Source organism: Cygnus olor, chromosome 18 (genome assembly GCF_009769625.2).
Source record: "Cygnus olor isolate bCygOlo1 chromosome 18, bCygOlo1.pri.v2, whole genome shotgun sequence".
Classification (NCBI taxonomy): domain Eukaryota; kingdom Metazoa; phylum Chordata; class Aves; order Anseriformes; family Anatidae; genus Cygnus; species Cygnus olor.
In genome coordinates, this window is record NC_049186.1 from 4,875,253 (window position 1) to 4,996,994 (window position 121,742).

The 121,742-nt window shown below is 49.2% G+C and overlaps 6 protein-coding genes across 14 annotated transcripts; 4 read left to right on the forward strand and 2 right to left on the reverse strand.

Moving 5' to 3' along the window:
* Window positions 1-17,483: 17,483 nt before the first annotated feature.
* Window positions 17,484-39,952, reverse strand: MFSD11 (major facilitator superfamily domain containing 11). Of its 2 annotated transcripts, XM_040530890.1 has the most exons (15): window positions 39,821-39,952; window positions 37,423-37,578; window positions 37,040-37,230; window positions 35,540-35,595; window positions 34,433-34,540; window positions 33,917-33,996; window positions 33,722-33,818; window positions 31,465-31,523; window positions 29,387-29,528; window positions 28,758-28,798; window positions 27,720-27,785; window positions 25,628-25,753; window positions 24,510-24,684; window positions 23,379-23,514; window positions 17,484-22,089 (listed from the first exon to the last, which is right to left on the reverse strand). In XM_040530890.1, the coding sequence occupies exons 3-15, from the start codon at window positions 37,133-37,135 to the stop codon at window positions 21,925-21,927; spliced, it is 1,347 nt and encodes a 448-aa protein (XP_040386824.1). In that variant the 5' UTR covers window positions 37,136-37,230; window positions 37,423-37,578; window positions 39,821-39,952; the 3' UTR covers window positions 17,484-21,924. The 2 variants fall into 2 exon arrangements, with proteins under 2 accessions (XP_040386824.1, XP_040386823.1); XM_040530889.1 differs by lacking the exon at window positions 39,821-39,952 and having other exon boundaries at window positions 37,423-37,671.
* Window positions 39,953-40,082: 130 nt separating this feature from the next.
* On the forward strand, window positions 40,083-43,648 carry SRSF2 (serine and arginine rich splicing factor 2). 5 transcript variants are annotated; one of them, XR_005813653.1, is made up of 6 exons: window positions 40,085-40,218; window positions 40,443-40,839; window positions 41,210-41,520; window positions 41,842-41,945; window positions 42,597-42,708; window positions 43,215-43,648. XR_005813653.1 is itself a non-coding variant. In XM_040530893.1 (4 exons), exons 2-3 carry the CDS (start codon window positions 40,478-40,480, stop codon window positions 41,511-41,513), a joined length of 666 nt encoding a protein of 221 aa, XP_040386827.1. In that variant the 5' UTR covers window positions 40,083-40,218; window positions 40,443-40,477; the 3' UTR covers window positions 41,514-41,520; window positions 42,597-43,648. The 5 variants fall into 5 exon arrangements, 2 of the variants coding, with proteins under 2 accessions (XP_040386827.1, XP_040386828.1); XR_005813651.1 differs by having other exon boundaries at window positions 42,597-43,648; XR_005813652.1 differs by lacking the exon at window positions 41,842-41,945.
* An 813-nt stretch (window positions 43,649-44,461) lies between these two features.
* On the reverse strand, window positions 44,462-47,004 carry METTL23 (methyltransferase like 23). The gene is made up of 6 exons (XM_040530937.1): window positions 46,983-47,004; window positions 46,348-46,526; window positions 46,160-46,264; window positions 45,563-45,800; window positions 45,134-45,218; window positions 44,462-44,803 (listed from the first exon to the last, which is right to left on the reverse strand). The coding sequence occupies exons 1-6, from the start codon at window positions 47,002-47,004 to the stop codon at window positions 44,635-44,637; spliced, it is 798 nt and encodes a 265-aa protein (XP_040386871.1). The 3' UTR covers window positions 44,462-44,634.
* JMJD6 (jumonji domain containing 6, arginine demethylase and lysine hydroxylase) lies at window positions 46,908-60,077 on the forward strand. Its single transcript, XM_040530891.1, has 7 exons — window positions 46,908-47,131; window positions 48,449-48,837; window positions 51,772-52,058; window positions 53,365-53,500; window positions 53,613-53,751; window positions 54,433-54,560; window positions 56,206-60,077. The coding sequence occupies exons 1-7, from the start codon at window positions 47,003-47,005 to the stop codon at window positions 56,240-56,242; spliced, it is 1,245 nt and encodes a 414-aa protein (XP_040386825.1). The 5' UTR covers window positions 46,908-47,002; the 3' UTR covers window positions 56,243-60,077.
* Window positions 60,078-64,829: 4,752 nt separating this feature from the next.
* Window positions 64,830-92,805, forward strand: MXRA7 (matrix remodeling associated 7). Of its 3 annotated transcripts, none has more exons than XM_040530107.1 (5): window positions 64,832-65,390; window positions 73,190-73,250; window positions 76,896-76,995; window positions 79,304-79,384; window positions 91,686-91,888. In XM_040530107.1, the coding sequence occupies exons 1-4, from the start codon at window positions 64,935-64,937 to the stop codon at window positions 79,335-79,337; spliced, it is 651 nt and encodes a 216-aa protein (XP_040386041.1). In that variant the 5' UTR covers window positions 64,832-64,934; the 3' UTR covers window positions 79,338-79,384; window positions 91,686-91,888. The 3 variants fall into 3 exon arrangements, with proteins under 3 accessions (XP_040386039.1, XP_040386041.1, XP_040386040.1); XM_040530106.1 differs by lacking the exon at window positions 91,686-91,888 and adding an exon at window positions 86,814-88,594; XM_040530105.1 differs by lacking the exon at window positions 79,304-79,384 and having other exon boundaries at window positions 64,830-65,390; window positions 91,686-92,805.
* Window positions 92,806-96,830: 4,025 nt separating this feature from the next.
* On the forward strand, window positions 96,831-121,354 carry ST6GALNAC1 (ST6 N-acetylgalactosaminide alpha-2,6-sialyltransferase 1). Of its 2 annotated transcripts, XM_040530104.1 has the most exons (11): window positions 96,831-98,985; window positions 99,704-99,889; window positions 101,723-101,818; window positions 111,581-112,343; window positions 116,187-116,355; window positions 116,552-116,723; window positions 116,935-117,073; window positions 117,653-117,756; window positions 118,319-118,408; window positions 119,652-119,751; window positions 120,157-121,354. In XM_040530104.1, exons 4-11 carry the CDS (start codon window positions 111,612-111,614, stop codon window positions 120,325-120,327), a joined length of 1,677 nt encoding a protein of 558 aa, XP_040386038.1. In that variant the 5' UTR covers window positions 96,831-98,985; window positions 99,704-99,889; window positions 101,723-101,818; window positions 111,581-111,611; the 3' UTR covers window positions 120,328-121,354. The 2 variants fall into 2 exon arrangements, with proteins under 2 accessions (XP_040386038.1, XP_040386037.1); XM_040530103.1 differs by lacking the exons at window positions 96,831-98,985; window positions 99,704-99,889; window positions 101,723-101,818 and adding an exon at window positions 108,053-108,425.
* Window positions 121,355-121,742: the final 388 nt, after the last annotated feature.

A 121,742-nucleotide genomic window follows, 5' to 3' on the forward strand; every position in this document is an offset into this window, starting at 1 on the left:
GGGGTGAGAGCCCACGAGGCTGGCAGCACCCCCAGGAGCTGGGTGCTGCGAGCAGCCAGGTGAGCCTTGCCTCAGGGGAACGGGGGAGTCCTCCGGTCTGGAAATGGGATCTGGCTGTGGCTTTGCTTCCCCATCAACCTGTTTGCTTTGTGGGGGCTCACTGCTACATCCCACGGCGCCGCTTCCCCAGGCACCCCTGGGTGCTGCCAAAAGGAGGGCCCTGGCACGGGGCTGGGCAGAGGCCGGGCAGGGAGGCAGAGAAGCGACCTTGGTGGCCGTAGGAGCTGAGGCAGGAGAAGCAGCTGCTGAGCTCAGCAGAGGTCCTCCCATCCTCCCCCAGCTCATGCACCAGGGAGGTGACAAAAGCGATGAGCACAAAGAGCATCCCCACAATTAAAGGAGCTAAATGCTCACAGAGCCAATGGGTGCCCCATGTCCAGCCCCCAGCAGCACAACCCACCAGCGGGGATCCCTCTGCTTCCTTTTCCCTAAAAGTGGTGACCCAAGTCAACGATGCTCCAGGTAGCGCGTGCTGCAACAGCACCAGACGCAGGCGAGCCCGCAGCCAAAAGGCAGCTAGAAATTTCCCATGAAACAGCACTTTTTGCCAAGGAGAAGTAAGGAAAAAAAAAAAAAATCCTCTTTCAGAGTTTCATGAACACAAAAGTGTTTTTGCGCTCATCCATGCTTTTTATAGGGAAAGGGGCGCTGCCGCACCCAGTCTGAGCAGGATGCTGCTGGGCTGAGGCAGGTGGACATAGAGACGTGCTCTGGATTTGCAGGAAGAGCGGATCAGAAGCAGCAGCCAGCCCTGCTGAGCCAAATTCAAGCCCCTGGGACAGCTCTCCCTGCCCTCCAGGGCAGGCAGCCCAACATCCCAGCAGGACACCCCTCCTCGAAGCTGTTCCTGGGGGCACCTCACGGAAACGGCCTTCCTGAGGGGCTGGGGGGAAAACCGGGCATCCTGCCCCAAAGGTGCAGAGCAGGGGGCTGCGAGAGTTATTGAACTGAATTTTGCTGCAGGACAGGACCCCCCCACCTCACCTGAGGATGATTCTGGGCCATGCCAAGCAGCAGCAGCCCAGCAGGCAAAGGGCAGGCAGGGACCAGGGAGGAGATGGTGGCCCCAAATGCCTCCCTCCGGGGCTGCCCCAGGCTGGTCAAGTCCCCCTCAGCCTCACAAGGGGCAGTTTGTCCAGAAGGCAGAAGGTCAGCTCCACCACCTCGGCTTCCTCCAGGTGCCTCCTGCAGTGCCAGCCAGCCAAAAACATAAAGCAGAATGAAACTCAGAAATCTGGTTTTGGCAACCCCGGTTTAACAAGCTTTCGTCCTGGCTCCAGCCAGCACGTTAATGTGGCAACCGGCCATTACCCTGCATGGGATCACCGAGGCATTAGTGATGTGGTAACAGCTCTATTAACGATGTGCAAAACCCCATAAACACATAAATTAGTGGGAAAACCTGACTCAAAAGGACATGGCCAGGTCTCCTTGGCACAGACCTCAAGCCTTTGCCTCTTCCCAGCTCCACGAGAAAACACTGGGGGAATCACCTGGGGAGAAGCAAAGGCATTACCCATATACCCAGCCCAGGAGAGTGCAGGGGACAGCAGGGAACAATTGGGGCTCAGAGAGAGGGATGTGATGGGCCATGGCCCAGGCAGAGCTCTCGGTGCTGCTGCGTGCAGGATTTGTCCCCTGTGATGGAGACGTGGTGTTCACCAGCCCCGCGGGGCTCCTGTCCCCGAGGAGCAGCGCTGCAGCAGCCGGTCCCTTTCCTGTGCTGCTGCTGGAAAGAAAAGCTTAATTAACTACCAGCCCGCTGTCTGTTTGAAGCAATAGATCTAAAATCCAAGGATGGCAAAAAAAGTAGTGAATTATCTTCTATGGAGGCTGGAAAGCAATGCCCCCCAAATCAGCATGATGAAGTTACACGCACAGACAGTATGTGCATGTTTGTTGTTGTTGTGCATTGGGCAGAGCAGGGAACGGAGGGAGCCTGCTCAGCAGACAGGTGGTACCAAATAAACCAGTTTTACACCAGCTCGAGCCCCTGCCCAGCCAGAGACAGGCACGGAGCATCTCTGTCAAGGGGTGCAGGCAGGCACCTTTGTGGTCTGCTGGTAACCCCAGCCAGAGCCGCAGCTCCACCTTCCACTTGTGCCCAGCAAAAGACTTGGGAATTTTCAGCTCGTCCCAAGCATCCAGTTACTGAGTCTAAATGCTCCCTGAGCCAGCCAGTTCTGGGTGAAACAGTGGCTTAGACCACCACAGCTAGAGAAAAGGGGCTATAAGTGCAAGGGGGGGGGCTGTAAACTGCTATAAATGGTGCTTAAAGCACAACAGCCCAGCACAGGGGGACCACCACCGCCACTCGGCTGAGGGTAACGTGCCCTCAGGCAGCTCCAGCTAAGTGCCACGGGTCATATTGGGTTTGGGGTGCAATGCCCTAGGGTTGCAAAGGCACCCCAAACCCTCCAGAGACTGCTCTGCTCCAGCCCTGGGCCCCTCTTCCATGACTGGGGCTCCGACCCTGCCCACGTTTCTCCTCGGAGCCTCCAGCTGCTTGGCCTTCGTGGAAAAATAATGATCAGAGCAGAGGAGAATCACAGCAAGCCACCGAGCTGTAATGTGCTCCGACAAGCTACTTGTCTCAAGTTCTCCCTGCACACAATTTTACCCTTGAGATAGGAAATATAATTTGATTGCCGGAGCTGCAGTGCCCAAATGCTTTGGGCAATAAGATCACTTAGTCACAGTAACTTCTCCATCCCCCTCGAGCGACGCTGCTGCATACAAGGACCTCTTTATTGGTACGAAACAACTCAGCTCCGTCGCTGGCTCAGCCTCAATTACAGCATTCACGCCTCTGTCCATCTCTGTAGCAACAAGGCGGAAAGGCTCCCAGCCTGGTGCTGATCTCCTGCACCAGCGAGCCCCCCATGCTGCTCAGAGCTGCCTGCCAGTGCCGCGATGTGCTCCGGCTGCACCAGCCAACATAGAGCTGCAATGCGCACCCAGGCATCCCTGCACCACCAAAAGCATCGAGGCTTTTGGCCCATTCTCAGCAAAAAGTGCCCCAGGGCACTGAGCTAAGAGCAGGGAGGGGATGCAGCATGCCAAAGCCACCTTGTGTCCCTGCCCTTGGGAAACTCGGGAGCCACAGACCTGAGTCAGTGCCACTGGGATGCCCCAGGGACATCAGGTGGAAAAGGAACGAGCCAGGAGGTGGCACCAGCCCCGGTGTCCTGCTGGTGACAGGCTCGACCCAAGCCCTGGGCTTGAGGGTTTTGCCAGCACTCTGCTTGTATTCACTGCAAATATTGCACAGGGATAAGTCAAAAAGAATATTTACCTGCCCTGCAGCCAGGGTATGGCTAGTAAGCTGCAGTGAGTGCTTAGGTTTGAGGCCAAGACCTCAGACATCCATCACGCCCTTGTTTCCTGCCCCTACAACCCCACCCTGAGCTGGAACCAAGGCAGCAGACCCCAGCCCCACCACCTGCTGCTGTCCTCAGCCCCGGGGCTTGCATGCTCTGGCTGGAGCCACAGCTTAAAACAGGGGCACCTTGTACCCGTGACCACTCAGGACATCTTTGCCCCAAAGATCTGGTGAAGAATAAAGTCAGCGGTGGGGCCAGGAACAGGGGAACACGCTGGTTTTGGCACTGGCAGACACAGCATTTTAAGAGCAGACCAAAATTTGACCGCAAGCTTACAACAGCCAGAGCACACCCCTGGGAGAGCAGCAGCACCCAACACCCCCGGGGACGCTGCACTGGGGGGCGCCAGCCACAGACCCCAAGCAGGGACCTGCCTGAGTGCCCCCAGGGACGCAGAGGCTGTGGTTCCCTGCTGGCCTCAGGAGCTTTTGGCCACCCTGCTCCCCCAGAGCTGCAAAGCAAGGGCAGAGCAGCAGCGAGGCCGTAGGAAACTTGGTTTCTGGGGAGCCTGGTATCCCCACACCAGGTCCCCAAGGCTGCTGGTGGGGAACAAGAGCCAGGCAGGGACCGTGGCTGATGGGGACATCCCCACAACGCCAGGCATGCAGCACAGGGGCTCCAGAACCTGCTGGAGATGTGCAGGCAGGTCAGCGGGAGCACAGCACCCTCTGCTCCCAGCACCACGGAGCAGCACCTGCACAGCCCTGCAGGAGAGTTCGGGGAGCTCCTGCCCTCACCAGCCCGTCAGCACCACAAATCCTGTGCTGCCTTTAGCTGCTGACTCAATTCCAGCTTGGGAAAATGATAGAAAGGTAAGGATGGCTCCTTGGGTCCCAACAGGATTGTGTGTTTTGAGGGGAAATGAAGCTAAATTTCCCTTCTTTTTAGAGAAGGGAATTAGTGCGTTTGTCTTATGGTGTTAATTAAAAGCAGCAATGACCCTTGCTTCACCAAGGAGAAAAAAAAAAAAAAAAGAAAAGAAAAAGCAAGAGGTAAAAGGTAAAAGGTAAAAGAGGTAAAAGAGGTAAAGCCTGAACCAGCTTTATCAATCTGAAACATTTCCTGAGTGCCCTGCTGTGGAGGGAAGTGCCCAGTGGAAACAAAAGCAGCAATTAAAAATTAAAGAGAGGGAAAGAGATGCCGCAGAGCACGGAGGTGCCCTTGTGCCATCGCAGGGCTGCAGCTCCCCTTCACCTGACACCCGCAGAGATGCTCCCGGTCCTCACAGCTGTGGGCAGCTCCCAGCAGCCCAAAGCAAGGCAAGAAAGAGGAAACAAAGAGGGGACGGAGCCAGAAATCCTCCTCTGGAGGAGGTTGTTTGAGGCTAAGCCCCCGGAGAGCCCCAGGCAGGCAGCGCCTGCTGGGTTGGGTCCAGATGCCTCCAAACCAGGTCCTGGATCCATCCCTTGGTCGGGCAGGTTCCTCAGGGCTGCCACATCAGCTTTGTCTCCTCCATCCTGCTGGCACACACAGCAGGGCAGCATTTTACAGCCCAGCACAGTCTCAGAGGACGCTCCATTGCTCAGCCATTGAATTAGCATCGACATTGCGCAGGGGAGACCAGAAGAAGAATAGGCTGGAGGAGCCTCGCAGGCTGGTTAGCTCCTGCTGCAAGCTCTGCCTCCCCTGACAGAGGCTGCCCAGGGCCAACTGGTGCCCCCCAGGGCTCAGCCAAAGACACTCACTGGTCTGGCAGCACCAAAACGCACAACTTGGAGAGGTGTCTGGGCCTGAGAAAGGGAGAGGACGCCAAGAGCTGGGAGGAAGGAAGAGCTTATAGCCTTCCCCAACCACTCCCTGCTCACCAAAACTCAGCCCTGGGCTGCAAACACAGCGCCCTGCAAATAGCCAAGGCACAGGGGAACCAAAATCCTTCCCGGCCCTCCAACACCCGGGCACATCTGCACCCTGCTCGCCTCCCCAGGGACATGACGTGCAGTCACCACCTCTGCCAGCAGCTGAGCCCCTCACACCTGTGACCCCAGCACCCAGAGGCAAGCTGCAGGCACACATCCCCTCACCCCATCCCTTGGGCACCACGGGATCAGGGAGCAAAGCCCTTGTCCCAGCCAAGGCAGCCCCCAAAGCTCCCCCCAGAAGCTGGTGCGCCCCAGGCAAGGCGCTTCCCCTGCCAGCACCCAGACACGGCTCCACAGCAGGACAGCGGGCACACATCCACCCCTCAACAGGAACTACACACCTTCACATCCCATCTCATACACCCACCCTGCTCCCTTCATTTTCCCTCTCCTAACGCCCCCCAGCAGGGTCAGGCCCCATGCAGGGTCTCCACTTGCCAGTCTCAGATGCAGAAGAGGGAGACCCCAGGGCATCCTCCTCACAGCCAGCCCCCCACTCCTGCTGGGTTTTCCTCCCAGCCCCTCTCGGTACCCCCAAACCTCCACAGCTATGACCCCACAATTAACACCAAGCAATCCCAGAGCCCTCCCATGCCCCAGAGGCCACCCAGACCCATTGCACCCCAGCACCCCCAAACCCCTCAGCTGCACGCAGCACAGCACCAAGCAAGCTGAGGGCACCAGCAGAGGCAGGCACCAAGGGACATCAGGCACAGCTTGTTTTTTATTATCAAGCCTTTTTCCTAATGCAAAGCACCTGGGAGACCCTGGGAGCACCTCCTGCAGCCTCCCAGCCCCATCCAGCCTCAGGAGGTGGTGATGCTCTGGACTATTTGAGCACAGAGCAGCTGGGGGCATCAGCCCAGAGGCTTCTCCAGCCAGCACGGGGTGATGCTCGAGGGGATTTCATCAGGTACCTGCTGTGCTTGAGGCTGCTGTGTTGGAAGGCACCTCCCTGCCATTCCCAGACATGGAGAGAAGTCGCATTTTGCAGCCCTACCCCTGCCAAAAGACTTCAAAAATCACCTAGGGAGTTTTATGTTGTCCTGACACATTCAAATTCATAGAGCAACAAATGTAAAGCCCCCAGCTACGGGCTGAGATCATGCAATTAGGCCACTGAAAAAATAAAGCCCTGAAACCCTCAGACATTTAAACCTGATAGGCTAGATGAAGAAAAATGGTCGCTTTTCACATGCAATGAGTGGAAATCATTTTAGGTTTTTATTATTATTATTTTAGAAGGGAAATAAGCATATTTCAATCCAGTCAAGAGTGAAATTGAGTTTAACAACAAAGCAATTTGTATTAGTAGAGACCCAGGGAAAAAACACAGATGAATAGAGGACTCGGAGATACAGAGAAACGTGTCAGACAACGGTGGGATTAGGAACTAAAAGAGACTTTGCTTTACTGCTGCTAATATAAGCACATAATGATCCACCTCGTTGCTGATGTGCTGTCTTCCCAAATAAACACCATAAAAGCACAACAGCAGAAAAGACATCAGGCTGCAGCCTCCCCTTCAGCCCGCAGCACCGGTTTTGCCCCTGGTGGACAATAAAACCTGTACTCGGGGCTTTGTTTGCTCCGCGTTGGTGTGCAGCTTGATTTTGGGATGGACTCCTGGCACGACAGCATCTCTGCGGGATGCCGAAGGTCCTCGTCGTGCCTTGTTCCTCCTTTTGAATCATCCCCATTGCACAGGACCGAGGCCACTGGGTTAAAACTTGGATGTGTGACCAGTCTGAAGCATCAAATGTAGAAGCAATCAGTGTCCCACATCTCTTCTGGCTTTAAGGATTCGCCTCAATGGGCAGCTCCGCTTGCTTCCCCTCAGCACAATTCATGACTCGAATAGGGAGACAAACAAATATTGATTACATGCATTATTAAGTGGAATTTTTGGGGCTGTTTTCTTTCATTTTTCTTTCTCCCCATCGCTCTTTTCCTACAGACAAGGAGGCCACCAGACAAGAAGGCTTTTCTTATTCTCCCGGGGAAGAGTGCGGCCGGCAGCGCTGCGCTCCCACGTCTGCCCACATCAGCACCCTCTCCGGGCCCTGTCTTCTTTGATTTCCCAAAACCGAGAGGAGAAAATAGGAACCAGCAAACTGAGGAGAGACCAGAGCCGTGCGTGGCATTCACGAGGATTGATAAATCTCCTCCAACACGAGCAAACCACCAGCCTTCGCTGCTCGCTCGGGGGGGAGCACCCCCCAAACCCCTGCAGTTACGCGTTTGTCTCCTGGAAGCCAGTAAATAATTCAAACTCCTCTTTTTTTTTTTTTTTTTTTTGCTTTTGTTTTCATTTTAATTAATCCACATAGAATTTTGTCCTCCAAACACAATTGCGGCAGCGCAGGAACAGCAGGTAGAGAATCTCATTACCCAGCCTGGCAGCCAGCTCCTCGCGCCGTTATTAATAGAGACGTCACCGCGCGAGGAATTAATAAAACCCGACTGCGAGGGGGAAGGGAAGGGCTTCTCCTGGAGCTCGTCGCCCTCTGCCTGGTCCCCAGGGTGCTGGAGATACCGGGGGGGTGCTGGGCTCCATCCTGTCCCCTCCCTGGTGTCTGCAGCCCCTTCGTGGCTCCTCGTCCCCTCCAAGCCCAGAGGTGCCACCTCGCCGGCTGCTGCGGGATCCCGAAGCAAGGCGAGGAGATGGAGAAGCCCATCCCCATATATTTGGATGCTGCCTCGGCATCAGGACATGATATCACCCATGGGTGGCTTTGCAGGGGCACGAGCAGCTCCAAGGTGATGCCAGAAGGACGCAGTGGGGGGGTTCCCGTGCCCGATCCCATACCCGTGCCCCGGGAGCTCCTCGTTCCCACCCAGCTCCAGCTCTCGCAGCTCCCCACAGGGCCGTGACCTGCTCGGGCTCATTGCCTTCATCAGCTGCACTCAGCAGCACATCGCTTAGCAGCTTTAATTAGAGGTGTTAATAGCGCCGGGAGCTCGGGGAAAGAGCAGCGAGGCAGGAGGGAGCACGGTTTGCAGCCTGAGGATAACAACGGGAGGAGCTGGGAGACCTGAACCTTCCCAGGGCTTCCCCTCCTGCTGCAGGAGAGCCGCTGGTGCCCAGCACGGGGACCATCGAGCTCCAGGAGGCCACATGAGATTGCTGGGGAAACATCACCGGCGCTGATTATCCTGAATAATTTATGCAGATGTTGTTATGCATCCATATTTTACGGAAGGCTTGCAAAGCCGAGATCCTAGTTATTCACAACCATTTGCTGCGTTCCCAAAAGACCTCATCCGTGGCAGGGCAGGGAGGTGGGATCAGGGTGCAGGTTGCACCTCGCGGACCTCAGCTCCCCGCAGCACGGAGCAGCATCGGGGGCAGCCGCGTCCCCAGGGACCTGCAGCTCCCTGCTGCGGGGCTGGGGTGGGTGGGCTCGGGGTGCTGCAGGCTGGGACCTTCCTCCCAGGGGCTCCCCGACAATGAAAAAAGGGAATAAGGAAAAATCTGAGGTGCACAGACCGTGCTGGAGGAGGACACAGCCCAGGGAAGCCGGCTGTCACCCAGCAGAGAGGGTGTTAAAGGGAAGGTGCTGGATATTTCGCCCCCTGTGGCCCCAGCATCCCTGTCCCCTGTGTCCCAGGAGGGTCACCCCACCCCGAGGAGGGCCACCAGCGCTGCCTCCCCCCCCGTTTCTTGGTTTTATTTCCTTTCCTTTGGAGGCACGCCAGGGAAGTTTCACTCAAGCCAGGCTGCCTCTGCCTTCCGTGAGCCTCACCTTTTAATTACAGACACATCCCAAACGAGGCCAGCCACCTGAGGCAGGGCTATGGAGACAAACGGGCTCTGCCACGCTCGGAGCCTCATTTATCACCCACAACGATGCTGGTGTGCCGAGCCCCCCGCTGCGGGCAGGGAGCCAGCAGCACCCCCAGCAGGGGGAATTTCATCAGGCTCAGCTCCTACAGCACAGGGTGGTCGGGTACAGAGCTCGGGGAAGGAGCTGGCGCCTGCCCCAAGGCGAGTACGAGCCCAGGGACTTGCCCAGAGCCCAAATCCCTCCGGGAGCTTGCAGCACGAGCAGTTATAGCACAGCACGGGTGATTTACTGGGAGAACTGCTATCTGCGGCAGCTGTGAGCCATGAGGCTGTAGTACCAGCATCTGCTTCGGCACGGAGGGGTCGGCAACGACACAGCGTGATTTACGGAGTGGGAGCTGCTGTTTCGGCACAGGGTGACCCTCCCGCCTGGCTGAGAGCTGCCACCAAGCCCCAAAGGCCCCAGGTCTTGGGGTGATGAGCTGGGGGTGGCAGCACGGGGGAGGGCATGATGCCCTCCTCCAGCCCCCCGACAGGCTGCCACCTCCACACAGCTCCACTAAAAGTTTGGAAATTTGGAAATCCCACCTCTGCAAGAGGCCACCAAGCCCCAACAGTGGGTGTGCGCTCTTTGGGGTTTCCAGGACGCAGAGAAAACCTAAGCACTGAACAGGGTTTACCAGGAATTGCTGCCAGTTAAAGCCCGTAGGGATGCTGGCCACGCATTAAAAGATCCATGCAGCCCAAGCATCCTCCTGTCCTGGCCCTTAGAGCTTCACATGGGGCTGACAAGTCAGCTCCACCAAAGCAGGGCTCTCGTAGCCCCAGGGGAGCAGGGAAACACAGAAGGGGTGGAAATCAGGACCCATCCCACCTTGTCCCTGGCCCCGATGCAGCAAACCAGGCTGCAGAGGACTAAAGGAATACAGAACACAGCAGCTGAGGGCAGGGAGAGCACACCTCAGCTCCAAACTTACAAAAGGAGCCTTTTTTTTAAATCTTTCCTAGGGAAACAGCTTCATTTTTTTTTTTTGTCTGGAGCAGCCAATCAAGCCCAAAGAGTTGCATCCAACAGCGAGAGGGGAAAAAAAATACAGGTCTATTAAAAATGATGAAAGACACCTTGATCGTGTCCTTTTAATGTAATTAAAAACCTATTTAAAGGCATGCCAAATGTTTACTAATTAAATGAGCGCCTCATTCTGTAGACATAATGGAAAGAAAAGTAATCACGATACTTTTAGCAAATCCCAGGTTTTTAAAGAAATAATTGCTTGATAGAAAATGAGTTACTAAATTAAACCATTCTTTACCAACTGCGGTGTGTTTTTTTTTTCTTTTCTCTTTTTGCTCATTTTGTGCAGCAAGTTGAATCCCCAAATTACCTGGGATGGGTTTTTGTTCTGAATAGTGAATGGTTCACATGAAAGGAATATAGAAAGGAGAGAAGTAGGACTGACCAGCGGGTCCCCAGGCTCTTGCACGTGGCTACTAAAGAGAAAAGGGCGATGCGGTTGGAACAAACTGCAGGGTCTCAACCTCCCCTGGGGACAGAGGACCTGGGAAAGGTGCCTGTGGGACTGATGCTTCGTGGTGCCCTGGCTCTGCTCCATCACAGCCACCAGGAGCCACCAGCGGAGGCAGAGCCCCGCTCAGCCCCCGAGCAGGATGGCCACGAGGTCAGCAGTGGGTCGTCAGCCCCACCTGGGGCTTGCTGGCAGAGGTTGGGGGGTCTCCATCCTTGGAGGCGTTCAGAAGCCCCCCAGACACAGTTTGGGTGGCCCCGCAGCGGGGTCAAACCGCTCGGCTTCCCAGGTCCCTTCCCAGCCCAGGCACCCTGCGACGGCCCAGGAGGGCAGAAAGGGGCTGGCGGCAAAGGCAACGCTGCAGCCCCCAGCCCTGCCCGCCAGTCCCAGCTCCCAGATCCAGCACAGAGGGAGGGAAAAAGGAATCCAGGCACCTCGCAACCAACAGAAACCACCGGACACCCAGCACAAGGGTCTGGGTCCGTCCCCTCCTCCTGCAGGCACTTGCAAAAGCAATTCTGGCCAAGAGACAGCTCTTATTTCTGCGCATCGAGCACGCAGCACTTAATTGAACATGGCTCCATAAACCACCTGGCACTTATTTTTTCAGCCCAACAGCTCTGCCTGGCTTTTTCCAGGTGGAGGCACGGACCGCAAACACGAGCCTGTTAATTTAAGGTGACACTAGCCCGAGAGGAGAGGTGGCAGAGGCGCGGCGGCAGCCGACATCTGCACCAGCAGCCGGCTGATGGCTGGCTGCGAGCTGTTGGGTTGCAGGGCACTTTGATAGCAGATGGAGAGTCTGATTGCATTTGTTGATAGCGGATTAGGAGGCTTATCTTTGATCTTGACTTTCCTCCAGTTAGCCGATTTCTGGAGGGGCGCTGCGGGGAGGTGTTACGAGAGATTTATTAACAAGATAAACTGCAACGCCAGGAAAAGCTGCTTCGGCAAAATGCACTCTCCCTCTCGTGCATGCACAGACATAAATCCACCCCCTGCTTGACTACACTCAGCATCTCTCCTCCTCAGGGGACTCGAGCAGACCGGCTCTTCCCCTCTCCGCGGGCTGGTGGAGCTTCACAGGTGCAGTGGGAAGCTGCTGCAGCCCTCCCTGCCCAGCCATCCAACAAAATCCAAAAATGCATTTAATTGCCAACAAGGGCAAGCCTAAGCACCTCACCAGTCAGGCATCCAGGGCAGAAAAACCTGGCGCAACTCCATGGCACAGCCTCTCCCAGCCTCGGCTTCTCTCAGTTGCTTTTGCAACCAGCTCCAGGCCCCTTTCCAGGAGCTGGGGGCACGCACATAACCCTTTATCGGGGTTACGCGGCTGGCCCCTCGCACACAGACCAGCCTGGAGAGAGCTGCTGAAGCCAAGTAATTAAATTTCAGGTGTTCTTCCTCGAGCTCGGTGCACCAGGCATCCCCCACACACCCCAGAAGCAGACTCACGGCCGCAGTGCTCCCATGGTGCAGGGGCAAAGCCGAGACGTGCTTTAAGGCACTTGCCCAAGACCAGCCAAAGGGCAAAGACTGGAGACACGGAGCTCAAAGCTGCCTCTGCTGCACTGTGTACGGCTCAAGGTGACACTGCTGGCTCGACTCGTGCACTCTCTGCTCCAGGAGCAGGAGTCGCTGGCACTGCGGGGGGACGATCCCAAACCCCCCTTGCAGACCCCACACCAGCAGCCACGGCCACCGGCATCCTCCAGAGGAAGGGGTCCTCTCAGCAGCTCAAAGCAAAGGAAGAAGCACCTCTAAAGCAACCGACAGCAGCCGCATATTTAATCTTACGCTTCACTACGAGCTGCAGAAATTGGCTTTCCTCTGAAACAGCAGCTGTCACCGTGCCAGGCACGCCGGTGTGCCCACAGCCCGGCAGCATCCCCAAACCTGCAGCCGGGGCGATGTGCTCAGTGACAAACCCCTCAGTTTGCTGCCTTCCAGCAGCCCGTTTGCTCTCTGAGGATTAACCTGACCTTGCAGCTCTGTTTCCCTGAGGGAAGCTGGGGGAGAGGCGTTGCCTGGTCCCCAGTGCCACCGCACGGCCAAAGCACGAACGACCTTCTGGGGCGCAGATCAACAGGCCCGCCGTGCTCTCACCATCAGTGCCTGGGGTATTTGCAACAACCGAGGCCTCGTGCAGAGGAAGGATGGCATCGGAGGCTGTTCCCGTGTCTGCCTTCAGCCCCAAGAATGATAAATGACTCCCGCAGCCCAGCCACAATTCATCTCGGCTGCCTTTAGAGCCGGGATCCGAGCACAGCCACCACTTAGCCTGGCCAATTTCCTCTGCTGATGCTTCACCCGTGACCCTGGCGGGAGAGACTCATTAATTACGGAGGCTGGAATTGTCTCCCCGGCAGATAAGGGGGGAGCCAAACGTGGGTCAGCCGCCGCACGTGACCGGCAGAGCAATGAACTCACCAGCAGCTGCTGCTACCAGCAGCGAGGGCAGGGCAGCGGCACGCTCAGCCAGCCCCAGCACTGCTGGGCAGGTCCACCTCGGTGGGGACAATGAGGATGCCTTGGGGAGGAGAGATGCTGCCACGTTCAGGACTTCTTTGGCAGCTGGAAGAGGCTCCCTGCCCACCTGGGGGCTCCCAGCACCTGCGTGTTTCGGGTAGGACTTTGATTCCTGCATCCGAAGTCCTACCCGGACCTGCAGCTTCGTGGCTCAGGGTCTGGCAGCCCATGCAGTCACTCCGGGAGGGCAAAGGTGCTCGAGAACACACACACACGCACCCCAACCAGGCCTCTGATAAATCAAAGTGCCTGACATACCCCACAATACCCTCAGAGGATAATGCTCAGAGGCTCTTACCACCCTCCTGAACCCACAGGATGAAGCTGCCGCCCCACAGAGGGCAGGGGAGGTGTCCAGGACCAACCTCATCCCCAAATGCACATCCAAATCTGCAGCCAGCCTCTCCTGGGGCTTCCCCCAACCCCACAGCATCTCCTCACCCCTTCCTGTGCCCCTCTCACACTCCCGAAACTTCTCTCCCCCCACAGCCAGGAGGATTTGCTCCAAAACCCAGTCCTTCCCCGTGGCAGAGCAGCTCCTGCCAACCCAGGATTGGAGCAAGGAGTTACCTTCACACTGGGATGCTGATGAAATTCTCATCACCACTGTGCTCATCCCAGGGAGCCCAGCTCTGCGCCGAGCATCTTCAGAGCATCGCTTTCTGGCTGCCTCAGGAGGATGCACGACACCCTCTGCAAACACCGGGGACAGCCTGCACTCCATGGAGACTCTTCCCATCTTCTAGTACTCAGCAACAGGCTTAAATCCCCCAGCATGAAGTCCGAGAGCTCTTCTGCTGCTTCTGTGGTCATTAATTATGACAATCAGACCTAGGAGGGTTTTGTGTGCTTCAAGTGCTGCACGTGCAACAGCCGACCAGCATCATGCACACCCCACTGCCTCCTGGTGCCCACCCAAGCCCTGCAGGAGAAATTGCTACAGGGAAGAAAAATGGAGAAGAAATTATGTTGGCTCCCAGCCTTTTTTTTTTTATATATATTTATTTTTTACAAGGTGCATTTCAAGAATCTTCTCACCTCAAGTTATGAGGGAGGCTGCTTGGCAAGAGCTGGGCTGGATTTATCTGGAGGCTGTTTGCTGGCAGTGGGAGCAGGGAACCCGAGAGGGCACCTTCCAGGGTACCTGGGGAAGTATTTTACATCCCAAAGAGGGAAGAACCGTTAACGGGTACAAGCTCCCAGGATGGCAGCATTGGCTGGAGACCTGCAAGCAGTGACTGCTAACGCCAGCTCCGCCGCTGAGGATGCCCAGTGCCCTAGACACAACTTCGCTGTGCTTCAGAATTATCCTGCTCTGCAATATTTATCCCCTGCATGAACTTTTTAGGACAGTTTATTGACAGAGGAAAAGCGAATCAAGTATTTCAGAGCAATGCTTTGCAGTAGGAAGTACCTAGTAGTCACATCTAAGTGTTATTGGCAGCAAGTCTTTAACTCCACCGGAGACAAAACAAATTCATGTGAGAGCTTGTCAATGACCCCAGAACACCATCGTTCTCGCTAAATACAGCCTCTCATTAAAATATTGACTGTCAAGCACTTCCAGCTGCTTGGAATATAGCACACAGTGTCCCAGCTCCTTGCACACTTCAGGTCCTCCTCCCTTCCCCATCCCTGGCAGCGGTGGTTTATTCGTTTACCACCGAACGCAAGTATTTTTATCGCCTAGCAAACTTTTAAAATCCAATTGCTTTCTGCGTGAAATAAAACTCAGCGTGCACAATGTCCCTTCCTCCCCCTACAGCCATTTCTGGTGTGTGCATCAAACCCCAGCAGCGCTAGCAGGGAGTGTACCAAGCACCGCTCCACGCTGAGCACCCGCAGGGGCACCAACGCACCGGCCTCCGCCGCAGGCTGGGAAAGGGCAGCGCTTCGTGTCTTCCTGACACGGCTGAGAAGTTGCAGAATTAGGCTCTAACGAAGTATGATTATTATAATTATTCATAACTGCCATTGAGCTCTGCCTGTGATTGCTGCTCTACTTTGCTCCGCATTGAGGTAGGGGCGGCATGCGAATGTGAGCACTGGAACATTCCTGTTTGAAGAAAATGGAGAAAAAAGTCTCACTCGTGCCATATTTTCCTCCAGAAATCCCAATTACAGCACAACTGGCCCTTTTACTGATGAGTTCAGCACTGCCTAGTGCCTACCCACTGCGCAGCCCAACACGCCAAGGGAGAGCATCGGGCTCACGCCCGTGCCTGCAGCCTCCAAAGGCAGAGGAAGAGTCCCAGCGCCGAGGGGAGGAAGAGCAGGGAGGAGGAGCAGTCACCTTCATCGTGCTGCGAGGCTGCATCACCGGTGTGCACGGAGAACACCCCTAACAGGAAGCACCAGCTGATGCATGCGTTGTCTGAGCATAGCAATACATCAGAACAGTGGTCATTTATATTCTATACAAGTATTTCACAGGCATACACATATTGGGAAGAAAGTTAATTTAAAAATGTAGTCTGCAAATTTTAGATTATTGTTACAGATAAATTAGCAGTAAGGGGAAACGCTGAGCCTTCACAGCTGTCCTCCACCTGCACTCTTCCATCAACCACGCTACCTGAACAGGGCAGAAGTGCCCTGGCAGCTTGTGATTCCTCCCAGTTCCTCCCCTTTTTAGCACCATGCTGTCACAGAAGTGAGCATAACATGCAGCCCGGGGCCTCCTCAGCTGTTGAGAGGCGTGACACAAGCAGCAACAGGCACCATCAGACGGCTCTCAGCTGGGCATCCGACTTCCACCTCTGGACAAACACCTGCAGGGCGTCTGACAGCTGCCTCCAGGCTGGCGTTCCACCCATCGCACCGACACCTTATCCCCAAATCACAGGGCCAACCAGCACATCTGCTCATAAAATGCATTTTTAATAAAAAAAAAATAATCAACAATTAGACATTTACTCTGGAAAACATAAGGTGACACCAATTCACTGGTTCAACTGGAGGACTGCTCAAATGATGTGTTAGTGACCTGTCTGCATTGCTGCAGAGGAAGTGTTTTATTTCCTTAGCACAACCATTCAGCACGGGAGCAGGTAAATGCTCTGTACCAGTTATACTTCTGCAAGCACGAAACAAATAGTGATGTATGGTGGCGAGGCTCTTTTAAACAAGCTATTATCTGTGTAATTGTTTTTTGTTTTCTTTAAATGAAGATTATTAATCATAAACTCCGTAGGTCAGGCATTACAAGATGAGTGGCTCTGACAATAAGCAGTCACCGTTGCCTTTAGTAAAGCTGCTTAATTGAAGCTAATTTCACTAAGTGACCTTAATGAATAGCTGTTTCCCTTCATTATGACGGAATGAATGATTCTTCATTTAAGGCACAAGCCTTTCTATTCTCTCCCCCCCTTTATGATTTAACTTTGAAGCACAAACTCCTAAATGTCCTTTTATCCAAAGACTCAAAAGGGCTGAGTGCAACGAAAGCTAACCTAGGAGGTTCTTCTTCTATTTGCACATATAAAGGATTTTACAGTCAGCAATTGAATACAGATACTTTATCTCAGAAATTAGAACACCAAGGCCACCTAGATGTCACACTCTGGAACCACGGAGGATTTTTGAGGAATTTGCAGATGAAAGCATCTTCAGGGAAAAATGCAGCGGGGAAAATCTGTCTGTACTGGCTTCATGCCACGGGCACCTTCCCCTCTGCAGTCATGGGCTCACATATAAGTCAGTGCAACCCAAGTAACAGCCAAAGTTGTTCCCAGCTGCTTCCTCCACCCCATCCAGTCACAACAAGTAGACAGGACGTGCACCAAACCAAACCATGCACTTTAACCACCCAGTTTCTGATGGGACAGCCACCCTCCTCACCTCCACTTGATTTTAGATAAACAGGATTTAAACAGCTAGCCGCAAGCCACAGTTCTGATAATTTCATGGAGTATCAGACATGCAACACTTGAGTTTGGAGAAAAGTATCAGCAGAAAAGTATCCAAAGCCATGGGAAAGGATAATGGAAGAGGAATCAATGAAAAAAAAATAAAATTGCATCATTCTCTTCTTGCCAACAGGATCACTTTTTGAAAGATGGGTTCTTAAATCCACACACAGAGATGGAGTGGGCCAGGACTGAATCACCCACCCTCATTTCCTTATGACATTTCTCTAGCCTATGCCATAGCTAGAATTAAGTTGCTCAAAAGGGCTGCTTGGCACAAAACAAAATACCTTTGTTTTCCTAAGCAAGCCCTTACTGATGACAAAATACTTCAGAGATCCATCGGTTAAGACCATCTCTTTTTCTTTACAAAATTGCCCCCCCAATGTTTAAAGCAGTTTAAGAGTAATTCTGATGACTTCGCAAGCGTGTTAACAAAATCATTGTCTTTTTTATTTGTGGCTGTGACCACGTACAGAAACATAATAGAGGCTGTTTTCACGCAATACACTTGAAATCAGTGTTTTCATCAGGATAATTGTGAGCCTGTTCTCAATTAATGCATCATGAATTCTAACCTAAACCCACCTTCTATAAAAATAAAAAAGATCTCAACCATTAGACTTAAAATTAATTTGACAATGGCAAAGTGTAAAGAAATGACAGGATAGCTCAGAAGAGGACATTCAACAACTGAAGTAACTAAGACAGCAGAGAAAGCATGAAACAAATGGAAATTGAGTTAAGTCCAGCAGCAGCAGCTACATGCCCAAGCTCAACTGTACAAAGCATACCCTCCACGTGCCTGCTGTGAAGTGTTTCCTCAGTTCAGATTCGTTCTGTTCCTCTTTAGGGCAGTTTCTTCCACTCCTGTTAGTGCTTCTCTTTTGGCACGAGCATAATTTCCAAAATTAAGCTTATCAAAGTGTCATTCTGAATTTATCTGCAGAAATAACAACCGATAGCGACTCTCACCCCTGCTCCTGAACCAATGCAGACACATCAGAATGACAAGCAGCTAACTTCTTGACTTCAGCTCCACCTTTAATTCTGCCTTTTTGGTTTTCTTCCTTTTGCTGACAGCAAACAATTCAACATTGCTCTAGAAAATGTGAAGTTCTCTTCATGCATGGCCTACTTTTCAAGCAGAGGCAAACTCCTAGGCAACCTCCGCAGCATTACTCACTGGCATTTAATGTAGGCTGTCAAGGTAGCCACATTCCCCAGCTGAAGTAAACTCGTGGAGTTAGCAGAAAGGCAAGCAGAGCTTTCTCAGTCTGGTCAACTCACACAAGACCCAGATTCATAGTTTTCTACGCTAAAATTATTCTCCAGAAAGCTTAACCAACATACCCCACCAGGAAGCTCTTTCCCATACAGTTTAAACTGGTCACAAAAATGTGAAGAACTATACCAGCAGACTTGCAGCTTTTAAATAGGCAAACCACAGGAGGGCTTCTACTAAGTCAGCGACCTCAGTAAAAGTTATGACTTCCCCCCAGATATCCCTTACTAGTTTAGTTGTATCGGCAGAAGGTTATAAAGATCAGACTTATAAAGAACATTTTATAATTTTTTCCCTTATTTATATCAGCTTTCTAACATAGCTTGTACCAAATGAAATGATCACAACAAAAATAAGAAGGACATAACTTAATTATGAATGAGGTCTAGAGCGGTAGAAATTCTCTTTGCATACATTCATATTATATCAGAAGGAAAACCGACTGGCAAGACAAAAATATAGATATGCTTATACGATATGCATGAAAGACTAATTTACAGCAGCTTCTTTGGCACTCAGAAGTCATGAATATCAGTTTTCATTTCCTCTTAGCATTTGTTTGAAAAACTTGGATGTGATATGTCAGGATATTAGACTAGTAACAATGTAAAAGGATACAAGCAGCAAAAAAGATATTTTTAATAAACCTAAGCAAATTAATGTGTACTTTCACTTAAAGATAAAATCTCTAACATAAAACAAAACCATGATAGCACAAATACAGCAAAAGCCTTTTTTTCAAATCCCACTGAAATAAACAGTAAGCTTACAACTCAGATTAATGTGAAATTGTTCAAAGATCAAGGAAGCGAAATGAATGGGGTACAGTCTCAGGGATGGTAAATACTGATAAAAAGATTAAGAGATGGAATGATAATGGATGCCAGCATTCCTATTCTTCATACTGCTATACCAAAAATTCTGACCAAACTATTGTGTATTGCTGTGTGGATTTTTATTACCCAACAAATCAAGGAAATAAGTGAAAGGCAATCCTGTGTCATGGCCAGCTTGATTAACTGAGAACGGTTTCTTAAGATCAAAAGTTAAAAGTTACACTTAGTTAATAGTAAAATAAAAAATGAAATCCATGAAATTCTCTAAACTGCATCACAGACAGCCTTGTAAAACTTGTCAGAGCAATAATAGTTCACTTCAATGACCCAATAAATAGTTCTGAATGGCCTTCTAACATCATCCAATATTGAGTCAGACCAAGCAGAACAGAAAGAGGAAAAAAAGAGTAAAACGTCTGATTCACATACATACTGAACATGCACAAGTCCTAGTTCATTAGGATCCCTGAAAGTTGGCTTCAAAATGCTTGCTGAAGCTACACAAACTTAGAGATTTCCCTCAATTTCAAATAAAATAGTTGATATAATTCTTATGCTGCAGATGAACACCACAGAAGTTCATTAAAAGGGATCAATTTTAAAAGCAACCTCATGAGAGGCATTACCTAGCCAAAATTAAACTGCATCGCTTTAAATGCATAAGTTACTCATTACCACAAGACCTGAGAATCGTTTTCCCTCCCTGTAAGACAAAGTTGTTCCTTGTGGACTTTCAGTCCTTCTCTTGTTGATATGTACGGCGAGAACAGGTCCCACAAATAACCAGAGAGAAAAGTAACTCTGTATCTTAAAAAAAAAAAAAAGACGATCACTTACAGTATTTGAGAGAAAAATACAAATACATAGCAACAAGAGAAGTGTAATCACTGACAGCGTCCTATCATCCACGACGTATAACATATCACCTAAAATGTATACCTTCGGGTGTTCAAGATATAAATAGTATGGTTCCAATTACAGAAGAACAGGAATGGATAAGAGCATTAGAGCGCTGCTACTCACTTTTTGTGACTGCATACTGAACATCCAGTTTGACAAATTAGAATGACTTCAATAACCCCTCAGTCAATGTGTGCCTTTTTTTTTTTTTTTTTTTTTTTTTTTTTTTTACGTTATTCATTAAATCTCCTGGGAATACACAAGGGCTTTCCTGCCTGTCCTTGCGTTTCTTTGCTTGCCAAATGTTCAGGTGCCCTCTAATCCTCCCTAACACCCTATGAACTAACTCACAGTAAAAACCTGGAATGAATTTAAAATCTTTCTATGTGCCTCTAAAATAACTCTTTGCTATTTTATTGTGCATGAAGACAGCTGTGCTTCATAGGAGTAGTGTTACATGCTCTGTGAGAGTAAAAGTGACAGCAAATGTCACGGGAAATACTGCACTCCCTCACAAAGTTTAACCTCGGGTACACCTACGTAGTTATGACATGTAGCTACTGACATGGAGCTACTGACAAATACTCTGAGTCAACTTTTTTTTTTTTTTAAACTTCTTCAAAAATAAGACATTTGCATTCCGTCTGTACATAAAAAGGCTAGCAAACAGTACTTTTCTAAAAACAGGAGTGTCGAAAGACACACCTTTCTCAGTCTTCCACATCTGCTCTCAGCTGCATCTTGTCTGCTGGATGGAAACAAAGCTGCAAGAATTAAAGTCATGTAGACGGATAAAATCAAGGTGGTTTTGCATTTGCTGCCTACATTATACTACCATCTACAACAGTTCTGGATTAAAACTTAGTTGCTGTGCTATTCAGCTTGTTTTCACATTTTGCAGAATGAGATTACAGTACAGTATTCCCAAAATATATTGAACAAAACAGCTTACGTCAATCGTGTCAGGTATTTTTAGACTATGCTGTAGAATAAACACCACAAGATTATTCTTACAGTTCATATTCTGAGTCCGTTTGTACTTCTAAAAGGTATCTTTGACAATGCTTCCAACACAGATTATGATGAAGGTTTCAGTGGACTCAAAAGGACTATTTGGAATTCTGAGAGGGAAGCCATGTCTTGTGGTCCTTCATATAGCACCACCCTGAGAAAGTTACAGCAGCTATCCCAACGCCGTTCAATGCTGATAGATGCTGAGCCTACAAGCTGTTTTCAAATACCAGTACTTCACAGGATCATGTCTTTAAGATGACTAAGTAAAGCAAATTCTTGTAAACAAGAATTCGAAGACTTTCAGTTAAAGTAGTAAGGCAACATTTCCCACAGAAATACTTCTGCATATCTAATCATTGAACAAGTCAATGACGAATTCATTTTTCAGTTGTACAGACACATTCTGTAATAACACCTAATGAAAGTATTGCTCATTCAACAGAAGAACTTAAGATTCTGCAGAACTAGAACACAGGTAAAAAATAATATATGAAAAAATAATTCTGAAGTGAATAATAGAGTGAAATTAGGCAATTACACCTTCAGGAAGGTATGGCTTAGAACAGAATTGTTCAATATATAAATCTCTATTTGCTTCCATCTCTAACACAGGATTTTTAAGAGCACGCATACCACACTCGGCTGATTAAAGAAAAAAGGCTTTCAGACTTGGCATTTTTTCCTCCCATGTTTCATGTTCAGTTACACTGATGGCAGTTTAGTAGTAGCTTCCTCCATCTTAATCTCTTCAACTTGATCTTTTCACCTTCCCACATCACTTGACAGTAAGTGTGCCTGTGTTTTTCCTTACGTTGGACTAAATGTGGTGTATCTAGATCAAATGCTGCTGTACTCAGAGCCACGGGCACGAAGAGCCGCTGCTTTCCACTCCACTGTAAAGAAGGTGACTGTTCCAAAGAAGCCCACAACCACCATGATGAGGAGTTGCCACTGCAGAAGGAAGTAGTTGCTGTAGAAATATGCAACTGCAGCACAGATAGACTGAGAAAACAAAAGCAAAGTGAAAGACCGTATGTGTAGATATCCAGTCCAGCATTGCTATATAAGGATGATCAAAATGATATACGAACTGATACACATAGTTAACATGCATCCCTTGATACTCTTCTTTAGAAGATATGCGATCTTAAACTTCATTATACCGCAACATATGCCTTGATTTGATATACAACAGATTTAGTTTTTACTTGTTATTTAAATAGCATAAGCTATAGAAAGTGAACACCATATCCGAAAGCGTGTGTTGCATAGCAAGTACAGTTCTCTGGTATTTCAAAACATTTTGTCTAGAAGCGACACAGCCAAGGCTTTAGGACAAAATCCAGAAAACCTATTTTCAGCTTTACAGCATCACAAAATATTCTATATCAAAAAAGCTGGAAGTTTTGATAGGCATTGCTGCTCGCTTGCAGTATATCCTTTTTAAGGGTAAAATTTTCATTAAAGCTTGCATAAAGAATCTTTACCTTTTCTGTCTATCTCAGATTTTAGATATCACTGAGAACATATATAAGATGGAGCAGTGCACCAGAAAAAACATCACAGAAGATAAAAGCCCTAAGGCAAGCAATGATAATCTTTTAAACTGGACACATCCTGTACTCTCCTCCTGGCACTAATTTGCTATGGTGTGGCCATCTGTGAATAGTTTCAATACCTTGTGCCTCAGTTTTCCTACTGATACCTCTGATTAACGCAGATTTTAACCTGTCAGTATCAAACACGGTTAATTCCTGTGAGCAAACTGATCTATCCAGAATACACATATGAAGACTTTTCACTGAGTCTTCAGCTAGCATAAATACATCCGTTTTGGCATTATGACAACTTAAAAACAAGTAAAAAATAATTTTTCTTTTGTCTGCACACCCACCTGGTAACGCCCAATGACGTAACACAACACCTGCAAACTCTTCAACCACTAAAACTTTTTTTCCTTTTAACTCAATCCTGTAACTAAAAACTTAAGTAAATAAATTCCACACGCAAATATTTAAATAAAACTCAAGCCTGCTTAACTGTGCAAGTCTTCTGACTTTAAACAAGAGTTTCCAGTATTTCTAATCTCCTGCAAAACTTGTAATAGCAGTTTGATTACATAATCACAGCAAGCTATACACTCAAGCTACTCCTACTTGAAAACTCTTCTTGAAAACCAGGTTCACATCCTTTGTGGAAATAACATTTTCTTGAGCTCATTAAAGAAGCCAACCTGTTACTTCAATAATATTCCAACAATCATACATTCAAAAAGCTGTGTGATGTAGTACCTGAACAAACTTAAAGATGGCAAAGGCAGGAGCACTGTCTTCAGAATACAGGAATCCTAAAATGCTGAGGAGTTGGGTATTAAAGCAGCTGTCTCCCAGGCCCAACAGAAAGCTGCAGAATATGGCCACTTCTTTGCTGAAGGAAAAAGTGAACCAAATTTGAGAATCATTCATTCAAACAACTTACACAGCTACTAGCTAATGTACGAGCCTACGAACTATTTTTTGGCAGACTTACTTGGAAATGGAGAATGGAAGAAAGTTATCAAACTTTAAATTTCACTGGAAAAGAACTGGGAACATTTGGCTGGCAAAAAGAATAGTTTCATCAGATTTTAATTTCTCGAATGCCAAGACTTCTGTTAGTATTACCAACCATTGATTCTAAACTGAATTAGAATTGCTAAAAACTCATTTTGGTGCCTGGAGCCACAAAGCCCGCATGGTAGTGATCGAAAGCTAAGACACATATGGTGAAGTCACAGAAACTGTGGGAATACGAAAGAACGACCAATTCATATTGCAGAAAGATACTCCAGTTAAAAAAAAAAAAGGTGCCTGTAAAGGCACAAATGCTTGTAATTGCATCTTAGCAGCTGTGCCTGCACAAACTGACAACACTAGCTTCATGCAAACTGGCAAAGATACACCCCAAAATAAGGTTGCAATGATGAGATAAGAAAGCTCCCTATATTCTTCCCCTAACATTGAGCAGTGTAAGACAGGCAGAGCATGGCTCAAACTAGATCAAGTGGACTTCAACAAAGAGCATTCAAAGACTTTGGAAACTAGAGCTACAGTGGAAGGCTGGTGCTCTATGCTATTGTAAAACTGAGCCCAACAGTTAAACTGATTTCCTGACATCTAGCACAATAGTTGTTGGTCATACCTGTAAGAGTCATGTTCTCAAATGGCATAATTGCTGCCAAATATCCTCATGCTTTTTAAAATTCCTAAAATGAGTGCGCACTGGTAGAATATCTAACATAAATAATACCAAGAACTCCCAAAAGCCTTTCCTACAGGCTTAGTCTCTACACGGAAAAGCAGCTTCAAGGAGTTTTCTCTTAGAAGCACAGGCTGTTTATATACATCTTGAGATATACCAGCCAGAGTAAAGAGCTTACATACCTTGGAATCATATAAGCAATACCATCTGTTCCTTCCATGGGAGCAATAGGGGCATCATTTGGCATGTTTAAAAAAATTAAATAAAAGGCTATGAAATGAATAATGATGCCTAGCATCACAACGGGGTTCCTGCCAAAGCGATTATTCTTGCTTAGTAAACCAAAGATTCCTCCACCTGTAGAATTGGAAAAGATCAAATAATTAAATCAGAACTAGAGAGATAAAGAACAGAACCAAACTTAAAATACTGAAAACAGAAAAATGATGAAAACATGCTGTAACTTTCCCCACGTTAAATAAATGAAAGATATTTACAGATATGAAACCAGCCCCAAGGAGTTTGCCAGCTCTGCCAGACCAGCTTGCCAGATAACAGAACCTCTGGGTTGCTAGAGATGTCTGAGAAAACGTAGGCAGGGGTTTTATCAGATGAGTGCTGAAGACGACACTTAACCTCTTTGCAAGGTATTTTGCCAGACTACTGTTTCCTCCAGGATCACAACAGTATGAAGTAAAAAGGGACGACCTTGTGCTTAGCTTTGGTAACTGCAAAAGCACGCACCTCTCTATGTAGCCAAGCTACTTGCCAACACAAAGTGTGTTCAAATGTTGCAATACTTGAATTTAAACAAAAAAATATTAATTAACACTATCTACAATCAGTTTTACTTAAATATCAAGTCTCATTTAACACAAGCTTTTAAGAAAAATCTTGTGTATTTAATGAAAAACAGTTAAGATATCACTTAAATAATAAACGTAAAGAGAATACAATTTAAGAACAAAATATCAAAAATGCTGAAAATTACCAAATGCAGAGTTTCTCCCATCCTAAATTTTGTGTTCCTCTGCACTAACCCAAGAACACCACAAAATCTTAAGATTCATAGCCAACAGTATTTCACATCCTAGTCTGCATTCACTTTACATGGTGTGCCATATAATTCACAGTGCAATAAAGAACCATGCTGACAATTTTATTTAAGATTTTATTTGTTGTTCACGTAATCGTTGCTAGAAGCTTGAAAGACACTATTCAGCTAAATACAAAAAACATTTTGAATAACTACAACATCTTAAACCCTTTCTCCTCTAGGAAGCAATAAGTTTAGACTCACCTAAAATTTCTCCAACACCAATAAAAATACCAGAGAGACCAATAAGGCTTTTCTCTTCACCACCAAACCTATTCACAGCACCAATACATGTTCCATATACTCCAGAAAAGAATGTTAATTCCAAACCTTTGAAGAAAACCAAACAAAACTGACAGATGAGCTATTACAAAGCTTATGAAAAAACATTGTCTAAATGTTTCTCCCTAAAGTAACTTTCAAATACTTACGTTTACCTCATTAAAATATCAGAAGGAAACAGGAGGATTTTTAAGCTATGTAATTACAATAATTTCCTATGCCAGTTTATGGAAACAACATTAGAAAAAACTGCCACTGTAGTTAGCATCAGATGCACTTAGAGTCAGTACTGCTGCTGTTGACAGTCCCTATATACCCTAAATATATAGTTTGCATCTCTACTTTTCAAGAACTTCGGAGTTTCATTCAAACGGAAAGTGCCATGTGAAACAACACTTAAAATAACTGAGGAAATGGAGCAATTTCAGTTTAAGATGTTTTTTCCCTAGATTATAGTATTTGTAAGACCCCTGCATCTCCAAATCCCAATGAAGAGGTAGTATTTTTAGACTGAATTGCTTACTTTTTCCAAACACACATAATGAACTAAAACTGAGCAAGAACAACTACTATTTTTAAAAATTCTTCTTTCTTTCTATTGTCATTATTGCAAGGAAAAATAACGTAGCTGAGTCCAACAAAAGGAACCAGTATGAAAATACTAGCTTCTTAATAGAAATAAAATTAAAAGAATACGAAGTGTAATGCTTAATGAAAAAGTTATAAACTAAATCTGTTTCTCATTCACCTCTGTCTTCTGTTATTGCAAAAATACAGTACACCATTTACTGGTCCACCAGTAGCAGGATATCTAACATGGTATGTGAACCACGTAGACTCAAAGCTTTGATCGCTCTTATTAATCAGACCATATTTTGGGGGAATGTAAAAGCTTTGTTGACCTTAATCAAACTGAGTTTTCCTATAAACTGGCAATATTGACCAAGAGCCACCAGATGGCAGCAGATAGTTCTTCCAAGCTGAACTGACTTTTTCTATGTACCTTCAAGACCTATTTCAAATTAATCAGGCAAGACCAAACTCCCTTGCCTTGTTATCTTGCTTCACATTCCTATTCTATGAGGAATTCAGGTTAATTTGGGTTAACACAACACTGGAAATGCTGTGAAGTAACTTGCAACTCAGATTAGTAGCTATTAAGTCAGCTTGCACCACTATCACTACTTCCACTGGAAAGTGACTGCAAACTTTAGCAGACCTTATGGCACCATTTATAATTTATTCACATTTTAAAGTTTCTTTTCACCTACAAGAGTTATTTTTTCATAATGGTGACTCAGAGTTGAGGTTCTAAAGACGCATCTATCCTTCCTAAAACTTAATTTGAATATTTTGAACATTTTATAGTTTTTTTGTTGTTGTTTGTTTGTTTTTTGTGGAAGAAGTGCTTTAATATACAGCAAAAATAAATGCATTTTTATTCTACAGCTCATACTTTGGTCAAACAATGGCAGGTCAAGTTTAACTGAAGTTGATAAAAAGAGAGCTGTTACTGTAAATACTAAAGACAACAATAGTTGAATGGCTTAACTTTTACTTAGTCTTTGTTTTAGCCTAGGTTCTACTGGGAAATCTCCCACATCTCATTACAAGCCTAATGGAGATGATACTGAAAGCGTCCTCTGCAAAAAATTTAATTAAAATGCAATGCAGTTGGATTGAATATAAACTATAACCTACTGATAGTTCAGCTCCAAATAACATTAAAACTAGCTATGTAAATTTTGCCTAACACTCAATTTGGGTGACCCTGAAGCGTACCAAACAAAGTATCATTATATGCCCATTAGCAGACTTAGGTACATCTCTCTTCCCATACAGAAACACTTTCCAGAACTTAGAAACATCATAAGTGAGTAACTCAAAGATAACTGAAATATTCAAGTAACATTTGTGGAGATACAGAATCACAATTCCCTTTATATGGTTATTGGTTAAAATCCCAAACAAGGCCCCAACACTGCTACATCATTACACACTGCTTGCTTCATACCTGTGTAGGCTGTTGTAACACTGAGAAGCAGAATCTCCTTGGTGAAACTTAGCTTTACAGATCTCTCTATAAAGACATAATAATGGAAATTAATACAACTTCCACTAACATTACTAAGAGTATCTGCACTTTCTTTTGCTCTTTGCTTAAAGCAAAAATAAGTTAAAATTATTCAAACTGTGACTTTACTGAAATAAATAAAAAAAATAGAGTGCTAAACAGACCAACCCTGACTCGTGCTTTAAAAAATGGTTTGACCCGGAATCTTTTTTTTTTAAGAAATGTGAGAGAGGGAAATATTAAAGCAGGAGAGGCAGTTTTCAAATGATTTCAGAATTAGTAGACAGTTGGTTTTTTCCTTACACTCGTATTTTTGTACTCTCAGTTCATGGTGATCACCTCCAAAAAGAATAAATACTTTCTCCATGAAGATCTCCACGTTCTCAAAACAAACTAAAAGTCACCAACAGGCCATATCAAACTTATAACTGTGGACAGTCCAGTTCAAAAATGTTGATTTAAATGGTATCCCTTGGTGACAAAATAAAACTATATACAACTTCTCTACTAACATAACAGCATAAAGGAGAAGAAAATTTTACTTTCATGCACTAGCTTTCCCAAGCAGTGACCTGTTGTTGTTGAGCTTATCTGTGTAAGTCACTGTAAATCTTTGCTTGCAGTCAAACTTTGTTTCTATGATACAGCCATCTGGAAGGAGCACTTCTGAAGCATAAGAAGCCAACTCAATATCCCTAAAGAAAACTGAATTCCTATGAGGCTCAAAATTCAGTCCCATATCCCTATGTGAACTGTCATCGCTGGTCTGAAAACCACTGCCATTTGGCATTCCTTTTCTCCTGTAGGCCAGACCTGAAGTTCTATATTTGAAGTGGAATAACTGAATTCTTAACCTCATCTGCCTGCAAATTTTTCTTTCTCAGTGATTTGTACATTATCACACCTCAGCAGAATCATGGAGAGCTGTAAAGGATGCGTTAGTATTTTTTGAAGCAACTTATGTTAAAGAGTACTTACTAAAGGCATCCACCGCTCTTGTCAGTTTATTTTGTGCAGACCTGGGGAAGTAAATGACTTAGTCAAAATGGAAAAAGAATAGCCACATTTCATTGCCATGCTGGAAAGCAAGTGAACTCATTTTTGAAAGTGTGTGTATGTTTTTTAGGCCAGCATTATATACTGGAATATGCTAATATATTGTTAGAAGTTTGAGACTTTAAACTACTGACCACAAGTTGAATTTGTTTTATGGGCAAGTGAATGCCATTCAAAAACTAACCTGCTCAACAGACTTCCTTCTGAGCATTTTTAACAATGAGTATTTTTTCACTAGTATACTTGTTCATGATGTTCTAACACATTCATTGTGCTTTTAATTAAACAAAGATATCTAAAATGATGCCTCAGACAAAACTGGACTGAATCTGTCTGCCTACGTAAGCATTTCTAATGTATTTAGCTGTGGCATCTATACATTTAGAGAAGATGCAACAAATATGTTAGTATGCAAGAGAACTTACAAAAAGGAAGGGAATAATTTCTGCTCGTTCCATCCCTTAACCTGGGCTGATGAGGGCAAGAAAGATGATGAAAGGCAGATACATCTTTAACAATCAGTGGAGAAAACACTTGCCATAAACACTTACGAGCTGTCCCCTGGGATTTCATTAGTAGAATCTTCCTCCCCCGGAGCTTTTGTGTCCTCTTGTTTCCTAATCAGAAAGAAGAGAACTGTGCCCACAAGGCTGATAACAGTCAGCGCAATGAAGACAGTTCTGCGATCGCTCTCTGGAAAAGCAAGTAAGAGTCATAACTAGATGTGCAAAAGTAATTCAAACTAAGACAACCACCTTCACAAAACTAATACAGGGATACTTCATAACAGTGTTTAAAATGCATACCAATTTTCAAACTTACGTTGCATATGGAGCAAAAGAACCCAGTTGCTGGCAAATTCCTATCTCAGTTTTATGATGCTGATAAAATCTTGTCATATTAAAGAGTGTCCCTTACTTTTCCTCACATTCTATGGCCAAGGAGGAACCAATTAGCAATGAAAGTGCATAAATTATTAGAAGAATAAAGTATGTCTTTCAAGACTTGCATAATTTAGAGTAGAGATAAGCTATGCCAAAACCTTTCAGATTCCTAAAAAACTGTTACCAGCATCACAAATGTTAACACTGTAATATCAAACCATTAGGCTTGTAAACTACAAACGCCTTAAAACCACTGAAACCTCAACAACTAACACAGCACATAACATGTAGATGGAAGAAGGTAATTACTGCCCTCTGCACCTGCTCTGGCGCACTACTCAATTTGTTTGGCACAGGAAAACCTGCAATATCAAAGTCATTCCTATTTGCAAACATTAGTGAGGGGAAAAAATGCCAAGAAACAGCAAATAACTGTGAGAGAACTAACGTAAAAACCCGAGGACATTGCCTATGCTTATATTTACTGCACTTTAGCTTAAAGGTAAGCAGGAAGCTGTTCTATGTCAATTAAAAATAACCTGTGTATGACTATAGATCAAGAAGAAAATGTGCTTCCTCTTGAAATGTCTATAATGTTCTCATATAGGTAGTAAAAGGAAGGAGGAATTGATTTTTAAACACTGTCAAACCTTCCAAAACCTACATCTATCTTTTAATAAAGAGAAGCCTCAAGACATCAAGAGCATCTTCCATTTAAAGATGAAGGTAAATGTAACAGCAGAACTCTCTGATAATAAATCGCGCTATTTTGTGGTTAGCAAGGGCAATGAAATTTAGAAGGCACAGAACTTCAAGGCCTCCAGATTCAAAGTGTCTCCTGTACCTTCAATAGCATTCACATCTCTGTGGCAAAGATGATGGAACATGGGAGCTGACCTTTCAAAACTAACCTGTGCTGTGCTACCAAGCCCAAGTCTGTGGAGAACCTGAGAAGATTCATCTAACAGAGACATGAGGCAGACTGTTCGTCTCAACAGGGCAGTATTTTTGAAGTGTGATAATTATCATTTAGAAGTCAACATCTTATTCCTGACTGACAAATTATTCCAGCGTTTAAAAGATGAGGATATTCTGCTATAGTCATTCTGGCAGATATTTTACTTCGTAAGACTACAATAAAGAAAACTCTCACAATCATTACAGAACAGGACAATTAACCCTATTTATTAATAAATTTCCAGCAATACTTTTTGTAATTAAAATCTTACAGTTTGCTCTATTTTCACTATTGCAGCTTTCTTAGCAGATAGCCCTACCCATCTTGCCTTATTGACTTCAGCAGTTGCCAGAAAACTTTTTTCCTTTATTTCATAGGTTAATCAGTCCCCAATCTGATTTAGAAGGGTGGCCTACACTTAGAACTTACTCTGGAATGGGATAGCATTCATATTAGACAGGAGCGTTAAATGGGAGTGTTTTGGCATGCATGTGCACAGAGGAAAATCCCAAGGTAGCTGCCACAGAAAACCTCATTCTGAACTAGCATTTTGAATAACTTTGTAGGAAATATCCTAAAAGAAGTTATTCAAAGTGCGCTGCATGCAGGAAACCAACATATAAAATGCAAGGTCTGTGAGTACTGTGGAACACTGAATCAAAACATCCTCTAAAAATACAGTCTGTTTGGTATTGTACAAGTTTCTTGCCGCTTTCCAGTTATTTAATATGTTTATTCATGTTACCATACACTGAAGGACAGCTTCCCACAAACAAGTAATACCCACCTGTTATGTAAGTTTTTCCTTGCCAAGCAAAGTATATATAGAGGTTTCCAAAAAACAAGCTGCGAACAAAAAGGACAGAACAGGTGAACAGCATTTTCTGTGGTAAGATTAAGTTTATAGCATCATGGTAATATTATTCTATGCAAAAGTAGTGAAAGAATTGTGAAAGAAAAAGAAGCTAATCATTCTCCACATAAACTGCTTACTCCATACAATATTTCGAACAGTAGAGGATTTTTTTGCCATAATAGTAGGCATTCATTTTTAGGAATCAATGCACAACAAGATGGCAAAACTGAGGAAATTACCATCTAAGTTGCCTCTCTCCCTGATTTTGGATGAGTATAGCTTAGAAAGCCGACCTATCTACAGAGAGAATTTTGTAGTGCTTCCCTAGGAATCGTGTGCCTTGCCTGAAATATTGGCCCAGCAATGTTAAATTGGTTGTCAACAGTTCAAGGGAAATTCTGTTTCTACCTATAGTTTCCTGAAATACATTAGCTCAGAATGAATGGTGACTCAAAACAGCCCTAGAGCGAAGCTTCCTCATGTAAAACCATGCATTTTATTTCCTGTAAAGCACGATTAGTTGGGGTTGTAGAAATTGCTACTCTGGTAAAGTACCAAGATGTTAATTCCTGAACATGAAACTTAAGGGACACAACAAGCATACCACTGCTTCATACTGCTGTTCCATTAATGCAGCATTCTATCTCCCCAACAGCATTAGCAATGCAATTTAGCACAAGCTCAGCAGCCCAAACACTGTGATTCATTCCCCTCATTATCTCCCAATATCCAGAATTACTGTACAAGCAGTGGTAAAAGGCATCTGCCTTCAGGATACATTTGTGGACCTGCCATCTATGAATTTCTTTGATCCCTTTTTGGTTTTGCTGACACTACCCAACTTCAAACCCTCCTGTGGCAGCAAGTTCCAGAAGTTTATAATCCATTGTGGGAATAAGCACTTCAACTGCTCCAAACCTATCCTCCTCCAGTCTCACCAAGCAACTAGAGCTCCAGCATTTGGTGAGTAACAGCTTTACATTCAGCTCATCTGCCACCTTCATGTTTTGGTAACCCATGAGTAACCCTCCTCAGCCACCTCCTCTCCAAACTGACTGGCCCCAGCCTTTTTAGTCTCTCTTCAAATCTACAGCTCTATTTTCAAGCTTGCTTGTGTTATTTTTCCCTATACTTAAACTGCATTACTTTCTCCTGGGATGCATAAAACCTATCTGCACAAAATATTCAAGGGCAAGGTTTCTTAAGGCAGGAACACAGCATCCACTGCCCTTCTTGAGGCTGAGCATTTTGTTGGCTTTTATTAGTTGCTGCAACATGTTAAGCTTAACTTCAGAGAACTATCAACAAAAAATACAAGCTCTCTTTTCTGACTTCCAACTGCCAGTTCTACCTTCAGCATTTTCCCTTTGGAAACTCATCAGGGAGCAGCATGGTTCTACTGCTCCCTCAGGGCAGGAAGGCTACAAGCCAAGGGGGATAACAACCAGCAGGGAAGGCACGTTGCCAGCTAGAGCCCAACTCCACATCCCCAAACAGGGCAAGCCTAAAGACTTGACCGTAGATCAGGTCAACCAAGAGACCAGAGCATCAGACAAGCTTGTGGCGATAAGACAAGCCAGAGATCAAGTCAAAAAAACAATCCACAGGTCAGAGTCATAACCAGTAATTGCCACACAGGTCCACAGTAACAATGCAGAACTAAGATGGGAAATCAGTTTGTAGACTGTGGTCCAGATCAACAGGGTTTGAGTCAGCCACAGGTATGCCTATAGCTTAACTGGAGACCAGTCCTCCTCCAACACAGCTCCAGAAGAAATAAAGGCTCAGCACTGAGCTTAAATGGGGGCACATGGGTGGAGTGGGGAGGTGGTAGTCCCAAGTGAAGCAGTTCAGGGTTATTAGGGCTCATTGGTACACTCAGGATCCTCAAACAAATTAACACAGCCCTCCAAGATCAACAAGATTTCTGTTACATACACCAAATGCTCCCTGAACTGAAATGTGTATTTTTAGCCCATCAAAAGCAGAGACTTGCAATAGGTAGCTTTCATTTGCTGTTCTATAATGCACAATAGCAACAGTATTTTTGCTTCTAACTTTCCCTTCTGCTTCATTGACTGCAACGTGCCAGTGGAGTGGGTTTGTTTTTTGATAGTCTCCCACTTATCAAAAAAAAATATAAAGTAGAATGTACACTCAACCAAAAATATTAACAAATAAAGCTTACCTGGACTGTAAGAGTGCCCAAAATACTCCACTGTTCCTTCCAATATTGTTTTCATCAGAATTTACAGTCAAGCAATTTCCCTGTGCTGTCCATAGTACTGGCATATACAAAAGATATTGGTCAGGAAATTGAAGTGTTTCAGAGGTATTTTCAAATATAGCAAAGAATAGTGAGCAGGGTAAGAGCAATGCTTACCAGCAGCGGCAATGCCAATAAAAACAGAAGCAGTGTAGAAACTCCATGTAGAAGGTTGGATAAAAACTGCAATGTACAAGCTGGAATAGAACAGATCTGTTTATTGAATGTAGACTTAAAGTGGACAGAGTTCTCTGACAAATGGATATCTTACTTGGCTTCTTCTAAATCCTCTACTGTCACCCAAATGACCTTGGAAAATAGTTCAGGTCATGTGTGAAAAGGGTAAGCTTTTAACTCCACCAAGCATGCAGAATTTTTTCTAATGTAGCCATTAACCTGGGACCACAACCTGAACTCTACCGTCAGCGAAGTCTGAAAATGCTGAGGAAAAAATACACTCTGTTTCCAGTAGCCTGAAGGACCTTGAAGTTACTCACCTACCGACACATACACTAGCTCTGCGAGACACTTTGCTTAGCCAGTGCAATTTCATGTATGGCATAGCACTTACATGTGAAAAAATGACAGAAAGATACTTCAAAGAAAGCAGACAAAATCAAAAATAATACTTGCCTATAAAATAGGCCACTAACAACCATGGAGAGTTGAGGTCCCACTATTGCAACCACTGAAGGTGAGAAAAGGTTTGATGCCGAGAATACTCCATAAATAATGGACATGCTGCATAAATAAAAAACAGAGATGGTTAAGTACTTAAAATACAGGTTATAAATGCAGCTGGTTTAAGAAGACTGCTCAGTTAATTCCAAAGTATCAGTATACATAACTTAAGTAACTGCCTAACTTTCATATTCAAATATTCCCTTCCTTTCTCTTACTAATTACCTGCAATCATTGCACTCTGTCTAGGAATATAGGAGTGTACAGTGTGTCTAGGACTGATGAATCATGTCCCAAACTACTGCAAGCCAGCATGTCTTGTCATTTACAACACAGATTTGTCAAATTGTGCCTTACCAACAATTACTGTATTTTGTGCCCAGTACTTCTACAAGAGAATGTACCAAAACCTCTTTCATCTATTAGTGAGGTTTTCAGCTTCTGTCAAATACACCACGGAAATTGTATAGATGTATTTTGTGCTAGCTGTACTTTTAATTTAGATTAAGACTGTAAATCTTTCACAGCAGCAACCGGGTTTTCCTATATGACAGATCAATTGGTTTACAAAAGCTCCCTGATTGTGCTTGGTGAGTCTGGCTGTGCCAGTGCAATAAACAATCAGAATGGTATTTTGCAGCTTTGAACCTTGCTTCTCTTCTTGTCTTTCTGATTGCTCCTTTCATGTTTACATTGCAGTATTTCCTGCAAGTTGATCCAAGCAACCCATCCTACACAAAGGCACAGAGGTGTACAAGGACAAACAACCAAGGCCTTAGCAAGTTTTAAACTTCATTCTTCATCTCCTAAGATAAAAAGCTGAGAATGCGATGACTGCGTGTTGTTTTTTCCCTAAAAAGACAATACACAAAACAGGCACATACCTCAATTAGAAATTAATAATTCAGAGTAAAACTAGACTGAGTGTGTGAAGGCCACATTTTGAACTGCTTTAAGTCAGCAGAACACTAGAATCTCTTGAGATTATATCTCTACCAGATGTAATTATGACTAGCTTCACCCTGCAAGGAGCAAAGTAGTAAGATCTGTGTAAATTACCTTGTGTAGCCACTGCCATGAAAATCTGTGCTGTTTAAATTTGTTATAACAGTTTGCTGTGAGGAGAAATCAAATGAAATAATGTTAGAATATTTCTTGTAATTTGAAAACATTTGCATTGGTTTGAAGCCAGTATTAAATGTTAGAAATTATCATTAACAGACCCTGCAAAGTACTTAATTTAAAGTGTTAATTACAACTCACAACACCTCCACACTGCAGATGAAGGAGATATTTGGCAGGGAAACATCTATGTTTGAAGCAGTAATAAGTATTTTAGGATTATACTATGATTTCACCAGAGATCTTCAAGTATTTTACAAAACTTTTGTTTCACAAAACACCTCTCTTAGGTAACTATGCATGACTATCTTCATGTAAAAAGTGGGGGGAAAAAAGGCTGAAGCTGTACTCTTAATTTAGCCTGACTCTTGGACTTCAGCTAAGAGTTTCCATTTTTTCTGTCTTCCTGTCAACACCCTGTTCCTTTTTTTTTCCCCTGAATCAGCTTTAGTGATCATGAGACCATGTAATGAGCTGGATTCTGTGGCAGATCTGATTGAAAGTCACTTTTAATGACTTTAATGACAATACAGTACATGATTGCATGATTACTAGGTCCAATTCAGTGAGATGCTGTAAATTCATTGCATAACAGAACTTCTATGATCACTGTGCTGTACTTATGTACTGATATATGGTATCATGCTGTGCCATGATTTTAACAAGAACTGTTGTAAGTAATTATTTCTGTAATGCAAGGAAGGGCATTTATACGTCTGAACCCAGAACAGATTCTTACACGCAAGAAAAGAGAAGCTCTAAGGCCTGTAAGCTCAAGAAGTACGTTGAAATCTAACAGCCTGTCAAGCATAAAACCATATTGAAAGCAACATCAATAACTAAGACAGAGGATCTGGTCTATCAGATTCTAAACATTTAATCACTAAGAGTGAAAAGTGCTTGTATTAGTAAATGTGGATTATGTTATTCCCAATTTTGCTTCAGCATGCAAAGATACACAAGATATACTAGCAGTAAATTTCTTATTCAGATGGAACGTGACTTGGCAGATCTAGCAATTGTGGAAGTCTATTTGTCAGATGTTATCCTCATACCCCTCAATGTCTAAAGACACTCTAGGAGAAACTACAGACATATTAAAAAGGGGTTAATAATAACATCTTAGTCAAATATTTTGAAAGGGACTGTGTAGGAAAATCAGAAATATGAAAGATACAACTGTTAAATATTGCAAGTGTCAAAGCAGACATTGAAGTTCTAACATTTGACATGATTAATTCATTTTCTAAGCAATCAGGCACAGTTGCAAGAAATAAACCGCTTAAACATCCAGTTGACCAATTTAATCTAGTTAATGCTAAACCAAAAAAAGGAGAAAAAATGTCAAGATATATTGCATATTAAAAAATCCCACGGTAAAGCAAAAGACAATAAAACTGTGATACAAATGTGGCACGTTTTGAAATTCACACCTACCGCAATATTTCCACATGTTTGAAAAGCCGTAAATATAAACATAAATGAGACTCCCAAAATAAGTATGTTGAAAAGTTTTTTTGATTCAGGAGACATTTTGTGTTTTCTTGCCAAGTCCTCAGCTTCAGTCTGGAAAAACTCTATTTCCCTTTAAATAACACCTGTTTTCCCTTTAGTTTCCACTAGAAGTCCTGTTAAAAAAAAAAAAAAAAGAATTAAAAAAAAAAAAGAACGCTTCAAACATAATGATTACTTATTGCTTCTTGATAGCTGTAACAAGAAATCTGTCGAGTACCTTAAATGATGTACTGCAAAGTCAGTAACTTAGAAAATAAACAAACAAAAAATAAGGTTCGAAAGGTAAAGCTCAAGATTCTCCCTACCTTTTCCCATGAAGTTAACAGAGCAGACTGCAGTTACTTCTTCGTGACATCTCTTTCCACCAAACGAAGCTGTTTTCCAAATATCAAGCTAGTTAATCAACGCAGTTTCTTGCCATTGTTCTGGATCAGAATTCCAGTCAAAAGCTATTAAATCACCTGACAAAGGAAAGATGAGACATTTGTACATACAAGTCATTTCCATGTATGTTGGACAGGAAATCGGGAACATTTCACAATACGGATCAGCTGACCCTGCCCAGAAAGCCCTTGTGCACTATGGGAAATGCAGTTTTATGAAAGTACACTTTTTTCTTTTTTTTTTGTTTCCTCTACTTGAAAGGGTGGAAATCTCCTAAGTGACTCCAAAGGGCAAAAGATTCCCATTTCAGAGAAACCAAATGTTAAGTGCTTCAGTGCTACCAATACACATGCTCTGCTCATTGCTTCTGCCTTTCATTATCTTTGTGATTCAGGAGAGGAAACAGTCTTTTTAACATTTCACTGCTTTGTCTCAAGCAACTACATTCATTTTTAGCGACAATATACGCTTAATATTCTGCTTTTTTATGGTATTTTTCACTAATAAATTGAAGATCAATTGATCTTTTAGTTTTGAAGATGTCTGGTAAAATATCAGCAAAATTAAAACAGGGAATCACACACCCTGCATGGACCGAATTGTTGCTTTTTACTGTTAGTATCTTGTGTATGTTCTGTTGGAACCCCAAGTCATGATCAGAGCATTCAGCTAAATGAGCCCCACTTAACTGCCAGCCAGAGAAAGGGATAGAAATCCAGAATTGAATTAAATGGCAAATCACAAAATTTTACACCTGCTATCTATGGTAAAGGACTAAAACAAAATCCATACCTCAGCTATCATGTTTAATATTATTTTTTTTAATTCGTGAGTTGTATTTTCTAAAAATGTAAATTTTACCTTTTAAACAGCTTTTACTTGAAGAAGGTCAATGGAACTATGCAGACGCCGCTTTACAAAGATGAAATGAGAATATCAAGGTTCTGTTTTTAATTCAAGTGAAACTACCTTATTTTCCTATATTAAATATTTACAGTTCGGTTGGATTTTTAAGATCCAATTTTTATGGTTAATTTAGGCTGTCATTAAAAAAATAAATCCCATGTTTCCAATGCCTCTAGCCACTGTGTCCCCCTCACACTGCCTTCTTCCCCTTGTGCTAGCATAAGCATTCACCCAGCTGTACGGAAAATTGTGCTGGTGTGCTGGACCAATTATTTTGGCAACAGCAGGTTATATCGATTTGAAGTTATTGTGAAACTCATTTCAAATCAATATAAGGGGAAAAGGAACAGAGGAAGCTCCTTCTGTCATTTTAAGGAAATCATTGGAAAGATAAGATTTTGAACGATTCCAGCAGATGAATCAGAAAATTTTTGAATCAAAAGTATCTGAGCAGGAAAAGAACAATATAACCTGAAGCAATAAAGTATGTTAAGAAAGCTGGGTTATTTGATTTAAGTCCTTTGTAGCAAGAAACAAATCATTGCTTCTGGGTTTGTATCCATGTAATTTTATTTTGTACTTCAGTGTAAACAAGAAAAAGTTTATTGAACACAATTACTGTAAGAGTAAGGATTTTAATACTAAATCTGAAATTGCTTTCTCATTTTTTTCTTTATTCATACCAATACTGTGCCTTTATTTCTATTAATAAGGGATTTCAGAACAGATGAGTAGAAAAACTCAGTGTTGTTTTAAGAACTAAATATTGTAGTTTATGTTTGGGGCTTTTATTGAGTGCCTAAAGTGACATAGGGAGTGAAAACTTGGAGGGCTTTCAGTGACTTCCCTAGCAAAATCCAGGGAACCTGCTTGCCCTCCTTCTACAAGGACAGCTCTCTCTCGTTCCACTTCCACCACACACGTTGCCCAGGCACAAACTTTCGAAGAGTGCCCGATGGCAGCAGCAGCTTAAACCTTCAGTATTTCTCAGCTTTGATTCCTCCAAGGCTCAACACGCCGGGTGCAAACCGCCGTAGCGCCAGGAGTGTCCGAGAGGTGCCTGAGGCGTGCCCGAGGGGCGTCCGCTCCCCTCCACCAGCACCCCTCTTCGTGCCCCCACCACAGCGCGGCCAGGAGCCCGGGCGAACTGGGGCGGCTTTAGGGGAGCCCCCTGAAAGGAAGGGGGGCTGGAGGGCAGGACGAGACGACACGGAGCAGCGGGCACCCCGCCGGGCCCAGCCACAACCCCGCACGCTACCTCCCCCCTCGCCTCCCCTCAGCGGCCGCCATTTTAAACCGTCACCTCCCCCCCGCCCGCGCGGGGGGCGCTTCCCTGCGTTAAGTTATTTTTATTTTTTTTTTTCCCACACGGTAGGGGTTGCCCATCTTTCCCTCCCCCCTGGAATAGCCAACCCTCGGCTTATTTCCGATTTTGGGCCGTTTTCAGCACAAATCGTTCAAATTTTCCCCGCCTCCTCCCATTCTTTCCGGGTCACGCCACAGCAGCCTTCAACGGTCGCTTTAAAACGGTGGCGAACCGGTCACTTAAACACCCATTCTCCACGCTCCGCCTCAGGGAAGCGCGGCCGGTAAAAGAGAGAGGAAAAAAAATAGATTAAAAAAAGTGTCTAGGAGAGGCGAACAACCACCACCCCCCTCTTTCTCTTCCGGGGCGGCGGCGGCCATTTTGTGGCGTTAAGTAGGCGCGCGCGGGCAGCGCCCCGCTCATTTCCTCGCGGCGGCGGGCGCGGGCGGTGGCTGCCGGCGCCTCGTCCCCGCTCCGGCCCTCGGCCGCCTCCCGGAGCCCCGAGGTGGGTGCCTGCCCCTTCACCTCCCCGCTGAGGAGCTCTCCTCCTCCCACTCTCCGCGGTTTTTTTTTTTTTTTTCTTCCTTTCCCCCCCCCCCCCCCTCCATGTTCTGTAGCTCTTCGCCCGGCCGCTGTGAGGCCTCCCCCCACCTCACGCGCCAGGCCGCGCCGCCTCCTCCCGGCTCCACACACGCACACGCCGCTTTCCTTCGGGTTTGTTCTCCTCAGCCGCCGCCGCTGCCCCTCGGGGGTTGTTGCCCGCCATGAGTTACGGGCGCCCCCCGCCGGACGTGGAGGGCATGACGTCCCTCAAGGTGGACAACCTGACCTACCGCACGTCCCCGGACACCCTCCGGAGGGTCTTCGAGAAATACGGCCGAGTCGGCGACGTCTACATCCCCCGGGACCGCTACACCAAGGAGAGCCGAGGGTTCGCCTTCGTCCGTTTCCACGACAAACGCGACGCCGAGGACGCCATGGACGCGATGGACGGGGCCGTGCTGGACGGCCGGGAGCTCCGGGTGCAGATGGCCCGCTACGGCCGGCCCCCCGACTCGCACCACAGCCGCCGTGGCCCGCCGCCACGCCGCTATGGGAGCAGCGGCTACGGCCGCCGCAGCCGCAGGTGAGCGCCTCGAAAGGGTGGAAGGGAGCCGGCGGTGTTTCAGGAGCGAGGCAAGGAGCCCAGGCTGACACGTGTGTGCGGTGGGGCTGCTTCGATTTGTTTCTCTTCCCGAGGGAGTTTCTCGGTGGGGAGGGAGCGAGGGGGTTAGCACTGAAAGCACGTGGAGTTGTCTCGGAGCGCGAGGGTTTCTCTCTCTAGTAGATTTAGCCCCCGGCCACTCACTCTGAACAATGGCGCCCTCTTACCTCGTTTTCTCGCCCACGTGGGGCCCGTTCCGCCTTCCCTGTCCCGAAGTAGTCGCGGAAGACTGTTGCGCCGCCTGTGTTCAACTTCTAACGTTATTTTTTCTCCCTCCCCTGTTATGTTTTAGTCCTAGAAGACGCCGTCGCAGCCGATCTAGAAGCAGGAGCCGCTCTAGGTCCCGCAGTCGGTCTCGTTACAGTCGGTCCAAATCCCGCTCTCGCACACGCTCTCGGTCTCGCTCCACGTCGAAGTCCAGATCTGCCAGAAGATCCAAGTCAAAGTCCTCGTCTGTGTCTAGATCCCGGTCCAGGTCAAGATCTCGGTCTAGATCTAGAAGCCCTCCACCTGCATCAAAGAGGGAATCCAACTCCAGATCCAGGTCTAAGAGCCCTCCCAAGTCTCCGGAAGAAGAAGGAGCTGTATCCTCCTAGGAGAATGGTAATGTACCTCGGGATCAGCACACCTTGCATGTTACTTTATTGTAGCACTTCAGTGGGGTGTTGGGTAGTTCTTAGCATTAATAGCCTGAACCAAGTGGATCCTAACGGGGCACGTTGTTAGCTTTTTTTCTTGAGCAGTGCTTTTTGGTTATTGGTTTAGGGAAATTAATACCAAAGGGCTTTCTACACAGAAAATTTTCATGTTTTGTTGAGAGATTAATGGCTTGATTTTAATAAAATATTGTATGAGACGCAACCTATGATGAAAATGACTATTTCTTACTGTATTTATCCAACATCTGCATTTTCCCCTTTAAAGCTGCGGTCTCCTGTTTGCTAAAAGAATATTGGCCAGTATTGCAGATTTTAACTGATTTGGCTGATCCTCCAGGGACCAGTTTCTGTGGGCGTGTGTTGGAGCAGGTTTGTCTTTAAATGTTAAAGATACACTATCCTTTTATAATGGAAGATCGGTTCAGTGGCCATTATACTGACTGGAGGTAACTGTTCTAGAAAAGTGGCAAATTCATTGCAACGAGAAAACAACGGAAACTTAATTTTTCCTCAAGTCGACAACTTGAAGAGGCTTCTAAGGATACACACCGGGTGGGGAAAGGATAGTGTGTCTTTAACCCTTCAAACTGTTTGGTCCTATTTTTTAAAAGGAAAGGGCCTAAGCTAGCTCTGAAGTTAGATAATTGTAGCCAAAGTAGTGATACTTTGTTTTGAATGCTAATTAGAGTTTAGTTAAGTTTTTATCGAGCAGTATTAGTTTTATAACTTTAACTTTTAATAATTTATTGTTAAACAGGCTGGTTTCAAGTTAATGGTGGTTCGATCTACAGCCTGATGCTTATTCTTCTTTGTAACTAAATACTTCGGCAGAACCTTACGTTTGGCCTCTGAATTAAAGCAACACGTGGGGGGAGGTGGAACACTGTGGTCATTTCTAAAACTTTAAGAAATTAGGCAAAGCCAGTTGAAACACAACTAGAAGTATACCTGAAGTCATCCACACAAGTGAAAAAAAGACAAGGTAGAAACCTAGCTGAACTCTTCTTTCTTCAAACCTAGATGCATCAGATAAATGAGAGCCTACATAAAGGACGCCTTTGGGGGGAAAAGATCGCTTGAGTCTTCAGTCCATGGGAGAGACCCCTGGCCCAAGCAACCAGCTGTTGAAAAGGTTATTTTGTAACATTTTGTCTAACTTTTTACTTGTTTAAGTTGCGCCTCAAGTGGCAGATTTTACATTTTTATGTGCCATTTTGTTGCTGTTATTCAAATTTCTTGTAATTTAGTGAAGTGAACGACTACCGATTTCATTATTGGCTTGGATATTTGAGGTAAAACTTCATTTTTGTTTATATAGTGCTGACTTTTATTTGAAATTAAACTGATGGCAACTTGCTGCCTCAAGTTTCATACTGAGGAAATATGCAGCTGTTATATGCTGAGTAGCTAACTGTCAAAAAAAAAAAAGTATGCTCAATTTTGTCTTCATTCCTTAAATAAGATTCTGCAAAATTTAAACAATTTGAAATTTATTGTAAATGCTTTTTTACTTTGAATTCAAATAGTATCTTCAAATCCAAATTGGTAGAAATCTTTTCAGGTGACAGTTGATGTTTGAAAGGATTGTTTTATCAGACTCAATTCTAATCTCTTCTCTTATGTATTTTTGTGCACTAGGCGCAGTTGTGTAGCAGTTGAGTAATGCTGGTTAGCTGTTAAGGTGGCGTGTTGCAGTGCAGAGTGCTTGGCTGTTTCCTGTTTTCTCCTGATTGCTCCTGTGTAACGATGCCTTGTCGTGCAGAAACAAATGGCTGTCCAGTTAATTAAAATGCCTGACAACTGCACTTCCAGTCACCCGGGCCTTGCATAAAAATAACGGAGCATACAGTGAGCACATCTAGCTGATGATATACACACCTTATTTTTTCCAGAATGGTAAATCTTGCCAACATGCATATATGAACTTACATTTGAGAAATGTAATGTTAAGAAAGAAATGGTTCATTCCTCTGTAAGTACTGATTGGTGTATCTTTTGCTTAAGACATCCTGTACTATACCCACTGTCTCTGTAGTTAATATTAAACATTTTTCTGTGTTAACTTTTCTCAACGTAATGTCCGAGTCAGCTTATTTTTAGCTTGAAAAGATTTCTGCAATTATACTGTCAATGTTTAACTTCTATATAGTAACTGAATGCATTCTTCTGCTTCTAAATTTTATCCACTGGGGTTGCTTTTAAGTTACTACGGGCAAACTTACTAGTATTGTGACTAACCCGAATGCTGTATGACTAGTGTTGCACACCAGACTATAAACGTGACATTAGACAGGTCTGTTGGACATTGTTATGGAAGATACACACTGAGCAGTACTAATTGCATTTGCTGTGTGCTTGCCCTGACTCAACAGGCTGCTGCTTGATGGTAGCTAATCTTACAGTGATTTTTTTTCTTGATTTGGATACCAACTGAATTGTAATGTCAACCATCACATGTCAAGGGTTATTGTAATGCCTTGTTAACTTTATGCATGTATGTTTAATGGGAATGGAAAGATCTGAATACTTGCAATCTGGCTTGACTGAGGATTAAAATTACTTTTCTACAAACTGAGGAGCTTGTGTGTTCCAGGATTGCATGTCTGACAGCAGTCTACATAGTCATTTAAAAACAAAGGGACTGGCTTTTTGTATACAAACCTTCAGGAAAGAGCTTCAGTCCTGGGCAACCAATCTTAAGGGGATAATTTTTTATCTTGAAAGAGTGCGGTTAACCTTTCTTCATAGCTGAAGTTGTGAATTTAAGTTGGATCTTGTGGATTGTCAGGTTAAGCTATGTTGTGTAGTGGCTTACATAATGGAATTGAGTCTCTGAACTATTACATGGTCTTTGGGAAGGAGGACAAATTTCTCAAAAGCCATAGTTAAACAAATGAACAGCTTTATTTTTACAATGCATGTTTTAAGTACTGCTAAGGGGGTCTGCTTCCCAAAAAATACGCATGAGGTTTGCTGTAAATCAGACTGTTCTCCGCAGATCCATGCTAAAGTAAAAGTTGAGTATCACCTTGTATTGGAACCAACAAGTGGAATAAACTTAAGTACCGTCTGATCTTGCTAGTGAGATGATCATCATTTCAATTGTATGTCTGCCTGGTAGAGAAGAGCCGGCCAGGTGCTCTTTGTCCGCACTGAAGGAATGTAACGGAACGGGGGTGTTCTTCAGCTTCCATTTGTAGAGCAAAGCCTCGATAGACCAGTCAGCACTGAGGGGAGGAAACGTCAATGCATGAAAGTACAACCCAAGTGGGTAACTTCGGCAGGGATTAGAGGAGACTGTCACCAAACTTAAACGTGTCACCTCACAAAACTGAGTTTGTAATAGTTCTCTATTCAACAGTAAACTTGGGGTCAGCTGCTTTTATCTGATGCTCCCAGGATTTATTTGGCTAATACCAACCTGATTCACAGTCTGAGAGCAGCTTAGCCTTTGGAGTCAGTGCAGCTGTGCCTCTGAGAAGTTGACATTCTTTGGTGACGTGAACAATCTGAGGCAGGATTTAAGTTTTCAGTCCTAAATGTACAAAAGAGCTTACCTTCGGACTTGATAAGTAGTCCAGAACTGGGCTTGTGGATTCTTTTCCAGTAAGAAGTAAACCGTGGTTAAAATATCTTCAAAATCTGCGTAGTTGGGAGGAGATAAAGTAGTCTTGGTTAGTCTCCAGATTCTAAGAATAGTTAAATATGCCTGCTTATATGAAATAGTAGTTGAAAATAAATGCAAAGTGCACCTGTAGCAGAAACATGAGAAAGTGGCCTTAAGTAGTTAGCTAATTATTCCATTTTTCGGATCACTTATCTTCCAGTAGCATTTATGATAGCTTCATATTACTTACCCCAAGAATAACAAGTTCATTTACAGTATCCCTGTAAAAACTGTCATTTGATATTTTTTTTGACAGTGTTTAGAAAGGAAGTCCTTGCGGTTTGTCCCAAACCAAAGACACCCGAGAGTGTTACCATACCTTTGGGGTCAAAAAAGACATCAGACCCTAAAATAATATCTACGGGAGGAAGAGAGAGCAGCTCCGGAGACATCCTCCCCCAGGTGATGCCTATAACGGGTACGTGGGGTAGGTCGTTCATCAGGCAGCTCCGCCGGCAGTTCTCCAGGCACTGAGGCAGCTCTTCGCTGTCCGACAGCAGCACCTCGGCCCCGCACTTGGCGGCCACCATTCCGGGCAGGCTCATGCCTGCTCCGAGCTGGAAGGAGAGGGATTCCGTGAACGTAGGAGGGATAAATGTGGTGGCGGCGCGTCCTGCTGCCCCAACGCTCCTCACGCCCTGCGGGTCAGGGAGGATGCTCCTCGCTGAGAGGGAGCAACCGGTAACTGCTTGGGGGCTCGTCCAAGCAGTTAATTAACGTAAGCAGTTGATTAACTTAAGCAATTAATTACAGAAGCGGGGTTAGCGCTAGGAGCTGTAGGAGGGCTGCCCTGCCCTGCCCACGGAGCAAAAGCGGCACGCGAGGAACATTTTACAGCGATTCGCGTACCTTCAACAGCCCGCGCCTCCCCGCCGCCCGCACCCGATGCGCACCGGGCGGACCCGGCTCCCGTTACCTCGAGCACCCTGCGGCCGGGCAGCGCTCCCCGCCGGGACCAGACGAACTGCGCCAGCACGGCGGCGCAGGGCCAGACGTAGAGGCCGTAGCGGCGGTCGGGCACCTGCAACACAGCCGGGCTGCAGCCGCCGCCGCCGCCGCGGGGCCGCGCCGCCCCCGCCCCCACCCCCCCCCCGGTGCCGGTACCTCGGGGACGCGCAGCGTCAGCGCCTCCCGCCGCCCGCCCCCCGCCTCCGCGAACCGGAACCGCCGCGGCTCCGCCGTGGCCTCGCCCAATCGCACGCTGCCACGTCGCAGCAGCGGGCCCCGGTGGCCAATGACAGCTTTGCCCGGCCGCTGCGTCACGCGGAGCGCCGCCGAGCTGGCTTCGCCTCACGGAGGCCCGGCGCCAGGCCCCAGTCGGGCCTCAGCCGGCAGGACCGTGAGGAGCGGCCGGCTGGCTGCGGGAGGCCGAGGGGGAGGCGAGGGGAAGCGGCGAGGCGGGCGGCGTTCCCCGCTCCCCCCGCACCGGCGGGCGGGCGCGCGCGCCCTGCAGGCGGCCTCCTCTCTCCTCCCGTCCTCGCCAGCACCGCCCTTCCCAAGATGGCCGCCGCGCCGCGCCGCTTTCCCCTCTCGGCCCAATCAGCGCCGAGGAGGCGGGCGAGGCGTGGCGGAAGACGGCGGCGCGGCGGGCCAATGGGAGCGCGGGGGGGGCGGGCTCGCGGCGGCGGCGGCCGGGGGGTGAAATTTCTGGAAGGTGCGGGCGGGGCCGGGCCGCGCGCGCCGAGCGGAGCGGGGGGGGGGGGTCCTGGAGCGGGGGGGGTCCGGGGGGCAGCGCCAACCCCCCCCAGCCGCCGCCGCCATGAACCACAAGAGCAAGAAGCGGATCCGCGAGGCGAAGCGCAGCGCCCGGCCCGAGCTGAAGGACTCGCTCGACTGGACCCGGCACAACTACTGCGAGACCTTCCCGCTCAGCCCCGCCGCGTGCAAGGTGGGGGGCGGGGGGGTCCTGAGGGGAGCGGGGGGGTGAGGGGGTCCTGATGGGAGCGGGGAGGGGGGCCCTGAGGGGATTGGGGGGAGGGAGGCTGAGGGGAAGAAGGGGGGGGGGCTGAGGGGACGGGAGGGATAAGGGGGACATAAAAGGAGTGTGGAGGGGTCCTGAAGGGAATGGGGGGAGGGTGAGGGCGGTCCCCAAGGGAGTGGGGGGGGGTCCTGAGGGGATTGGAGGGGGTGAGGGGGTCCTTAGGGGAACGGGGGAAGGAGGCTGAGGGGAACAGGGGAGCTCTGAGGGGAGTGGGGGGGTCTGAGGGCCCTGAGGGGAAGGGGGGAGTTCCTGAAGGGAGTGGGGGGGAGGCTGAGGGGATTGGGGGGGGGGTAAGGGGGGCATGAAAGGAGTGGGGAGGGGCCTTGAAGGGAATGGGGGGGAACCAGGGGGTCCTGAGGCGGGGGGGGGCTGCAGTGGGGGGAGTCTGAGGGGAAGAGAGGGTGAGGGGGGACCCGAAGAGAGTGGGGGGGGGGTCCTGAGGGGAATGGGGGGGAGTGGGGGGGTCTCGAAGAGAAGAAGGGGGTTCTGAGGGGATTGTGTGAGGAAGCCCTGAAGGGAGTGGGGGGGTTTTGAGGGGAAGGGGGGGGGTATGAGGGAGTTCTGAGAGGAACTGGGGGGGGGCTGAAGGGGGTGGGTGGAGGCTGAGAGGAAGAGGGTGCTGAGGGGGACCCGAAGGGAGTGGGGGGAGAGCCCTGAAAGGAATTGGGGGGGGGGGGGGGGGGGGGGGGAAGAAGGCTGAGGGGAAGCTGGGGGCTGGGGAACCACTGGGAGCCCAGGAGCTCCCTGTACCGGAGCCTGGAGCTGCCTCAGAGCTGTCCTTGGGGCATGCTGGCAGTGGAAGCACGAGGGGGAGCACGTGTGCCCTCTCCTTCCCCGATTCCTCCCTCCCTCCTTCCCTTGGTGAGCAGCGGGGCCTCCCCTGAGCTCCCCGGAGAGGGGGCGAGAAGGGAGCAGCGAGTGCTGAAATAGGGTGAGGGTCTGTCAGCCCAGAGGGCAGGGGTGTCCCCGCTGCCCCGGGAGTTACTGTGCTGGGGACTGGTGCCAAACGCTGCTTCAGCCTGCTGGTGTTACCGATGGGCACAGAGAGCAGGGCGTGAGAAGTAGGGCTGCAGCCTTGAGGAGCTTAAAATAACACACAGGCAGCTCGATGTCCTCGTGGTGTGTGGTACGAAGTGTGAGCGTGAAGCGCCTCCGCGCCGATTTAGAGAGCACAGTTAAAGTCTGTCCTAACATTCGCTCTGTATTCCCCTCTTGGTTCCCCAGGATAACGTGGAGAGGGCAGATGCGCTCCAGTTAACGGTGGAAGAATTTGTTGAGCGTTACGAAAAACCTTACAAGCCCGTGGTCTTGCTGAATGCTCAGGTGGGCTGGTCTGCCCAAGAGAAGTGGACTCTGGAACGGCTGAAACGCAAGTACAGGAACCAGAAGTTCAAATGCGGGGAGGACAATGATGGGTATTCTGTGAAGATGAAGATGAAATACTACATAGAGTATATGGAGACCACACGCGACGACAGCCCTCTGTACATATTTGACAGCAGTTACGGAGAGCATCCCAAGCGCAGGAAACTCCTGGAGGACTACAAAGTACCCAAGTTCTTCACTGATGACCTGTTTCAGTATGCGGGGGAGAAACGAAGGCCACCGTACAGGTATGTATGGTACAGTGACACCACCATAAAAGTAGGTATTTTCCCCGTCATTAGTTATTCCTACGTAGATACGATTGCTTTCTGTAAAAGAAAATGGTAGTTTCATGTCAGCTGTTCTGAAACGAGCACGTCTGTAACCCAGAAGAAGGGAAGAGCTGATTCGTATGTCGAGACTTCTGGCCCTGTCACCGGTGTAATTACCTTTTTTTTTTTTGTTTAAGTTAGTTTACCTCACTTCTGTGATTTAAATAAGTAAGAACACAGCTCCTGAAAGCTATGAAGATTCATTTCTTGCTGCGTGTGACGTGCCTTCTGGCCTTCACATTTTCAAGTACCTCAGGTCTAGCTCCTGGGCTTTGCTGCAGTGGCTTACGTGCAGTGTGGGATTTTGTTTAATTATGAGTCAGTCCTTTCAAGGTAAAGATCTTAAGCTAGATTAGTAAGAAGTGTGGAGGCTAGCTCTTAGCTCCCCTTCAGGTGATACAGGACAATACTTCCACATCTATGTAGGCTTTTCACATCTTTTTTTTTTTTTTTTTTGCATCTGGTTTGAATACAACGGAGTTGGCACTTGATTCCTGAACCCAGGTGCAACAACCTAGTATTTTGGCTAGTAGATGCGCAAGTAATCTCCATTTGCATTAATGTAGTGCTTCATAGCAGTATAAGAATAAGCTGAATGTTCCCAGGTAATTAAAGTCTTTATAGCCACATTATAATTGTCAGAGAATGCCTTGCCCTTTGAATGACATGAGGCTCTGATGTGGATGTTTTTTTTTGTTGTTTTAAATGTAATAGAACAAGTAATAAATAATAGCAGAAATAACAGTTCAGTTGTGCTTTTTCAGGAGTGAAGTGTGAAACCAGTTCTGTTTAAGAAGCAGGTATTTTTACGGAGATGTAACCGAACCTTTTATCATTAGCTTAGAGCATCTGGTGCTGTGACCAAATCCAAAAGCACGGCGGGTGTAGCCCCCAGCAGTAACTGAGTGCACTGACAGGACTAGGAGTCGTTTATCAGTTACAGATAACCTAGGTAACCTAGCTGTGACTCGCTCACATTGATATTTCTTACCCCATGCCCTCCCCACCTACAGGCGCGTGCTGAGCTCATCCCTTGTGATCTTAGTGTTCGTAATTCTTGCACTTTGCTCTGGAAAATGTGAGTTTGGTCTCACTTTTTTGAGACGAGTGATGCAGTAGAGCACATGTGATGCCTCATGGGGGTAGAAGTTTCATCTAGGTACAGAAATGGATGAAGATTATTCAGTAGTTCAGTGCCATAACTGAAAAATCAACCAGAAGTGATGCTTTCTAACCATGTGATCGAGACATGCGCTCTGCAGATCGACTTCTGGGTTGAGAGGTGTGCTAGTGTACAGGTCTTAAATAAGAACTCATGCCTTTTAGACCATCTTCACTGGAGTTGTTCCTCCTTAAAATAAGGGCAGTAATTCTTGGAAGCCATTCACTGAAGTAGCTGTTGTGGTTTGGGGGATTTTTTTTGTTGTTGTTGCCGTCATTTGTTTTAAGTTGAAGTTACAGGCCTTGAAGTCTTTAATGGTAAATTTGATATGGCCAACCGGGTTATGCTCATCGTAAACTAAATTCCTGCAGAAAGATGCTGGTAAGTGAGAGTGTTGCTAAGTAAAAATTGTAAGGCCTTCCACGTGTAAATTCAGGTTGTAGGCAGAGAAATTGTACTGAACAGTGTTTGTTCAGTGTTTGAACAGGTCTTTGTACTTATTCTGACTTACCAGTAAAAACTTCTACAGTTGTACCTGTGGTTTAATTAGCTTTCCAAGGCTAATAGGAATCTAAAGAGTGAGCTGACAATAGAAGTGACAAACGGCCTGGTTTTTATGGCGCCTTCATGAAGCAGGAAGTACCCAGCGTGGTAACAAAACTTAGTCCTGTAACCGGTGCTAGCAAACAGTGCTTAGGAAGCAGCTGTACTTGTACCTGAATTGGGAAGGGAGATGGAGAGTTTTGTGACTAGTGGTATTTTCTACACCTTTGGACTACTCTTGCTGAGTATCAGTGCCTGTCAGCCACCCAGTGGAGGGGTCTTAGTGGAAAAAGACTCAAATCCGTGGTGCTTTAGTCTCTTCCCTCTAAACAGCTATTGCTATTTCTTCCTCTTGTCTGGTAATAAATCACCTGGCTTACCCTGTTTTATCTGGGACAGTAGGTCTTACTGTTCTGTTACGTAGCGATTGGAGGTGCTGTTGCTGTTAACTATCTGTAGCAGCTAAACTTCTCCATAGGGAGAAATAAGCTTTGCGAATTGGGAATGAGAATATACACACCAAATTCTGAATGGTCACCAAAGAATAGGCCCCAGTGAGTTAAATATAGGAATAAAAAGCCTTTTGTCAATGAACAGAAGGCACAGAGGCAGGCCAGGGTTGCGTAACTTCACTCTCCTCTTTATTTGTATCGCCTTTTGTTTGTTCCTCATTGTACTATAGTTCTGGTTCTATTTATGAGTAGCAAATTTTAGAAAAGCAGAGGCTTAGGAGCATCCTCCTGCATAGCAAGAACCCTAATGCAGGCCATTGTGACTTAATCACGTTCATAAACACTGCTGCAAAAACACGAAGGCTTAAACCTTGAGGCCAGTGTATATTTTCTTGAAGAACTGCTTATGTTTCATAGCTGTATTTTGTGTTATAAAGCTATCTTCACTGTCTTGGCCTAGAGACTTTCCTGTCCTGATTCACTTTGGTTCTTAGATTAAACCCATGTCGTATCATTTGCTGTAGCCTGAGCCTAACAATCTCAAGAAGGTAAATGCAGAAAGCAATTGAGGTAACTACCTTGATTTCTGACCGTATGAGAAATTAACAGCTGCAAAACTGTCTAAACGTGAAGAAAAGACAAGGCAGCTACTAGATTTGTGACTGAAGTTTTTTTTTATTCCTCTCCATGCAGGTGGTTTGTGATGGGCCCGCCTCGGTCTGGCACAGGAATTCACATCGACCCCTTGGGAACTAGTGCGTGGAACGCCTTAGTCCAAGGACACAAGCGTTGGTGCCTGTTCCCCACCAGCACCCCCAGAGAGCTGATCAAAGTGACGCGAGAGGAGGGAGGGAACCAGCAGGATGAAGCTATCACGTGGTTCAACGTCATATATCCCAGGACGCAGCTCCCCACCTGGCCCCCTGAGTTCAAACCCTTGGAAATCTTACAGAAACCAGGCGAGACGGTCTTTGTACCAGGTACGTACAGTATCTCTGGTAAGTGAATCTGGCAGAGAAAAGCGTATTTTTAACATGTATAATAGAGATAAACAGAATATTTCAGATTTTTTTGTGGCTCATCTCTTAGGAAAGAAACTACTCTGAGCTGTCTCAAAGGGCTATATGTTGTGAGGCTCTCTTTGCGACTGTTCAGTGGCTTTCTGAATGTCTTGCCATATAAATGGCCTGTAGCATAGGGCGGTGCAGATGGCAAACCAAATGGGAATCGAGCTGCGGAATCATAGAAATGTGATCCTGAACTAAATTACATAAATAAGAAAAGATCAAAGCATAAAAGAATAAAGCTGTTTGAGTATTAGTAACGCTCAGACAAAAAATGTTTGAGTTTATACACACTCTTCCAAATTCATTAGTGAATTTTGTAGCCTGGGTAGTCTGATTGCATATGTGTTTTCTTGGCTGTGGGAAAAGAACTTGAAGTCACTGACGCATTCCACCCACTTCTCTGTGGTTATGCTTAATCTTGTGTTTGAAATCAAAAGCTAAAGAAAGATCTGATAAGGAGGCCATTCTCAGAGGGTGGCTGTGCAGAGTGTCCCCACCGTAACTGGGAGGTAAGGTGCCTAGTGGATAGAGTGGGTGAGTTCAGTGCCTAGCTTCCAACCTCTAAATCTTGCATCGTTTCTGTGCAGCATGCCACATAGCTTCTATCCACCCTGCTCGTCTCTAATACACAGCTGACTTCATGTTTGAAGGGTGCCTTGTGATTGTCTTGGCACTTATTCGTGACTCCTCGGTGTACCTTCTGTTAGGATTTTGTAGCTGTCGGTTTCCATTAAACCATAGTCTTTTTACGAGGTTACAAGTGGGTTGTAAGAACATCGCTGCCTATTTTTATTCTGTGTGGGGAAACAATTTTGCATCTATTTTTAAATGAAAGGTTGGTCTGTGATCATAAGAACCTTACTAATTCGGCGTGGAAAGTGTTCCCTAGCTTAACAGAGAGGGTCTCTGTGCTGTCTGGGTTACAATGGCTCTTGCTATTAAATAAGCTGTCAGCAGCCAGTGTGTTGCTGTCAAGTCAGATCTAAGTGCTGTTCATGAGTTGGATAACTTGCTTAGAGCATTGTGCAGCCTTCTATAATAAGAACCTGCAGAGGACTGGAATGAATTCTGAAATAAGACTGAGGACAGAAGATTCTCTGGCAAACTCACCTGGGTTCAGGAGATGAGGTCCAGTTTCCTATGGGAAAAGACGCGTGGCTGTTCTCGAGCGTGCTTTCTGCTGCGTAGCCAGAAGTGGTCACTGGTGTTGTGTTTACAGGTGGCTGGTGGCACGTAGTTCTCAATCTCGACACGACGATTGCCATCACGCAGAACTTTGCCAGCTGTACCAACTTCCCTGTGGTGTGGCACAAGACAGTAAGAGGGAGACCCAAGTTGTCACGGAAGTGGTACAGGTAAGAGACCTAGTAACTCTATTTTCATCTTCTAAAACGGAGAAGCAAAACTGCTCACTTATGTGCAGTGTTACTGTTCAAAGGCTAATGCTGCCGTTTGAACTGTGTTTAGGATCTTAAAGCAGGAGCATCCTGACTTGGCAGCCTTGGCTGATTCGGTCGATCTACAGGAATCTACTGGTATTGCTTCTGACAGTTCTAGTGATTCGTCCAGTTCCTCAAGTTCTAGCTCCTCCGACTCTGATTCAGAGGTAATGTTTTTGATTTTTCTACTACAGTAGGTAATCCATATTCTGCAATTAGTTTTTTACATACCTGATCATGTGTCATCTTGAATCGTAATCCACATCCTAGGATTCACATCTTGTGGAAGAAATTTTTAGAAAGCAACTAAAAAACCCACATACTGTGGAAGAATCTGTGCTCCAAGCAGGTTCTGTCTGCTGAAGCCCATCCTTGTGTTGGGAAATGAATTTGACTTCTTCGATTTGTGTTCCTCTAATATATAGATCCGTCACGTATTTTTGCAAAGCCATGCTTGTATAAAATGGCAGCAAACTGGATGCCTTTCAAATGGGAAGGGGGAATGAGGTCCAGAACAGAGACTATCGGTTATGACACAGGAGTTCCTGTGGCATAAACGTGTCAGAAAGTGCTGAATCTGCTCATAGATGATTAGATCCTTCTAGGAGCCAAACTGAATGCATCAGTTGTCTTGCCACAAACCTGCGTTAGCCAATGACCAAATCTAAAAATGTGCCAGTTTCTGGGTTTTGGTCACTTAATTGAAAATTGATTTCATATGTTTAATCTAGACTCGTCTTTGAATTGTGATTATTCAAGGTTGCTGAGGCAGCTCTTGTGCTGAATTCCATAGCACAAACATTTTACCAGGTTTCTCTGAATTCTGGTCTCGTCTCTTCATATTTCAGTGTGACTCTGGCTCTGAGACAGAGGGCATGATGCACCGGAGGAAAAAGAGGCGAACGTGCAGCATGATGGGTAACGGCGATACGACTTCCCAAGACGACTGTGTGAGCAAAGAGCGCAGCTCCTCCAGGTGACCCGATGGCAACTGTTTTTCTTTTAAACAAGCAAAAGACAATACAAGGCAGAGCTGTCAGAGTAAGATAGGACGAGTCCTGAGCATAGAGGGATGGAGAGCAAGGGGATCCGTAGGGGATGTGAAACAGTTGGCTAGTGGTGATACCCTCCTTCCATGAAGCTGCTCCAAACTGAAAACTAAGATTCTTGGTATTTTTAAAAAGAAAATGAATTTTTTTACTTTATTAAATAAACAGTTTTATTACTTTTCCTAGTTGTCTTTTTAATAGAGAAAGCATATTTTTAATGGGAGAGGTGGGGTATTTTAATTGCGTTCTTTAGAGAGCACACATAAGGTGTGAATAATTAAAGATGAGGAATGGTCAGGCCAGACTCTGTTTCAGATGTCTTGCTGTCCAAACAGAAAACCTTCAAGTAGTTGTATGGTGTCTCTTGTTTTATTGTGGCCTGGATTACTTCAGTTTGGCGCACTGTTTTATCTGTTAAAGGCAGAATTCATCCAAAATCCCAGATGTCTGCGTTTACCTGTGGTTTTTTTAATAAAAAAGCAAGCTTCTAATCAGTCAAGATGGATGGAGGGAGTACTAACACTGCAGAACCAAGAATAGATAATTGCTTGGGGTAAAATTAATGAGGGAGTTCTCAAGTTGCCAGGCTAAAAACAGAGAAACAGTAGGAAACTGAGTATACTGCAGGGGAGAACAAACACAGAAGATACTCGCTAAGCGAAGCATTTTTCCTCGTATAAAAGAAGCTTCCCGAAATTCTGAAGCAAACTAACTCCTCGTGGTTTGGGTAACCAGCGCTCCTGCAATAGCTGCCTGCCTGCACTAGGGTGCTGTCTAGCTCCTGAGCTGTTGGGTGCTCCAGGTTTGGCCCGGATACAAGTGCTGCGGTGACTTAGTGCGTGGTCTGTTAGAGAAGGTGTGCATGAAGTGATTGATCTGAGGAAGTCCCGATTCCCAGCACTACGCCCTACCTGTTAGGCCGGGTACTGCCTAAAGGCCTGGTTGCTCCTGTCCTTACTGCCGCTTTTCTGGGTGGGATATGTTGCTCTCTTGTTTTCAGGAGTTGCTCGTAGCTGGATACAATTGAGTTAGAAGTGCAGAGCATCCTTAAACAGTTGGAGTGAACAGTGCTGACTGCTTATTTTCCCCTAGAGGTTTTAATAATTTGTTACGGTACTGTCAAATCCCGTTTCAGCAGACAGTTGTGATTTCAGGCAGGGAACAAGCAGCAGGTGGTGATAAATCATAATGCAGACCCTGCTTTAAATAAAGCTGCAAAAGCTGACCACGTGTGCAGATCTGCTCTGCTGAAAGTCCTGCGTGTTTTTCAATTCTTTGCCCTTCACATTTTGAAATTATTATCGTAAGTATTAAAAATTAGCACCTTGGCTAGGACCTCCTCTTTCTGGGTTTCACTGTTCTTCCTGTCTGTTGATTGTACCTCTCTGTGAGGATGGGGTGGGATTTCTGCTCCAGCTGTGTGATGGATTAGTTAATAGAAACAGTTTCAAACACAGAATCTTACATCATAAGATCTTAATCATACAATTAACCTGCATGCTGTGATCTTGTGCCCTGGTTCGAGGGGAAATGCTATAGTTGATGACAGGCAGTTGTACCTTTTTTTGACAGGATTAGGGAATCTTGTGGAGGCCGCAGTTACCCCTGAGAGATAACAGCACCCGCCTAGAGGCAGCTGCCGATTGAAGCTCCGTTAGCAGCCAGCCAGCTCTGTTCTACCCCCCTCTGCTCCTGTTTCTCACAGTCCTTAAGTTTGTTTGTCACTCTTCAGTCCAAACATCCATCTTCATTACGTGCTGTCGAAGGTTGGCTCCTTACTAACTGAAAGGGGAACTCCCCACCTCCATTATTGTGCAATGCTTTGTCCCCTCTGCGCCCCGAGTGAGTGCACTAAGAGCCCGTCTTTGGGTAAGGACACGCCGAGTATTTAATGGTTCACGTAACTGGCAAGGAAGACAACGGTCAGTTCTTAAAGAACTCTTTTTAAAACCAGCAGGTAAACCTAGAAGCCTGCCTTGCTTTGACACTGTCATATGTTTACATGTTGTCCTGTACACTTGAGGAAAGGAACACCAGCCCTTCTGGCCTGTCTGAACGTCTGGCAGATCTCGCACCGGAGTTTCGGGAAAGGAAGGTGGTACGTATGCTCCAAATGCTGAAGCAACTTCAGTGGAGGTGGCCACCTACCCGAAGCATCTTCTGTGGTCCTCGTCTCCACGCATGCGTCGAAGGTGTAACGCATTAACCAGCAGCGGTCGGTTTACTTTTGCTCTGTGTGGTAACAAAGATGCACTAGTACCTTGCGATAGGAAGCTCGATGGAGCAGGAGCATCCTGGAGTCTCTTGCACAGCAAAAACAATGGGAAAAAGTCGGTGTTTGCAGGTAACTACACTCCTCTAGGTGCAGGTGTGATGATTAGCGCTTGGTAACAACTGACAAAGGCTGACTCTTATGTGGCAACAACAGTTGTTGGGCTTTAAATACCAAACAGTTTCAAGGCCGTGGGCTTGTTCAGGCCAGTGCAGTTCACAAACATAAATGGCTTTTCTTTGAGGCTATGGGTTCAGAAATTTCCGGAACTTGCAGTGCCAATTTTAAAGGACTGGGAGGGGGATGTTGTTTTATGCTTTTTAAAAATGCAACGTGATGCTTAAGTCTGTGCTAGGTGCGTTTCTATGATGCCAGATGAAGCTCTCATCCCCAAGGGATCTGTTGGAGCTGCTTTCTTTCGCAGGAGCTTGTGCTGGTAGTGTCAGTGAAGAGGTCTGTCTGGCCAGAGGTGTGCTGCAAGGAGGCGATCCGTTTCTAGCTGAACAGCACAGCCAGAAGCCAGTTGTAGTTTGGGATGCTTCCTTGGGTGCTCTCCTGAGACCCGGGAGGTGGGTATTAGATCTCACATCAGCCGTCCTCCTCTGGGAGAGGAAACCTGAAAGCAGAAGTGGTCGCATTTACTAATCATGAAGTAATGCCTGGGCACTGGAAGCTGAATTTAAAAGAATATTGGCAGTCTTAATTATGACTTTCTTATCCACGTTGGGTTTGATGGAAGCCAGAACGTTGCTTATCTGTTCTGTTGGGGTTTTTGTTTTGTTTTTAAGCCTGTCTCTTCCTATTTAAATGCTCTCTCCTTTCTTGGAGACTGGGCTATATCCTGTTGCATGAGGGAATCCTAACTCCGTTTGTCAGGATCTTTGTTTCTGAAACTTCTGTACCAGTCAGTTACGTCGCAGCAGTGTGATGATGGAAAAACGGAGGGAGCGAAGGTTTATTGGTGCATTCCTTAGCTATCCTGACTCCTGAATTTCCTGTGATAGCCAGACATAAGCGAGCGTGCTTGCTCCATACAGTGCTGCAGATTCTTCCAGAAGACTACTTCCCAAACTTCTAGCATTTCTGGCCAAGGTTGCCTTTTTTTTCCTGCCCAGTTGAACGGCCTGGGAGCTTGCACAACCCATTCAGTCCTTCCTAGAAAGAACAGGCTTCAGCTGCTGCCTTTTGGAAGAACAGTGGCCTTGGGAGGCAAATGCTCAGCACTCTCAGCTCTGTCCTGGTGAGCTGAGCCCTTCTTAAACATCTGCCTGCTGTTTGAGCAAGGCTGCCTGCTCTCCTTGGTGGCTTGATGGTTACGATGTATGGAAGATGGCTTAATGCAGTAGCTTGCTGTTGTTTGGCGTGCATGGTTCAGCTTTGGGTTCAGCTTTGCCATCCTAAAACCTTACGCGTGCTTGAAAGGCTGATCGCTGCGCCAGGAAACCCACGCCTCTTCCACCAGAAGCACAGCGGGAAGCTGGGGAGTGCAGAGTATTCCTCCGTGCCTATGAACTCTTCGTGGTGTGAAATAAAACCGTTTCAGTTCGCAGCCTGCGTTCACTCGAAGTCCCTCACAAGGCAACGCGTTTGAAACGGGCTGCAGGCATCAGGATACCAGCAACACCGTTCTGACTTCTCCACGAGGCACTTCGTGGTACGACACAAGGGTGTGTGTGCCTAGGCAGCCTGGGAATCGGGACTCCTGGGGCCTCTGGGTCTTCCGCTTACAGGTTCTTGCCTCGACCAGACTGATGAGCTGATCTCTTCGTCTCTAGACGGGAAAACACCTACCTCACAGGGGTGTTGTGAGGCTAACATGTAATAACTGTGTAACGTGCTTGGACATCCTCCTCCCACAAAAAGCGTTCCAGAAATACTGAGCAAGCCGAGGCTTCCTAACCTGGTGTTAGCTTTTCCTAGCAGAAAACATTAGGGATGTTGTACAGCAGTTTTGGCCCTGTGATGTTCTCTGGTGGCCCTTCCAGAATTGCTCTGTGGTACGTCAGCTGAGGCAGAATGAGGCTGTTTGTCTCACCGGGGTTTAACTGTTGGCATTTCGTGGCCTGCTCTAAACAGGAGGTCCTGCTAGATCAGGATTTATTCTTTCAAGTCGGACTGGATACATTATTCTTACCAGGGAGTTGGCCTTGCAGGAAGGTGGGGGTGCTTCGCACGCCCTCTTTCCAAGCCGCGTGTGTTGGGCACGGAGTTAAGAACAGCTCCCCGTGTGCCTAGACCCATGCTTGCGGGAGGCTGACTGCAGAGAGTGGGGTTTGTGCTCTCACCTCTCCGTGCCACGCTTCTCGCGGCATCGATGCCTCAACCCCAGTGTTTTTGTGTACCGTGGAGCCCCTGGATGTAGCAGGCTGCTGCGGTCTGTGCCCGGGCCCAGTGAGCCCCTCGTTTCCGTGAGCCCCAGGGCAGCATTGCTCTGCCTCAGCCCCTGCTGATGCTGTGTCAGCCTGTCCCCCTGGGGTGCTGTGGGGCTGCCTCGCTCCCCACGCCTGAGAGCGTGCTGGTTTGTTCCGTGGGCTTCCTCACCCAGCCTTGCGTGGTGGTGTTCTGCCCGCCCTGGCAAAAGGTGAGGGGGTTGTGAGCTCCGGTCACCAACACGGGCTCGTCTGCTCCAGCAGTTCAGGAGGAAATTAATTCATAGCCCCCTCGGAGCCGTAGATGTGAGCAAGCACACCGAATCCGGCACCTGCTCTCTGCACAAGCGCTCTGGGAGCAGGTGATGCCGAGGAGGCACTGCCCTGCCTTCCTCCCCTTCCCAGCGAGCACAGGCCGGCCCCAGTTCGTCTTCTCAGTTACACTAAAGCCTCTCCGCACGCGTAGAAGGAAGACAGCAACCTCGTTCGTAACTAACCTAGACCCTTTTCCTCCCCGAATCCCCAGCCATCGTGGGGCAGGAAGCAAGACTGTTGATTGAATCAGAGCTGAAATGCCTGCGTGGGCTGATTGTAACAGGAAGGTTTTGGCGTTCCCCTTGCACAGGGGGGAAGGAAAAAGCTTACCCGATGCGTTCGACAGTCGCACTGTCGCCCCGAGCCCTGCCCCTGCCCTTAGCTGCTTTTATCACCCCATCCAGCAGAGCTGGGATACTCTTAATTGTCTTGTTTGGATGATTGTGTTTTTGCTTTTTATTTTAAATAAAATCAATTATTTTGCATTATCCTGTTTGCTAGTCGCTTTTCTTTTGTATCATGGTCTGAAAGAAGTACAGGTACCCTTGTGTGCTGCAGTGGGGTAGTGTACCTTGTCCCTGAGCTCTGTTGAAAACAGGAGCTGCGGGTAAACAAGCTGAAGCAGTGTGGGACACAGCCTGGAGGCTTTTGAAATATTTATATATATATATATTGTGGAATGAAACACTGGAGAATTTTGTTGGCAGCAAACAAGGTTGCTGATTTCTGCGTAAGCCTCTGTCCTTCCCTCTCCAAACACTGATGTAAAAACTCCTCTTGTTTATTGTTGGTTAAAAAATAACAACTTCTTTCCAATTGCTCCTCAAGCTCTCCCCCAGTGCCCTGTTCGTACCCTCTGCTGGCTGCTGCCTCGCTCGGTGCAGCCAGACAGCCGTGCTCAGTAATGAGCCTCTGTTCTCCGTGCGGGCTCTCTGGGGGCACCAGTGCTCAGCGTTTAAAAGACCCAGTTCCAGAAAACGGCACGAGCTGTGGTGGCTGAGAGCAATGCAGAGCCGCTGTATAAATGTTCTTCTAACATCTCTCCTGCTTCTTTCCCAAGAGAGGTGACTTTGTGTGTTTAGCTTTAAAATAATCCCATTGTTCTTCCTAATCTGCAGGTACTGAGGGCACCTCCTTCAGGGCTGCTGTGGGCTCGATTTAGCTTTATTCCCCTGGTTTACTTACCTGACTTCCTGTTTGTGACAATTGCAACCTAATATCTCATTTAAACAAGAGCAACAGCATGTGCTGAGCTTTTCCGTGCTCCTGGGGAGCCAACGACACAGCAAGGCTATGAGTGGGGATGGGGAGAGCTGATTGTGCTGCACCTCGCTGATGTCCTTGTGCCTTCAGTTTGATGTAAAAGCAAATAACTGCTGGAGTCTCTGTTGTGGCAGTTAGAAAACGAGTCACAAAGAGTACAGGACGGCGCTTCTAGCTGAGTGTCAGCCGCAGCACCAAGTGACTGCGTGATTTGGCACTGGTTCGGGATTAAACTAACGTGTTTGCAGAGCTTCATCTGCTTTTCAAGCCATGCAAAGGCTCCTCTGTGGGGCTGCCCCTCCTCTGCTGCTGGAGCAGTGCAAACAGTGGCAGGTGGAGCTGGTTGGAAATGCGTCCGAAAGGGGGGGAAGAAACCAACAACTCATTCCCTGTCCCTTCTGATTTGAGAGCGGTCAGCTGCCACCTGTGCGCGATGCCTGTCCTCAGCAGTTGTGCCCTCTCCTTAAACACAGGGACCTGGAGCTGGGGGCTGCCACGCAGGGAGAGCAGGAGGGGCATCGGGGCGCTTGGGAGTGGCTCCAGCAGGGCTGGGTGAGAATTCCAGATCGCTTCGCTGATGCAGCGCTGCCTTGGTTAGCCCCCAGACTGCATCTTCTGCCAGCCCCTGCTGCAGCTGGGAGGGGACCCAAGCTGTTGGTTTGCTTCTAGAAGGGCTTTGAGCCCCTACCAGCCTGCTTCCGAGAGCCGAGCCGGCCCTACAGCTGGCTCAGAACTTGGTGAGCCGTCAACAGCTCGGAGATTGCTGTAGTTTAGGGATTCCACTGGAAAATGGGGGCCTGAACGCGATGAAGGAACAGCTGTACTGGGCCAGGGGGCTAGCAACGGGTGCTTAGGGGGAAGGTCTGAAAACAAGTGCTCGCAAGAGAGCCCTTTAGTAGGATCCATCCCGTCAGTGAGAGCCAGGTCTGTCCATCACCACCCTTGTGCTGCTCGGACCTCTGGGTGAGCCGAGCTCCTCGTGGCACCCAGGCTTCTGCCAGCAGAGAGCCGGAGCAGCTCTTGAGCACATCAGAGCTCGGGCACGGCCAGGTGTGAGGAGGTGAATGCGGGGCACACGGCTGGGTTGGTGGCCTCTGAGTCGGGGCCAGCTGAAGACCAGGGACCTTTCCCGAGATGACTTCTGGTTTCTGGTGCCACAGCAGAGAGGACGTGGCCGTTCTTGGATGCTGGGGAGCGTGAGTGGGGCTTGCGAAAACAGCCTGAGTTTGAACAATGGGACCAGTGTGTGCTCGTGCTCTGTTGGAAGAGAAATGGGATCTGGGACGACTTGGGGACACACAGTTTGGCTCCCTGGACGAGGCACTGCGCCACTCATGCTGTGGGGCAGAGCCGGCCATGGCCCTCGTGCACGGCCCCGCCCTGCCAGCGAGCACCCACGGGACCCCCCCGGCTGCAGCCGGCGCCCTGCTGCAGAGCTGGGCTTCTCCCAAGAGAGGGCAGCCTGCCCGTTCGGCCTGGGGCTACCCACGCGGGGAGCAGCCCCCACGCAGAGCATCACGAGTGGGAGCCCCCCTGGTGCTCCCCCTGCTCCAAGCTGGCCCCGCAGCGCGTGGTGTAACAGCAGGAGCCGATCCCGTTCATCCCCCTGTCAGGTTGCAGCCCCCTCTCTGTGGTTTTGCAGAACCTCGTGGTGACACCAAGCCTGGCTCCTGGGAACACAAAGGAGCTGCCACCAGCCTCTGTGGGCCTCCCACCCTGCCGGACGTGCGGATTTCCCATCACTGTGGCAGTTCAGAGGGACAGCAGCATATTTTTATGAGTAAGTTGATGGGGGAACCATATGGATACCCTCTGTCCCTGCCAGTGGGATCCTGGCTGCATTGGGGCAAGTTTACTCTATCCCGTTGCCTCTGGAAAGCCACAGAGGGGACAAGAGGGCATCACACGGGCCATGCCGGGCCTGGGTTCTGCTTGGGGCATGATCCCCGTCAGATCCTATTCTGCAGGACAGCCCAGCCCTTAGCCCAGAGGCAGGGAGCTGAGCCCTGTTGCTGATTTTGCCGTCTTGTCACTGGGTAAAGCCAGCTCGGCTGCAGCAGATGTTCTTGCAGCTGTGTCCTCGGCACCCCCAGGTGTCACCTCAAGGCCATAAGTGTTTTCTAAGGATGTCTGAGCCCTCCGACAGACTTCAACCAAGAGCTGTGGAAAGCGCAGCGCTAGAGAACAAGAGCAGGAGATGGTTGTTAGCAGCAATCAAGGGCGTTACGATGGCTGCAAACGTAGCTCGGTGGGTAAGGATGCCCCAAGTCACCCTACAGCTGGCCACCCCCAGCCTTGCCTGGAGGAAATTCCTCCTTGTCCCCAGATCTGACCGCCCGCCCGAACACAGGAGCAGAGAGCCAGTCCGAGAGCCTCGGTGCCGTGGGTTTGGTAGGGCTCCTTGCTCCTACTGCTCCATGGCAGAGTCCCCCCGAAACTTCTTGAGGAAGAATTTAAATCTGACTGTCCTTGGAGCTATTTGTGCTGCTTCGCATCTCTCCGCTGAGCGTGGCTGGCTGGCGTGTGCCTCATGCTTTTCCACCTGGTGAGTCAAACGTCTGGAAGCTGGTAGCTTTGCTGAGATAAAGAGTGGATTTGGAGAGGAAGGGACCAAATATGCATCCAAAAACGATGCTGAACCCACCCTCTGCTGAATGGCGCTGAGGTGCCACCAGGCTCTGGAGGTTTTGGCCGAGCTCTCGAGCAGCTCTGATGATCAGCGCCCACAAAACGCAAAGCAGGAGAGGGGAGGATAAATGCCGTGGTCGATTGTTACTAAGAATACAATTATCCATACGCAAAGGGTTGCCTGCCTGATAGGATTACCAGTAAAGACAAACGGCAGCGAGGATCACGGCTTCACTTCCTTCCTCCCACCCCGGGGATTTAATCCCCTCTTTGTCCGTGGTTTGTTTTTAGCCCGTCCATAACGAAATTCTGCTCTCATAGACAGCTCCCAAAGCTTTTCCCTGGAGGAAGCTCTGGGGGCACATTCCCATGTCTGCTCCGCGTGCATGCAGCTGGGAGAAAGCTCAGGGCTGGCTTTACCCTGGCAGGAATAGCTCAGGCCTTCTAATTTCAGCCCACCCCGCGGACCGGTGCCTAATCCTCCCAGCAGTCCCCAGAGGCAGGAAATCCTTGGCGGCAGGGCCTGGGAGGACCTGGCAAGCTCTTGGCCAGACTCCCTGCCAGCTTACGATGGCTTTCCAGCACCCAAGCTTTGAATATTCCCATTTTCCAGCCCCCCAGCAGCAAGGTGCCGTGCAGCCCTCCTGCTCCCGGCACCCACTGACCCGCTGGGTGCGAGAGCGGCTTGTGTCGTGGCATCGGGGGCACCCAAGGGTGCTGTGGGCAGGGTGCATATGGCATGGGCATGGCCTGGAGAGCTTGGGCATGGCCTGGAGAGCTCAGGTATGGCCTGGGGAGCTCAGGCATCACCTGGAGAGCTTGGGAATTGCCTGGGGAGCTCTGGCATCGCCTGGAGAGCTCCGGCATCGCCTGCAGCTCCCCGGGCAGGTGAAGCGATGCTCCGAGCCCTGGCACAGATGCCCCTTGCTGAGGTGGGTGGGACAGCCTGCCCTTGCCACCCCAGCTCCTCCGCCTCCCAACCGAGGGCCAACAAGGTGCAAACGCTCCCTAAGGAGCATCGCCCGGAGCCCGGCTGCCACCTCCAGATCCCGCAAAGCCTCGAGCGACACCCAGGCACCTCCCCAGGGCTCGGCGGGCCGAGGACGGGGAGCTTTGCAAGGCGTGAGCGATCCCAGAGAGCAAGCAGCGCGTACAAGGGACCTCAAAAACCTCCCAGCCCCAGGGAGCAGCTTTTGGGGCTGGGGGCACCAACCGCGGAGGGCTCCCCCCCGACACGGGAAACCCTTTCCCCGGCTCTCGTCGGCCTCAAAGCCCTCCGGGCCTCAACGAGGCTGGCTCGGGGAGTGGGAGGAGAAGGGGGCCGGGGCTGTGGGCAGGGCCCGGGGAGATGACGCCGGGTAAAGCCGGCCGGGAGCCGGCCCAGCCCCGCCGCCGGCCGTAGCGGGGTGGCCGCGCACCTTCGGGGCGGGCTGCGGCAGGGAGGCAGCGTGGCCATGGACCTCTACCTGGCCGTGCCGCTGCTCTTCACCCTCCTGGCCCTCGTCCTGGCCTCCGTCTTTGTGAGGCTGCGGGGAACGGGAGGAGAAGGAGGAGGAGGAGGAGGAGGAGGAGGCGGGGAGAGGCTCCGGGAAGCGGGCGCCGAGGAGCCGGGCTCCGGAGCGGAGGCTGCCGAGGGGCCGGAGGCTGAGGGCGGCCGGGTGCCGGTGGAGGAGGTCGGGGCGGGCGACGAGGGGAAGGAGGCGGCCTCCGAGCGGCGGGAGGACAAGGAGAAGGAGAAGGAGGAGGCTGCAGCAGCAGCAGCAGCAGCAGAACGGGGCCCCGAGGCCGAGCCGAGCCCCGCGGAGACCGAGAGCATCCCCCGGCAGCCTCCCGCCGCCGAGCCCCGGGAGGCCGGGCAGCAGCAGCAGCAGCAGCAGCAGCAGAAGGAGGAGGAGGAGGCAGAGACCAAGGTAAGGCCGGCGCCCTGCCGAGCCTCCGCCCGGCCCCCCGACACGGGGGCTGGGGGCCGAGGAGGCCTGGGGGGGGCACGGAGGAGGCCGTGGGGGGGTTGAGGCCGCTGGGGTGAGGCCGGGGGGAGCGCTGCGGGCTGGCCTCTGCTGCCAGCATCCTCCCCACCGAGGCGCCCCCGTAAAAATAAGGGTGGGGAGGTTGACGGGGAGGTGAATTTCTGGCCGGGGGAGTCTCTCCTCTCCCCAAATCCAGCCCCGGGGAGTTATCTCCTTCCCCCAGGAGCTCATCCAGGTGCTGGGGGTGTGGGGTGATCGCTCTCTCCCCCTCCGCACCCTTTTTTCTGTGGGTTGCCCCCATCTGGTCCCTTGCAGCTTGGGGATGCCTTTTGGTGCCCAGCCGCTGTCCTTGCCAGCTCTGGGGAAGGTCTGGCCTCCCTCCTGCCTCCCTCCTGCCTCCCAGCCCCAGCAGGACGCTGCCCCCAAGCTCTGACCCCTGCTTGAACTAAGGGGGAGGCAGCGGGGGCTGCCCGCTAAATCCTCCTCCAGCCCCGGATCTTGTTTTAAAATAAAAGGGCGACCCAGCGGCCGTGGAAGGAGCGTGCGGCTTCGCTCCTGCCCACCTCGTCTGGGGCTCTGCCCTGTGCCAGGGGCTTGGCGACCAGCCCAGGGGGTCTGAGCCCTCTGCGTGCCTCCTGGGACTGCTCCTCGCCCCAAAAGGGGGAAGTGAGTAATGGGGTGGCTCACAGACCCGGGCGGGATGCTGCCCACAGCCCGCTCATGCTGCGTGCTTCGGCTGGGGAGCGCAGGCCCTGGGCGCTGGCGCCTGCTGGCTATTATTAGCAGCGTTTGTAATACTCAGTGACTGTGTCCAGGCTGCTGGGCAGCACGCAGGCGGACAGACAGCCCTCGGACAGCCTGCCAGCCCTCGCCACTGACTCACTGGATCTCCTCGGGGAAGTCCCAGTGGGCTGAGCTCTGTCCTGGGGTCTGGGGGCTGCGCCCATCTGCTGGCCCCTCGGCCCCTCCTCGCCTCCCGTTTCCTTCCCTGAGCCCCTGCGCCCTTCTCGGCTATGGGCACGGCTCTCGAGCAGCCCCCTCCTTCATCTGTCCCCCTGCAGGGCGATTTAGGGGTGCCTTTGAGCTGCTTTGTCAGGCTGGGAGCCCCCTGCCTGCCTCGAGCTGGCCAGATCCCGGCTGGGTTTGTCGGCAGGACGCAGCTGGAGCCGCTGCGGGGCCAGGGGAGCGTCCAGCGCCTTCGGAACAAGCAGGGCACCCTGGTGGGATGTATCCAGCACTCCCAGCACGCAGCTCCTCTGCCGTCTCGTTAGCTTGAGTCTTCTCAGGAATGTTTTTCCTGCCTTCTGGCTGCTCTTCAGCCCCAATTTCCTTGACCAGGCACTGCTGCAATCCTTCAGAAATGTGCTCAGCTCCTCTAGCTCTGTTCAGGCAGAGGCGGCACCGTGGGGTCTGCTCAGGGCGCGTGCGGAGGCTCCTGACCCCAGAAATGCCCCAGTGAGCCTGGCACTGGGTGACCACGGTCTTGAGGGCACTCTGCCGTGCTGCAGGTTGTGCCAGCCCCTCTTAAAGCAGACCGAAAATGGGCACAGGACCTGAGGAGGGTCCTGGCCATTTTTTTTTTTTTTTGCCTGCAAAATGATTCCTTTGCTGTAGGAGCCGGGCAGGACGAGGTGCCCTGGCCCCTGAGCTGCGTTTCTTTGGGGAAGGAGCAGGGCCAGGGGGCGGCTGCGATCTGGGCGGTGATGGAGAGCAGCAGGAAGGGGGAGGGATGCGTCCCGCTGCTGAGTAAGTGTTTGGGAGCGCTGCCCCGTGCGTGATCTCGTGGCTGCCAGCACAGCCCGGCGCAGGCTGCCAGCTTGGCGGGGGCTGGCGGTGCTGGGCAGCCGGCGGCGATGGCACGGAGCAGGGCATGCGTTCATCTCCAGCAGGCACCGCACCCGTGTGAGCGGGGAGCATCGCCCGGGGGCTGACCCCGTGGGCAGAGCAGGGCAGACCCTCCCCAGCGCTGCAGCCCCCCTGTTTTTGTGAGATGTTCCCTGCAAATGCCCTCAAAGCTGCCTTTATGCTCCTTTCCCATAAAGCCCCGTGGATGGGACTGGCCTCGGGCAGGGAGCTCGGTTGGAAAGCGCGTGCGTCGCAGGCTGCGTCTGGTGGAATCGAGCCCGTCCGTGGCTGAGCTGGGGGCTGCGGCCCCGATGTGACTCAGCAGAGGCTCCCAGACAGTTTCGGGGCTGCTCGGTTGACTCCATACAGCAGAGGGCTGCGCTCCGAGATCTTTCTTCCCTTTTCCTTTTATTTTTTTTTCTCTGTCTGCTCAGCGTGAGCTGCTCCGGGCTCCCCGCAGCCATTAAGCGCTCCGCCAAGTGCTGACGGATGAACCTGCTCGGGGTTTGCAGCGCTGGCACGTTTAATGGCCGGCTGGAGCCGTGCACCCTGCTGCCTCCTCTCCCTCCGGGGGCAGCTGCCGAGCTCTGCGTCCCTCCTGCTCCCTCCCCACGGCCCCGTGTCCTGGCCCAGGGGAGCGAGGTGCTGTGGGGGCCAGCACCATGCTCTCCATCTCCTGGGGCAGGTCCGACGGAGAACGGATCGGTGGCAGAGCAGGGGAGAGGAGCCCGGAGTCCTTGTGTCCATCAACTGCTGGTCGTGGTTCCCCTCCTCTCTGCTGGCTTCCGTCACTGAAAGAAAAAGTTAATTAGTGTGTCACTGTCTGTGCTCAGCCCCAGCTCGTTAAGTGAGGAGGCGCTGCTGCTGGAGTGTTCCCTAATGAAAAGCAGCTGGCTGCTGAATCCGCAAAAAATGACCCAAAATCTCCAATTCTCCAGTGAGTATTTCTGCCCTGCCCAGAGGCTGCTGCTCCCTGAGGGGGCCGGGTGGGCAGGACGGGGGCGCTTTGCCACCACGGGGCTGTGCACACCCCCTCTGTCCGTGCCCTGCAGGGCACGGGGGGCTTCCACCCGCCCCTAACGCCGAGCCCGAGCAGCCCTGAACACACCGGGACTGCACAAAGCGCCCAGCAGGGATCCCATTTAAATGCAAGAAGTCGGCACCTCCGGCCTCTAACGCATCCGAATCCCTTCCCCTGCCAGAGGGGGAGTGTGTCTAATTAGCCTGGCTTTAATTAGCCCCTGGGCCAGGCTGTCCCCGCAGCGAGGTGGGGAGGGATGGGGTGATGTGCTAGCCCTGCCAGGGGGACGTGGGGCCAGGTGGGCTCTCCCGAACCCACAAAACTCGGATGTGCCTGGCTCCATCCATGCTGCTAACGAACGTGCTGCAAATTGGGAAGGAGGCAGGAGGTGGCGGCCCCCCGGGGAGCCCACACGTGCTGTGCCCGTCCCTCCGACCAAGCCTGGGTACGGCTGGGGAGCTGCATAGGAGCACCCCAGGAGCTCCAGCAGCTCCACGGCCCGTCTTTCCCCGCAGCAGCGGTGCTGGGAGCGGCTTTGTGGGGTCAGGCCTCTAGAGTGCTGCCTCTCTCCGTATGGGGACGCGGCCCCGCAGCCCCCCCAGTGTTGGCAGCCCCGTGCCCCGGGGCAGGAGAGCAGCCCTGCCGCGTGGCTCAGCTGCTTCGGCTGGCAGGAGGATGGAGAGCCGCGGGGTCGGGGTGAAAGGGAGCTGCCGACAGGGCAGCCGCTTCGCTTTGCTAAACCCTGCCCGATGTCTTTTTTTTTTTTTTTTTTTTTTTTTTTTTTTTTTTTTAAGGCTTCCTCCTTTCCCTTTTCCTCCTGGCTTCTCTCTTTCTGGCTCCGGTCTGCTTTCTTTGTATTCTTTCTCTTGCAAAGTCTTGCATCAGGCTTGGATCAGAAAGTGCAGCCATAAATGGCAACGCGCAGGGCCCGGAGTTCATTCCAAGACCGTTCTCTCCCTGCTCATTGCAGCCTTGGGACCTTCCCTTTGCCCACAGTGGGGCTCTGCCTGTCCCCGTCCGGCCTGTAGACACCAGGGCTGTCCCTTTGACTGAGATAGAGGAGAAGGACCCCAGCCCGACGGCCTCCTCGTGTCCCTAACGAGAAGGGAAACCCATTTTGGGGATGGAGGGAGCGGGGAGGAAATGTCTCCGGTCAGCCAGAAATGAGCTGAAGACCGAATGAAGCTGTGATGGGGATCCCAGCCTCCTCCTGTGGCACGGAGCTGCCCCCTGAGCCTCTCCTGGAACCGCTCCCTGCTTCGGGTCGGGCTGGGAGAGGGCCCCTATGGTGGCAGAGCCATGCATGGGGTTTCTGGGGGTAGCACCAAGCTGGCACACCCGAACTGCCTTCCGGGGGGGACCGGGGCTGTGCCCAGTGCTGCCGTGCCCAAAACCTCCCTGGAGGTCCTGTCTTGGCTCCTGCTTTTGTCTGAAGCCTCCGCTCTGGGGTCAGGCTCGCGCGCAGCCGTCTGTGTGCTGGCCGTGGAAACTAAAAGGGCGAAAGCGCATTTCTGAGGAGCTAACAAATGCCTAAGCTCTAAAGCCAAGGTCTGCCACGAGCCAAGACAGCTGGATTGCCGCATTGTTATTTAAGGTAAATGACTTGTTGGGTTTTAACCCTGCCCTGGCGGGTGCTGGCTGCTCTTGGGCGAGGGCTGTGGCCGTGCGGGCTGCGTTTCTCACGGCTGCCCCCGCGATCCCATTCCCCGAGCTTGCTCCTGGCTGCCCCTGCTCGGGGTGAGCCATCCCACCTGCACATCGGTTCCCCCTCTACACGGCCAGGGTGGGCTTCCCAAAGCCGCTCTGCGAAGCAGCCAGCTCTGCAGGGGGTTTTGGGGACCGGAGCAGGCAGGGGATGTGCTGAGCCGTGCCAGGGGCCGGATCCGGCTGCCTGCAGGGGGGAGCAGCCGGGGGCCGCGGGCACGTTCCCAGCCCCGGGGCCAGGCAGCTGCTGCCCCGCGCGTCCCCTCGCCGAAGCCGGCGGCAATGCCACCTTTGTCTGGCGCGGCAGCTGGCCCGGACAGCCTGCATCAATCCTGCTCCAGGTGCTCCTGGATGTGAGCAGCCCCCCCGCAGCCCACGGTGCTTTCTGTCACCCTCTTTTTCCGCAGGGAGGCTTTCTTTTGCGGTGTATGTTTGCTGATGTGAAACTAGAGAGAGACAGGCTGGCGGTCGGAGCGCTCAGGTCTCCAAATCTCCGGCAGCTCCTGCTGCTGTCTGGCCCTGGTTTGCATTTCTCTGCTCCTTGCTGCGCTCACCCTGCGTTGCCCTGGGCTGTGCTTCGTGTAGAGGAGCCTGCCTGGAAATTCGGGGCCGGCTCCCCCGGGTGTGGTGACGCTCTCCCCTCTGCCCCGGCTGTCTGGGCTGCGGGCACGGCCGGCTCCCTGCGTGGGTTTTGTCCCTGGCCGCTGTTTTGCAAGGCTGCCCGGGGGCTGCTCCCGGCCCCGCGCTGGTATTCGGCTGCAAGGCCACCGGGACGCGGCGTTCCTGCTCCCTGCCCACGCACAGCCGCCTCCACGGGCACCGCGGTGCTGGCTCGGCTTGGGCTGGGAGGGGAAGGAAGGGCGGCTTTGCGCGGGGACCCGGGCGGGTCTGCTTCAGTGCTGCAGACCGCAGAAACCCCAGCCTGGGGGATAAGAACATTTTGGGGGGATGCTTCCCTGGGATAGAGAAGGCTGGGGAGCAGAGCTGCTCCTCTCCTCTCCCCTCCTGCCAGCCCCGAGCTGCTGCAGCAGCGTCCCGGGGTCTCCGTGCAGGTCCCCGTTTGGCGTCCCTCGCTCTGCAGCAGCCTGCTGGGGTTTAGCATCCCCAAATCCCTGCGTGAACGCGCCGTGGTCCCGGGGTGGCAGGGCCCACGGGGTGAATCCTGCCCCCTGCACTCCCCTGGGGCTTAGGGGATCCTCTCCCGGCTGGATTTGTGTGCTCGGGGTGCAGAAATGCTCCTCAGATGTGCGCCCAGGGCTGGGAGCGATGCCCGGCTTGGCCCCTTGTGCACCCCACGGGCTGCCCTTGGCAGCTGGTCGTGAGCAGACAGACAGACAGACAGGCAGACGGATATCAGAGCCAGGACTCCCTTCCCCCGTGCTGCAGGTGCTGGCATCTGCCCCTAAGCAGAAAAACGTTTGCTCTCCAGCGAGCTATCGGCTGCCACGAGCTGGGGTTCCCGGCACGGCCGTGGCACGTTGCTGTCGCCTGCCAGCTTGGCAGCCCAGGCTGCTCCCTCTCTGCTCCCATCAAATGGCGCTTCCAGAGGGTCGGGACTGAAATATTTGCCATCCCTGGAGGTCTGGGACTCCTCTTCTCCCTCGTCCTTGGCAGAGACGCAGCTCTGCAAACCCATTGGGGCAGGGGTGGTCCCCGTGGGCAGGGCCCCTGCTGCTCTCTGGGGCTGTTCCCTTAGATCCTGGGGGGTTCGGCAGCATTTGGGGGAAGAAAGGCTGCTCCCCGTGCTGGAAAACAGAAAGTACCCACGTTTCCTAATTGCTTCCACTGTTAAATGCTGAGAAATTCTCCCTTCCCAACGCCTGGGCAGGGAACAGGCTAAAAAAAACCCTTCTGGGTGGCTCCTGGGGGGTGAGGTCTGCTGGAGGGGTGGATGCGGGGTGGATGTGACCAAAACGCTGCCTGGGAGTGTCCCCGGGGCCAGGGCTGAGCATCCCCTCCCCGAGGCCGCTCCTTTGGGTGCTGCTGGCCCCCGGGGTGTCACAGCAAGTGCCCATGTTAGGAAGCGTGGCCCGAAATAGCGGTGGCTGCTGGGGGCGGGGGGCTCGGCCGTGTGTCCTTCTGGGTGGCGAGGAGAAGCGGAGTGGCCGTGAATAATGCACATTCCTCCCCGATGACAAACCAACCCGGTTCTCTGCTGCATACCACGATGGGGTGGTTTATACAAAGCCGTGCGCTGCAAACCCTGCGCGGGGTCCGTCCCGGTTTCCTTCGGGTCTCCGTCACCCCTGATTTTCCCCATGTCCCCCCTCAGGCTCCCCCCACGCTCCTTCTCCCCGTCCCATGTTCTTTGTCCTTGGTGTGTGGGCCCCGCCGCTGTGGGCCGGGGCCGGGGTGGGTGCTGAGGGTGCTGTGGGTGCCTGGGCTTGGCCCGGGGGGGTTCGCAGCCTTATCTCCAGGGCTGGCGAGGTTTCCTCCCTCCCTGCTTCCCATCTGCGTGGCTTTCTTCTGTGCATACCGCAAGCGCGAGGAATCTGGGCTTGATAAAGCTTGTTGCAGCTCGTGGGAGGCAATCCTAAAAACTTTCAGACTTGCTTTGTGTTATAAAAAAAAAAACAAAACAGCCGTGCTGTTTAATTCCTGTGCTCCAAAGCCCAGCACGAGCAGGGAGGTGCGTCCTGGGGGAACGGAGACGGCTCCTGCCGGGGTCCCAGCACAAATCCCCCGGTGCACACGCATGGGATGCCAGGGCAGGATGCTCCTTTTGCCTCTCCGTGCCCTGGAGCCAGCCCAAAACCTGCCTCCTGCGCTCCTTGGGCTATTTTTGGTGCTCGAGGGCCCGAGGGAGGAAATGACTTCAATGGCAGCCCTGTGGGCACGGGGACCAGAGCAGCCTTCCACAACACACGCATGTGCTCGCAGCCGCTGCTGCGCGACGCCGGCCCCGGTGGGCGCGTGGCTGTGCCTGGGGGCTTCTCACTGTCCCCCGTGTTAGGGGGAGGTGCTGGAGGTTTGCAGCCCAAAACCCCACTCGTGCCCAGCGAGAAGGAAGCAGGTTAATGAACACTTCTCGTTAGTGGGCATCCTTTTGCCCTCTTCCCCGAAGGAGGCAGGGGAGGAGGGCCCAGCTGCGGGCTCTCATGGCCAGGCTGAGCGTGGGTTATTTAGCGCAGTGCCTTCCCCTCACGGCTGCTCTGTCTTTTATCCCCTCCAGGAGGAAGAACCGGACTCAGAAAGTGAGAAGTTGGTGGTGAGAGAGCCGGAGGATGAGGATGGTGAGTGCCGAGGAAGTCAGCACACAGGGGAAGGCTCTGAGAGGCGGAACCCCCGAGAGCTTGGGGATGGTCTCCTTCCTCCGGGCAGTGCAGAGGAGAAGGGACCGACACCCCAAAATGAAGGGATATGTAGGGGAAGCAGGTACCGGGGTCCCCACAAACAACCCAAGGGCTCCCGTAGCCACTGTTTATTTTTATGTCCCTATTTATAAATAGCAGGGAGCAGACGAGAGCCAGGATTAGTGCCCAGAGCCAGGGTGGGCGAGAGGCAGACTCGCTCGGCTGCTCAGCCCCAGCTTTGCACCCCAGCAGCCCCTCTTTGCGTCCCCGTGGTGCCTTGGGGCAGCACGATGGAGCTGCCCCAAAAGTTCCTTGCTCCCCTCCAGGAAGATCTCCAGGAGCTTTAGTCAGAGCCGCGTTTAACTGATTAGGCAATTAGTTGATTGGAAAATGATTAATTGGCTCATTGGGGGGACAACTGCTGTGCTAAGAAAATGAAACAGATGGGGACAAGCAAAGTGTGTCCGGGGGGACTCTGCCCTGCCCAGAGGTGCTGGGACGTCCCCGAGCCCTGGTCTTTCAGGAGGGTGCGGGACATTCCCCCTTCCCTGCCCCACTTTCCACCTGCCCTTTTTAAGGCTGCGATCCCGGCTCAGGAGGATTACACCTAATGCCCCGGGGAATCCAATTTGAAGCCCGGTGCCATGCCCGTGGGGTGGGAGAAGCGCCTTCCCGGCAGGCAGGGCTGCCAGGAGATGCTTGCTGCACCCGGTTAGGTGTCCAGCTGGTAACAAGGGTGTCAGCAGGACCCAGTTTGAGGCACAAGGGCTACATCCTGCTGCACGGATGCTCGGTGACGTTGTTCCGCCAGGGTTTGCCTCTTTGGGGTCAGGGCTGTTTGGGGGCCGCATCGCTGTGCATCACCCCCAGGCGGCTGGGGCCCAGATGGAGATTGTCATCTCGGGCTCATGCCTTGCCCAGCATCCCCAAAACCCAGGATGTCTCTACGGGAACAGGCAGACGACAAGAGCATCCCGTCCCTGCTCCGTGCCATCCTGCCTGCAAGGAGGGAGCAGCAGCTGCAGAGCTCGGGGGTGCTCCCACCCCACTCACACCCCTATAAGCCCAGGGTCTCTTGCAATGCAAGCGCAGGTGAATGAGATGAAAGACAAATATTTTCTTTAACAGGATCTCCGCGAGGCTCCCCGTAAGTAGGTCACCTCGTGTTCAACTAGTGTTTTTGCCATCCCCATGGAAGCCCTGCCTGCCGTTTTGGGTTTGTTTCCTGAAGTTTGTTTCCAGTCTGCAGAGAAAATTCCTGAGCTCAGAAAACATCCAGCGGTTTCCAAAGCTGCGCACTGGCTCTCTTTTTTTTTAACCACAATATGTGGGCAGCGAGATAGGTAGCCTCCTCTCCTCCCTGTTTGCTGCTGCTTTTCTGGCGGGGTGGCAATGAAACTGCCCTTTTTTGGACAGGCCAAATCCCCAAATACAATTTTTTGGCAGAGAACCGGGTGAGGGAAATGCTTTTAATTGTCCTTGAAATCAGGCAGGCTAGACAAAGGTAATAAAATGGCTCCTGCTCTGCATCGGGGCAAGGAACAGGATGTTACACCCTGGGTTTTGTTTGTTTTTTTTGTCGTCCCCCCCAAGATCTCCCAGGGCAGAGCCAGCCGAATTTTCTTCCCGTGCACTTTTATGGCCACCCCCAGGGGCTGAGGAGCTGCAGCATTACCCGTTTCCAGCTGGCCAGGCTTGTTCGGCTGCTGGTTCGGAGGGGATTTTTCTACCGAGGGAAGTGGGATACGGCCAGGCTGAACGTGTGGGGCTGTAGGATCAGAGCATCGAGGTGCTCAGACGTTAGGGTTGGGTTAGCCAGGCCGCTCCCTGGCAGCGTTTTAGGATTAGAGAAATGCTGCGGACCAGCAAGCGACCAGATCACCAGGACTTCACGGGAAAGCTCTGCAGGGTCAGAGGAACAGAAAAGAGGGGAGGAAGCGGGATCTCTGCAGGAAGGTTGCTGCCACCGCCGTGTCACGCTCCCCACGCAGTGACCTCGCAGCGGCTGGGACACTCGGTCCCGCACCCGGCTGTGCACAGCTTGCGTTCAGCACCTCGGGTGTCCCGTCGGCAGGCTCTGACCCGAGGCTCTGACCTGCCTGTTGGCTGGGCATCCCCGAGGTCTGCGAGAGCGCCGGCGGCCGCTGCAGACACGTGGGAGCCTGCGCTTGGAGGAATCACCAAATCAAGCCCCGAAGAAAATCCTGAAGCGCTGTATTGACCAGAAAATAAAGGGAAACAACTGATGCTGAATCCTGGGAGCGAGGAAGGGAGGGGAGAGGCTGTGGGGTGGTGGTCACTGGGGCAGGGGAGACTTTCCTGGATGCGCTGCCCGCAGTAGCAGCGGTCAGGGCTGGAAGGGGCTCCCTGGGGGCCAGAGGCTACACGGGCTGGGGTTTCCTCTCCTGCCACAGAAGTCAGAGGAGTTTCACTGCTTTTGGGGTCTTGTTGGGCCCCGGAGGTATCACTCGGGATATTTGGTTTGTGGATAACGTGCAATTTTCCAGGGAGGTGCGGATAGTGAGATAATGTCTTCCTTCTGCAGACTCCTCAGACGTAGCCCCAGGGCTCCGCGGGTCTGTGGCAAGGGCAGATGTTTTGTGTGGACGTGGAAAGAGCAATGCTGGATGGATGGACGGGAGGCAGCCGGGTCTGCAGTCCTTGGGAGATAAAGGCTCGCAGATAACAGCCCGCAGCTAACCAGGAAAGGCAGCTGCCCCGAGCAGCCGCTCCTCCCGGGCTGCCCTTTGGATTGCCCTCCGCTCCCGTTGTTTTCTCCTGCGCGGGGGAAGATAAAGCAGGGAGAGGTTTTTAAAAGCAAATACTGCTCTGACAAAATCCGATTGGAGAAGGATCGGCTTTGGCTCAGAGGCCGTGAGCTCTGGTGCTAATTAGCCCGGGGCCGACGCGGGGAGGAGGAGGAGACCCCCGTGGCCTCGTCGGGTCTGCTGCTGTGACGGAGGGGCTCAGCACCAGCCGTCCTGGTGCTGTGGGGGCCGCTTGGGCTCTGCTGTTTGCACCCTGGGATGCATAGCTTGGCACCTCCTCTACTCGCCAGCTTTGCCACGAGGGCTGCAAGCTCAGGGGAGCTGCTGGGCGGCGTGACCCGCACCAGCTGTGCTTGGGGCACCGTCCCCTGAAAGGTCCCCTGGACGAGGAGGGGGAGAGAAGAGGAATGCAGGTCTGAAGAGGAGAAGCAGTAAATGCTGCGAGCTAATCAGGGCAGGATTAGCGTGTCTGGATAAGCCGGGATGGGTCTGCGAGGCTTTGAGTGCAGGCAGAGCGATAGCATGTGCTTCCCGTGCTGTAGGATTTGCGTGTCTGCTCCCAATGCAGGCGGCTCGCTCACAGCACTCCTCATGCCTGCGAAATCCCCTGGCTCTCCGCTGCAACCCCCGGCACTGCCCAGGTTTTCTGGAGGCTCTGCAGCTGCCTGCAGGAGTCTCCTGTGGTGGGGCAGCACCCGGGGTGTGTGTGGGAGCAGGGGTCAGCAGCTGGAGGGAACAAGCCCACGGGTGTCGATCGTCACTCTCGGGTGCTTTCTGGCTCACACCATGTCTTGCTCTCCTTTCTCGCCCTCTCCAGCTGCAGACGAGACGTTCTCTTTTAAATACAGTCCTGGAAAGCTGAGGGGAAACCAGTACAAGTCGATGATGACCAAAGAAGAACTCGAGGAAGAACAGAGGTACGTTGAGCTTCCTTCCTCTCCTCGCCCGACCTGGTCGGCACCCTCTTGAAGCGAGCTGGGTGTGTGCAGGCCTCTCTCTGCTCCCTCGGCAGCCTTGAGCTCAATGTCTCAGTGCTCCGCGGGTCCGGGCCTCTCCCAGCCAGGAAAACGTGGGAGCAAATAAAGTCACACCGATCGGGGAGACGAGACACTGTGGCCCTACAGACATATATCTGGAGTTGGTTGAGCTCAGACCGAATGTCCCAGCTCGTGCAAGTCAGTGTAGCTCCCCGGGCCCCGTTAGCACCTCACTGATTCCCGTCTGTTGTGGGGCTGATGGCCGACTTCTTCCCCTCCCTTTGCCCCAGGGATGGCCTCCAAGCTGAGGATGTGGGCATAGTTTAGAAATACCAGAGCAAAGTGAGTGACTGGGGAGCTTTAGAGCTCACTGTGATGGGGCTGAGACTGGGATTTGCCTGTAGCAGGCCTGGTGAGGAATTATCCATCCCACAGTCCTTGCTGAAGTTTCCTCCTGAGCTTGAGCCCTGTCCTGCGACCACAGCCAAGCTTTCCAGCTGATCATTTCCCACTTCCCAGCCTCTACAAAGAAAATCAGCCCCAGCCTTGCACCTGGAGCTGCAAAGCCCTCTCTGGACCCAGCCTGTGCTGCGGTGCTTTTGTCTGGCAGCGTGCGGGGGGAGCCCTTCAGCCCTTGGGCACCCCCAGCCCGTGCTGACCTGGAGCCTTCAAACCCCACAGCCAGGGGCTTTGCCCTACAAGCAGCCTCTGCAGCAGGCTGTGCCCTTACAGACGTGCAGCTCGTGCCCCTTCCCTTTTGGGATTGCTCAGGGGAACCGATTATTTCCCAGCGGCGGCCCAAGGCAAGCCTGGGAGATGTTCCCTCCCTCGCCATCCCGGTGAAAGGGCCGTGGGTCCTGGTGCCCGGTGGTGTCCACGTCCTGGGATGATTTGGGGGAATTTGTCAGCCCTGCAGTGCTGTGGTTTGGTACCACCGAGCCCCGCATGGAGAAGGCAAGGACGGAGGCATCGCACCTCGCCCCGGTCGGGGGCTCCCCAGCAGGCAGCACCCATCCAGATACCTGTAGGGGCTGAAACGAGCTCGCTCGGGTCCCGGAGAGGCTCAGGCGGTGTTTTAACTAGCTGACCCTATAACCCGCACCATTTCCCTGCACGTCAACCCATCTTTCCCATTACGGGGTGACTTCCCTTTCTCCCCTGGCCTCCAGGCTCCCAGTTCGTGGCTTCTCCTGCCTCGTGGCCGTGCTGGGAGCAGACCTGCAAAGGCTGTGCGCTCTGGTGTCAGCAGCAGAAACCAGCCCGGGCTGCCTCTGCATTGCTGGCGTCAGGGGAAATGTTTGCTCTCTTCCTTTTGCTCTCTTTATCACGCCTGAAGCACCCAACGTGTCCGACACTAAGCAGGGCTGTGAGCGTGTTGTGTTTCCACTCGGGGAGGGCGATGGTGGAACGGGCTGAGTGAATGCGATTGAAGCCCTGGGGGCTCCATGGGAATTGCTTTTCAGGATCCTGTAGGCACCGATACAAAAATCTGCCACTAAAGGCAAATTCAAACCCTGTGCACAGCGGCTCCATCCAACCAGCTGAGCAATCATCGCTCGGGGTGTCAAGGATGGGAATCCTGCAGGGTTGGTTCCCCTGTGGCACAAATGCTCCTGCTGCCGCCCGTGGTGCTGGGGACGTTGGCTGGGGACAGCAGTGGGGCTGGGATTTTGTATTCTGGACCAAAGGACGGGCTCCAGGGGGTGGCAGACCCTTCCCAGGCACGTGGGACCTGCCAGGCATCGCTGCTCACGTCCGTCCGTAGTGGTCCCAGGGCAGGACCGTGCACCTGGGACTGACAGACGCTGCCTGGGCGTTGGGGTCCTATAGGATCTCGCAGCATCTTTCCACCTTAGGGCCCTTGCAGCTTGTTTCCCTACCGCTCCCTTATTTTCTCGTCTCTCTTCTATATTTCTGTTGTTCGTTTCTTTCAGGCAGCTTTGTGATATTTTTTTTTCATTTCTTTTTTCCTGTCTCGCTATGTCGCTGGCTTATTTTCTCTCCCCCCCAAATCTTCACTGTGGCATCAAGCAGCTTCTCATTTCAGGCCTCGCAGGTGGTGCAAGGGGACAGGGCTGCTGCCAGGTAAGGTCCCGGGCGAGCCGAGGGCAGCGGCTCAGCCCCGTCCTGCACCTTCCTCCCTCGGCAGCCCTGTCCCTCTCCCTGTCTCCACGCACCCCACGCTCTCCCGCACCCCGACCGTGCTGCCGACCCGCTGTGACCCAGGTTTGCCACCTTTATGTTGCAGGATTGAGCTGACCTCTGATCTCACATCCCTGTAGCAAGTACCTTAGGTCCTCGGCCACAAACATTCTTGCAAACCTTTTTGGTAAGGACGCGCCGTTTCTTAGAGGTAGTGGTACCACTGGTAACAGCTGCTAATGTGTTTTTTTTGCTTTGGGGTTTCTTTTCTTTGGGTTTTTGGGGGGAGGGTTTGTTTCTGACTGCAGTTGACTGCCTGTCCCCCCTCCATCCCCACCTCTTCCCCCTTCCCTCCTCATAACAGATTAATGAGCCCGCTCCCCTCTGCCTCCATCTCGCCTTCCATGAGCTCCAAAGGGATCAGGACCAGGACTTTGGGTTCGGGTTCTCGCCTTTTCCAGCCTGGATGCCACATCAGACATCCCACCACCACTTCTGTTCCCTGATTTGGAAATTTAGGGCTGCTGGGCGAGCTGGTAGTTAGTCCTAGGGCACGGAGCTGGAGCTGGGGTGCTGCTAGGCCCCCCGTTTCCCCAGGGACCAGCAGGGACCTGTGAGAAGCAGCTTGTAAGCAACATCCCCAAAAAGCAGGTGGGTTCCCCAGGCCCCCGTAAGGCTACCTGTTGTCATTTTGCTTGTCATAGCCCATGAGTCTTAATGTGGGGACACCTGATTTTGGAGATGCCGTTGAATTACTTCCTTTTCTAGGCAGGAGAGAGCAGGCAAGCAGTGGAATGGGTTGTTTAACCGAAAACCCACTTCTGCTCTAATCCACATCCCTCCAGAAGCTGCAGTTATCTCGCCTACTGTTCACTGGAGTCTTGTGGCTTCAGTCTGGTGCTAAATCTGTACTCGAAGGGGAAGGAATGTGACCTTTATGGAGCGATGCAACTTCCTGCTTTTGGGTACTTCGGTCTTAAAAAACAGAGGGTCTCCTCGGTAAGGGAGGACGGTAACTGCTGCTGACGAACACATCTGCTTGGGTGCTGGCCGTGCTCGGCCACACCTGGTGGGTTGGTAGGGCTTTTCAAACAGAGGCACGTAGCGTTTGTTCCCCTGGGGGAGAAAAACAGTCTGGGCAGGAAGGGGAAGAGTGCAGGGGAAGGATGCAGCCTTTGGTCGAGGCAGCGCAGCGTGTTTCCCAAATCTTTCTGTGCTGCACCTGAGGCTTTTGGCCATCGATTGCCAAGTGGAGCTGCCGTGGGGCAAAGCACGGGTTGGACTCGATGATCCTTATGGGTCCCTTCCAGCTCGGGATATTCTGTGGTGCGGGATGGGATGTGGGGCTCGAGCAGTGCAGCCTCTGCCCGTCTGCTGGCCTGGCTGGGCACCTTGTGCACATGCAGGAGGAAGAGGAAGGGCTCCACGGTGTGCTGCAGGGCCTGGCTCACGTGGATGGACTGCAGTGGTCTCTGCCAGCTGCTTTTCAACCCTCCCCTGAGCTAGAAAGACGTTAGTGGGGTTGTTTTTGCAGTTAGGAGTATGGTCAGGGCTGTGCTGAGCAGCGACAGCTGCGACGAGGCTTCGCTTTTAATAGAAGAGAAAACAATCGGGGGAACAACTCCCTTGGGTTTTTGTTTTCGGTTCTGTCTTTCCACAAGGCAGAGCAGGTCCTGGCAAAGTCCTGGTTGGCCTCGGTGATGCCGAGAGGTTGAGCTGCCTGCGCTCTGTCCTTGCTGCTCTTCCCTCGGTGTGTAGGCTGGAAAAAGGAGATCGGATCCCATGTGATGGTCCATGGAAAGGTCTCTCCTTTATTCTCTCTTGTATCTCAGGTTTAGGGAGAGGTGGGGTGGAAAGCCAGAGGCTGTCCCCTGGCCCCCCCAGGCACAGAGGTGAAGCTCTGGGTCCCGCAGTGACATTTCCCAGTCAGTCAGCTTCCCCAGCCAGCACGAAGCCACCGAGACGCTTCTCACTGCCGCGTGGGCTGCAGCACCAGGCAGAGGCTGTGCGTGTGCTCCCTGCGTGCTCGGATGAAATGTTTGTGGTTTTGTGTAACCCTAAGCAGCGCTGGGAGAGGAGTGGAGAGGGGAAAGTCAGAAACAGGACAGGAAAGCCCCTGACCCCGCAGGGCCCAGCTGTGAGCAGGAGGGCATCTGCAGAGCTGGACAAAACCCTGTCCCACCAGCCCACAACGCTCTGGATCCCCTCGAGCAAGGTCCGAGTGAATGGCACCAAATTGCTCAGACTGCGCTCGTGGGTGGGGCAGGTGAACCCCCCAAACACAGTCCAGCCTCTGTAAGACTTGAGGAGAAGGCAGGGAGAGCTGCCTGGTTTCCTTTGCTAGGTTCCCACCATCAGCTCACCCTCCTAGGAGCAGGTTCTCCTCCTGCCCTCCTGGCCAGCCATGGGTGGGCCGAGGAGACTCTGCTTGAATTAGGACGCTGCTAGACTGAAGCCTAGGGCTCAACTGCAAATTGGAATTCAAGCAAGGGGAATCGGATGGCTGTAAATCTCACCCTTGGTGCTTTTCTTGGTGGTAATTTAGCAATGGAAACCTGGCTTCTCCCCAGCTGGGTTCAGAGTGCTTCTTGGTTATGAGGCACTGAACAAAGCCAGGCTTGGAGCCTGCAGCAAGTCAGGGGGCCCAGCCAGAGCCTGGCTCCAGGGAAAGGCAGAGAGGAGAGGAGAGACTAGGGATGCAGCTGTGGCTTTAGGCAGAGCCATGCCAAAGTTCAGTTGTGAACCAGACAATGCTTGCAGCTATGACTGCGGAGCACGTAAGGGCAGGAAGCAGCTGCAGGGGTTTAGCTGATGGACCTTGACCTATTTCGAACACCTCCACTCCCGGCCCTCCAGAAAGAAGGGGGTGGACTGATCTGGGGGAGGCTGTATTTCAGGAGAACTCCATCGGCATCTGTCCCTGTCCACCCCCTGCATTGCCATCACATAGCCCTGGCTCACTCGCTTGCTCCCCTCTCTACAGCATGGGATCTGGGCCTCTTTCTCCTTCCTTCTCCTCTGCCAACCCTCACCCCCAGCCCAGCAGCTTTGCTGTCCTTTCCCGTCCAGCATGGTGCTTCTTTTGTATGAGGGTCGCCGGTAAGTTTGGGCTTGCTTTGGGTTTTTATTATTTGTTTGCTCTTCATCTTCTGCAGCACGATAGTCGTCCTGGGCCGAGGGAGGAGGAGGAGGAGTGGCAAGGGGCTGCAAAGACCAGGGCTGTGGGACTCTGCTCACGGCAGGCTGGTCACCGCTTCACTGCGGCCACCAACCTCGGGGATGGCACTGGCTATGGGCAAGGCTGCCTCCAGCCCCAAAACACCCATCGCCTGCCTCTTGGAGGAAAGGGACAGGTGTACTTTGGGGTGCCCAGCGAGCTCCCCTGCTTCCGATGCTCCCCCGTTGGTGCCAGGCTGTGCTGGTGCGAGGAGCGATCTGGTGGCCCAGCAGTTCTCTGCCTCCAGCAGGTCCCTAGGGAACATGTCCTCTGGCCTACGAGATGGCAGTGGAGTTGAGCTCTGGCCCTATTTATAGAGCATCGGCTTGAGTCACAAGTCCCCGGCAGCTTTAACCACGGAGCAGCTCGGGGTGCCTCCCTCGGAAATGCAGGGGAAGGAGAGGCCTGGAGGCCCCTTCCCCATCCCCTCCTCTCCCATCCCAGAGGGGAAACTTTTCCAAGCTCCCCCGCAGCCTTTGCAGGGTGTGAGTCTCCGACCCTGCCATGGGATGAGCTTTCAGACCAGACTTTTCAGACTTTTCAGACTTTTCAGACCAGACCAACTCTGCTTTGAGCTCCCAGGGCTTTCCTTGCGGCTCAGGTCCTGAATTGTCCCAGCTTATGGCTGCTTCTCCGCATCTCCCTCACCCGGCGCTCCCAACTTGTCTTCATTTGCTTCTGCTTAATCCCGCGCGGATCTGTCTGCTAACCCTCTGGGGGCCTGGGACTGCCTCTCCTGCCGCACTGAGGGCTGCGGGGCAGCTGGGCACAGCACCAGGCTGGGTGTGAGCTGCCAGACCAAGCTGGAGCAGCGACGCCGAGGGATGGAGGGAAGCGCAGGCTGCCCCATCCGTAGCTCTCCTCGCTGCTGCAGCGTTGGCTGGAGGGGCCCAGGAGAAATGCAGGTGCTTCTGGATGGGCAGACAACTAAAGGAGGTGATCACGGCCTCTGAGCCGAGCTGGCAGAGCCTGAGCCACCTTCCTGGCTGTGGCTGGGAAGCATAGGAGGCTTCTGCCTTGAAACAGCGGTGAGCAAGGGCAGCCTGGCTGGCGGCACAGTCCCCGACCCCACAAACTCCTCGCCAGCCCCCGTCCTTGAGGTGCTGGGACCTGTGCTCCCTGATCCCGCAGGCTCTGGCAGCCTCGGCTGCTTCCCTGGTGTTCCTGAGGAGCAGCAGGTACTTCCCGAGGTCCTGTGTACCTTCTGGCTTTTTTGTCCCGCAGGAGGAATTTCAGATTTGTGTTGATAAAATCTCCCTTTGGTACCTTTCACTCTCTCACTCTTTTCTAAGCACTGTCTGTCTCCTTTTTCTGCTGTAATGTCCTCTTTCCATATTTTACCTGTTGGCTGAAGCAACAGGCCCACAATTTTGGGACCACTGGGAAAGCTTAGATTTAGTATGGCCTTTCTCGTATTCTTCCTGCCATGCTGTGACCCTGGACAAGATTGGGGTATGATCACTACCAGAAATAAGATGGTAGCTATCCCAAGGGTAGAGACGTGGGAAGTGGTGGTGATGGGACCATCCAGTAGCAAGATGGGGGGGGGAAATGCCTGCGGACAGCTTGGCCTCCCACTGCCAGGCCTGCCCAGTGCCTGGGGCCTTTCCTCACTGCTCTCGATCCTCCAAGGTCAGTCATAGCTTTGGGGTGAGAAGAGCCCAAAACCACCTTGCTAGCTGCCCTCCCTGCCAGCATTTCAGGCCAGAGGACCGATGTTCCTGACAAGTCGAGTACCAGTTCCCCGGCCAGGGAAAGGAGCTGGGAATGCTCCATGCTTCTGAAAACCAGCTTTCTGAGGGAAACTCTTCCTGAAAAGGGTGCAAGCAATTCCCAGAGGTGTTCAGAGCAAGATGTTCTGGGATCTTCTCCTTGGAGTGCAAGGGCCGCTTTGGAGAGCTCTGGTCTGTGGACGGGCTCCAGGATTTCCTGACCTGCTGTGGATTTTGCACACATGAGGGATAAACACACATGGGGATGCCACCAGCCTGCCCTGCTTGTCAGTGCTGGGATGCTGTCTGCTCTCTAAGGCAAGAAGTCCGTGCCCTTGTGCCAGTGCCACTGCTGAGCTGGAGTGAGGGGACCGCTTCTGAGGCCGTCGGAGTGACGCTCGGTTTCCATCTGTGCTGGAGATGCTGATGTCAGACTGCAGAGGAACTGCGAGCCGGGCAAAAAGAAAGGAAGGCTCCAGGGCTCTGAACTCCCCACCGGAACGTCCTTCCCATGTCCCCAGCAGCAGAGGCCAGTTACCTCATGCTTCCTGCACTGGTGGTCAACCTCATGCTCCAGCGTTCCCACCTCACTGTCTCTTCCCTGGGAAGGAGACCCCAAGAGACTGCCAGCTCAGATGTGACACCTGGGGGTCTCAGCATGCTGCCTCCAGCTGCTCTGGTGAGAAGGATGTCGGGGCTGTTGTATGACTCCCTGCTACCTCGTTCCTCCCATGGAGATGTTGCCCCAAGCCCCTCATAGCTCAGAAGTGTGGTCATCGAGCTCCTGGACCTTCCTTACAACCACAGACCTTCCCTTGTCTGAGCTTCTTGTTCTCCAGGTGTTCTTTGCATGTGACCATGTCCAGCTGACAAAAAGTACAATTTTATATTACATTTAAATATGGGCTTCTAGCAAAAGCAGAACCTAACCTGGCTTGACTGATGTGCTGCTGGGGGAACGCACGCTGGCCTGACTGATTTCACCATCTGAGGCAAATGGAAAGGAGGGAAGAGCCCAGGATAAGCAACGGCTCAGCCTCCATCCCAAGATAATTAAGTCTCTTAGACTCCAGGGCAGCAATGCCAGAGCTTCTCAGCCTGGGGGTTACGTGGCTTTGATGTCCCTGGTGATGGACTGCCTCGTGCTCTTTAATCCCCCTCCCAGCTCGCTCCAGGAGCAGACAGGGGTATCCCTGTTGTGCAATGGGGAATTCACGACTTTGACAGACACCCTCAGCAAGTTCATGCTTGGTTTAAGATCTCAACCCAGCTGTCTGCCTGGCCCTGTCCTGGAGGTGAGTATCCCTGCGGAGTGGATGCAACCGATCCCCAGCCGCTCTCCCTGACATCCTCCATCCCTCCCCGCTCCAACGGCGGCATGCTGGAGGGGACTTCTCCCTCTGGCCCCAGTGGCAACGAGCTTATGCCCTCATGTGTGAAATCTGATTATGCTTGCGTGGCTTGAGCGGGATGATCTGATCCTCAGCGCTGTGAATCCCACAGAGCGATTATCCACTCCGGAGAATTTCCTTTCTTTGTCCTAATGGGCCAGCCACTGAGCCTCCCCAGCACTGCCTGAGTAACCCTGGATCCCCGTGAGGCTTCAGCCTACATCTCCCAGCCAGGATCCGGGTCGACGATTGCACTTGCAAGGCAGCTGGAAAGTGGAACCTTTGGCGGAAGAGTAGGGAAGAAATGAGGCTGCAACTCGCCTTCCTGCTCCGGGTGTCAGGAGCTGGTGACTTCTGAATGAGACTCAGGCGTTAGGGACCATGAATCCTACTGAATTCAGGGGAATTAGGCTGGGGTACATCCGCGTGTTTGTAAGTGCAAGGTAATGTGCATTGTGGCTTCCTCAGCACAGGTCTCTGTGGCTGTGGGGAGCTCCCCAGCCTCCAGCCGGGTGTTTCTTGTTTTGGATGGTGGGCCATGAGAGATGCTCGGGCACTCAGGGCAGAGCATCTGAAGGGTTCAAGCTAAGAACAAAGGACCAAATTCTTTTAGCCCTGCTCTGCTAACAACATGCTGCAAGACCTTGGGGAGCGCCTGAATGTCCCATCCATAAAACATATCAAATAAACTCACTCTCCTTCCCTGAGACATTGGGAGAACTTCCCAACAAGGAAGCCCCATGGCCTGCAGAGTCTGTTTTTTGGTGGTTTTGCTTCCTTTCCTTGTTCAGGCACATCAGTAGGAAGATCAAGAAAGGTCGACCCACTCAGGCACACTGCCCTGTGAGACCAGTACTTGATCCTGGCTCATCTGGTTGCAGGTAGGAGGAGGAATCAGAGCTGCTCAAGTGTGCCAGCAGCCCAAGGGGGCTCTGCACAAGACAGTGAGGCAGTAATCCCTGGAGCTAACGAAACTTTCCAAGTAGCTGGGCTTTTCCAGCTCTCATCAGTAGGTCAGAAAGGTTGTAATTTAGATTTGGTGCCAGACGAGAGGATTGACACTCCTTTGACTGGGTTTCAGCTATCCTGCTGCAGTTGATGAAGCGATGTGCCTCCTTAGGGCCATGAGGTTTGCAAACAGTGGCTTGCTGCCCCCAAAAGGGGGAAGCTGACTTGCCTTTCCCCCCAAACACACACTGAGTTATCCCCCTGCTCATTTATGTGAATAATAATGAACCAACCTGAGGGGTGAAATGACTGAATTGATTTCTCTTCTCTCCCTGTTTCTCTTTGCAGAACTGAAGACTATATGAAGTTGTCCCTAGCCTCCTCCTAAAGGCATCCCTTGGCATCTTTAAAGGCTTGAGAGAAATACCAAAACCAACCAAACACACCCATAAGAGAAATCCATAAGCCCTCAAAACTTGGCATCCCCTCTTGGTCTGAAGTTGAGTTCTTCAAAAAACTCCTGTGGTATCAAGTTTGAGGAGATCCTGTTGTGTGGCTCCAGGGACTGGGGCTGGGCCCAGGGAGTGACTTGAGTTGTGTTTGTGGGGCTGGGATGTCCTAGGAGATGAACCTTTTTTCCCTCTCCCTCAAACAGAACCCAAATCGGATACCAAATTTGCAGCAAGTCCATTAGCTGTGTTCATCACCGTGTGTTAGCCCTGCCGTGAAACCTGTGTTGTTCGTTTAGAGGGGTGTGTGAACCATAGCTCTTCTCCCAGACCAGCCTGTACCTTATACCAGACCATAAAGCTGTTTCTTCCCAGAGCCAAACTCCTCCTCTTTATTGCTGGGGGGTGGGAGCTGCCTAGGATTTCAGACATACAACATTGCTCTATTTGAAGGACAAAGCGGGGTCAAAGTGAGGGAGGGAAGATGGTAGCTGGACCGACTCAAATCTTGCTTCTGTAGTGCTTTTAGCAGAGAGCTGATCTTGTAGGTAGAGGGAAGACTCGAGAAGGGATGAGGATTGATAGTTTAGCTGTTCTGTTTGTGGTGGAGGTTTAGGAGACCACGCTTTGGCTGCTGTTGATAATCTGGATTCACACTTCCCTACTCTGGTCCCCAGGGGGAGAGATCTGAGGAGGTAGCTACGGTGTCATGGGGTCCCTCTGGCTCAGGATGAGACTGAGGGGCGTCCTGGAAGAGACACCCTCCCTGTTCCTCTGCCCACTTGCTGTTCCATTGCCCTCTTCTCTTGCTAGCCCCGTGGTTTGTCCATGGGAGCCAGAACTCAGAACCCCCCCTCAGCTCTGTCACGTACAGGAGATGTGTTTGGCTGGGGGCATTTACCTGCTTCAGGCATAGCGGGTTTCAAATCAAACCCTGCTGGTTTGCGAGAGCGAGAAGAGGGTCCCAGTTCTCTAGCGATGTTGTAGGAACACCAGGCTGGCTGGGGATGTGTCCTTCAAAGTTTCTCCCTCACTGCAAGACAAGAGCCTCTTGGCTAAAACTGCAAACATATCAGAAACCCAACAGGCTGCTTTTTTTTTTTTTCTTCTTTTTTTTTTTTTTTTCTTTTTAATTCCTATGCAGACAATACTTGAAACCTTGTACACAGTTGTCCTTTCCAGCGCCTGGGGTTGGCAAACTCTTAATAAAAGGGCTCATTTAAAGAACAGCAGGAGACTTCAGCTTTAGAAGAGGCTGGGCTGCCCCTTCCCAGCCAACAACTGCAAGCGTGCTCAGTGGGTTGCGTATGAGTTTAGGCACACCCAGACCCTCTGCTTCAACATCCCTCTAGTACGACCGCTGTCTCCCTTCGGTGCTGGCTGGCTGACTGTGTCCCAAGCACCCAACTATGCAAAGAATGCCTTATATACGTTGTGTTTAAGTTACATGGCAATATCTACATCGAGCAAAGTCTATAGTCGAGTCCAGGTTTTTTGCTAGTGGCGGCAAGTCAAACCATTTCTTCAATTCAAATGGCTGTCTGGGTATTTTTTACTTTTGTTTGTTTTGTTTGTTTGTTTTCTATCTGATGGTGGCTCTTATACAAAGGACTGTAATTGTAGTGGCTTGAATCTGTAAAAATTGCCTTTGTTTGGTCCAATAAACCTTTGAATAGTTTATTTGGTTTGTGCTTGTTCTCCCTGCCTCCAGCAGCTTGTAACTTCTCCCTCAAGAGATTTGTGTTGAAAATCTGGATTTTAGGTTAGAGGTACATTCTGCTTTTTCATGCCTTTTACCCCAGAAGTGATTCCACTGACTTCAACAGGAATAGAGTCGGGCCAGTGGTGAAAGTCAGGGATTTTCTCCTGTTTCTGCTGGAGCAGCACAGTGTTGCAGTAGGATCCTGGTTTTGTTTGGCTGTAGAGCAATTAGCAAAATTCTCACATGCAGAGCTCTGCCCAGGATTTCAGCTGCTGTGAACACAGATGCCCAGCACTTCCTGAAACATAAATCTCATTTAATATGCCTCTGGCTAACTGTCCCAAAACTTCGGCTAATTGTGAAAGTTTTGGACCGAAATGTCTAAAGGAGCCTAAGGGAGTTAAGTATGCAAATTCAATTCCCTATCAAGAATTTGGCTGCTTTGAAAATCCTTAATTATTCTGTCAGCAATAAGTAAAATCCTGTTTTACCTCTTGAATCCAAGTAGCTTTGAGGACAGCACTTACGGAAAGAATGATTTTACTCGTGAATGGGGTAGGTTTGGTCTGAAATCGTCAAGAAAATACAACCCGGAACACTACAAGGTTGTTTTACAAGGTCGCCTTTGATAGGAGAAGCTCCTTTTTGAAATCAGTTTCATGTTTTTGATGCCTTTCTCTTCTTTCCCAGGCTCTTATCTCTCCTTATCTTTGTTTTGCTCTCCCTTTGTTTTAGATTATGCAGTACAGTACCAGCTCTTTTTTAATTTCTGTTTTCACATGCACAGCCATGATATTTAAAGCCAAGGGGATAGCAAAACGCACTGATGTTGTGTTTAAAAAAACAAGTGGGTATTGCCTGTGATCTTGATTTTAGAGGCGGGGAGACAAAGAAACGGGGCTTTGGGGAGCTGAGGGTTTCAGTAGTGTTAATGCCTGTGAAATAATAAGCGAGGGGTGCAGACCTGTGTGGAGCATTCCCAGCTGGCATGCATTTCCGACATGTGAGGCAAAGATGTGTATTGAATTTCTCCACATCAGAATGGAAATGTGCCCTCTAGTGCTCAGCGGTGATCTAAAACAAAATATTGATCGCTAACGACTGTGCTTCCCTTCATCTGGTCTGGAAAGTGCACTCGGATGTATTTCATGTGAGTGCAAAAATATACAGAAGAGCCAGACAAATCCAGGTGCTTGAAAGCCTGTGAGCAGAGCTTTCTTGACCGGAAGATCCCACGTCATTATCAGGATATGTTTGGCCTTGGGACAATTGCATTTTAATTGTAATAGTATGTAATTGGCAAATGAGCTTCCTCTTGCCAGGATCCGTTTTCTTCCTGCCCTGCCTGCAGCAGTGGTGCTGGGAAGACAGCCAGCTGCTCCTGCTGGGGCTTAGCCTCGGAGAGGGGAAAACGCAGAGCCCCACTCATCAGGAGCTCAGCGCACGAAGGCTCCTCTGCCCTTTCCCAATGGCCTTCTTCCATTGATCTTGTTCCTGGTGCGGTTGCTTCTGATGTGTTGATGCTGCGCTCTCTTCTTTCTAGCAAAGGTTGTGTCCTAGTTTCGCCTGTCAATACATATTTGTACTGCTCCTGTTACGGCAACAGCTTGTCTACATACGACTTGCAGGGAGACTACCCCAGGTTGACTAATGACATGAATTTAAGTGGATTAATTACAGTGTATTAAAGCTTTATGCAGAAAACTGGCTGTGGCGGGGACAAAGGACTCTTGACAGGACAACCATGTGGAAGTAAAAGCCAGAGGCTGCATTTCCAGCCCAGGGGAGGACTGATGATGTTGAAGACACAGGAGGAGCTGGGATTGCAGGAAATCTGTGCTCTGAGTTGCCATTGCTGAATTGTGACCCCACAGTCCTGCAGGGACAAAATGAGCCTTGAAGTAACAGAAATTTCTTCTCCCTCATTACAACCTAAAGCACCACAACTTCCTTAATTGTTTTAATCTCACACAGCAGAGTCAGGTAGGAGGTGTGCTAGGCAGTGCTGCAATCTGATCTCGATCCTACAGGAGTCTGGTAGTGAGAACGTACCAGCCCAGATCAGAGCCACAGTGCACATTCATTTTGACCTAAAAAGTGATTTTGTAGACAGTTGCATTAATTCATGATGTACTTGAGAACACGATATTCCTGTACAGCCCACCCTTTTGTATTTCTAGGCAATGATCAGTAGATGAATGAACAATATAAACTCTCTTATAAAGATTAAAGATTCCTCAGGTAAAGCACTGTGTCTGACAGATACCAATCTTTGTGCTGCAGGACATAAAACAATGGTTAACTTCTTCAGGTTAGGCAAAAATCAGGATATGATTTTTTTTTATTTTATTTTTATGGGGAGCAGGAAGTTAATCATAAACTATGGGACTTTCTAGGGTTGTAAATCTAAGCTAGATGGTCTACTGGTCAGACTCTGCCCACGGAGGAATCACCTTTTTGCTGTACTGACTACATGAGTCCATCTCATTTTTGACAGTGGCAGATGAACCCTTGAATCTAAGCAGATTTTATCTATGATCTTACCTTCCAGGGGCTGATTAAAGTCATGTCCACCCTGGAAGGCAGTCTAGACTCTAGTTTTAAGGTAGGGTATACATTTTAAATTTGATGGTTATTCCTGAATTACTCTGTATCTGCATACTCTCATTACACAATGAAAGGACTATGCTGATAAAGCTTAATGCAGCTTTGCTATAGGGTCTGCTACAGCAGGACATAGTGGCCTTACAAAATTCGACATGTGGAGTTAACCTGGTACTTTGAGCATAAATAAGCCCTAAGAAACTCCAAAGCTGGTGCTAAAGCAGTCAGTTTCATCTCCACATATAAAGAACCAAAGAGAGATGTGCAATATAATTGGATAGCTGGGAGGGTGGTGGAAGAACCAGAGGCAATCCCTTTCTCATCTCACAGGGGCAGGTTTCCTGCTGTCAGCAGGGCTTGTAAAATGACCCACGTTTGGTTTCATGTTTCATTTGACCATGGTGTGCTTGCTCAAACTGCGTGCTGGGGACTGGCTATTCCTACTTCTCCTTTTCTTGTTGACAGGGTTCAGAGAGAGCAGCTGGCTGCCATCTTCAGGCTCATGAAGGAAAAAAGTGACACATTTGGAGAGATGTCTGAAGGAGACATGAAGGAGCAGCTTAGACTGTATGATATATAACCCTGTAGCCAGTGAAGACTATGCCCAGAAGTCATCTTGGCCATTATTATGCAGGACACTGGAGATTATAGTACTATAAACATGTTTCAGTAGTTATTTTGCATTTCCAGGTTGTTTTGCAAATCTGTATAGGTCTATAATATGTATTTTTAAAGACTTGCATTTTTTCACCCTTTTCATTGTTTTTTCTTGAGGAACTATCATGGCATTTTCATCTCATATAGAGATTTTACCTCTTTCTGGCTGGGCCATATGTCTCAGTCATAGAAAGCAGTTAAACTTGCAACTTTTTCCTGGTCATGCTTTGTAAGAATGAATTTTCAAACCTAGTCATTAATTGGTTTGAGACCTGAAAGAAGCCAAAGATGATAGAAGAGCAGATTTAAAATGGGTGAAAAGAATAGAATCATAGAACAATTTGTGTTGGAAGAACAAAAGGAGGTCTGTAGTTCAGCCTCCTGCTCAAAGCAGTATCAGCTATGGGATCAGGCCAGGTTACTCAGGGCTTTATCCTGTTGGGTCTTGAAAACCTCCATGGATGGAGACTGCACAACCTCTCTTGGCAGAGAGGCTTTCAATTCTACAGTTAGAAAGGAAATAGCCAAAGACAAAGCATTAATGCTCTGATTAGATGTGAGCTGCCATTCCATCTCCTTGAAAGGAATACTTCATCCTCCTTCACACTGGATTTTTGAAACAAATCCAAGACGATTCCGGCTGACCCCGTTGAGCTCATCTTCATGCCTGTGAAAACTGCAGCTAGCTTCAGCCTGGAAGCAAAAACATCTCTTCGCCTCTTGACTCTGGTAAAAGCAGTACAGAAAGGTGGCTGACACTTTTAGAAGAACGATTGTGTCAAACTCAGATCCTATTCTCCTAATGTAAAAATTATGTGGGAAACTATGTACTTAGGAAACCTCTGTGAACTTATCAAGTATTTTGAACAGTTTTGACCAAACCTTGGTGGTTTGGACAGAGTAAATCAGTGAGCATTCCTAACTTAAACTGAATGTCTTCTTGTGTACTTCTCTCTCCTATGAAATCCTGTTAAACACTTTATTATCAGGAAGGATTTTCTTGGTTTTTATTAACTGCTGACAAAGGGAGGAAAATTTTTTTGACCCAGTTGTAGGGTCAGAATCTTTTCAGATTAGGTTTTTGTTTCATGTAATTCTTTTGAATCTGATAATACTACCAAGTATCTCATTAGCTGGTCACTGTTTCACACTACAACACATTCTGTAACACTATACTATTTGACTTTTAAGAATCATTTTATCTTCTAAATGTTTTCACTTAAGTCAGTGTACCCTTATTATAAGATCAAGCTGGCTTTACTACCAAGTCATGACTTCACCTAAATGTAGTATCTGAAAATCCTCTCGTTCAACATGAAGAAATTATGTGGGCAAAGTTGTCTCATGATGTTAAAAATCAAGCAGGCAGAAAGCTGCTGTGTGTCTAGGCCACAATTTCCTTTGTCAGACTGTACAATAGGATAAAGGTAGGAAATTTTTATGTGGGACTTCTCCCTCATCCCAACCTTATCCTTTTCCAAAGTTCTCCTTGAAAGCAGGCAAAGGAGAAATAAGATTTGGATGATTTTTTATTTTTTAGTCTTTGTCTCGCAGACTTTGCAGTTTATTTATGAAGTATTTTTGTATTTATTGTTTTACATTTGAGCCTTCTCTGAACAAAAACACTTCCTCAAACACCTTGGTTTAACTCTGTGCCACCAGCAACAGCTTCAAGCATGGAAGAACAGCTGCCATCAACCCCATCCCACCACACCTCCCGTGGGCGGTGTGACTGAAATGGCGAGATGCTGCTGATGACAGGACAGTGGTAAAAGCCCTCCACCATTTACGAAGCCCATATTTAAGACAGAAATGAAGCCAGTTAAGCAGCCTCTGCCTGAGCCATGAGGCACAGGGATGCCTGCATGTACAGCCCCTGGTTGCTGCAGGAAGGCACGGCACGGCACGGCGCTGCCAGGCTCCAACGGGATCCCCTTGGACATGGCCGGGGTGTGTGTGTGTAGGGGGGGGGGGGAGCTTTCGGCAACCGGGTGGCGCGACCGGAAGGAGCGGCCCTGCAGCAGGCCCCGTTGCCATGGCAACCGCCAGCTCCTTCCGGGAGAGAAAGGCCACGAAACCGCCGAGCGCGTGTGCGTCAGGCAGTGCGCATGCGCACTCCGTAGGCACAGCCGGGCGCTGCCAGCGGCGGGCCTTACGCGGGAGAGGGGGGACGCGCATGCGCGAAGCCGGCCGCCGGCCGCATGACAAAATGGCGGCGGCCGCTGGCTTGGGGGGGGAGGTGTACACGTGTGTGTTCTGTTCGTCAGGGATCTGTGCCAAAGTGTTTTGTAGCTGCCTTTTTTTTCTTCTTCTTCCTCTTTTCATTATTCTCCCTTCTTCTGGGGCTCTTATTTATGTGTGTTCCTTACTTCCCAGTAGGTGTGCTTCAGTGTAACCCACTGTTATGACACTATTGAGCAAATAAAGAATAGGTTGTTGTGGCTTGGTCTGATCTTGGGTGGATCAGGGAAAAAGAGTATTTTGTTACACATCCTCAGTCTTTTTGGATGTGTTTCTAGTCTTTCATACAGGCACAGACAAGTCTTTGAGCATGGAACAGAGATCCAGTGTATTTTTTTTTTCTTTTTGTAAGTTAGAATGATTTAGCCAAGGAGCTCTAGGTGGAAGAGTCGAAGACAGAAAACAGCAGATTTCCCCTCCTTTGACTCTGTTAGGAGCCTTGGTAGGGATTTCATCTTTAGAAAGTTACCCTACAGATTTCTTACGTTTGCTTTTCTTTGCATAGTTTGCCTCTGAAATTGGTAAACTCTGTGCTACGTGATTTGATAGCATCTCCTTTGTGCTCAAGCTGGTGTAAGTACCTATAATTGGGCTTGGCCCAGTGCATTAGTAGTTAAGACAAAGTGGTTGACTGTGCCAACCCTATGAGGAGTTGTGCCAGTGAATGTGGCAGATGTATCTCATAGCAAAGAGATGCATTTTCGCTGTCATTTTCTTCAAAGGAAATAAGAATAGTAATAGCTGGAACAGATTGTGGCCCCATACCCACCATAAACCCTCTGCTTTTTGCTCCTACAGTGTTATTTTCCATCTTACATTGCCTTCTGCATTCTTCAGGGGAGTTACAGGGTTTTTTGCAAACTATGTCAAATATTTTGATTAAATTCCTCTTAGGCATTTCTCAGAATGAATCAAAGGCAAAAGTTCTCGTTAATATCCACCAGAAGAGAACAAGTAGGAGTTTCCAGACTAGTTTTGGGGAGGGGAAAAAAAAAAAAAAAAGCATCCCCCAGTCCCTTGTTTCTCTTAATCACTGTATCCAGGCTACATGTGTCTGGCAGGGAAATAAATCCGCAGTTTCTCAGAATTTTTAATAAACTGGATTTATTCCTATAAGAATGGTGGGAAGAGAATTCAAAAACCATGCTGTATATAACAGACTATTTTAGAAAATATATTTTCCTCTGAAGAGTGAAATAGCCAGTTCTGAAACATGCAGTAACTACTGACTATAAGGAATTTGTGTGGTAATCAAGCAGTGAATGTGTGGCATAAGCATCTCCTTAAGAAGACAGTTTCACCTTACTACCTCCCAAGCTTTTCTCGATGAATCATGTTGATATGACATGAGGACTATATGAAAAAGGCCAGAGACAAGTCTTTAAAACCTCAATGTTTTAGGCTTTTCTTCCTGTGTTTCTCTGGAAGTTGTCTGACCAGCATAACCTCAGAGGTGGTAGAAAACGTGTAGTGAAAATGCATACCTTTTCTTTGTGGCATGTGCATGATTCTCTTTTCTCCATAATATGACTAAAGCTTTTCTCAGAGAAGTGGGGTTTTATAGGGCTTTTGACATGTTCCAGGAATCTGATCTTTCATGCGAGTCCTCTCTAAATGTCAAATGAAACAGCAGAGATTCTGGTCTGAGTACATATTCAGACTGTGAGTTATGGAAGAAGCACTAGATAGTAAGAATTCCTAAAGGTAAGGTAAGGAGATGAAAACGTAGTGCTAGCACTACGTCTTTGAATCTGGCTTTCTGCAAGGACAACATGGGAGTCCATGTGAATTATTTTTACTTTGAATATTATCTCGTACGTATCAAGCTCATCTAATTAGCGGATCCCAGCCAGGAACTTTGGAATAGCTGTGAGATGCTCCTTTTTCTAAAGTGGAAAGTCTGTTTGAAATGCCATCTTAATTCCCCAAGTAGGTCAGGAATGCAGTCATTGAGTTACCAGTGTGTAGTGAGTGAGTCATGGTGTGGTCAGCTGTTGAGAATGCTGTGTACTGCTCACATTCGTTCACTGCTAAATTGTATCTGGAACAATAAACAAACAAAAGAGGAAGTCTCACATAGTTTGTTTCATCTTCGTTTGTCTCAAAGAAAGGGGCTAATTGATCTTGTTTTCTGTGAGAGGGTAGTATCATACATCTGCTGCTGGAATTGGCTGTTTTCACACGTTAAACCAAATTGTTAGGGTTCCCACTGTACAGGCAGATGAAACAGCCGTTGTCCTGGGGAATCCTAACCAGCCTCAACACATCACCAAAATTGGCAGTGCTAACTGGGCTGAACGTAGCGGGGGAGTTGCGTGCCTTCTCCGTGTGGTCATGTGTAGACTCACTGCAGCACATCTGGCTGCAAAGTTGTTTCCAGTGGTAAAATCCAAGGGTGAGGTATGATGACCGCTTACCTCTGCCGGGGTCATTTTTTCCACCCCTGCAGCAGTTAAGAGATTGCAGTCGTGGTGCAAGGAATGGTAGCATTTGGAGGGAGGTGGTGCTGCAAAATTGTCTGCTGACAGAGATGCCTGGTGCTGGAAAATTTAATTCTTTTGGGAGCTATTTTTTACCACTCTCCTGAAATGTCTGACCTTTTCTTACCCAAGGCTAAAATAAATGCAGCACTAGAGCATTTAAAATTGGAGTAAAGCTTATACACTGCGTTTTCTGTAGATGGACGTGAGGAGGTGGGAGAGGAAAAGCAAGTACTGTTTATCCGCTGGATGGTGCTGTTGTTTTATACAAACAGCAGAAAGGTCCTGCACAGCTCCAACTGAGACCTCGAGTAGTGTTTTGCTTCAGCAAGAATTAGGAAGAAGGATGTGCACAATCTTTTCCTCCTTAACAGGATTCATCAGAAAATTGCTATTTTGTGATCTGCCTATTATTTAGCATTCCTGGGACTGGCTAAAGTTAGCTAATTACTAAATATGGGAAAACTCATATTTTCACTGGTTTCCACCCAGCCTCTTTCAAGTCTGAGTAATTCTTCCTAATCAGAACCAGATTTTAATATATATATATATATATATATATATATATTTAAAACTTTCCTCAGTTCTCCAGTCCCCAAAGGTTATATTTTGTTTCATCTTCAGGATGAAACAAAATTTGTTGGCTCGCTCAAGTGCAGTAAGTTAGCTAAGTCATCGGAGTAAAAGTTTGTCGTCAGAGTTTGTGGTTTTACCTCATTGTGGGGGAAGAGAAGATGCATTCCTCAAACACAGCCCTTTCCTGAGGGCAAGACATGTTTGAATTGTTTGCCTGCCATAGCATCAGATAAGATCTGAAATAGGTATTTGCAACGTATATTACATTTTTCTAATATTCTTGACTTTTTTTTTTCTTTTTAACTCCCTTAAAGAAGTAAATGTGATCCTTACGAAGAAGACTTTTTGAATCATTCCTTCTCTGTAATTTGTCTACCTTGTTGACAGTTACAGCCCTTTATCAGAAAGGAAGCGAAGAATAGTAGCCCATGTAGTGAGAGATTATTGTGCAACCTCTATTGATGTGACTCAGTTGTTGGAATTCTGCTACTGATAATTGATGGAAGTAGGAATTACTCAAGGTGCTGGTTTTAAGGAAATGGGAGGGTGGGAAAAGAAGTGATGCAAGTGCTTCGTCTGTAGGAAGGGGGGATGGCTGCTTCAGTTCAGTAAGTCTTCCTAAAAACGATACTAATTAATTTTCAGTGCCTTCCAGCATCATAGGACTGGCTATCAGCTTTCTCCAGTTTCCAGATACTTTTGGAATTGTGGTAGCAAGAAGCCTGCTGGCAGGAGATGTTTCTGAAGACCGTTCTGTGGAATACAGGTTGAAAACCAGTGTGTGATCATGCTGATTTAGTACAGAGCATTGTGTTTGTTAGTGCCCGTACTCCTGCAGAAGTCATGCCTGAGCTAACTGGGAGCTGATTTGGTGAGATGCATGCCCAGGTGTGACTAACCAGGGTCTAGAGAATAGCCCCTATAAATGAAGGACATCAGAAGAGATGGTATCTTATTCTGATGTTAGTGGGTCATACGTGAAGCAGGTCCCGACTTAAGGTAAATAACAACATCAGATTCATCCCTCCATTTCTCATCTTACTGTAAGCTGCTTGGACTTGGTGTTAGTTCAACAGAAGGCTTGTACAGAATCTTCTAATTCCTCCTGTCACCCTGAATTCCCTTTAGCTGCCATTCCGTTTGTGTCTAGTGCCCTTTCATGGCAGCAAGGACCATTTGAAAATCCAGATTTTTCATACTACAGGTGCAGTGTTGCAGCCCAGCAGCTAATGGACACTACTGTGACGTTTGGAAGGAAAAAAGCACTTACTGAAAATGTGACTGGACAGACAAAATAGAGCTGCCCAGGGATTTGCAGGGAGGTGGAATGACTGACTGCCTCGGCTTGTCCCAAGATCTGACATTTGTCCTAAAAATCGGAGCTGTCTTTTACAAGATGGAGGAGTTACTGCCTCTGGATACTTCTGAGATGTGGTTTACGTGAGGACAGAGTGGCTGGGAGGGAGAATCAGACGAACCTGTTGGTCTCTGAACTTTGTTTTGGCTTTTTGTTAAATCGTCTCCTCAGCGTATCATCAGCCTGGAAAACTGTTGTCCGTTCCTCTTCCATGATCTTTGTTCTGTTTGTCTTTCCACTGCGATATGGATGAGTTGCTTGGGGTGTTACCCTGTGTATTAATAATAGAAAACCTGTGGAAGCTGGATGGAGAAAATAGAGAGCCCAGCTTTTCTCTGTAGATTATGCTGAAGTTTTCACACCCACGCACCGAAATCTACTTAAATCAACAGAGAAGTTTGACTTTTGGCATAAGCAAGAAGACTTCTGTTTCAGGCAGCGCTGCATGAAAATTGTAGGCTAGGTGTTGCCAATTCCTCCTATATGGACTGTGGTTTTTTTTGTCTTGCAATAAAGGATTCCTGTCTCATATCTGCTGTCCTTGTGGCAGGATAGAGCTGTGTGAAGAGGGCAAATACTAGGGCATATGAATCCCAGTCACCCTGAAATAGGGGAAGTGATATTCTGAAAACTTGTTTCTATGGGGAGATTTTCTTTCAGCTATTTTCAGGCTGCCCATGAACCCACGGGTATTGGGCCTTAGTCTTTCTCTCCCCTCTCTTGTGTAGGCCCTGCCAGTTTCAACAGCCCTCCAATCTCACTGTTAAATTAGCAATGCTGGGACTGGGGTGATGAGACAGTTCCCTAAAATGTCCTGAGGAAATTGCACGCTTTCCTGCGCACCTCTGTTTTCTAAAAACTTCTGTCGGCACAGTGGAGGTGGAAGGATTTCCGTTTGGCTATTTGGTTGCATAGTTATTGGTATTTTGGTGTATATATATTAGTATATATATTGGTATATTTTTGGTTATAATACCTCATTCAAGCAACTGGAAGATCCAGCAGCCCTTTGTGCTGCCCTGAAGCCTGCAGGGGATTTCAGTCCCAAGCTTTCTCCTGTAGCTGGTCTCACAAATAACATACACATCAGAGGGCAAAACTAGGGGAAGAAACCTGATGTTAATGCAACTGAGAATATAAGTAATTTCAACAGGAATTTCCGTGTGATACAGGCATAAAAAGAAAACCTGGTGTCGTTGGCTCTTGGACCTGCTCTTTCACCGTGAGGAAATGCCTCCAGGGAAGCACCCACCGCTGAAATGTTCTGCTTGGGATGAAGCACAGTCGGATGCTGTGAAATCCTGCTGACTGTGGTGTCGGTGAGCGGCTCCCTGCTCTGAGACACGCAGCCGATCCAGGTGGGTTCCTGTGGGGCAGCAGGAGTGTCACCTGCTTTCTGGTACCAGTCGTTCTTTTTGCCAGCTCCTCCTTTAGCCCTTTGTGGCAAATGGGTTCTTAACAAAGGGTGAACTGTCATCCTTGTTTGCTCGTGGATATTCTGTACTCGGGGGTGATCAACATTGTGTGTGACAGTTGGATAATATTTATACTGAAAAGCCCATGGAGATGGTGTTGATGTCTCTGTTCGCCTTTCTGCAACAAGAGATGGGGCAGATCCCTGTTGCTAATTTTATCACAAAATGGTGGGCTTTACCTTGCCCTTTGCAGCCATATCCACCCCCTGACCGCCCCCAACTGAGAACAAGTGACCGTTTCCATGTCTGTGGGGGAGTGGAGTTAGGATCTGGGAGCCTGAGACTGATCCATCATGTTGTCCTAAGGGGACAGAGCAAGTGATGATGGCAGTGGTCAGGTTCTGTCCCCTCCACCTAGGGCATCAGCATGTGGTGGGATAGCAGAGGTGTGATCCAAGACCAACTGGTTCAAACCTCCCTTCCCTCTCTAAACGAATCGAACAGATGGCAGGTTGCTCTGCGTTTGTTGCCTCTCTCGTGTCCTTGAGTCTGTTTCGTTCTTTTGAGTCTTTTTCGTTTTTTGAGTCTGTTTCATTCTTTGTAAGAATCAGAAAATATCCGTGAGTGATCCTCCAGGCCTTTGGATGGTTAATTTAGAGAAAGGTGTGGCTGGGAGACTGACAGTGTGCTCCTCAGGTCACTTAGCTGACAGTATTGACAAGCCTGGTTTGTAAAGTCCTGTTTCAGTGCACTTAGGAAGGGATGGGGTAAGAAGGGTATGTTATTTGCCAGTTCTGCTCTCTTCTCTGTGCATCAGTTCCACCTGCCAGTTGGGGTGTTGAAACAGAACTTCATCATGTGGACTCTGACTCAAGCCAGCTTTATATAGTTGGTGGCTGAGAGTTTGCAGGTATGAGTGTGACTCGGTTTGCCCTTCAGGAAAACCCCGGTAATGTTGGTGACTACTGAGCCTGTCTTGATTTTGGCATTCCAGGTGCAGTTTGCAAAGCAGGCAGGTAGAATGGGTGTCTGTGACTGAGTGTATCTAACCCAGAGTCCCTGACACAAGATCAGGCAGCCTTAAGATACCATTTTTGTTGATTTTTGTATTCACTGAATACAGTGTTCAACAGGGAACAATAAACAACTGAAGGAGATGATCTTGTAGAAAAACTATTGCAATTAATAAGAAGTCCCTAGGCAATAAATTGTTTTGCAGGATAACAAACCAAAGGCTAACCATATGACGTGACAGGAAGTACTTTTATTTCCTGAACAGATTAGATAGCAAACCATATAAAAAAAAACACAAATAAAATGCTGGCTATTATCTTTTATATGACTATTTATCTTTAAAGAGAGAGAGCAATTAGACCAAAAGACAATGTACATTTTTCTGATTCTGAAATCAAATTGTATTTATCAAAGTTCCATCCAGGAAACAGTGTAGTTATTCTAATGTATCTGTGGGACACTTGTCGTCATCCAAATGATTTTCATAGGTAGACCTGCTGAACAACAAGTGAAATATTTTGGCAGTGGCAAAACAAAAAGCCCACTTCAGATTTGAGACAGCTCTCAAATCTAGAGCATTGTGGCTTCAGCCATCAGGGTTCTCAGCATGTTGTGGTAGAGCCACCAGTGTCTAGATGAAGCTAAAACCGAAAAGAAATCCATGTAGCTCTGGGCAAAAGCAGGACTGTTGGCATCGTCCTGGTCAAATTCTCATGTGTTTAACTGCCTTTTACTGCTCTGTCTCCTTTCTGCTTATTTCAGGGAACTTCTGTCTGGAAACGTGGTGCTGGAGCATGGCTGGTCGTACTCCTGCTGTAAAGCCTGTGTTTTAGTACCAACTGAAGGAAACACAGTAAGGTAATACACAAGTGCATTAGGACAAATTACATAAACGTTATAAACCCAACTCTTGTTATATGCTATTGGATTCTCAGGCTGCTTTCCCATACTGCTCCACAGAACAGCACAAGCTGATAAACAACCAGAAGAGTTATATTCTAAAGTCCTTATTTTCATAGAGTAATTTGGGTTGGAAAACACCTCTGAGATCAAGGACAGCCACTGGGACAACGGATTCTCAGTGTCTGCTCTTGATTGTTTTGTGCATTGACTTACCAAATATTAATTTATTTTAAGTAAATCGGGCTGCTGTTTACTTATGGTTAGAAAATCAAGGGGTAAACATGAACTCTGACATTAACCAAGCTGAAAGGTTGAGTGGAACAAGATTGGTATCATAAAAAACTGGATAGAGGTTTTCTTTACAGTTTACACACTGGAGTGTGATGCAGTGTTGTGGATTGATTAGGGAGAGGGAGGGAAAACACTAGCAATGAACAATAAACAAACTGCAGCTCATATCTCCTTGGACCCGTGGGTGTGGTTCAGATATCAATGTGATGCCTAGGGACTGCATGAGATGTCTCTTCCAGCCTTCGTTGCTGGGGTTGTGTGGTGTGAGTAACTTGCTCTACAAAGAACAGGCATGCAGTGTCTCAGAGCAAAATGCCTGCTACAGGGAAGGGAGAGCTCCAAGTACAGGCTAGTGGGGATTGGCACAAGGGCTGAAGGCCACCAGTATTTGGCATCATCCTTGTTGTGTTAACAACACAGCTTAGACTGTTTCTGTTAGAGTCTCGATCATTCTCATTTGATAACTAAGAATGGGGAAACAAGGTTCAAGGTGCAAGCCGCAGAACTAGGGATAAACAGACCCAGCGTATGTCCTGCTTGATTTCTCTGTGCCATGGTTTTCACTGGAGGAGCACGTGTCTTTAGGAAATGCAGTTTATGGGAAGAGATGTATAATGTCATCACACAGCATTCTTAGAAACTGACTGGATGATGATCTTGGCCCTGGCTGAGACTGTGCAAACCTTCCTTGAGATCTAATGCCTGCGAGGCAAACCCCAACTGAAAAGATCCTAAGTAACTTCCAGGGAATTGGGAGAGAATGGTATGCCATTCCTGAGCACAAGGATCTCACATTTCCACTAAAGTAGCAGCGTGCTGCTCTCCTGCCCAGCAACTTCTTTGCCTGTGATTTTCTCAGTATATTTATAGCTGATGTGCAGCTGGGGTGGCAAAGAGTCACCTTCTCTCCCTGGCTGGCAAAAGCCTTTGCCAAGTTAATGGGAGTAACATGGAGAAAAGTAGCACAGGATCTCTAGGTTTCTAAATAGAACAGGAGAAGAACTGTTGAATAGAAGACAATGTATGAAAGAGAGAAGGGAAGAAAAGCACGTGATTTCCAGCAGGAAACCCATCTAACTTTTCACGGGACCCCATGTCCTTGCTACTCCTGCAGCTAACAGCGTGAAGGCACTTTTCTGATGTATTTGTCAGGGACACAGGGGAAGGCACTGTGAGGCCACAGTTTTCCAGCTGTAAGGCAGGGACATGATGATTTACACCACTCAGGAAGCAGGCTTACATGGTACATTCCTGTAGTACTTAGCATCCTTTGGAGTGAAAAGCAGCACAGTTGTCCTGCCAGAGGTCAAGAGTGATGGTTTTTGATGGTGAGTCAGTGGGAAGAGTATGGGAAAGGCCTTTCCCAAGAATTATTTGACTTCTGGCTTCAGAAGCAGTAGACCTGCACAGCTGTGATTCTGTAATTCAGAGGGACTTTGACAGGCTTGAGAGGTGGGCCTGTGCGAACTTCACGAGGTTCAAGAAGACCATGTGGAAGGTCCTGCATCTGGGCTGGGGCAATCCCAAGCACAAACACAGGCTGGGCAGAGAATGGATTGAGAGCAGCCCTGAGGAGAAGGACCTGGGGGTGTTGGTTGATGAGAAGCTCAACATGAGCTGGCAATGTGTGCCTGCAGTCCAGAAAGCCAGCTGTACCCTGGGCTGCATCAAACGCAGTGTGGCAGCAGGGCGAGGGGGGGGACTGTGCCCCTCTGCTCTGCTCTCATGGGACCCCATCTGGAGCCCTGCGTTCAACTCTGGGGCCCCCACCACAAGAAGGACACGGAAGTAAAGAGGGTAGGTTTAGATTAGGTATAAGGAAGAAATTCTTTACTCAGAGGGCGGTGAGGCACTGGCAAAGGCTGCCCAGAGGAGCTGTGGCTGCCCCATCCCTGGAGGTGTTTAAGACCAGGTTGGATGGGGCCTGGAGCAACCTGGTCTGGTGGGAGGTGTCCCTGCCCATGGCCGGGGGCTGGAATTAGATGAGTTTTAAGGTCACTTCCAACCCAACCCATTCTATGAATTCACAGCTGTGCAGATCCTGATTTTTGCAGCCAGGTGTGAAATGCTGAGAGGTGTGCCTGCATGTCTTATCAGGGGTGTGGAGAGGGATGTAGGTTTTGTGGTCCTTATGTTTCCCTCTCCAGAGCAACAGAGAATTCTGGAATGTTCCTGTTCCTGGCAGCTGTGAGAGGCAGGAATTAAAAAGGCTGTTTTTCTGGTAAGGGGGCCAGCTAACCATAAGTTTAATAAATTTGATGCTCACCTGTCTATAATACTGTCCTGCTGCTGAGGGAACAGGTTTCTCAGAGATTCCCCGGAAGGAACAGAATATTTTTTAACTTTCCATCAAATAGGTTGTGAAGGAAAAACAAACAAAAGAAAAAACAAAACCCACAAATCAGCTGTGACGTGGTGTCAGTTGTGTCTCTGTCTGTCAACTCTCTGGTGACATGCTAGGCTTCCTGTTGGGATGGGACAGACAAAAGGATGTTGACTTCCCGGAGGCATTTGGATGGTAAGTGCACAGGGCAGAGGAAAGTCAACAAGATTTGATACACAGCCCTCAAAAACTTGCACTCAGATTGTTGGCGTAGCTCAGACTCTAGCTGGCAGCCACAACACACACAGCTTAAAATCTAATTGAGATAGTTTGTTTAAAAAACACAACAAAACAGGCAAATCTGCTTTTTATCTGTCCAGGGTGTAACTAAGGATGTATTTAAGTGGATCTGGAATTAAATGGCATGCTATAGATGGAAAAGCGCTAAGAGAACCATCTTCACTTGATGGTCCCGGATAGAGTTTCCTAGAAAAAAGTCTTATTTTCAGTGCTAAAGAACAGAAGAACTTCTGCTGTAGGCACCAATGTTGGTAGCTGGACACGCTGAACACGGAGCAGTTGTACCAGACCTGGGAGTCTCGGCACTATAAGAGTAGCAGCATCTCTTGGGATTGCCAGTAGGGCTGCAGAGAAGCGCACACAACCTCTCATTTGCAGAAGGAAGCTGATATCTGGCCTATGGCTCTTCAGGTGTTGCCAGCTGCTGTGTCAGGTGCAGTCTTGTTAATTATCTCCCTGGCTGTGGAGGTCAACGGAGAGCAGTTTTTATGGGCTGTGAGGCCAGTGTTTCTCGGGAGTCATACTTCTTACAGAGATCTAATGGAGCAGCTCTGTTCTTGGCCTGTGCTTTCACTAAGGTCATCCCTAATCTTGGATGAGAGTTCGTGCACAGCCCCATCAACTAATCTGACCTTGTGTTTAAGCTTGCCAGCCTGGCTGAGCTATGACAGGCTGAATCCAGTCGTGGGGGTGGAAAGATGATGAAATAATGTTCCATGGAAGTCCAAGGCGGTAGTCTCTGAGGGCGTGTTTTTTTTTTTTCTCACATCAATACAAGAAGGTGAAAGCTGTATGTTTTGCTTAGCAAGCCTGGTTTCGGCCACTCTGCCTGCCAGAGATTTGGATATTCCCCCAAGCACAGTCTTTGTTGAACACAGAGTACTACAGACATGTTTGCCAATTGCCAGCACAGTTCCTTAAAAGCAAAGAAAGCTGTCTTTTTTTTTTTTTTTTTTTTTTTTCTGGTTATAGGAATCTTGCTCTCCCTTGTGGTTCTTGGTTTCGCAGTAATGTTACATGGAAGGGCTGGAAGGGAAACGTTGGCTGCCTCCAGAATTTCCCTTTGGGATCCTGCTAACAATAAAAGCCTTATAGTCACACACAAGCAGCTTCTTCCAAGCGGTATGCCTGAAAATGCCTAGGACTTGAAAAAGGAAGGCTAAAATGAAGCCACTGCTATACACGGTGCATGTCAGGACTGGTATTTGTCACTGGAAGGGATCTTCTGAGCACTGAGTTGCTGCTTGCCTGCTGCACACGCAGATCTGTAGCCCATCTCTCCAGAATTGCCTGGAGCTCCTGAGGGCTGTCCAGGAGCAGGACAATACCATGGCTGATTCCCTTCTCAATGCCTCTAATTATTCAGCAGATCTCCTTTGACCTTAAGATCACTTTGGGAAGGATGAAATGTTTCGCTGTAGATGGAAGACGGGTTATAGCCTGGACTAACAACCTCCCCCATGTTTCTTCAAGGACTTTTAGCACCTTGCTTGCTGTTTAACTTTTCTCTCCTAGGCCCTCTGATAACTGATGTTTTGCACTTAAGTCCAGAGACATTAATTTATCTGCAATTATGGGCAGTAGAGAAATGCATCTGCTGATGCATCCTTGTACAGGGAATCCTTGCAGCTTTTCTTTACTTTGATGGGCGGATGGGTACAAGGTGGGTGTGAAATCTGATTGGCTTCCTTGTAACTTAAAGCTCTCCATGTATCTTCATCTCTCTGTGTGTTCAGTAACAGTGTGAATGTTAGCTTTTAAGAACTGTGATGTTGGCAACAAAATCTCAATCTGAGCTTAATTATTGATAAGAGCTGTACAAACCAACTTCTGTAGTAAGAGGCCATATAACCTTTTCCATTTCAACTGTTAGGGTTAATATTTAACTGCTCCCCATGGGTAAAAATAGCCGTTTGCTGTAGTATGTAAAACTACATTTCTGTTGTTCATCTGTGCTCATCTTTCCCTCTGCTAGTGGGGAGATGTATTTTGGACTGCCAGAAGTCAATCTCTAGGCAAACTGCTGATTTTCATGAAGAAGAGAGGTCGAGACATGAAGATTGTCAGGTGCTACATGTCAATGAGGAGCAACACATCCTAGATCTGAATGTCCTGTTTGCTCTACTCCAAGTGGGGTGTGAACCCCCAAGGTTGCAGCAGGGATTCATTACCCTTGGAGGGCTTTACATGCACGTGGCATCAGTGAAGCTTTGTTTGACCTGACAGTATTGATGAGCAAAGCCTGGTTGTACTGGTTAGTTCCCAAATGATCAGGGTCCTAGTAAAGACAGTAGTGTAGAAGGCAGTTGTCTGTCCATGATAAAAATTCACGCATGAGAAACATGAAATGTTTCATGGGATAAAAATTCAGATATATTAAATGCTTCCTTGAAATCAACTGAATTTCAGGTAGCTGTACTGTGGGGGTCACGAGGGGGGATCCAATTCTGAATTCTCCAACAAGCCACAGACCCAAATTCATCCGTGTCCTGTTTCAGTGCTGTCATTTTCTCGCCAGTCAGTGATCATTGTGAAGTGATGGGTTGAGAGCTCAAAAGCCAGAAGTAATAGCCCAGTCCTAGCCATAGTACTGGAGGAGACTTGACTGAGAGCTTCAAAAGAAGAGCAGCTGGAGAGCACAAGTTACTGCTACCTGTACAAGCAGCTCAGAGCTCAAGTGGCTTGTTCCTGAGACAGCTTGGGAATCTGAGCCTCAGGCAAGCCCGTGCAACAAGTTTGTCATGCAGTTGATTCTTTTCAAACAACTGAAATGCCGGATTGCAGTTTTTCCAGTTGCCTCAAAGGCAGGTCAGTTTTGTTGGAGAGGGAGGAGACTGTCTGACTGCGCCCAGCCCTGCAAAGCGCTGAGTACTAAGCTGTCTTCAAACACAAATTCCTCCTCTCTAGTGGATTTGCAAGGAGTCCAACTCCGACTTTGTAGCAAAGCAGTCACAAGGTAAAACAGATGTGTATCTAGCCATCAGCTTTTTGGGGCAGGGATTGGCTTCAGATTGGAGCTACAAGCAGTTTCAGCAAGAAGAAAAGAGCAGAGATCTGTTTATGGCTATGCTGAAAATCTTCCTGTGCCCTTGGGCAGGTGGTGGTCTGAAAGCTAGTTTCTTTGTCTGCAAAGTGTGGTACTCTCCTAATTCACACAAATGTTCCCACTTTAATCCCCAGACTCGAGGTGAAGGGTTTCCTTCTCACACCAGACTAACCTCACTGAGGAAAATAGAGGAAACCTCCCTTGGCTCCAGTAAAAGGTGTTTTGTTCCCTGCTCCGTGTTGCAGTAAGTTTAGGGTGATAGTCGGGAGCAATGCAAGGTGGATGTCTGGTCTGAGAAGTTGGATCTGTGTGCAAAGTGTCCGGGAATGTCGGGAGGGAGGGTGTGCATGTCCTCATAGGGAAACCCAGAGAGAAGACCAGCCCACTCCTTCCACATACCTGTGGAAAGCGCTGCCTAGCAAGCACCTCTGGGCAGCAGCAGCAGAGCCTCTTGTCTCTCCCAGGCATCTCACCATGGTTTTTTTCATCAGAAAGCTTCTGATAGCTCCCAGAGCCTTCATTGGGCTTCTTGGCTTAATGTTACTTTTCCTCACCGTTACTAATTTAAGCTCCTTGTTTGGCTTGGAGAAAAGCATTTTCAGGTAAGAGCCCAGCTTCTTTGCAATACACACTGTCTGGATATGCTCTTTCATTCCTCTCTCCTTTTACCCTGGAAGTTGCACTTCCGATGTGAGTTAGGTGCCCGCTTTGCTTTAGTAAACCACGTTGTATACAATCAGAGCACGCTGCTAGAAGCTCGCAGTCAGAAACTTTCTTCTGTTGGATCACCAGCTTCTAGTGTTTCCTTGCATTGCTGTTTAAGAAAGCAGCTTTTGTTTTACTGAGTCTGTTTTCATAGTTTGGCACTGCACCGTATTTGCTTTTACCTGGTGGCTCCTGTAAGGACCTCATTCAGTACTAGTCCAGATTGCATTACTGGGATTGATTTGCTGGGATACCTTTATGTTTAAAGTGAGTTCTGCATTTAATTCTTCATCTAATACAAATATGCAGTGTATTGGGACACTCATGTCATGCAGACATGATAAATATAAATATTATTTTTTTTATAAATGATTAAGTGAATCCTACTAGAATTGGTGTGGAGGGAATTGCAGTGTAGACCACAGTAGTATGTCCCTGGTATTGTTGTCCAGAAGCTAGTTCTTGCATGAAAACAGCAGATAACTGAGCCTTTCCTACTACAAACACGGCTCGTTCTCATGTTGGTGCCCTGTGCTGTGTATAGGAAGCACTGCTCCCCAGCCTCCCCACCACCCCCGGGTGGTCCCAGCTCCCCAGTGAGCTCATCTTAGGTGGGTTGCTTTTTCCCCTCGACTTCTCAGGACCAATTCTGGGGTGGCAGGCAGGAGGGGTGAGGCTGAGAACACAGGCTAGTTCAGCACAAATGAGTTATAACACCATTCTCTGAGGACAGGTACCAATTTGGAGGGATCAGAGTCTGCACAAGGGACATGGGGAGAAGGAGAGAAAGTGGAGGTGTAGATATGTGAAGTGAGTTGTCTTTGGTCACAAGAGCCCATCAGTGGCAGAGGTGGGACAAGAACTGCGTCTCCATGCCCAGCTTCTTTAAACCATTTTGTCCTGCTATACCTGTACCTGTTCCAGGTACTGAAAACATCCATATTTTTGAAATTTTAGATGAAATACAAGACATGCGTAGTTATGTGGTTATCTGTTCAATTTCTGTACCTTTATGTGCAACGTAAAATACAGCAAGCATCATTGTAATGGTTTTATTTTCTATTTGTTCCTGGACTCTGTAAATTGGAAAGGAAAATGACAGTAAATATCATCATGCTCCTACAGCTGTTTGCCAGCTGGATTCTAGAGCCTGTAATTTGGTGGGCTGGGTTGACCAGTTGTCCGGATTTAAAGTGTTGGTTGGGAGAGCAAGGTCCTGTGTAGGCACAAGCCACATGGGTTTGACTGCAGGAAGCAAGGTTTTGGATATGAAGGGCCCGCATTTTTGCATTTTTCTCTCTGTTTGGCTTAGTATTTGAATTTGAAGTGTAATAAAGCTAGAATGGAATCTCTTCCCCATGAGACAACACGTGTGGGGTGAATGGTTTGTCACGCTGTCCCATTTCATTGTCCTCTGCCTTTTAATTTTAAAATTTTAAGCATCTTCTTAAAATTACAACAGAAAATCATCCAGGGATTTAAGAATTGCCAGTACTACCTTAATGAACTTCTCTTTACATAGAGTATAAATAAAATCTTCCCTTTTATTAGGTAGCATGCAGTGGCACATTTAAACATGAAGCACTATGATAGTGTGTACTTGGCTGAAACTGGCTAAAAGAGAGGAGGTAGAGGAAGAGCTGATAAGCCGTTTACCAGAATGTCTTTCCAATAGAAATGGTGTTGGAAAGTTCCAAGTATCTGATAAAAACTGATTTTTAAAAGTCTCCCTAGGCTGGTAATTTCCTAACCACTTGAATGAATGGCACACTGCTCTGAAGCTTCAGCAGCAAGCTGCTCTCTCCAGCCTGCTTTCTCTAGAGTTGCTTTTTTTTTTCCCATTTATCACCTTGGAAGCAGCCCACAGTGTCATGTAACAACTGCGTCATGCAAACAAGTGCGTCATGCAAAGGGCAAACGTAGTGTGAAATCAGCCCGCCACAACTCCGCTGCTTCATCCTGAGAAGCTTTGCCATACGTATGAGATCAGCTGCAGCATTTTTTCAATTTCCTTTTTCCTGTTCCACCCTTCAACCATGTGTAGATAAGAAGGAATGTTTGGGACAAAATCCCACTGCTTTTTGCCTGGGTTATTTTTCTGGGTTTTGGCTCAATCTTCTTGTTGCAGGTGGCTCTTCTGCTGTTGGCAGCTGTATCAATGGGGTTACAGCAGGCTGGTGGCCAGTCACTACTGGGGTTCCCTCGGGCTCTGTTTTGGGTCTGGTCCTCTCCAATGTTCTTATAAATGGTCTGGATGCAGGACTGGAATGCATAGTAAGTAAGTTTGCAGGTGATACTAAATTAGGAGCTGTTGACTCCCTTGAGGGTGGAGAGGCCTTGCAGAGAAGTCTTAACAAATTAGAGGGCTGGGCAATCACCGACTACACGAAGTTTAACAAAAGCAAGATTATAAAGAAAATGGTAACAATAGGACTATTTTATGGCTGTAATTTCCAATCTTGTAAGTGCAAGCTGTGTAAAAGAAGTGACATATGGTAAAGGAATGAATTTCACTTTTTATCAGACTTCCCTTTCTGAATCCCCTCAGATCTTCGTACTCTGATGCTGCAGCACGTGGCTCTGCTGGCAAAGAAGGTAGAGCACCAGGTGGCTGTCTCCACGATGTGTCCCATGTCGCGAGCTCAGCATCTCAGAAACACAATTCGGCAGTGCCCTGCGGACATTGCCGGGGTGTCCTGCCCACTGCTATTCTCTGCTGGTTTGCAGTTGCTGCCAATGTGGAGGATAATTCATGAGCTAAATGCCAAAGAGGAGTATGTAGTCTCCTAGATTAGCATGCTTTGTGTGGAGATGAACAGAGTTCAGGACAGAATGGTACAGGAATTTGAATAACACTTTGGTGTGGCAAATATGTAAATGAAATTGAACTCAGGCAGCATCCTGCAGAGAAGAACGTGTTGTGTTACTTCCCTGCAGAAACTCAGTTGCAGGTTTGCTCTGAAGTGCAAAGTCAAGAGCAAAAGAAATGTGCTGGAATCTGCTAAGTGCTAAGTGTGTGTGATGTGTCTGCTTTTCCTTTGCTTACATTCAGGCAGTTCAGTATTTTCCAACGTGCCCCAGCTATGCTACAAGTGGACACCCAGGAGCAACAAGGTTCAGACTATTCCAGTAATAGCGGAATTTCAGAGGTGGGTTTGGAGAGAAACACTACAAGGCTTGAACAAGGTACAGCTGAGAGGACACCAAGTTGGGAAGAAGAGGAGCAGAAGAAAACAACGAGACCACTTCTCGGGGCGGAGGAAGCCAAGGGGAAGGTGACTGTGAAACAACCCTCTGAGGTGGAGGGAATCAAGAGTACAACAGTGGAAACAGCCACAAGGGTGGAGGGAAACAAGGAGAAAACAGCAGTGAGACTGGCTCCAGGGGCAGAGGAAGCCAAGGAAAAGCCAACAGTGAAACCGCTTCCGAAGGTGGAGGAAGCCAAGGAGATGACGACCGTGAAACCAGCCCCTAAGGTGGAGGAAAACAAGGAGAAAACAGTGGTGAGACAAACTCCAGGGGTAAAGGAAGGGGTAAATGAAAAGACAACACCGAAATCACTTCCCAGGGTAGAGGGAGCCAAAGAGAAGACAACAGTGAAACCATCCTCTGGGGTGAAGGTAGCTCATGAAGACAACACAACCGAAGACAAAACAATGCCAAAAGAGCCTTCTGTGTCAGTGAAAACCATAAGACCAGTGACTCAGGCTGCTGCAGTGACAGAAAAGAAGAGACTGAGGGCTGCTGACTTCAAGTCTGAGCCACAGTGGGATTTCGAGGATGAGTACCTGCTGGACAGCTCACCTCCACCAGCGGTAAGCGTGATGGCCGTGTGTGTTTGTCCCTGTTGACCTCCTTATCTGCCTTATCTGGGAAATGTCTCTCCTTCTAGGTGTGCTACAAGGTGATCCTGCTCTTAGGTGCCTTGCTCTATTGCGCAGGCACACAGTGCAGCTCATGTGTAGCATGCCCCCTAGGTGCCATTGCACCCGGTGTTGTTACGCCTGTGGGCAGATGGTCAGTGCCTCGCACTAAATCACGGTCCTAATACAGGCACCCCATCCGTCCATCACCTGGTCTCTTGGGAAACTGAACGTCTGCGTTCTTCCAAAGACTTAGCTTTACAATCCCCATGTTTGCCTTCATCTCTGTTTTATGCAGCCCAGCTAAAAAAAAACCACACACCAAAAAAACAAAACAAAACAAAAAAAACCCCACAGGGTCATGGGGAGGAACAGGAGCAGGAACGCCTCTGTGCACCTGCTTACCCAAGTACGTATTTATCAAAGCAAGTCAAAAAAGTTTGGGCAGCAGTGGGGAACCTGACGTGCTCGTGCTGTGCTGTAAAGAGGGATGGTGAGGAGGGTCTCACAGGAATGGAGGCTTTCTTAGTTGCTTGTGTAGAGTCAAAATAAGGTCAAAGAAAAAGCATTAGATGATGCGTGATAAGCATTTGCCTGCCTGCTCTGGAGGCAGTAGGGTGGAGACTGTTTCCGTTTTTAATGTTTTTTATTTGTACTGGTAAAAATTAAACTCTGTGTGGGTATGCCCCATTGGAGTACCGATGGTTAAAAAATAACTTTTTTTTTACTTTTCTTGTTTATTTTAAGGAAGATGGGAGTCTTTACCAGGTGCTGGGGATTCACCTTTTCCGCCCTGTATGTAGAGCAGGCAGATTCTTTACCCATTTGGAGCTCCTCTAACTCAGATGGTGCCAGTTGCTGTTCAGGATTTTCTTGCTGTGCGTGGAACCATCATCACAGCAGAACAAATCATAAGAGATCTGTCATTAAACAGCTCTTGCTTTATTTTTTGTTTGTTAAATAGGAACAACTGTAGGCCTGGTCAGCACAAGAAAAATATGTTGGTAAAGATGGAAATCTCAAATGTTACAGTTGTACCTGACAAAGCAGTAGCGCTTGCACAGCTACAGCTTCTAAGTTTTCAAATAGATCTTGTTTGTTGGGAGTCTTGTTCTGTTGGTTAATTCTTGTGTCTACCTCTGATTGCCCATGTAGGTCATGTTATAGATATCATCTTCTGAAATGGTAAGTCTAGTGCCAACCACCAGGCTGTCTCAAAAGCCATGGAATCTGAAAGCGAGTGTTTTTCTTTTCAGTTCTACACTGAACTCGTATTCTGACCATATTTTTGACCTTTCTTATAGCTCCTTCCTGAGCTCCTTTTTGAAGCTATAGGTGTAAGGAACTAATTTTAAATTAAATTTGAGCATTTCAAAATTCCTTAAATCGGGAATGAAGTCATGAACTGTATCAAAGTCCTTGGCAAGCAGGCAGGAGCAGGTTGAGGTGCGTAATACTATCTCTGTTCCCCATTTTATGCTGGTAGCTCGTGATAAAGCTTACTCAGCAGTTTTCCTTGGCACCCCTGCTGCTGGGCAGGCAGCTGGACATCTCTAGAGTGGGGATGGTGTTTGTGCCTTGGTGGAAGTGGCCTTTACTGCTCGTGTGCTCAGGGAGGAGGGAGGGTGTAGGCAGGTGAGCAGAACACGGGAATTCTAGCTCAGTGCTCTTAGACGAGCCAGTTGCCTTTTTGAGGTCTTAATGCTGCAGTCTTCTACCATTGCCATACACCATGTTGCTGGCATTAAGGGTGAATGCAGGTGTTGCTTCAGGATTTTGCCAGGGCTGCAGGCACCATGCTGTTCTGCTCAGACCTCTCCCAGTGGAGCAGGGGCTGCTCCTGAAAAAGTTATCCTGTTCCCCAACCTCAGAGTGCCCAGGATGCCCTGGGAGGCGTACAGAGAGCAGAGGTAGCTGAGCTGGGCTGATGAAAGGTCCTGGGATGAGCATTGCTGTTTTGGTGTGGTTTTTTTTTGAGCTCTCTCTCCCTTGTGGCATCTTTCATTTGCCCCTCTCGGCAGCGAGTGCCATTCTTTTGCTGACAGGGTGCGCACTGAACCACTTGAGAGGAGCGGCTGGCCCTTCTGTTACCCAAAGATCCGTGATTCTGTTAAATGCAAGGCTTGGCTGTTAAACCCTTGAGCTCTCATTCTGGCCCAGCCTTGCTGAGACACAGCAGAAGGGGCTGGCAGACGATCAAGTCTGCAGAGCAGGATGTGCATCTTTGTTCCTGGTCTCTCCTGGGCTTGAGTCACCCAAAATACAAATGGGAGTGGGTGAAATAGGAGGCTGAGTGTGTACAGACAATCAGACAATCCCTGACCCCTCCTGCCCAGCATTACTGCACTGCACGCAGCGAGGTTAGGTCACCGGGTTCATGCTGCTGGCTCCCAGATGCTCCCGTCCTCCCCAGTGAGCTGCAGAGCACGTGCGCCCATCGCAGAAGTGCAGAGCAGGAGCTGGCAGAGAAACGTGAGACGACAGCTTACAGCGGGAAGCTGAGAGCGTTTTCTGCTGTAACCGGGGCTGCAGGCCATCTGGGTGTGCAGAACGGCTGATGGAGTGTGAAAAACCCTTCCATGATGATGGAAAGAGGAGGAAATACATGCAGGAGGGTCTTTAGTGAGGATTTGGATCTAGGCATCACACACAGAGTCTTGCTCCCAAACCTGATCGCTAATTCTGGGAGAGAGGGAGTGACTGGAAGTACTCCAACTTGCTTCGTTTCCTGGGCAGTCAGCCTTCCCCTAGTTCCTCTGGTGTTAGCTATTCCTCCAGCCTAGTTGTGGAGGCACAGGGAGGAGCAGGCCTTGGACAGTACTTAGTAAGTACAGCTAGTACTTAAGAAGTACAGCTTGAGCCAGCAGGGAACATCCCCGTCTCTGGACGTGAAACATGCTGCAAACGAAACGATGCCAACATGAAACCCTCCACAGTGTTCTTCTCATTGCACTGCTGCTGCGACAGGCAGAATGTCACCGTCACCTGCAGCACGGAGCCCAGCTCAGCTGTGGAGCACACCGCAGGGCTTTGGCAATGTCTGGTCATTGCTGGGGTTTGAGGTGGACGCACACTTCCACTAGGCCTTCTTTTATCTTTCGGTAGTAAGTATTTGGTGAAGGTGTCTAAGAAAAAGCCCAAACTGACTCTGTGGAAAATCCACAGCAGTGGACTTGAGCTCTCCATCTGCACACGCAGGCTAACACTTGCCAGCTGCACTGAGCCTGCTCTTGTTAAGAGAATAAACTGACTTGGATTCCCTTATCGGCTGTGTGCTGCCCTGTGATTGCTTTATGACGTTGAGCAAGTTGTTTGCATGCTTTTTCTTATCTGTCGAGGGAGTGATAATGGTGACCTGATCCCCCATGTTTGTCAGTGAGCGTGGATTCGTGTGTTGCCTGGGGCCAGGGCCTCGTGAGGTGCGCTGCTGGCCTTATCTGGTGTATTCAGGTTAGACCCATTACAGGTGTTTTTTTGCATCAGGTAGAGAGGTCCAAAGCTGTTAAAAACATGTGAGCATTGCAGGCCTGTTGTTCTGTAGGGGAAAGTCCCAGAGACCTGCAGTAATTCTGTCTTACCTGTCGGTGATTTTCCATCAGCTAATTGTTGATCTAATGCTGAAATTGTTAATCATGTTCACAGTGATGGGGACATTGGGGGGGATGGATTATGAACCACTGGAGCTTCTCTGGTTCTTTCCAGTACTCTCACACACAGAGACACATGCGCTGGCACTCAGACAGGTTTATCAGCTCGCTGCTAATCAGCCCTTATTATTTCTTCTTGTTTTTCAAGACCTGCTCCGAATCAGTGAAGGCCAAGGCTGCCAAGTCCGACTGGCTGCGAGATCTTTTTCTGCCTAACATCATGCTCTTCACCGACAAAAGATACTTCAACAACAGCGAGTGGGACCGCCTGGAGCACTTTGCACCTCCCTATGGCTTCATGGAGCTCAATTACTCACGTGAGTCCCTAAGGGCACGTCAGGATGGGATCACCAAACTTCCCACAGGAACTGTATGCCAAATAGCTGGTGGCTGGCAGGATCTCCCTGTCAAAGGCATCAGGCTGGGTGGATCTTATCAGGGAAACTGTGGTGGTTTCCCTGGGTCCATCTCCGAGGCTCTTGATGCTAACTCTTCACCATGCTTGCTTCACAGTGGTGAAAGAGGTCATGTCGTTGCTGCCCCCACATCCCCACCAGCAGCTGCTCCTGGCCAACAGCAGCAGAAACGTGTCAACGTGCATTAGCTGTGCTGTTGTGGGGAATGGAGGAATACTGAATAACTCCGGAATGGGCCAGGAGATCGACTCCCATGACTACGTGTTCCGGTAAGGCAATCTGATCGCTGCTCCCTTATAAGATACACAGCCTGTTCTGGCTAGCAGGTAATTGCACTGACTCTGAAGTGCCAAAATGAGTGGTGGCAGGAAAAGATGAAAAATCAAAAAGGTTTTTCTCTTTTCGTGTTATATACATGGATGCTAAGGTTTTCCATGGTCATCTGCTAACTCTGCTCCTCTGTTTGATTTCCTTGGCCAGGGTGAGTGGGGCTGTAATCAAAGGTTACGAAAAAGATGTGGGAACAAAAACCTCCTTTTATGGATTCACAGCCTACTCCCTCGTGTCCTCTCTCCAGATCTTGGGAAACAAAGGGTTCAGCAAGATTCCATGGGGAAAAGTAAGTCCGGTCCATGCTGTTTGCTTGCACAGCTTTGACAGGATGCTGTTAGTCTGTGGCCTTCAGTTCTGGTTTTCTATGCATGGCGAGCAAAGGGGCTGAGCTAATCCTTTAGCATTACCCTTAGCAAGGAGTGAGGGAACCTGCATCAGCTTGGCTTGAGAGTAAATCTTCACAGTGGCAAGTTGTTTTAGTCCTACCCCAGCCCTTTAGAATAGATGAGAATTGTTCACTTGGAAGGGACCTACAAAGATCAAGTCCCACTGCCTGACCGCTTCAGGGCTAACAAAAGTGAACGTTATTAAGGGCAATATCCAAATACTTATTGAACATTGACAGGCATAGGTCATCAACCACCTCGTTACGGAGCCTGTTCCAGCGTTTGACCTCCCTCACGAACCTTTGGCATGTTGAAGTAGCTGTACCTCAAATGTCCTCTCCATTCTGCTTCTGTGGGATAATTAAAAGATCACAGATGTGTGCCTGAAAAACTTAGTGAGCCTAGGTGCCTGCTTGCTTTTTGGTGTTAAAGGGTGTCTCTTTCCTGTGCTGTTCATTAATGCTCACTTTTTTTCTTAGCATATCAGGTACATTCACTTTCTGGAGGGAGCTAGAGACTATGAGTGGCTGAAGGCTCTTCTGCTGAACAAGGACATCAGGAAAGGATTCCTGAACCACTACGGGTAAATCAAACTGGCCCCACCTCTACACCCTTCAGCGTGGAGCTCTCTGCCATACCATCTTCCTCTCCACAGTGCTCAGTCCTGCTGAGATGCAGGCCAGGGTCAAGCTGGGTTAAACCCTCCCTCCTCTTTCGGATTTATCTGGAGAAACGTCTTATTTCCTCCCCACCTATGAGCACTGCTGTAACCAATACATCTCCTTAGAAATAGCTGGGTTTAGAGATGTGTGGCCTGAGTTCAGAGAAAGCTCTGTGGATGCAACGCATGCTGTTGCCTGATTTGGTGTCTGTACATGGTCCCACTCATGGATGGAGGCCTGATTTCACCAAGTCTTGTCTATACGCATGCATGTTTTAGATATTTGTTTCCTGTTGTTGCTTCTCCTCCTGGATCTCTTCCCCTGCAACACAGGTTGAGGAGGCTTTGCCATCTAAGAAATGTTGCAGAATAACCTAACAGTGTTTGTGATTCTTCTCTCATCACCAAATGCATCAGGGCTGATGCTTTTCAGCCATGATGAAATACAGAAGCTTGTCATGAATCTCCATATTCCTGTCTCTAGGCAAAGGCCCCGGGATAGATTCGATGAGGATTTCACGTTGGACAAATACCTCGTAGTTCACCCAGACTTCCTCAGATACATGAAAAACAGGTGAGCTGGGGACTATGTGCTTTGTGGCCAGCACCAGCTCTCTCTGGGTTCTCTCTTCCCAGCCTACTCTTGTAACTGCAGTTTAACCACACCAGCAGACTGGGGGGGAGCTTCAGCAGTGTGCCAAGTGCTCTGTGGAATTGCAGGGGCATGGTAGTTGTGGGTAGATCCACAAACATCTCATCTATAAGCTGGAGAAGCAAGAGCTGTCCGACCATTTGGCTTTCTGCATCCAAAAGAGGTCCTGGGCAAGTGTCAATGTTAGGTGTGGGCAGAGCATTGCTGAAGTGACAGAGTAATTGATGTAGTTCAGGACCAACCTTTCATGTTCCCCATTGCTCAGCAGCTTGGAGGAAGGCTCTATAACAGTCCTCCTCTCCTGAGATCCTGTCTTAACCCAAGGGATTGGCTGTGCCCTCAGGCACAATAACAGGCTCTTTTTCAGGATCCCATTCACCTGGCCTGGCTGCGCTTCGTGTTTCCAGTCCTTTTCACAAGTGTGCTGGACACGGTCACTGTAAGATCTGCCAGCTGTGGGCCTCGTGGCCAGGAGGTGTAGGAAGACGAGCTCCCGTTGTGCTGTGCTTTGATTGTGTTTTCCCTTCGGTCTCCTTGAGCACTGTGTTACGCCTTCTCGATAGATAGCACACGCAGTGCCAGATGGCTTGCACTCCGCTGCTTGTCCTGCTGTCCCCCTTCTGACTTGGGTCCTTTCCAAGGTTCAGAGGGCTCAAATGCTATTTTTTTTTTCTGACTCCTACCTTCCTAACAACTGCTGGCACAAAACACAGCAGCTCATAGTGGGTTTTGTGACCCTCCTTCTGCACCTTTCCTATATGACGTTTCACTCCTAACTGTGGTTGGGGAGGAGGATATACTGGGGAACTCCAAAGCCACTCCTGCACTGAAGGACAAAGGACAGAGCGACTTCAGTGTACTAGAGCCATTAATCCTCCCCCTCGTTACCCCACTGCCTCATGACCTACCCTTTCCATAAGGTGCAGAGCAGGGCTCGGTGCAGGTTTGCATATTTCAGCGGAGGGATGGGATCATTCTGGGCTGGCCTTGTGCTTTACAGCACTACCCACACGTGAGCACAGTCCTGGCTTATCTGAAATGCTCAGCATGGCCACAGGCTGCTGCAAGGAGGGAAAATGCCACACGAGCCAAGGAGGACAAGCCATTCCCAGCTTGAACCAGCACATCCAGCAACCGCTCCATGCTTTCTTCTCTTCTGCTGCAGGTTTTTAAAATCTAAAAGTCTGCAAAAACATTACTGGCGGCTGTACAGACCCACAACGGGAGCATTCCTGCTGCTGACTGCCCTCCACCTCTGTGACCAGGTAAGGGCATGGTGATTCTTGCACACAGCCCAGTCTGGAAGCAGGAACAGGATAACAGGGCGGAGCATGGCTGGCCCCAACCCTGACTGCCATCTGCCTGCGGGGTGTATGGCTTCTGCTCAGCTGGGAGAGAACAAATTAAGGACAAGAGAAACAACCCTGGTATAGTTCACAGGGCCTGAGGGCTGTCATGCTTCCCAGGGAGTCATTTGAGAGGAGATCAGGCTCTCTGGAGCCTCTTTTCACAGTCTGGTCCATCTTGGATGCCCATGCAGGGCCACTGGGAGGCAGCCCTGACTTGCAGCCCTGTCCCCAGCTCCCGCCCTGTTTGGGAGCTGTGTAGGATTTCATTTAGCTCCCTCTGTTTTTGGTATCTCTCCCCACTGAGCCCTCCATCTTTCCCAGGTGAGTGCCTATGGCTACATCACGGAAGGTCACGAGAAGTACTCGGATCATTACTACGACAAGGAGTGGAAACGTCTGGTCTTCTACATTAATCATGACTTCAACCTGGAGAAGCAGGTGTGGAAAAAGCTTCATGATGAGAATATCATTAAGCTCTACCAGAGATCATGATTGTGTGGCAAGGGCCATTGCCTGGGAAATCTCAACACCACCTCAAGAAGACCTCTAGATGAGTAAGAAGACTGCCAGAGCCAGGGTTAGCTCTGGACTTCCAGGCACAGTTTCATCCCCACAAAGATATTTCCCTCCTTCGGTACCTTTATTCTCTCACAACACTTCAAAAAAATGTGCAAATTCTACAGACCAGGAGAACAGCAGCAAAAAAATGCCACCAAAGAAGTCCCAACTGACCAGGCTGCCGCTGCTGTGGGTGGTTGCAGGTGCTCTGGTGTCAGGAGGGAGGAATCCAGGATGAATCCAAGTAGCATCCAGGCTTTCCCTCTACAGGGAGATGGTCCTCAGGCTGGGGCCGGTTTTGGTCTGGTTGGGTTCTCACTGCTATAGTGGTGCCCCTTTTGGAGCCGGGTGCCTTGTCTAAGGAGGCTCCCTCTGCAGTGGATGGAGGTGGACACACAGAGCTTGTTTCAGGAGGCTGACTTTTGTCCTGGAGGTGCTGCTGTCACTCCACTCGCTGTAGAGATAAGGGATGGACTGGACACTTGGCTTCCAGGTGGCTTATTTGAGAGAGGATGAGATTCACTTCTGTGCCCCAGTGTGGCTTCGCTGTGACACCTCCAAAGGAGCACTGTGACATCTGGGGTCCAGTTGCTGCCCTGGGCCCCGCTCAGCAGCAGCACAGGGGAAGGCAAACAATCCCCGCAGTGCAGCAGGATGCCAGAAGTCGTGCCTCCTGCTGTGGGGCTCCCCTGGCTGCAGATCCTGTTTAACGGTCCCAGTGTGCCAAGCCAGTGCCTGGCTTTGGCACACGCGGCTCCTAGGTCTGCCAGGAGCACTGTGCCTGCCTCCTGCCAGGGGAGGTAAGAGCTCTGCAGCTCCGGGGATGGATGCTCTGCTGTTGCTGCTGGCTGGAGTGCCTGCCCGCATCGTGCTGGGAGAGGCATTGTCGCAGCCAGCAAGGCTTCAGAGTACTGGCCTTCTGAATGTGGTTTTGTAAGCAAAATAAATGGCACTACTTTGGCCAACCCTATGCCATGTGATTATTTAGTGGGCATCTGAAGCAGTTGTTTAAAGGCTGAGATAACGGGTAATGAAGCCGGGAAAGGGAGGGAGAGGAAGAGGCTGAGTGGTAACAAAAACACCTTCGTCTGTGGGTGCTGTGCCACTTGTGTGGACACAGCTGAGCACTCTCTGCTTGCACACCCCGCTGCTGCAGGAGGGGGGATGAGAGCTGGCCAAATGCCTCCCTGAGAACATGGGTAAGCACCCGGAGAGCTTGTCCTTGTCCCAGCAGCTGCTCTCTGGGTATATCGGGTGCTGGAGACGAGAGCATGGGGGCTGGATATTTCCCCCATGACACCACACAGGAGAAAAGCCACTTGAAGTGTCCCGACAGGCTCAGCACCTCT

Bases quoted from the DNA above. Each gene is read 5' to 3' on its own strand.
- MFSD11 (XM_040530890.1), bottom strand. From the start codon at position 37,135: ATGTCTCCTGAATCAAAAAAACTTTTCAACATACTTATTTTGGGAGTC. The intron at 35,596-37,039 runs GTAGGTGTGAAT...TTCTCCTCACAG, and splicing joins AAACATGTGGAAATATTGCG to CAAACTGTTATAACAAATTT. The intron at 23,515-24,509 runs GTATGTAAGCTC...TTTTTCCTTCAG, and splicing joins ATTGCTTATATGATTCCAAG to CAAAGAAGTGGCCATATTCT.
- SRSF2 (XM_040530893.1), top strand. From the start codon at position 40,478: ATGAGTTACGGGCGCCCCCCGCCGGACGTGGAGGGCATGACGTCCCTC. The intron at 40,840-41,209 runs GTGAGCGCCTCG...GTTATGTTTTAG, and splicing joins TACGGCCGCCGCAGCCGCAG to TCCTAGAAGACGCCGTCGCA.
- JMJD6 (XM_040530891.1), top strand. From the start codon at position 47,003: ATGAACCACAAGAGCAAGAAGCGGATCCGCGAGGCGAAGCGCAGCGCC. The intron at 52,059-53,364 runs GTACGTACAGTA...TTGTGTTTACAG, and splicing joins CGAGACGGTCTTTGTACCAG to GTGGCTGGTGGCACGTAGTT. The intron at 53,501-53,612 runs GTAAGAGACCTA...AACTGTGTTTAG, and splicing joins TTGTCACGGAAGTGGTACAG to GATCTTAAAGCAGGAGCATC.
- METTL23 (XM_040530937.1), bottom strand. From the start codon at position 47,004: ATGGCGGCGGCGGCTGGGGGGG. The intron at 46,527-46,982 runs GTTGGCGCTGCC...CGTGAGGCGAAG, and splicing joins GGCGGCGGCGGCTGGGGGGG to CCAGCTCGGCGGCGCTCCGC. The intron at 46,265-46,347 runs GTACCGGCACCG...GCTGTGTTGCAG, and splicing joins TGACGCTGCGCGTCCCCGAG to GTGCCCGACCGCCGCTACGG.
- MXRA7 (XM_040530105.1), top strand. From the start codon at position 64,935: ATGGACCTCTACCTGGCCGTGCCGCTGCTCTTCACCCTCCTGGCCCTC. The intron at 65,391-73,189 runs GTAAGGCCGGCG...TATCCCCTCCAG, and splicing joins AGGAGGAGGCAGAGACCAAG to GAGGAAGAACCGGACTCAGA. The intron at 73,251-76,895 runs GTGAGTGCCGAG...CGCCCTCTCCAG, and splicing joins AGAGCCGGAGGATGAGGATG to CTGCAGACGAGACGTTCTCT.
- ST6GALNAC1 (XM_040530103.1), top strand. From the start codon at position 108,106: ATGTCTGGTCTGAGAAGTTGGATCTGTGTGCAAAGTGTCCGGGAATGT. The intron at 118,409-119,651 runs GTGAGCTGGGGA...CTTCTGCTGCAG, and splicing joins CTCAGATACATGAAAAACAG to GTTTTTAAAATCTAAAAGTC. The intron at 119,752-120,156 runs GTAAGGGCATGG...CATCTTTCCCAG, and splicing joins CCCTCCACCTCTGTGACCAG to GTGAGTGCCTATGGCTACAT.